Source organism: Vipera ursinii (genome assembly GCF_947247035.1).
Source record: "Vipera ursinii genome assembly, chromosome: 1".
NCBI classification, from domain to species: Eukaryota; Metazoa; Chordata; class Lepidosauria; order Squamata; family Viperidae; genus Vipera; species Vipera ursinii.
The window spans coordinates 51,556,025-51,700,203 of NC_139512.1; the positions used below are offsets into that span (position 1 = coordinate 51,556,025).

The 144,179-nt window shown below is 38.4% G+C and overlaps 6 protein-coding genes across 16 annotated transcripts; 4 read left to right on the forward strand and 2 right to left on the reverse strand.

Moving 5' to 3' along the window:
- The first annotated feature begins 8,692 nt into the window (after positions 1-8,692).
- Positions 8,693-29,556, forward strand: TMED10 (transmembrane p24 trafficking protein 10). Its single transcript, XM_083349097.1, has 5 exons — positions 8,693-9,095; positions 13,558-13,678; positions 20,058-20,131; positions 23,875-24,001; positions 28,524-29,556. Exons 1-5 carry the CDS (start codon positions 8,856-8,858, stop codon positions 28,643-28,645), a joined length of 684 nt encoding a protein of 227 aa, XP_083205223.1. The 5' UTR covers positions 8,693-8,855; the 3' UTR covers positions 28,646-29,556.
- A 9,691-nt stretch (positions 29,557-39,247) lies between these two features.
- On the forward strand, positions 39,248-80,110 carry NEK9 (NIMA related kinase 9). Of its 7 annotated transcripts, none has more exons than XR_014490774.1 (24): positions 39,248-39,666; positions 44,965-45,142; positions 45,813-45,868; positions 47,304-47,374; positions 50,274-50,379; positions 51,592-51,723; positions 52,120-52,230; positions 54,121-54,185; positions 56,743-56,793; positions 58,393-58,585; positions 59,894-60,038; positions 60,534-60,734; positions 60,935-60,981; positions 61,754-61,909; positions 62,232-62,340; positions 64,387-64,548; positions 64,878-65,048; positions 65,217-65,279; positions 68,358-68,545; positions 69,300-69,464; positions 70,367-70,576; positions 71,690-72,221; positions 73,829-73,958; positions 80,062-80,110. XR_014490774.1 is itself a non-coding variant. In XM_083349085.1 (23 exons), the coding sequence occupies exons 1-22, from the start codon at positions 39,478-39,480 to the stop codon at positions 71,810-71,812; spliced, it is 2,892 nt and encodes a 963-aa protein (XP_083205211.1). In that variant the 5' UTR covers positions 39,248-39,477; the 3' UTR covers positions 71,813-71,818; positions 73,731-73,805. The 7 variants fall into 7 exon arrangements, 3 of the variants coding, with proteins under 3 accessions (XP_083205211.1, XP_083205210.1, XP_083205212.1); XR_014490775.1 differs by lacking the exon at positions 80,062-80,110 and adding an exon at positions 78,767-79,143; XR_014490776.1 differs by lacking the exon at positions 80,062-80,110 and adding an exon at positions 76,210-76,248.
- On the forward strand, positions 73,938-86,079 carry ACYP1 (acylphosphatase 1). Of its 3 annotated transcripts, XM_083349098.1 has the most exons (4): positions 73,938-73,958; positions 83,500-83,842; positions 84,511-84,611; positions 85,702-86,079. In XM_083349098.1, the coding sequence occupies exons 2-4, from the start codon at positions 83,548-83,550 to the stop codon at positions 85,915-85,917; spliced, it is 612 nt and encodes a 203-aa protein (XP_083205224.1). In that variant the 5' UTR covers positions 73,938-73,958; positions 83,500-83,547; the 3' UTR covers positions 85,918-86,079. The 3 variants fall into 3 exon arrangements, with proteins under 3 accessions (XP_083205224.1, XP_083205226.1, XP_083205225.1); XM_083349100.1 differs by lacking the exons at positions 73,938-73,958; positions 83,500-83,842 and adding an exon at positions 83,870-84,012; XM_083349099.1 differs by lacking the exons at positions 73,938-73,958; positions 83,500-83,842 and adding an exon at positions 84,378-84,394.
- Positions 77,955-81,362, reverse strand: ZC2HC1C (zinc finger C2HC-type containing 1C; the record flags this gene model as incomplete). The annotated part of the gene is made up of 2 exons (XM_083349087.1): positions 79,450-81,362; positions 77,955-78,263 (listed from the first exon to the last, which is right to left on the reverse strand). The coding sequence occupies exons 1-2, from the start codon at positions 80,722-80,724 to the stop codon at positions 77,955-77,957; spliced, it is 1,584 nt and encodes a 527-aa protein (XP_083205213.1). The 5' UTR covers positions 80,725-81,362.
- A 3,981-nt stretch (positions 86,080-90,060) lies between the features above and the next one.
- MLH3 (mutL homolog 3) lies at positions 90,061-112,421 on the forward strand. 2 transcript variants are annotated; one of them, XR_014494332.1, is made up of 12 exons: positions 90,061-90,534; positions 91,245-94,459; positions 98,017-98,087; positions 101,147-101,251; positions 101,491-101,563; positions 102,239-102,310; positions 103,028-103,136; positions 103,475-103,634; positions 104,345-104,368; positions 105,246-105,324; positions 107,201-107,356; positions 107,907-108,045. XR_014494332.1 is itself a non-coding variant. In XM_083379021.1 (12 exons), exons 2-12 carry the CDS (start codon positions 91,315-91,317, stop codon positions 112,359-112,361), a joined length of 4,095 nt encoding a protein of 1,364 aa, XP_083235147.1. In that variant the 5' UTR covers positions 90,061-90,534; positions 91,245-91,314; the 3' UTR covers positions 112,362-112,421. The 2 variants fall into 2 exon arrangements, 1 of the variants encoding a protein (XP_083235147.1); XM_083379021.1 differs by lacking the exon at positions 107,201-107,356 and adding an exon at positions 112,257-112,421 and having other exon boundaries at positions 107,907-108,058.
- A 743-nt stretch (positions 112,422-113,164) lies between these two features.
- Positions 113,165-120,917, reverse strand: EIF2B2 (eukaryotic translation initiation factor 2B subunit beta). Of its 2 annotated transcripts, none has more exons than XM_083379034.1 (8): positions 120,687-120,917; positions 118,232-118,352; positions 117,647-117,795; positions 116,287-116,450; positions 115,872-115,967; positions 115,290-115,427; positions 114,557-114,623; positions 113,165-113,495 (listed from the first exon to the last, which is right to left on the reverse strand). In XM_083379034.1, exons 1-8 carry the CDS (start codon positions 120,850-120,852, stop codon positions 113,338-113,340), a joined length of 1,059 nt encoding a protein of 352 aa, XP_083235160.1. In that variant the 5' UTR covers positions 120,853-120,917; the 3' UTR covers positions 113,165-113,337. The 2 variants fall into 2 exon arrangements, with proteins under 2 accessions (XP_083235160.1, XP_083235161.1); XM_083379035.1 differs by having other exon boundaries at positions 120,674-120,849.
- Positions 120,918-144,179: the final 23,262 nt, after the last annotated feature.

The window sequence follows — 144,179 nt, forward strand, 5'->3', positions numbered from 1 at the left end:
ATCACTCTCTAACTTATATAAGAACAAACAAAACTTAACATTATTAAATATATATAAAAAAGAAAATAGGAAAAGAAAAGAAAAAACACGAAAGAAGACTTATTCGAATGCTAGATAAAACTTCTTAACCCTATACTTATTCTGGATAAACTCAATCCACTTTCTCCATTCCATAATATAACGTTCTTGCGAGTGATCTTTCAAATAAGCCGATATCTTCGCCATCTCTGCCAGGTCGGAAACCTTTAAAGTCCATTCTTCTATAGTTGGCAGCTCCTCTTTCTTCCAGTGGCATCCAGCTTTAAGTGGCAGCAAGTGGCTGCTGAAGAAGTCAAGCAGCAGCACGACAGGTGTTGGGGTATGGGAGGCCTGGCTGCAGTAGTCCTAAGGTAAGATATCACCCGAAAATTAGACCTAGTGCCTCTTTTTGAGGCAAAAAATTATAACACCAGGTCTTATTTTGGGGAAAACATGATATTAAGTAAATTATGTTGTCCCGCTCTGCCTCAGTCGGTGGAATATTTGTCATCCTACCCTTTGAGGAATGATTCAGGACTTGGGAGGAATGAGTGAGGACTTAAGGCAAGTGAATTATGGCTACTGTATTCTTATCTTGAGAGGATGACTATATCTTTTAAGCCAAACTTGCGTTCATAAGTGTACTTTTCATGTTGCAAAACTACAGTGCAATGGATGCACCTACAATATTAATTTTGTTTTCCATTAAATTCTTAAATGTACACAATCATTTTCAAAACATTCTATTCCAGACTAATAGTCTTCCCCAGTCACACACTTTGACTTAGGCCATTTTAGCACCAAGTTTGTGAATCTGGATTCTTTTAGCAATGTTCTTGCGACCTGTGGTTTTCTTAACCATGCTTTACTCAACACAGTTTGGGGGTGTGTGTCATGACACACTGAAACATAATAATAGGAGCTGAATTTAAACAACATGTGAAGTTACAAAATTAATAACTATTGAAGCAAACAAGTTCAACTGTATGTCAGCAAAGATACTGTTTTTTCAGCTTCACAAACATTCCGGCCTTGTTTCAGCAGGAATAATCAGCTCCTCTCTAAAAATACACTGACAGCTGCTTTTGCACATGTCTGAAATTGTGTGAATCCCTAAGTAGGGCATACATACTCAGTCAAGGTCAGCTTTCCACTCTTCAGTTTTAGTTCCAGAGCCAGAAGGAAACTGGTCAGTAAGAACCTGAGCAAGGCCTTTCCTGCCTTTTCAGAAATGTCTAGATCTGGCTCTGCCATCTTGCTTGGAGGTCACAGAGGAGCAGAGTCGTGGGGCTTGGTAGCAGCCTGAAGACCCTCCTTCTGCCTCTTCATTAACTTTTAATGTTGGATTTTGTTTGTCTTTGCCTCTTATTAACTTTTATATACAGTTTTGATGTTTTAATATTTTACTTATACACTATCCAAAGACTCTGTGCAAGGGAAATGGGCAGTTTCTAGATTTGATAAATTTGGAATTTAAATTACAACTGTACACAATGCAGTGTCACAGACAGTTCTGGAGGCCCCTCGGGTGGCACTGTTATGTGAGATGCACTGACTTCCAGTTTGCTTTCTGGTCCAATTCAAGGTATTGGTTACTATATTTAAAGACCTTTATGGCATGGGTCCAGGGTATCTGAGGAACCGTCTCACTCCTATGGGACTAGCCTGCCCCACTCATTCCAGTGGAAAAGACCTACTTCAGATCCTGTTGGCCAGAGAATTTCTGCTGGCAGGATCTAGGTGAAGAGGCTTTTCTGCTGTGGCCTCCACCCTCCACCATATTCCCCTGTCTGAGATGAAATCTATCCCCACACTCTTGGCCTTCTGGAAGAGCCTAAAAATTAGGCTCTGCTGCTTGGTCTGGGACCCCAAGAGGGGCCTACTCAGTGGTAGGATTCAGCCAGTTTGCACCAGTTCAATAGAACTGATAGCTATTTTTTTGTTGTGCAGGCCCAGAACCGGTTGTTCACATATTTGAATCCCACCACTGGGCCTACTATATCAGGAGTGGCTGACCAAGTAGAGAAGTTCTTCATCCCCAGACCACTCACTGTTTTGGTTTTTAGCTTTTAGCTTTTCTATTCAAATTTTGTAATGTTTACTTTTTTGTACTGTAAACAACCCATAATTTGTTATTAGTAAGATGAACACCATATTTAATAATTAAATAATAATAATAAATAAAATAAAAAGACCACAGAGACTCTTTAAACTGGCAATTCATCTTGACTTCCACACGTCTTCTTGATTGTAACTCAGGGCTACCACTCAAAGATTTGAGACACAATATTGTGCTAAGCCATAATGTGGCTAGTTTGATTTTTTTTGCACCTTAGCCATGTAATTTATAAGTTCCTACTGTGTTTTTGTAATGTATGAACCTGGTCTTAGTTGAGAAGCATTTAAATAAACCTTGAGTTAATGTAGTGATGTGTGATCTGTGGATTAACAAATCCACAAAAATTATTGAACAAAAGTATTTTACAAAAAAAGCTAATCGATCATAGGGCATCATTACAAGTGATTAGCATGTTAAACTGACACTATGCAGCACAAGTTAATTTTGCATTTTTTTTCGTTCTTATTTGTACCCTATGTCCTCAAGGGCATTTGTACTCAGTCCAGCCTAGCTGGTGAATCGGATTATCCTTACGGAACTTGAGAATGCAGAAGTACTCCATCTGGTCTAAGTCACCCGTATTGTGGTCTGGATGAGGCACTGTGCCTAGAGAAGTCTTCTTTTAGAAAAGATATTAATACTGTTCTACCCCATGTGCCATTCTTTTTGTTGGTCAGTGTGTCTTCCTCTTGTGCCAGGAGGAAAGGGGACTTCCTGGGTTCATTCATTGCTTCCCATTCTTACCTTTTTGCACACTGGTCTCCACAAAATATGAATATACCCTGCTGAGTCAGCTATTATCAAGCCAACTTCCCCCTTCCCTATAATCACTGCCTCTCATCCTTGTCTCGTGTTGCATTAGAAAATCTTCCAGACAAAAGGGATCTTCCAGACAAAATGCCTTAATTTGAATTACTGCAAATAGGGACTATTTGTCCTACATCTTTACTTGACTCACATAGCAGGAAAAGATATGAACCAAACCATCATTTGTTGAGAAAAGACAAATAAAGGCCAAAAGTATTTATCATGGAAGATCAACTCTTTTAATTGATAGTAAAGTAATATAGAAGAGAGCTGCCCTCAAAGATATCAATTGTGACCATTAGCATATAAAAGTGGTAATTATAAAAATAAACTATATGCGAGGTAAAAACTGAGGTAGAACAAAACTGTTTCAAACAGCAATTACCTCAATAAGAATAAGCATCCAACACATTTATACTGCATAACATTAATTTTCATCTTTTCTTTTTTTTTTATTTAAAAAGTTTTACAATACATTTTGACTTTAATCCCCCCCTCCCCCACCCCTATCCCTCTCCCCCACTCCCTCCTCCCCCCCCCTGACTTCCCAGAGCTAAATACAGGGCATAAAATCAAAAAACAAACATAAACACCCCTATATTATCAACAATAAACTATAAATTCTATCTCTCTCTAGCTCATATAAAATGAATACAAACAATATTAATATTACAAATAAAGTAGAGAAGAAAAAGAGGAAAACAAAAAAAGATCTTTACTCAAAATAAATTTTCTTAATCCCAGTCCTTATTCATATTAATTTCAAAAAAAAAAGGGAAAAGAAAAAAAACTTTCACCTGCTATTTGCATTCTCCCACCTTTCTCTAATTTCCAAACAAATTCTCAGTTACGCACCAAAAGCGCTTATCTCTGTTAATCTTAATAATCTCCAACCAAACTAAACTATAATCTAAAATAGTTCTTGCGTGTATCACGCCAAATGTCTCACAGTTCCAAATCATCCTTAAGTTCAAATAAAAGTTCAAATAAAAAGAGTATATATAAAAAAAAATTTTTTAAGCAATCTCTAAGACAACTTGTTATTAATTACGGTAGGTGCTTACATACCCACTCTTAGTTCAACACATACTTTAAGTCCGTAACCCTAATATACTTTTCTAGCAAGCAAATAACATCAATCTTAAATTGTATAAAATATTTAAAGAAAAGAAAAAAAAACTTTCTTTCTCCTCTATAATAATTTTACTCCATTGACATTCTAATCTAAAAATTTAATCAGCAATCTTAACGCCCCAAAACTTTTGGAGCACCTCTGTCATGACCCCCAAAACTTCTTTAGACCGCTCTCCTCCTACATCTTCATTGTAAGCACACTTTGAAGATTCCATAACTTTCCGCTGGTCTTGCTCTTGCTCTCGTCTCGCTCTTCTTAGGGCGGCACGCGTCATCTTCTGGCCTCCTGCAGCAACCGATGAGACTGTAGCTTGATCCCCTCCACCACCATTGTCCTCTGTCTGTCTGTCTGCAACATCTTGAAACTTTCCCACACCGTGTCCTTTTGCAACTTCCAAAAATGATAGGGGGGTTGCTTTTAACACATTACTATAAAAATCACGTGCCTGAGCCACAGTAACCAAACGATGTCTTTTACCTTCGTGCGTTGTCACCAACCCAACTGGAATCTCCCATCTGAACTTAATATCACGTTTCTTAAGTTCCTGTGCTAGAAATGCGAAATCTTTCCTTCTCCTTAGGATCTTCGGAGGAATCTCTTTTAAAACCAAAACTTCTTGCTCAGCCACTACCAAATTAGTATCATAAGCAGCTTGAATGACTTCATCTCTAATTACTCTCTTTGTAAAATAGACCACCACATCTCTGGGTAACTTCCTCTGTCTTGCAATCCATGAATTTACACGAAAAACTTTGTCCATATTTCCCTCAATTTCAGATGCTGACTGGCCCAGTACCCCTTCCAGAGCCTCAGAAATCAGCTGCTTTAAATCTTCTTTACCATTCTCCTTTAAACCCCTAATTCTAATAGCATTCTGCATCTGATTATACTGAACAAGGCTCAATTCTTCATCCATTTTATCCCTTATATTTTCATTTTCTAATACCTTTGCTTCTAATATAGAGTTCTTTTGACTGAGATCCTCCACTTTTATATCCAGCTGTAGCACACATTCAGCTACGGATACAACCTTAGACAAGATGTCCACCCTCATTGCTCTCAGCTTCTCTTCCATCTTCTTCTCCAATTTCTCCATTTTCTCCTCCATTTTCTCCTCCAATTTCTCCTCCAGCTTTTTCAACTTTTCATCCATCATATCAGACATCAGTTGTGCGTGCTTTCCAAGAGCGTCTTGTAAATCCTTAAGCGTCAATACCGGAGGAGATGCAGGAGGAAGCAAAGCTTGCAGTGAGGTCTCTTGCACCAGGGAAGACCCCGCATTCCGAAGAGCTTTAGAAGTTTTAGCCGCCATCTTCCCCCACTTTCACTTATTACGCACTTTCACTTTAAAGCTATAAAATCCATTGAGCTAGAGAGTAAAAATAAAGAGTCCACTTCACCTTGACCTCCTGTACCGCTCTGCCTGCATCTTGATAATCAAAAGTATTTCCTTTTGGCAGGGGTGGTTGCTAACGCCTGGCTCTGCTCCAAGAATCCCAGAGCAGAGGCGCTGCGCAGCTCGGAGCAACCCAGGCTTCGGGGGGGCTCATCCTTCAGCCGCCCAAGCTCTCAGCTCAGGCGGCCCCAGAGAGCTCAACCCCTACCTGGGGCCTCACCCCCTCCTCTTCTCCTGAGGAGGGGGCTTCAAATCCATCTAAACAGCTGATAGACGCTGTTTACGATGGAAAAACACAGCTGCGGAGCGGGCAGCCCGAAAACGGCTGTCTTTCGACGTCGCGTCGCCACCGGAAGTCCCCTAATTTTCATCTTTTCTGTGTGGTGTTATTTAATATGTCAGATGTATACAGTATTGTATCTCTGTAAGCTCGGGTATGTGTTTGATGCCTTTTGGGATATTTTAGATATGTTAACAGCAGATCCATGAGTTTGTCTCAAGCTTAAATATTCATCTTTCTTTTTCTTTTAGGAAATCCTTTTCAAATTGCTGTTATTTTAGCAGCACATTATTTTTATCTTTTGCTGCTCAATATATTGCATGTGAATTTTTACATTGTATTGTTTTAAATAGACATTTTTATGATTTGTGAGATTGATCTATCTCTTGGGGAAGGGGAATGATTTCCTTAAGCACATGCTTCACTTTACAGACCTAGGAAATGGTACTGTAGAATTTATATTATTTCCTCTAGTTGCCAGAAAAAACACTGACTGTGAGGGCTACGCTTCTCTCATATGCTAGGGTTCAGTGTGTGTAGGGAGGACAGCAACAAAGGCATCCTCCCCCCCCAAAAAAAGGTAATACCAGTAGTAACTAACAAGCCGCATTACCAAAATTAGAAAGCTGGTATAACAGAGGATTTCTGAGAAACAGAAGTCCAACTTATCACTAGGATGATATATACTGTGCTGTACAGAAAAACCTACACTTATATACATAGGGTATAGTTGCACAATATGCTTCATTTTGTTAAAAGCAACATATGGTTTGATGGTAATACTTTAACTTGCTTGGTATTCCAGCCACCTTTAAGATGGCTGGCCTGGTGACATTTCATTTTTAAATTTACATGATTTGGCATAAACCTCTAGTATACTGATCAGATCAATGCAGCCATTGCCCATGAAATGTGCAAATATGGAGGTACCACCTGCTTCTATGGTATTTCTCTTAGACCCCCTGCACATTGGGGCGAGGGTGCTAAAATATATAAAAAAGATATAGTCATAGGTCAGCCCACCCATCTGGATTAGGATGCTAGATGGCAAGATGATTTAGGAGTGAAAGAGAGGACAAACTGTGACTCAAATTTTGACTATAGCCACAATTAAGATGTGGTTTAAGCTTGCATAACATACTGAGCCTAACAAAATTACTATATGCTTTTGCATATTGTGCAAGCCAAGTTATAGCCAATGCTGTCGTACAGCTTGGTTTAGATAAGCTTTTGTAGTTTAGATTCATGAGTTATCATATTTGGAAGACCTAGCCAACTGTAGTTTGCTTAACTACTGTTGGCTTTAAGTGCTGACTAGCTAAGTAGCACTTAGCCCAAAATGTAAATCTCCCACTTTAATAGTCTTGTAACTATTTCGAATCAGTTTCTGATAAATGAATGTAACAAGGAGTTGTACATAAATGTATGCCACATACATACGTTCTCCGAGACTCAGTCTTTATATTAGTGTTTATATTTAGTGTAGTGTGAGAATTCAGTTGTTACTTACACAAACATTTCTTATCAAAAATTTACTTTGAATTATTTATATTTTATTTATATTTTATATTATATTATATTTATAGTATTTATATTATATTTATTATTTATTTATATTTTAATTTCCTCCAGTAAAAGGCAAAGCAGCTAACACAAATTAGAAACAAAATATAATAAATCACAGATTGGGTGAGGCCTGGCGAGTTTGACACCGTGGACTAGACAGTCACTTGTCTGAGATGGCATAGGTTCTCCTGCTTGAGCAGGGGGCTGGACTAGAAGAGCTCCAAGGTCCCTTCCAGTTCTATTCTTAAATATATCCTGATCAATTTATACTTTGTAAATGTTAGTCCAAAAGGATCAGTACATTTTTTTAACTTATGTTTGTGAATTTCTATTTTTTCCTTCATTTTTCTTGTTTTAAACGTCTGCTAAGATTAAAAAACAGAGGACTTCAGACAAATAATTAAATAAATAAATAAAAAATAAAAAAATGATATAATACGGACAATACAAGGGTAAACTCAGAAATCAAGAGCATTCCTGACTGAAAGTTCACCATGATATTAAACGAGCACTGTCTTTTGCCATCGTGCTGGGATTTTTTTTTTAAAAAAAAATCGGTTCTTTTTTTCAAAGCAGTAGAAACTTGACTACTGTGGCAGTAGGCAGCTACTGCTAAGACAACATAGAGCATTTAGATCATCAATTGGATTTTATTTAAATGCTAATAAAAATCTGAAAATTCCATCCATTCCAGCTAAGCTCTGCCTGTCCCTAAAGTGCTTTTTGAAAAGGCAACTGACGTTTCGCTTCTTAGCCAAGAAACGTCTTCAGTTCTGACTGAATAATGAGGGACGGCAGGATTTATATTCCTTGCAGTCATCTGGCCATTAACACTCCTCCACCACTGAGTCAGAACAGAAGAAGCTTCTTGGATAAGAAGTGAAGTGTCTTCAAGGAGAAACAAAGTCCTGTTACCTTTTGAAATCGCACCTTTACACTATTCAGGTGACCCTGAGGGCACAGAAAAACCCCGCAAGTAGCTTCAACGATTCTCAGAAAAGAATGCTAACGACCAGGTAAGACGACTGCAAGGAATATAAATCCTTCCATCCTCCACCAATTCAATCAGAACTGAAGCAGCTTCTTGAATGAGAAGCGAAAAGAAAAAGTCCAGCTGCTTTTTGAAAAAAAGGTACTTTTGGGACAGCCATGGCTGAGAATCTCCACCGACGCTAAACTCCGACGAGATTTGGAGACTCCGCGGACAACCCGGCATTGAATTACGCTCTCTATTCCAGGGGTCGGCAACCTTGGCTCTTTTATGACTCGCGGACTTCAACTCCCAGAATTCCTGAGCCAGCTATGCTGGCTCAGGAATTCTGGGAGTTGAAGTCCGCGAGTCATAAAAGAGCCAAGGTTGCCTACCCCTGCTCTATTCCCACCAATCCGCTGAACTTTCTGGCCCTTCTAGCACAATCGATCTCGGCAGCTGCCCGCGGAGGCGCCTGACTTCCCGTCATGCAACGAGCGAGGCGGTCACGTGCTGGAGGTGGAGGCTGAAAGTCCGGCCTTGGTGTCGCTCGGATCTACCGCCATGCTGTGGCTTTCGCTGCTCCGCGGCCGCCTTCCGCGCAAGCCGCCTTTCCTGACGTCTCTGCTTACGCTCCTTTTCCTCGTCCTGCTGCCGGGGCCCGCTCAGCCCATCTCCTTCCAATTGCCGGGCAAAGCCCGCAAATGCCTCCGGGAGGAGATTCACCGCGACAAGCTGGTCACCGGCGAGTACGAGGTGGCTCCCCCGCCGGGCTCGTCTAGCGGCCCATCGGCAAACCTCAAGGTGCAGGGCCGGCGAGAGCGCAAGCGGGGCAGTTGGGCGGGAGCGAGTGGGGGCTGATCGGGCCCTTAGAAACGTGCGTCCGTCCCTCGAGTGGTACTTCCCTTCCCCTGCGCGCTACCTGGTACCTCCTCCTCGGGACTCCTAGGGCCAGCCTGTTACCGACCTGCTTGTATTTCCGTTTCCTTCCGCGTCTTGGGACACGTCAGCGTTCTCTGCGTCTGCTAAGAACAGGAGTCTTCAAACTTGACCCTTTTATGACTTGTGGACTTCAACTCCCAGAATGCCTCAGCCAGCTTGGCTGGCTGAGGAATTCTGGGAGTTGAAGTCCACAAGTCATAAAAGGGCCAAGTTTGAAGACCCCTGCCTAAGAAGGCTGAAAAAAGGCCAGTTTTGTGTGCTCGCCGGAGGGATACCGTGCATAGCAATAGCACTTAAGACTTATATACCGCTTCACAGGGCTTTACAGCCCCTCTCTGAGCGGTTTGCAGAGTCAGCCTATTGCCCCCAACAGTCTGGGTCTTCATTTTACCTCCCTCGGAAGGATGGAAGGCTGAGTCAGTCAACCTTGAGCCGGTGAGACTGTATAGGCCAGGGGTAGGCAACCTCGGCTCTTTTATGACTCATGGACTTCAACTCCCAGAATTCCTGAGCCAGCTTGGCTGGCTCAGGAATTCTGGGAGTTGAAGTCCATGAGTCATAAAAGAGCCGAGGTTGCCTACCCCTGGCATAGGCCCTCTCAACAATTCCTTCGCCCGGGATATAAAGGCTGTTTATTTGTTTTAATTCCCTCCTTGACTCGTTATTTTAGTTTATTAGACTTATATACCGCCCTTCTCCCGTGGGACTCAGGGCGGTTCACAAGATTTTTAAAAAGAAACAATACCACAATTACAAAATTAAAAACAATTAAAATGATTATAATATAATTATAATTATAATAATTTTAATTATAATCATAATTAAAAACCAATTAAAACCCCAATTAATACCCTCAGTCCAGGCCAGAAAGCTCAAAGAGCCAGGTCTTCAGGTCCCGGCAGAATGAACGGAGGTCAGGGGCAGTCCTAAGCTCTACAGGCAGCTGGTTCCAAAGGGCCGGTGCACCCACAGAGAAGGCCCTCCCCCTGGGTATTGTCCGCCGGCAATCTTTTACCGGCGGTACCCTGAGAAGACCCTCCCTGTGGGAGCGCACAGGACAAAGGGAACTTGATGCCGGCAGCAGGTGCTCCCTCAAATATCCCGGACCCAAGCCATTTAGGGCTTTATAGGTCATCACCAGCACCTTGAATCTCACCTGGAGGGCAACCGGAAGCTCGTGCAGCTCGTGGAGCAGAGGTGTTATGTGGGAGTATCGGGAAACCCCCATCACAATCCACGCGGCTGCATTCTGCGCCAGCTGAAGCTTCCGGGTGGTCCTCGAGGGCAACCCCACAGCTGAGCTTTTTTCTGTGTGTCCACTGTCCCTTGCTGTAACTGTCCAAAACACAGTACTGTAAGGATTTATTCCCTGGGTTCTCAGAATAATATGACAGTAGGGAGTGTGACCCAAATAGCAAAAGACTGAAAGGGTGGGGTTTTTTTCTGCTTCACAGAGAAAGAGGAGAGACTATTAGGTGCAGAAGTTTGTGATCTTAAATTAACTGCAGTGATGATGCTAGGAAGCCAAGACTAAACCCATGCCCTGAAAATACAAAAGCATTATGAAATTCCAATATTGTATATTAAAGCTTGTTTCATAGAATGTGATATTCTTACCAAAAGTGATAGGACTGTTTGGAGTAATCCCTACATTATCCCATATTGCAGGAAAAAATATGTAGTACTATGTAAATTGGAACAAATTAGGTCGATTTTTTTATTTTTATTATGAATACACTATTCCAGGGGTAGGCAACCTTGGCTCCTTTATGACTCATGGACTTCAACTCCCAGAATTCCTGAGCCACCAGCTGGCTCAGGGATTCTGGGAGTTGAAGTCCATGAGTCATAAAAGAGCCAAAGTTGCCTACCCCTGCACTATTCTTTCTCCAAGCAAAATTCTTCCCTCATGGAGACTTTCTGGGATCTTTAATAATATGACTACTAAATGTGAAAGGAAATACATACACTGTTATATTTTGAACCATCCTTATAAATCCTTCTGAACTAAGTGGAAATGTATAAATGAAGCCAAAATTGTTTATGGCTTGGAAGCTTGTACATGTAGACCTTGACTTATAACCATTCATTTAATCATGTACAAAGTTAAAATGGCTGTGAAAAAAGTGATTTATGACCATTTTTCAAACTTATGACCATTGCAACATCTCCATAGTCACATAATCAAATTTTGGATGCTTGGCAACTGACATGTATTTATGACAGTTGCGATGTCCCAGAGTCATATGATCACCTTTTGCGACTATCTGACAAGCAAAGTTATTAGAGAAGACAGATTCACTAAACAACCATCTTACTAATTTAACAACTATGGTGATTCACTTAACTGTGGCAAGAAAGGTCATAAAATCAGGCAAAACTCACTTAACTATCTTGCTTAGCAACGGAAATTCTGGGTTCAGTTGTTGAATCTGGCTTTCCCATTGACTTTGCTTGTCAGAAGGTCGCAAAAGGTGATCACATGACCCTGGGACACTGCAACCGTCATAAATATGAACCAGTTGCCAAGTGGGTGAATTTTGATCACCTGACCAGAAGGATGTTGCAATGGTTGTAAGAGTGAAAAATGATCAAAAGTCACTTTTTTCAGTGTTGTAACTTCAAATGATCGGTAAATGAATGGTTGTAAATAGAGGATTACCTGTTCTTTGACTTTTTCTCATAATAATAGAGTCAAGGTGAAAGTGCTGTTTTTGAATAAAAGAGAACTAAGCCAGATGATGTTCCCATCTTCAAGAAAAGGAAAACAAAACGGACCCAGGAAACTACAGATCAATCAGTTTAACATCAATACCTGGGAAGATTCTAGAAAAGATAATCAAAAAACAGATCTGCAAACAACTAGAAGCAAACAAAATTATAACTAGTAGCCAGCATGGGTTTGTTAAAAACAGATCATGCCAAACCAATCTTATTTCATTCTTTGATAAAGTGACTAAACTAGTAGACCAGCGAAATGCTGTGGACATAGTATACTTAGACTTTAATAAGGCATCTGAGAAAGTAGACCACAACCTACTACTTGATAAGATAGAAAAATGTGGGTTAGACAGCATCACCACCAGATGGATCTGTAGCTGGCTGATAAACGGTACTCAACGAGTAGTCCTCAATGGCACCACATCCACATGGAGAGAAGTAAGTAGTGGGGTACCACAAAGTTCCGTCTTAGGCCCAGTATGCTTCAATATTTTCATCAATGACTTAGATGAGGGAATTGAACTCATCAAATTTGCAGATCACACCAAACTGACAGGAAACTTTTTAATTATTGTGATTGCTTTTCATTATGTCATTTTGTTCAGGTTAATTCATTGTTAAGTTTACATATTTACCAAGCCATCTCAACACATACATATACTTTTGATTCTGGAGGAGTGCAACAGAGAGGTTCTTTAGCCCAGGGGTGTTAAACTCGCAACGTCACGTGACGTGTATCGCAACTTTTTTCCCATTACTGGCAATGGGGTGGGCGCGGTTTCTGCATGACTCCTCTGGCCCGTGGGTTGGCAGTTTGACACCCCTGCTTTAGCCTCTGTCCCAACTGCATATGGGCAACGTATTGTTCAGGTTGACACAGCGTTTGTGCATGGAGAGGTGTGATTGCTGCATAAGCATCGGAGAGGTGTGATTGCTGCATAAGCATCTATGGAACATCTCATTCTTTGTTGTACCCCCATAGTTGTGGAGGTTGACTTTTAAGCAGTTTGCCCAGAGTTTTATAAGCAATATGCCTAATGGTATATAAGTAGCTGTCATCAGTTGCCAGCTTAATAGAATTGTAGATGCAGCCAGACATTGGGAAGATCTAGTTCAGAACACCATGTGTGATTTAATTTTGTATGAAAAGAACCGTATTTGAATATTCTTATAAATTTTTACTGCATAAAATGAGACTTTAAATATATTTTAACATGTTCTAAGAATACAATTTATTATTTGATGTATTGTTGTTTTGGTAGTGGGGAGAAGCATTTATATAGTTTGTTCAAGTTAATTGTGTAGCTAAAGGTAGCTATCATTTGCCTTTACCAGCACTGCTATTAATCTACTTTTAATGAAATGAATGATATCTCCCATTATATTGTACCCTCTTTTGAGACAACTGCTTTTTGCTTAGTGAATACTGTTATACTAATATAACCTATTTAAGATGGTAGAGGATAATAACACATGGTTTTTTTGACAATCACAATTAAATTAAATTTAAATTTTCAGCTATGTAAATGGACAAAAGGAAAATAATAACCCACCCAAATATTTAGCTATTTTCCTGCTTGCTTCTTTAATTTTTTTCTTACAGATTACTGACACAGCTGGGCATATCCTTTATGTCAAGGAGGATGCTACTAAGGGCAAGTTTGCTTTCACCACTGAGGACTATGATGTGTTTGAGGCTTGCTTTGAAAGCAAACTCCCTGTGGGTGAGTGTGAAAAACTGTTAGATGCTTTTGAGAAGTTCCTTTTTACTTTCTTTGCAGAATTCACTTAAAGAGATAATTTTGGGTATGAAGAAGGGATATCTGCTTTGCCAAATATTTTTGATCTTTTGAAATGAAATGCATAAGATTACTTAACCCCAATCTTTTAAAATTACTGATGAAGATAAATTATTTTTTACTAAAAATATTTGAAATTGACCAATAATGCAATTATAATATACTGAATAGAAGAACAATTTAACATGTGAAATACCAAGAACACTGTTACCAAAGAAGTATGTGACAGATAAAATGTCACTCAGCTACTAGGACTAGTTTGTAGATTGTGTTTAACTATAATATTTTTTCACTTACCATATTGTGAAATGCATTTACTGTTTGCAACCCATAGTTTATGTTGGTGTTTTATGTGAACCAAGTAATTAACTTCAATAAAATATAGCTTAATCCCCATTCAAAATTCACAAAATATGGGCACAAGCAATAATTTTTAATATTCCCAGCCAGAAATTGCAGGAGAACAAGGAGAGGGTATTAATTTTAATCGCTTTATTTTAATTGATAAATTACAGTATATCAAATATTTAGCTTTAATTTTGTATACTGCCCACATACATGTGAAATGGGGTAGCTACATAAATTCAATAAAGTGCCATATTTTCTAACCTCTTCCTGAATTTTTTTTGTTCTCTAGACTTGCTTCACATGTTTTTTTCACATAAGAGTTGTTCTGCCTGCTCTTTATTTTTTCTGCCCTTGCTTTGTATGGATGTTACGTTAGATTTGGTGATACTAGAGCACTTTATAATCCTTGGTGATGGAAGTTGATCTGGTTATTAGATATCTGCTAATATCCTTGGATCAGGCAGGTAGACTTGTTATTGATATGAACATGATACATAGTGGTAAAGGTTGAGGATCTCTTGCATTAGTGTTTTGTCTCATGTGAGGAAAAAGGAAGTGTAAAAGGCACTGGTTGTGTACCCGGATCTGGTGGACAATTGCGCAACAAGCCTTAGAACTAAAGGTATTTTGAGAAGCTATGCATTTATTCATCTTTCAGTAGAATACAGGATCAGAGTTCAGCAGAAGTATTGCATTGTCATTTTCATACTGCTTCTGATCAGGGATAAATAGCCCTTGAGGCTTATTGTGTATTGCCCTGTTCACCGCCCTGAGTCCTTCGGGAGAAGGGCGGTATAGAAATCAAATTATTAAATTAAATTAAATTAATTAAGAAGCTTTTATACTCACTGCTATAGATGAATTTTCTAAGTATTGTGTTTCCTATACTGCATTCTGAACTCATAAAAGCTGTGTACTCAGCACTGAGGGAAACTGAGATTTTATCAGAATTCTTGCCAGCCTATTTCTACCTTTTGAAGGATGTTGCTGAATTGCTTGCACCTTACAAAAAAGCATTCAGAGCTTCTTATTTGACAAGTGTCAAGTTCTGTATCAACACAGCCAGGTAAAGTCTATATAAATCAGACATGTCAAACACAAGGCCCGGGGGCCAGATCCGGCCCGCAAAGTGGTTTCATGTGGCCCACGAAGCCATCCTGGAAACAGTGAGTGAATGGCCCCCGCTGCCTTGGCCCTGGCCCAGAGACCCTCCTTCTGCCAGAGACCCTCAGATCTGTCCCGCTCCTGCCCAGGCCCCCATAGGCACCCTTGATGCGAACGATGTAGAGCTGGCCACGCCCACCCAGTAGGCCATACACACTCTAGCCACGCCCACCCAGTAGGCCATGCCCACCCAGGCCACACCCACCTGGCCTCCTGAGGGCAACCGCAATGCTGATGCGGCCCTCAGTGAAATTGAGTTTGACACCCCTGATATAAATGATAATACCAGATACTTGATACTCTGAGTATTATAGGTTATTATGACCGTCAATAGTTTTTTTACATGTTGTTCATAAAATAGATGGATATTCTTTAACAGTTTAGGCAGCAGTGTATTTATCTCTGCCTGGGGAAACCAAAACTAAGATAACAGTTATTTGAGCTGTTGAGCCAGGTGGAGTTTGAGCAATTGGGATTTCTCAAGCTTGTAGCCACAAAAATGGGGAAGAGGAAGTGAAAGACACTTTTTTTGTACAAACACTTTTTTTTGTACAAACATCCCATAGAGGGAAGAGGTGGCCTGCAAGACGTATAATGATCCCACAGTATGTGCAGAATTGCTAACACAATTTTTTCTTGCGTCATTTACTGTGTTGTTCAAGCTGCAAAGTTGCTCCTATTTTTGCTGATTTTCCTCATATTTCTACTATACGCTGAAGTTTGAGAGTAATGATGTATGTACTAGTTATATCTATCAGATCATTTTTGAGTAGTTAATATTATTTGCATTTCTGTGTCCTTCACACAAGGATGCCTTTAAAAATAACCCTTACATGGACATTCAGTCATTATTTGGTCAGATCTGAGATTGTTGTTGTTGTTCACTCTTTAATCTTGTTTTTCTGTTTCAAATTTTCTGAAGAGTTTCAGAGAGATATTTTCCTCTGGATCTAGTGAACAGTTTGAAGGCATACATCTTTCTCTGGCTTCCAGGGTATTGAGTTGCAGCTCCTGATACATGAAGAGAAAGCCACCAATAAAAAGATGGAGGGGGAAAGGAAATTGCACACTGTAGGACCATAGTACTCAGTATGCTTTAGGAAGGGGCACCCAACATTCACCTCCATCCAGTCTTTCTCTATAGAAAAGCTATGTGGAGAAAAGCAAGGCATTCCAATGGCAATTAGGGTTCTTGTACATCTAGTACCAATTGAAAAGAAAGTGGATAAGAGTGGCACTGAATGTAATTCAGTTGTATACTGTACCTGAAAGAGTTATATGTGCTTTTTGAAAGCAACATCTATACTTACTTTGGGTAAGTGTATTTGCTGAGACTTGAAAATGCTCTTAATCCTTCTGTGATTTACAGGGGAATAAGTGGCAATTAATTCTACCCATGGTCTACCAGTAAATGATGCACTGATCCCATTTTGATTTTTATAGGACTCATCAATTCCATATGGATTAAGAAAAGATTTGTGGCAAAAATATTTTGCAAACAATTTTTCACATGGATCCTGCCTCCTGGTAGTATTTTTTTTTTGTGATGACAAAAAGAACTTGTCAAAACAAGTTATTGGATATTCTGGTTTGTTTAAAATGGAATCATTTGTTTATTGTAATTTTACCCATCAAACATACTGTGCTTTCTTATTTGTACTTTTATTTTGAATGCTATTTTTATGTTAAATAAACAAAGTAACATAGAACCATAAAATGATTTGGAAAGGATATTTTCTCATCAACATTTCTCAACTATGAGAAAAGTTTCTCATCAGCTATGTGAATTTCTATTTTTGGAAGTCCAACAGAATATATTTTTATTCTATTTTAAGTATTTTTAGATTTATCCATAACTTGTTGAAAGTACTATATGCATTCATTATCCTGACAGTTCCTACTATTTTAATTATTTGTCCTAACAGTTTCCAGATTCAGCTTTTGGGCATTTCTACTGTTGTAATGTAAGAACCAAAATGTTGCTAAAATCTTTGTAGTTTATGTAATGCAATTCTTTGTATATGTGCAAAATGAAACCTTGCTGATTTCAGTCATGTTTATTCGCTACATATTTGAATGACATTTTAAGAATTATTTCTTAAATTGCTCCATATTGATTATGTGGTTGTAATCAGAATTCATTTTCATAGAAACAGGTAACAATTGTGAGATAGAAATTGGGGACTGCTTTTTTATCCTCAGCTATCTGAAAGGTACATTTCAGTATATTAGAAATTATTGTTGGCAGCAGCATCATTTCCATCAACTGAAGGACATTTCTTTCTCTTATCCACACAAAATATTTCTTATTGTATTGTGCTGCCATCTATTTGTGAAATAGAGTAAAAACATACCAATATTTTTCTACCTTGAGACAGAAATATTGGCATGCAGTCTGTGAAACAGCTACATCATATGAAACTCTAAGAATTTATTATAAGCAAAAGAGGCAGGACAGAGAGGTAAAGTTTACTTGCTTCCTCCACTAAATCCATAGCAGCTAATTTTGTGGCTTCCCAGATATATATGCAGCTGCTTCTGCTTATAGCTCTGCTTGCTTGCTTCTCACTATATAATACATCAGGTTTCGCGGCAAGAGAGCCTTAAGCTACCACCAGCTTCCAGATGTTCCAGAAATTGCTATTGCTGTATTATGATACATTGCCAGTGCTGGTGCCTTCTCCCTGGAGAACACATATGCATGTGTTAACTAGGATTTCTTTTGAGAAGTGAAAACAGCAGAACGCTAACCTCCTTCCCCCTAAACTTGAAATTTATTTTTTTGTGCAAGGTAGAGTTCAGAATAGAAAATCCTTTATTTGTAAGCATGAAAATCAAACTCACACATTCATGCTGTTTTTCCATTTAAAATCTGTTCCCTAAGATGCTAAACTAAACAGCTGGGTGATTGAGTTATGATTGTTGGGATCCCCTGTGATTGGTTCCTTCTTGTGTCCCATTTTCAAGATCATTTTCAATAGTAATATGTCTGACTTAACATAGCCTTAGTTATTCTGCCAAAAAACTTCCATTGCAAGCTTCATTTCTTACATTTCCCATTTAAAAACTAAGCTCATGTTCTTAGAAATAATGGATATTAAAAACAGGTCAGAATAAGGGGAAAAAGTAGAAATATTTTTCCTTTCCCCCAAAAATGAAATAGCAAAAGCAAAAAAAAAATCCTCTTCAAACTAACTGCTGTTGTTTAACCTGATGTATATACAGCTTTATCCTTTTTATGAATTTCTGGAAATAGAACATTTCTTCTTTTTTTCAGAAGGCTTTCTTCTAGCTACATATGTACATGAATGAAAGTGAGCCATGTTAAACTCTATAAGATTTAAGTAAACATGCCATAATTTATATCCAAGGTATTGGTCAGATTTCAACTGAAGGTAGATTTTCCATTTGTCCCCTTTCCTGATCTGTCTTCCTTTTTCCAAAAATCAGTACATGAATTATCATAACCAATGGAACATTTGTATGTGGAAGTAAATGTTTTCTGTGTACAATTTCCCCCCCCTTGGCTTTCTTAAGAGAGATGTCCGTTCTTTGCAGTATCAGAAAGGCAATCTTAGCATTATTTTAAGATAGGGAAATGATAAATAGAATATAAGGCATCATTTTTGCAGATAAATCAGTAATATAGTCATCAAATTAGAACCATAATGGAGCCCACCCATCATGCTTTAACTTGTGACAGTCATAAAATCATCCTTTTGACTTATCTTCCGTGGTTAAGGAAATCTGTGGTCGTAAAATCTGCAAACCAGTGGTTTACTATGGATGTTTTGCTGAAAGTTGGAAGTAAATGATAGTTTTCAGCAAAATTGTCATAAAATGCAGTCACATGACTGTGGAATACTTGCAAGCAGCTGTAAATAGGCCTAGTTGCCAAGCACCCAAATATGGTTATGTGACTGCAGGTACACCCGACTGTTGGAACTTCAAATTTGGGTCATAGATTTACCTCAAGTAGATCTGTCGGAACTTCGAACAGTCACTAAGCGACCGGTTGTAAGTTGAGGACTACCTGCACTTGGAGTCTTTTAGAGATTGAACAGCTGCCTGCACTGTGTATAACAAAGCAGAAAGCTTTGTCTATAAAAGTTTAAAGCCTTAGGGTGTGATTTTTATTGCTTGGAGTTGAGATGATGATACATACTGTACTTTTTAAAATACCTATGAGTGTATATTTGCATGTAATTTATTAGCAGCATTCACTGAGGATTAATGACAAAGCTCTCTTTGCCAGCCCACTTACTTAAGGTTTATTTATGATGGTAATGGTAAAATGTGAATTGAAAAAAAGAAGACAGAGCAAGCTAGTGTTTTTAGCAATTTCCCAGATGGTGGAGAAGTTGGCTAGGTGGTCTGCTTTTCAAAGTAATTTCATCTGTTCCATTTAATATATCATTTGGCTTTCTACTGTTTCCATTTGGATAGAATTGGCCTGTTAGTTCCAGCTAGCTAATCTGGCATTATTAAATGGTACTTATATATTTTCTTAGTGTTTGTTGGTGGACTGAAGGCCAGGAAATTGGAGTGTCTGCATTCTGCATTCTCCACATACATAGTTGCAATAGCTTCTTATTACTTTGGGGAGTTCTTTCTTTAGGAGAACCCTGTAGACTTTTCTATGGTTATAATAATAATTTGGCTGCGTCTTTAACTGTGCAGAGGCTTATAGAGAGTGAGTATAAATCCCTCTATAATAGGGAAGGGAGCAGAGCTGGGAATTTCCTGGCAGTCAAAGTACTGCATACAATGAATCCTTTCATTCCATTTCCAGGAACAGGGCGGATGCCAGACCAGCTTGTGACCTTGAATATGAAGCACGGAGTGGAAGCAAAAAACTATGAAGAGGTATATCTCTGCTTTTTCTGCCTTTGTCTCTGCTTTCTTGCTAGTACTCATGTGATGCTGTTGATGACCTTGACTCAAAATGTGATGATATTTTTGTATTTTAATGTTGTGCTCACTAACTTCACTGGCTATTGCTTGTACCTAGTGAAGTTTTTAAAATTTGCTGAGGTCATTGAAATTGGTGAAGTTGGATCAAACTGTATTTGATTAGAGATCATTTGTTCATTTCTTTAAACAGTTTTATAATAATACCTTATTAATGTAAACTACATTAACCTTACTTTAAAATAAGTTCCTGAATTATTTCACAACAGATTTCATTTAAGGCTATTATTCCAAAGACATTTCAGAGGAACTACCCAATTGAATTCAGTACCTTGTTTCCCCAAAAGTAAGGCCTATACCAACAATAAGCCCTAGCTTGATTTTGGAAGGTGGGCCTAATATAAGCCCTATCCCAAAAATAAGCCCTAGTTTTGGGGCGAGGCATAGACCTAAAAATCAAGCTGGGGTGAGGGTGTGGAGCTGCCCCACCTGCCCTGCACCAACTTACCTTGCAACCAGGCCTCTCCTTGCTGGCCCACTTCTTCTGAGGCCTCTTCTGCAGCCAGGCCTGCATTTCTCAGTCACAGGGCTTTCCGGAAGGCCTGTGCAGCCAAGAACTGAGCTATGGATTCAATCTGCAAGACCTCGGTACTCGGCTGCTTAGTCCTTCTGGAAAGGCCTGACTGCAAAATGCAGGTCCAAATGCAGCTGCGGAACTTCGGCCCTAGAAGTAGTAGTCTGGCTGGGTGGGGCTGTTGGTGCTGGAGGTGTGGTAAGGCCTACCCCGAAAATAAGACCTGGTGCCTCTTGGAGGCAAAAAAAACCCCAAAACAACCCAGTCTTAATTTCGGGGAAACATGGTAGGATTTACTTTGAAGTAAATATGCACAATGTTCTATAATTTAGGCTCAAATTCTGCAGTTTATGATCATAAATGTTTCTCCACAAGGCTTTTAGAAAGAGGAAAATTTTAATAAAGCATAAAACATACCTTTAGCTGGCTTGATAAAGTGTGGTTCCTATGAGTGTTATGAATGGAGATTCCTAGGTTTATTTAGTAATTACACATTTTCTTGCTCATAGTCTATAAAAAAACATCTTACTTTTTCCTTCATTTAAAGTAGATGAAGGCTACCATCACCTGTAGGGGTTGTTTTGCAACTCTCATAACTGTCTAGAATCATGTAATATATCTTCTAGGCCTTTTTGCTTTAGGTGAAATTTATAAAAAAGATGCTGTATTTGCAAACACCAACGTTTGATTGCCCTCTTGTGGCCTTCCAATAAACTCTTTAAATTTATTATGTATTCCGTGCTCATCTATATTACAATATTTGGTAGCAAAGTAATTTGAAGAAAACATTCAGTAGAAAGTATACTGTATTTAGGATTACAGTCAAAATCCTCTTGCAATTAAACATAAAATTCTTAAAGCCACTTCTTCCATGTAGCATTTCTGGTTATGTGAGATTTCATTTCCAAATTATTTAATATTTTTAACAATTCTTTAGATGTTTGGTAAAATCAATTAGAATTCACTAAACTGTTATCAAGACAAAAAAAATTAAAGGTTTGATTTATAAGTGAAGGAACTTCCGTTTAAGAAAATTATGGGAATCATAGCAGCTGGAACATTTTTAAAGATTATTGATAAAAAAGGAAAGTGCAGATATTTGACTTTCTCATTAAGTGCTATTTATATATGACATCGCGGGAGATGAATATAAAATTATTCCGCTTTCAAGGTTGGAGTCCATCTTTAATCCTCATCTGTAATAATACAGTATCCCTGATGTTGCAGATTGCGATTGTCATGGCTAGATGTGAAGTATATGTGAAGTATTATTAGTTGGAGTGATCTTGAATTTTTAATCTCCCCTTTTACCACGATTCCTGCATGGTGATAGCTCTGCAGGCAGGGTGAGCCCTGCTAGCCACACAGAATGGCCCCAAAATTAAGGGGTTTACATCTATTGAAATATTGCACTTCTAAGTAAATAGGAAACAATAATTAGCTACATTGGATAGTAAATATGTTTTGTAGTTTCAGCGTTAGGCAGGTGGTTTGCGGTACCTTGTCCAATTGTCTGTTACCCTGTAGTGTTCAATCAGAGTTGTATGCTATATTATATAGGAAAAAGAAAGTGGTTTTGCCTTCAGGAAAGAATTGGTTGCTTAGCAATATAATTAGTTCCAGATATTAGAGCTAGTACTTGTGCCAATTTTATGCCTATGAATATTTGTGCCTGGTGATGAAGGATAGGAAATAGGATTTTAGGGATGTTGAAATTCTACCCTTTTTATTCTGGGTACATTTTTTATAATCTCATCATAAGCCAAGCAATAATTGGACTGTTTATTGTGGCAAAAGATAGAGTATTGGCTGTGAGCTTCCTGACATTAAAAGAATCTCAAGTGGTGGTATGTGTAGACACATGTCTGATCAGAGTAGACAGTGCTGATCCAGATATATCTATTCTGTTTTCAATTAAGGCATTTTTGTCTAAAGTTTTTTTAAAAACCTGCATTTTAAGATCGGAACTGTTGGAGACATACTGTATTTCCTCAAAAGCCCTACCCCAAAAATAAGCCCTACTTTGGGGGTAAGACGCATGCCTAAAAATCAAGCTAGGGCGGGGAGGGGTTGGAGCTCCCCACATGCCCCGTACCCATTTACCGTTGCAGCCAGGACTTCCATGAATTGACAACTGCCTCTCCTTGCCAGCCCATGTCTTCTGCGGTGTCCTCCAGCCTGCATTTCACCATGAGAGGCCTTTCCGGAAAGGCCTCTGACAGGGAAATGCAGGCCGGAGCTCCATTCTCAGTTGCAGAATGAAGCTGCTCCTTCGGCCACAGAAGTGGGCTGGCTGGCTGGGGCTGTTGGTGCTGCCGTGGCAAGATGACTGGAAAAGACAGCCCCAGAAAATAAGACCTGGTGCCTCTTCTGGAAGCAAAAAAGTAAAAAAAGACTGGGTCTTATTTTCGGAGAAACCAGGTAGATGGGATTGGTATAAAAATGCTGGGGAAAAAATCTGAAATTAACTTGCTTCTCAATAGATGGTGGAGGAATCTGCATAAACAAACGTGCAATAATTATAGCTGCCCTTATTGCCCTAGGAATCTGCTCAAAGAGCTTTAGAAAGGTAGTCCTCATTTACTGACCACTTGTGTTCAGTGACTGTTACTACAGTGAAGTTACAGGGTTCTGAAAAAAAAGAGACTTAAAAGCATAGTAGCGTCTCCACATCACATGATTGCAACTGAGGTGTTTGGCAATAGGTACATATTTATCACCGTCACAGTGTCCTGTAGGGTAGCCAAGTGATTGGCATCTGCAACCTTTACAGCTGGTTTCTGACAAGCAAAGTCAATGGGGAAGCCAGCAGGAAGTCGCAAGCCATGGATACATGACATGTCACTTAACAACCTGCAGGGATTTGTTTAACAATCACAGCCACTAGTGGCTTTACTTTACTTTATCACCACATCGCTTATTGACACAATTGCCAGTCCAAACTGCAGTCAGTAAATGAGGACTACCTGTACTCACAAAAAATATGTTAATAAGAAGTATTGCCTTAGGGTATACCATGTTTTATTGTTGGCATAGTGAACTGTGTTTCAATAGAGGTCCACATTTAAATGGGAATGGGTTGATACCTTCTGGATCACTGACATATAATGTCATCTTTTATCAGATTGCTAAAGTGGAAAAGCTGAAGCCGTTGGAGCTGGAGCTGCGACGACTGGAAGATCTTTCAGAATCTGTTGTTAATGACTTTGCATACATGAAAAAGCGGGAAGAGGAGATGCGGGATACTAATGGTATGTACTTAGGGGCCTCTACATACCATTAATATGTCTCTCTGGCTAGAGCAGACATGTCAAACTCGTGATGTCATGTGATGTCGTGTGACATATCAGGACAGTTTTGCCATTGCCGGCAATGGGGTGGGCATGGCTTCCACGTGATGCGTCCGGCCCGTAGGCCGGCAGTTTGACACCCCTGTCCTTGAGAATACAAATAATCAGTTTTTTATATAAAACATGATAATTAAATATTCCATTACTCTATTGTTTTAATTATTTAATAAGAATATAACTTCCCATACAGTTGCATTTCAAAATTTATTATAAAAGTTTGGAAATACAAGATAAAAACAAATCAATATCAAATCAAAAACATACCAAAAATATGAAGTGGAAAAGAAAATATAAACACCTGACAGTCATTTAGGGAAGAACTAAGCAAAGATGTCTCCAAAAGCTGTGGTACCTGATGAATTTCAGCATACATGGAGAAAGGTCACCACGTGTCACTACTATAAACATGATAAGTTTAGTTTATTAGACTTATATACCGCCCTTCTCCCGTAGGACTCAGGGCGGTTCACAAGGTTTTTTAAAAGAAACAATACCACAATTACAAAATTTAAAACAATTAAAATGATTATATTAAACCTTGAATATAAAAATCCTAATTAAAAACCAATTAAAACCCCCATAATACCCTCCGTCCAGGCCAGAAAGCTCAAAGAGCCAGGTCTTCAGGTCCCGGCAGAATGAACGGAGGTCAGGGGCAGTCCTAAGCTCTACAGGCAGCTGGTTCCAAAGGGCCGGCGCACCCACAGAGAAGGCCCTCCCCCTGGGTATTGTCCACCGGCAATCTTTTACGGGCAGTACCCTGAGAAGGCCCTCCCTGTGGGAGCGCACAGGAGAAAGGGAACTTGATGCCGGCAGCAGGTACTCCCTCAAAAATCCCAGACCCAAGCCATTTAGGGCTTTATAGGTCATCACCAGCACCTTGAATCTCACCTGGAGGGCAACCGGAAACCAATGCAGCTCGCGGAGCAGAGGTGTTATGTGAGAGAATCGGGAAACCCCCATTACAACCCGCGCGGCTGCATTCTGTGCCAGCTGAAGCCTCCGGGTGGTCCTCAAGGGCAGTCCCATGTAGAGAGCATTGCAGTAGTCCAATCGGGAGGTCACAAGCACATGAGTGACTGCGTAGGGCATCTCGGTCCAGTTAGGGCCGCAACTGGCGCACCAGGCGAACTTGGGCAAAGGCCCCCCTGGTCACGGCTCCTATATGGTCTTCAAAACTGAGCCGCGAATCCAGGAGGATGCCCATGTTGCGTGCCCTATCAACGGGGGGGGGGTTTAACACCTCACCCCCCATCATTAAAGATGGAATAGGCTGGTTAGTCCGAGATGCCGGTATGCATAGCCACTCAGTCTTGGCAGGATTGAGACGAAGCCTGTTTCTTCCCATCCAGACCTGGACTGCCTCCAGGCAACGGGACATCACGGCGAGGGCATCACTGGGTTGGTTCGGGGTGGAGAAAAAAAGTTGGGTATCATCAGCGTACTGATGATACCCCACCCCGAAACCACGAATGATCTTGCCCAGCGGCTTCATATAGATGTTGAACAGGAGGGGAGAGAGAACCGACCCCTGAGGAACTCCACAAATGAGAGGCCTCGGCGCGGACCTCTGCCCTCCCGTCAACACCGATTGCGAGCGGCCCAGGAGATAGGAGGAGAACCACTGCAAAACAGTGCCTCCCACTCTCAACCCCCTGAGACGCCGCAATAGGATACCATGATCGATGGTATCAAAAGCTGCTGAGAGATCTAATAGAACTAGGACAGAGGAGCAACTCCTGTCCCAAGCCTGCCACAGATCATTCACCAGCGCGACCAATGCCGTCTCCGTGCTGTACCCGGGCCTGAAACCCAATTGGTACGGGTCCAGATAATCAGTTTCCTCCAGGAACACAGGAAGCTGATGCGCTACCACACTTTCAACAACCTTCAACAAAAAGCGAAAGTTGGAGACAGGACGATAGTTATTTAAAATCACTGGGTCCAGGGCAGGCTTCTTGAGAAGGGGCCTCACCACCGCCTCCTTCAGAGCGGTGGGGAAGACACCCTCACTCAAAGAGGCAGATATTACTGCCTGGAACCAGCTTCGTGTCTCCTCCCGAGCTGCATAAATCAGCCAGGAGGGGCATGGGTCCAATAAACTGGTGGTGGAGCTCAGCCTCCCCATAATCCTGCCCACATCATCAGGGGAAACAGGATCGAACTCAGTCCAGATAACATGCTCAAGACCGTCCGATTCCTCCACGTCAGACTCTGCCCAGTCAGAGTCCAAACCGGCCCAGATCTGAGCGATTTTGTCCGTCAGATGATGGCTAAACTCCTTCTACTTTCCACTCTAAAGCTCCAAGCCACTCTTTTACATCTTGAGGATGAAATAATTTGCAGTACTTGACCACAATTGAGCCCCAAATTTATGTTTCTAAGCGAGACAGTTGTTAAATGAGTTTTGCCTCATTTTACAGCCTTTCATCCTATAGCTGTTAAGTTAGTACCACAGTTGTTTAGTGAATTTGGCTTCCCCATTGACTTTGCTTTTCAGATGGTCGCAAAAGGTGATAACATGACCGCAGGATACTGCAACTGTCATAAATATGAACCAGTTGCCAAGGGAATGAATTTTGATCACATGACCATGCAGATGCTACAATGATCATGTGAAAACAGTCATAAGTCACTTTTTTAAAAAGTGCTGTGGTAAGTTTGAATGGTCACTAAACAAATTGTTGTAAGTCGAGGATTACCTGTATTCACTGCTTTAGCCCAGTGACAGTTGACATAAATTCACAGACCAGAAAAATATAATCTGACACTAGTAGGACAGTCTTAACATGAATGAAGTGCATGCGGTTCATATTCTGAAATTCTCCTGCACTATACCTGTGACCATCTCTGCCAGCTAAGTTGGAAAGCAGACTGGAATTCCACCAACAAAATCTTTAGTCTGTTTCTTTCAAACAATAAATGTTGTCAGTAGCTTCCCCCAGTTTGGAGAAATGTTCTGATAATAAGTTATTCTAATGGACCCTCATATTCTCTAGCTTGGAAGTTGACAAGAGTTAAGTCAAATATACCACATGGTCTTGATAATATGTGTGAGATAATGTTCATTCTTAGAATGAGCCTAAATTTTGTGTACCAACCTTTTTAACGATATTACCAGGTGATTAATAAATGAGAATGGTAAGCCATCCTGCTTTTTAAAATTTTCTCTTCTCGATCCCTCTCTAACTGATTACCTGAACTCTGTTCTGCATGTTTGGTTATCATACACTCTAATTTTGCTATGCCAATATAATATGTTTCTTTTTGCCACTTTCAATGTCAGTGTCAAAAGAAACAGGTTTCCATGTCACTCACTGTCGGATATGCACATCTAGTTCTAAGAACAAATTCTGTATTCAGAATGTGATCAGAAGTAACTTATGAGCATGCTTTATAGTATGTTTTATAACTGATTCTAAAACTTAAAACTTTCCCTTTCTAGAGGGGTGTGATTCAGTAGAAGCGATGGGTATAAGCAAAACATAATTTTGAGGACTGTTTATTGACAATGCATATCTCTTCAAATGCAGTTGTTATGAAACCTCTAAGAATATGAATCTAGAATACACAATAACAGAGCTGGAAGGGACCTTGAAGGTCTTCTAGTCCAACCCCCTGCTCAAGCAGGAGACTCTGTACCATTCTGGACAAATGACTCTCAAATCTCTTTTTAAACAGCTTCCACTGATTAATTGTTCTCACTGACCAGAAATGTCTCCTTAATTGAATCTTTCTTCCTTAAGCTTCCATCCATTGCTTCTTGTCTTGCCCTCGTGTTTTGGAAAAGAGGTTAACCCCTTCCTCTCTCTGACAGGCCCTCAAATATTGAAAGACTGATACCATGTCATCCCTAGTGCATCTCTTCATTAGACTACAGTTCTCGCAACGGTTATTGTACAATTTAGTCTTCATTCCTGTAATCATCTTTGTTGCTCTTCTCTGCACTCTTTTTAAAGTCTCAACATCTTTTTTGTGTCACGGGGACCAAAACTGGATGCAGTATTCCAAGTGTAGGCTTACCAATCCAGTATAAAGTGGTACTAACATTTCACATGATCTTGATGCTACCCTTCTGTTGATGCAGCCTAGGACTTTATGGCTTTTTGAGCAGCTGCAGCACACTGCTGGCTCGTACTTAAGTAACTGACCACTAGGACTCCTAAATCCCTCTCGGTTACTGCGGTTGCATCAGATGCCACCTATTCTATACCTGTGTATTTGTTTTTTATAATTTGAATTGTATTTGTTGAATGAAAACAGAACATCTTTTAATTATATCTCGTCCACTGAGCCCAAACAGCTATAATAGATTTTTACTGATAATTTTTATATCAGCATTTCAAGTGAAGACATAGAAGACGGTTTGTATGATTCAAATTTTCTTGGCATTTTTTTCTAACAATGGGCTTTTTTGTTTCAGAATCTACCAACATTCGAGTACTATACTTCAGCATTTTCTCAATGTTCTGCCTCATTGGACTGGCAACTTGGCAAGTCTTTTATCTGCGGCATTTCTTCAAAGCTAAGAAGTTGATTGAGTAGCAAGAAGGGGTAATTTTCCCTTGTTTTGATACCCCAGGAACAACACAGAGACCTAGCAATGACTATTGAGAGCCATCTTGGACTTGATCTGCAAAAATGAACTTTTTCTACAATTACCCACCAAAGGGAGGGAGGGAGGGAGGAAATACTGGCACAAAAACTGAGGAGGGAATTAAGGACTATTGGATAGATTTGGAAGAGGCCGTAGTTTGATTTTAAGAATTTTTGGACACAAATAAAATTGTCTCAAACTGATTTTTTTTTCTTTACATGAACAGCTAAATGATGTTAATCTTATATATCACAAAGTATCTTCCACTTCAATATGCAGAATGTGATATATTTGAACCATGGAGTTGGGTGAGGGAATGGCTCAGAAGTACTTGGAGCAGAACTTCACAGAAGCAGAGATTGCAAATGATTAGGAGCCACATTTCAGGAAGGGAGGATAAATGACCAGTGACAGCTTTCTATGAAAATATTTGGTGTCCATGTTGTTATGTTACTTCCAATGGCTTAACAGAAATGATGCCATTGTTTAAATTACAGAAGGACTTGAGGTGTAACTTCTTCAGATTTCTCATCCTATATACTCTGATATAATTTCTGCTAAATGTCTATGGAGATTCTCGCTCATCCAGATCATTATAGTCCCAAAGGTGTTGTTCAAAAGGCAAATGGACTTTCTTTTTTACCAACAAAGTACAGTTACCTTTTGAACAACACCTTTGGGACAATTTCTGCTAAAGTGACACAGCTCTTGAAAAAGCACCTTGAGTACTGTAAGTTTGTTTATTTAATCAAAAGAAGCTTTCCCCTTACTTATACCTGAAATGCATGCTTTTATTTTCTTTTTCTTACCTTTTTCTTTACTTCCTCCATTCAACAATAAAAATACTACTTAATCTGTATCAGACCTGCATTGGACAGATTTAAATCTGCTTATAGTTAGATGCTTAGTCTTTCATCCATGTATAGAATGTATAGAGCAATCAATTTGCGTGATAAAACATAATCTGTACTTCTTTCTCAAAGTGTTTACATTTTCCCAACACTTTATAAGATTTACATCAGTGGCAAAATATATAATAGTTCTAAATCCTATTTGTTGATTCTATATGGCCAGCACAACACCTGTTCGGTGTTGGATAAATGTACTTCTAAACTGCTATGCATTTTCTGATTCCTATGCTGAAAACATCAGTTCATTGAGAGCAGCTTATTTGGCTGAATTTTTTTCTTCTAGTATAATTACTAAATCCCAGCTCCACTGTTTTAGAAAAAATAATTACTAAATTTATAAATAGTAAAGGTTCCCCCGCACATGCGTGCTAGTCGTTTCCAACTCTAGGGGCCGGTGCTCATCTCCGTTTCAAAGCCGAAGAGCCAGCTTGTAAGTGTTGTAACTTACAGTCTATCAAATAATTTGACTCCATTAACAGAAGGATGCCTGTTGTGAACCCAGTTTGCCAAAATCCTAATTTCTTGACCACAAAGCAAAAGTAACTTATTTTTTAAGTATTCATAGTATAGTGTACAAAGTATAAAGAAGTCCTCTCAAGAAAACTATGTTAAATGTAGGATATCACACAGCTATGTAAAGGTCTTAGTATTTGTCATAATTTTCTTCTTGGATTTGTTTCTCAGTGTGAGATTTGCTTACAAGTTTTCATATGGATTATTTTAGACACTTCTCTGGCAATTTCTCTAAATATTTAGAGGAAATTAAACCTGAGATGTGATGGAAAATAGGCTTTAGAACAGGGGTTCCCAACCAGGGTTGCTGGTTTGAAAACATGGGTTTTCAAAATTATAGTGTATATGCATAATTTGTTGCCATTATGTCAAACTTTTGTAAGGGGTGCAAAAATATATCACAAGCATTCTAAGGGTGTGGGGTATAGAAAAGGTTGGGAGCCACTGCTTTAGAAGATAAAAGGCTTATATCACATGGCCTTGATTTAGTTTTTAGTAGGAAATCTAACATTTAAAGAAAAACTGGGCAGAATTAGCATCTTTTAGTAAGTGACATGATATACACAATAGTTTTGCCTTCCTGTCATTAGTGTCTTTGCTCCTAACTGCTATATTATACATACAAGTAAATAAAACAAGTTTAATTTTATCTGAAATCTGGTTGGGGATATTTCTCAATAAAATAGTTTTTGGGGAAATTATTCTTTAAAGTAGTGTGTCTGTAAATTGATCAAACCTTTACATTTCATTTAACTGACTTTCTAAAGTCTGAATTGAATATTTTTTTTTACTTTTTTACATCTAGTACATTTTGGATCTCATCTATATTAGCCTCATGAACAGAGAATATAGTTTACCAATCAATTGAATCTATATTACTGTATAAACTACAATGAAATCAAAACATTGTGCAAGCTGTAAACGAAGCCCTAGATACATATAATTGTTTAATTAAGTAGCCTTTCAAGTCTAAAAGGGTTTGACAGCCACTTTTGAGGGTATTGGGAGATATTTGTTGGAAATTGTATACATGTGCTGAAACCTTAAAGATAACATAAGTGGTGACATTATTTCTGCGTCCTTCTATGAAACTAGATTCAGCTAAAAATACCGTAAGGCTGCAAGGTAAGAAGCTGCAGTGTGTAAGCTATTGCGTATACTGTGTTTGATTTTGTCTAAATCAACACTTGTTCCATGTGAGTGTTTGTTCTGTGTAAAGACGGGGAGTAATAAGGACCGAGTTTGATTTATGTATACATTCACCATTGTATGTTTAAGTATGGTTTATATTTGTTTCACCAAAATGTGTTCTATCAGTTTCCCCGTCTCCCTATTTATAACTCTTAGTACAGGTAATTTATTTATTTATTTATTTATTTATTTATTTATTTATTTATTTATTTATTTATTTTTATAAACCGCCCTTCTCCCGAGGGACTCGGGGCGGTGTACAGAGGAAGGAAGGTATACAGATTGAACAATAAAAAACAATAGTAAAAACAAACTGGGACCCCAATTAAAGCTATCATGCCAGGCCGGACTGCTGGAACAGGAAGGTTTTTAAGTCGCGCCGGAAGGTGCGGAGGTTGGGGGCCATCCGGATTTCGGTTGGTAAGCTGTTCCAGAGGGCTGGCACACCCACTGAGAATGCCCTTCCCCTGGGGGCCACCAGCCGACATTCCTTGAGTGGTGGCACCCTGAGGAGGCCCTCTCTGTGGGAGCGCACAGGACGGTGGGGTGCTGACATTGGCAGAAGGTGCTCCCGTAGGTAGTCCGGACCCATGCCATGTAGGGCTTTGTATGTCATTGTTAGCACCTTGAACTTCACACGGAAGGCAACCGGAAGCCAGTGCAGCGCACGGAGGAGAGGTGTGATATGGGAGTATCGGGAGGCTCCCAAGAGTGTCCGTGCCGCTGCACTTTGCACCAGTTGAAGCTTCCGAGTGGATCTCAAGGGCAGCCCCATGTAGAGAGCGTTACAGTAGTCTAGGCGAGAGGTCACAAGGGCATGGGTGACTGTACGTAAGGCATCCAGGTCCAGATAAGGCCGTAGTTGGCAAACTAGTCGAACCCGGGAGAAGGCCCCCTTGGTCACAGCTCCTATGTGATCTTCCAGGGAGAGCTGCGAGTCTAGGAGGACACCCAGGTTGCGGGCCCTATCAACAGGGGGTAGTAACTTGTCCCCGATGTTAAGGGATGGGACGTTCTGAATATCCTGGCTTGCCGGTACGTACAGCCATTCAGTCTTGTCCGGGTTCAGTTGAAGCCTGTTCCTCCCCATCCATTCCCGGACCGCTTTCAGGCAGCGGGACATCACGTCGAGGGCATCACTGATATTGTTTGGAGTTGAGTTGAAAAGCTGGGTGTCATCAGCATACTGATGGTACCCTACTCCAAAGCTGCGAATGATCTCACCCAGCGGTTTCATGTAGATGTTGAACAGGAGAGGCGAGAGGAGGTAATCCTCAACGTATGACCAAAATTGAACCCAACATTTCTGTTGCTAAGCGAAATAGTTGAGTGAAAGTTGCCCCATTTTATGACCTTTCTTGCCACAGTTAAGTGAATCACTGCAGTTGTTAATAACACAGCTGTTAATTGAATCTGGCTTCCCCACTGACTTTATCAGAAGATCACAAAAGGTGATCACAGGACTACAGGACACTATAGCTGTCATAAATACATGCTAGTTGCCAAGCGTCCAAATTTTGATTATGTAACTATGAGGGTGTTGCAATGCTTGTAAGTGCTGTAACTTTTCAGTGCCATTGTATCTTCAAACAATCACTAAACAAACTGTTGTAAGTTGAGGACTACCTGTAGTACAAAGAAATTTGTATATTATTTTAAATTATGTATACTTTTGTGCATGAACAGTTGAGAAAAAGTTTCATTTCAGGGAATTCTTAAGTCTGGGATATAGTACAAATTCCAACATTCATAGCATTTAAGTTTTGTACACAAGGAAAAGTGAAGCAGCAAATAATAAAGGAGTACTTAATGCAGTCCCTTCAGAGATCTGTATAATGCAGTATTTTTCAACCTTGGAAACTTCGAAATGTGTGAACTTCAATTCCCAGGATTCTCCAGCCAGCAAAGTGTTCCAGTCTTACCAAGGTTGAGAAACAATGGTATAGTGTTTAGGGAAATTTTAATCCAAAGACATACCAATGAAGCCATTAAAGCCTTATCTTTTTGTATGTTCTGATTTCTCCACTAATCAGCTGTTATGTTGACCAGCAGCTAGGATGCTTTACATGTATCTTGTTATATTTTAAATAGTATAAACTGCTTTACTGAAATGTAAATTCACTTTTAAATACATGTCAGATATTTAAGAAAATAAATTCTCAATATACTCAATCCCATTGAATATGTAAGCATATAAAAACTATAAAACTAATTACCTAATAGTAACAATTTAAGTAAGGAATATACTTCAAATTCCACAGAGTAAGAATTCTTTTTTTTATTTCATAAGAGTATGAATTCTTAAAAAAATTTTAGCTAGGAATTTCTCAGGAGTTTGGCTCTCTTTGAAATGATTATTTTGTTGGCCACAGAAACATGAGATGGCATCTATTCACAGCTGTTTAAGAAAAGATGACTAAAATCAATCCCTTTGAAATATGTAAAGAAGCCTTCATTATCCCAATGCCTTCCAGAGGAAATGGGATTGCTTTGGGCCATACTGGATGGGAGTTGCAATCCCAGAAGTCTGAAAAAATGCCAGGTCAGGAAAGACTGCTTTAGAAGAAAGAGTAAGTGGCTCCATTTATCTGATTTTTATTCAAGCACAGGGAAAACAAAGGACTTAGAACTGGTCCTTGACATTTGGCCGTCCCAGCATCCCTACAGTCATGTGATTGCACTCTGGGCGCCCAGCTTTTGAACCAAGTTGCAGCCATGTTGCAATTTATGACATTCCTGCTGGCTTTCCCCAAGAAGTCAACGGGGAAATGGACAGGAAGTTGAAAGTTGCAGCTGTGAGGTCCTTCTTTAATTACCTTGCTTCACAATAGCCATATGGCATCACACTTTACTACTGTGTCATTTAGTGACAGCAATTCCAGTGCAATTGGCATTTGAAGTCAAGGCTACTTGTCTGCCAAGACATATTGAGATCAGGTATGTTGTCTGATTCAGAAAATACTAAAAATGAATTTAAAACTGAAACCAGCTCTTCTTTTGGGTTTCATGGATGACCAAATAGAAAGAAAACATGGGATTTGTTTCTATATATAACAACAGCAAAGAGACTTTTATATGTACAGAAAGATACATTCCCACAACTGAAGAGTGGATTTTGAAATTAATGGAATTGGCAGAGTGACAAAACTGACTACTTTGATGAAAGATAAAAGCCTATTTAGTTTTGCTTCTGTTTGGAAACCACTGTTGGAGTTTTTGGAACATAAGGAAGTTTTGATTTTAGGATTTCATTATTACGGTACATTTGGTGTGATTATACAAATATTGTGTATTTTTATTAATAAATGCATGCTGTTTTTTTGTTGTATAATTTTAATGTTTTGACTTTAATATGTATATTTTATGTTTTTGCATTTTTGTTTTAATTAAATTACCCATGGCACTGTTCATGAGTAAGAGGTTACTATTTGTACCTTTACTAAAGAGAGTCAGAAGTCAATCACCCTTTTCTTTTTTTGTCACTTTGAATTTTCCCCTTTTGTATTTTTCCCTTTTTATTTTGTATTTTTTAAAAAATTAATAATGTCGATTTAAAAAGATAGTTAAGACTTATCTTAATTAAAAATAATATTTTGTAGTTTGACATAATTTTGGCATTCAGAGTAAATTGTGTAAAAGGTCAGTAGAAAATTCGCTAGCAATTTTTGGCTCTAAAAAATATAAGTACCTTAATTAATTTTAAACTTGTGAAAAAATATGACTAGCTTTATGGTAAATTTATGGTAAATGTAAATGTTCAATATTAATGTTTTGTATTTGTATTAGTTAAGTATTGAATGAATATGTATCAAAATACATTTATCCTTTTGAAAAAACCCACTTCCTTTGAGAAAATAATGGAACTGCGTGTTACAGGAGTCAAGAAATACATCACAGACCAGCACTTGATACAGGAACCATAAAAGACTTTGAAAAGATATTTACAGTGCATCCAGAAAGCATTCAGACCCCCTTCACTTTTGTCAAATTTGTTATGTTGCAGCCTGATTTTACAGTTGTTGAAATTAATTTTTTCTCATTAATCTACACTCAGTATCCCATAATGACAAAGTGAAAATAGAATTTTAAATGTCTGTAAATTTATTAAAAAGAAAAATTGGCATAAATACGGAGACCCTTTGCAACAGTATGTGAAATTTAGCTCTAGTGCCTCCCATTTCTCTTGATAGTTTCAGACATGTTTCTACACTTTGTTTGGAGTCCACCAGTGATAAATTGATTGGACATGATTTGGAAAGGCATACAACTCTCCATAGAAGGCCTCAGAGCTGAAAATGCATACTGTAGCAGAGCAAAAGCCACGAGGTGAAAGGAACTGCCCGCAGAGCTCAGAGACAGGATTATTGCAAGGCACAGATCTGGGGCAGGCTACAATAAAATTTCTGCTGCACTGAAATTTCCTAAGAGCACAGTAGCCTCCATAATTCTCAAATGGAAAAGGTTTGGCACAACCAGGACTCTTCCAAGAGCTGGTGGCCTGGTCAAACTGAGCAATCAGAGAAGGGCCTTAGAAAGGTGACCAAGAACCTGATGGGTCATTCTGACTGAGATTCAGAGATCTTGTGTGGAGATGGGACAGAGTTCCAGAAAGACAACCATCACTGCAGCCCTCCACCAATCTTGGATTTATAGCAGAATTGCTAGAAGAAGCTTCTCAGTGCAAAACACATGAAAGTCCACTTGGAATTTGCAAAAAAACCCCACATCAGAACGACCCTTAGACTGAGAGAAATAAGATTCTCTGGTCTGATGAAACCAAGATTGAACTGTTTCACCTCAATTCTAAATGTTTGGAGGAAAGCAGGCACCATTCATCACCTGCCCAATATCATCCCAATCAATAGTGCAGCGTGGTGATGGCAGCATCATGCTGTGGGGGTGACTTTCAGCAGCAGGGACTGGGAGACTGGTCAAGGTTGAGGGAAAGCTGAATGGAGCAACGAAAACCTGTTCCACAGCACTCAGGACCTCAGACTGGGCTGAAGGTTCACTTTCCAACATGACAACGATCCTAAGCACACAGCCAAGACAACACCAGAGCGGCTTAGGGACAACTCTGTGAATGCCCTACAGTGGCCCAGCCAGAGCCCTGACTTGAACCCTATTGAACATCTCTGGAGGGACCTGAAAATGGCTGTCCACCAACAGTTGACATCCAGCCTGACTGAACTTGAGAGAATTTGCAAGGAAGAATGGCAGAAAATCCCCCAATCCAGGTGTGCAAAAAAAAAGACTCAAGGCTATAATTGCTGCCAAAGGTGCTTCAACAAAGTACTGAATGAAGGGTCTGAATACTTATGCCAATGTGATATTTCAGGTTTTTCTTTTTAATAAATTTACAGATATTTCTGAAATTCTGTTTTCACTTTGTCATTATGGAGTACCGAGTGTAGATTAATGAGAGAAAAACGAATATCAACAACTGTAGAATCAGGCTGCAGCATAACAAAATTGGCAAAAATGAAGGGGGTCTGAATACTTTTTGAATGCACTGTAAATGTGGCGATATGTATACCTACAAGGATCAAAATCATGCAAGCCATGGTGCTGCCCGTGAGATTATGGAAATGAAAATTGGGTTCTGAAGAAACAGGAAGGCTTTTTTTTCCCCATTCAATCGTGTGATTCTTGGGAGACTGCCTGGAGAAGTTCCTGCAATTTTCCTTGCAAGGATTTTCAGATGTCATTTACCATTGCTTCCTTCCTTGAGCTGAGAAGTGACTGACCCAAAATCACCCAGCTACCTTCATACCCAAAACAGGACTATTACTCATGGCCTCCCAGTATCTAGCCCAGGGCTTTTCAACCAATGGTATGGGTACCACCTGTGGTACATTGGCACCTGGCAGGTGGTACGCAACCACCCCAGAAAAGTAGCGGGGAAGGGGAATGAGCTGAACCAGTGGCAGCACTGCACAAGCCTGAGCGAGAGATGGCTGGAGCTGCAGGGCTGTCAGGGCTCAGCGGAAGCGCCAGGATCAGCGCCAGGCTTCAGCTGGAGCTCAGCACTGATCCTGGTGCTTCTGCTGAGCCCAGAAGAAGCGCCGATCAGCTGGAATGTTGCAGCATCTCCAGGGTGTTGTGATTTACATCCAGATGCTTGGCAACTGATTCATATTTATGATGGTCAGTGTCCCAGAGTCATGTGAAGTGACCAAAACCTGCTGCAACCACCCAGCGGGGGGTGGGAATAAAAACCAAACATCCACCCCCACCCCTGCTGCCAATCCTCAACAGAAATGATCACAACAATGAAAACCTCAGACAGGAGGAAGAGTGCCGCTGCGCAGGCAGGCAGGTATCTTGCTCGGCTTGGCTTGGGGGGCACTTTTTTCAGTGTTATTGTAACTTAAAACATTCACTAAGCGAACTGTTGTAAGTCGAGGACTACCTGTACTTCATCACTTTTTTCCTTTTTTTTTTTGGTCATCAAGTTTTTGACACCTTGCTAGGCGACTGGTGATACTCGGATGTTGCCATATCCTAAAAGTGGTACAATGGGTGAAAAAGTTGGAAAGTCCTGATCTAGCCTTATGCCTTTACCATTACATCAAACTCAAACTTCAGTGTTGGAGACAGCTGAAGAAAGGTGGAGAATTTCAAACAAATCAATCCAGAGTTCTCACTGAGGCACAAATAAACAGGATCAACTTATATTATGTGAAGACCTGTTTCTCTGGAAAAGGCTCTAATGCTGGGAAATGCCTCCTTAAGTAACACCAGCTGCCTTCAATTAGTGCAGGTTCGCATCCCACCAGGCTCAAGGTTGACTCAGCCTTCCATCCTTCCGAGGTAGGTAAAATGAGGACCCAGATTGTTGGGGGCAATAAGCTGACTTTGTAATAATGCCACTTGGGGGGGGGGCGAAAGCCCTAATAAGCAGGCATATACATAGAATGAAGGCTATTGCTAAGCACATTGATTTGTGCTTTAGATTGTAAGCCGCCCTGAGTCTTCGGAGAAGGGCGGGATATAAATGGGATTAAAAAAAAAGTGGAAGGAAAGACAGCGAGAGTATGACCAACAGTAAAGTAGATGGGTTAGGGACAAATCACCATGGAGAAAAATGTATAAAAAATAAAAAAAAATGTATAAAAAAAATAAAAATAAATCTCTGTGATGCTAAGAGTCCATAATAACCTGATGGTACCTAACCTTGGGATAATAGTAAATAGCATTTCTCATTATAAACAGTTATTAGGGTTAACGTTAGGACACTCCATTTTCTTTGTATTCGTATTGTTATTGCCTCACTGAAATGACAATATAGCCTCTGATCATTTTCGCTAAAAATCCCTGGATTCTAAAATGGACCTCCTCCTAGTTTTGAAAGTGTTAATTACCGGTCTTTTTGTCCCACTCTATTTCCTCCTCCTAAAATGGGCACGTCTGTCTTGCAGTTTGAAGTTGTTGAAACCCGAGAGCTGCACATTTCGGAGCAGAGCACTCGCTCCCAGCCTCTTCGTCGTCTCTCTCCGGCCCAACCCACCCTGTTCAGGTTCTCGCTTTACTTGCTTCGGCGGAATCCGTCGCGACCGCTGGCTTTTCTCACCTCCCGCTGTTAACTAGTCGTACGTTCTTAGCGTACGTTTCGGGACCTCTTCTCGCCGTCTGAACGAGCTCCGTAGCCCTCCTCGTTCTAGTCCACGGCGCGTTACGCGCTCGGAGGTCTCCTGCAGTCTGACTACATCGGAGAAAGTTCTCGGAAGGTGCCCGGGCTCGTTTTCCCCAGGTGTCCCCTCGCCTCTCCCCGTGCCGCTCACTTCGCTCTTTTCCGGCTGCCCTGTTTCTCCTTCGCGCCGCGGGGGCCGTCTCTGAGGGCGCGCGGCGAGGCAGAAACGGTTCCGGGTCAGCGAAAGCCGTAGCCAACCTGCCGTGCTTGAGGGGGCTGCGGAGCTTCGGAGAAACCGGCGAAAGGGGCAGTCCGGAGAACTGGTGGCTTGCCCAGATTGAGGCCGGGAAAGGGGTGCGCGCTTGCGCAGAGCCGGAGCTCTTGGTTATATTGGCGGCGGCGGCGGCAATAATAGCAGGAAGCCGCTCGCTATCCTCGCGTGAGGGGCCGCAAGCCTTAGGCTCGGACGGGCCGCCTGCGCTCCCCCGAGCGCTCCCTTCTTAGATCCTCGGGAAGCGGTAGCGGGGCAGCCATGTCTTTGAACCAATACGAGAGGCATTACAACTCCATCAACTCCGACTTCGGAAGCGAGTCGTCCAATAGGAGCAGCTCCGGTTCCGGTCCGAGCACGGTGGGCGAGCAGGAGGAATTGCATTATGCCCCGATACGGGTTTTGGGTCGGGGGGCGTTCGGCGAGGCCACCCTATATCGCCGGACCGAGGTACGTCGCTGCCATGGTACTCTTTTTCTTAACGTGCATAACTCGAGGCCCCGAATCCTGCTGGTTCTTTATTTCCTTTCGTGTTGAATCCAGACTTTATAATTCGCGGGATTCCTACTGTTTTCTTTTAATTGCCCGCGGTACTCTTCGTGTCTGTTATCCAGAACTTAGATTTACATGAAGGGAGCTGAACCAAATGTGCCAAGTTTTCCTCTAATCCCTCCTCACTTGTTTTTTTTTTTTTGAGGTGGGCCTTTAATATCTTACATTTTGGAAGTTTAAATTGGAGTTGGGGGGAGGGGCTGAAAAATTTGCAGTAAACTATTGATGCTCAAAGTTTTTATATGTACATACAGGAAGATCATTTCTTTTGCAGCTCCAGTTCCTTCAGTTTTCAAAAGTGATACAAAATTCTCAAGGGAGTTTTAAGTATTACAAAATGCTTGAAGAATTTCACCAAACGGGTGGAATGGCTATTATAATAACAAGTGCCATCCATTATTAGCAAGTTCCATATAAAGGGATGCATGCTGAGACAAATCTATACTAGCACACACACATACAAGTGGGATTTCAGCTGGCGACAACTGAAAGGGATTTCACTAGAAAATGAAAAGGCACACATTCCATGCTGCATTACAAAAGAGAAAAAAAGTGTCAATTTTATAGTGTTTGCTATTCAGACCTACAGCCTGACCACATTTGGAATCATGTATATTATAAAGCTAAAGGGGCAACAGAATAATTAAGAGTCAGAAGCTACTCCCTTTTGAGATACAAAATCTTGATATTCTTTAACTTAGAAAATATAAAAATGATAGAGGTAGATAAAACAGTGCAAAGTTGGAGTATAAAGAAACTTTTCCATTTCAAACTCAATAATTCACTGATTCTATAATTCATTAAATGCTGAGATATCCACAACAGATAAAAGAGAGCACTTTTTAAGGTTAATTATGTTAACCTATGGGCATAGCACATAGCTCAAAGACATAGTTTATACCCAAACTGTTTAGTGATTTATTATGTGCCATCAAGTCAGCATTCACTCTTAGACATTACATAGATTTTCTTCAAGACAATCTGTCTCTAACTTGGTCCTTTAGGTCCTCACCCATTGTCAGCAGTTTTGAACCCATTGCTACCATAATTGACATTGTTTCTAGACTTCATCTTTGCTTTCCTTCCACCTGTTTTAGGATTAGGGCCTTCTCCAAAGAGCTTCACATCATATGTCAGAACTAGGATAATTTGAGCCTGGTCATTTCCTCTAGTGAGAATTTGTGTTGATTTCAATAAATGATCAATTTGTTTTCTTGGTGGTATTCTTAGAAGTCTACTTCAAAGTTCAAAAAATGTCAATGCTCTTCATGTCCTGATTCTTTGAAGTCCAACTTTCACTTCCATGGAATGTCACAGGAAATACATAATTTGAAGTGATGATCACTAATTAGGCAAATTCATATAAGATAAAACTGTTAGATAATGATGGTTCTATGTTGAAGGCAATAGTTCTTTTAATGCAATTGCTGGGAATGACTTGGGCATTATACCACAATGTGTATTGGTTCTCCTTTGGCATTTAGTTTGCCATTGTGGAAGGAGCATATGAGGTTATATTGTCGTTTGGTCTAATCTAATATACCCCTACTGGCTACTCTACAATATGTATCCCATTACTGTCTACTGCAAACATTTCTGTCTGCTTTTCTTTTATTGGTTTGGTAGATTTTCATCCAGCTTTTCCTGTTTTGTACAGAGTATGTAGTACTTTTCACAGATACTTTATTGTTGCTATAGTCTCTAATTCTTCTTCCATATTCCATAGTCTTTTTTTAACCCTTCTCAATTTTGTAAACAATTTATTCTGAAGCTAAACATACTTGACACCTAAAGTAAGAGCTATTGGGACTCAGTAGCCCCCTTCTGTTCTAAATCACTTTCCTTCTACATATTAGGCAGGGATTAATACTAGAGGTCTAATTTGTGCATATCTAAAGATCATGTCTCTTCATGGTGTCTTTTTGTGTCACACAGCAAAAACAGCAGCTTCTAAAATAAAGCCCTGACTAGCCTTGGCCCAGATTCAATTTTACCATTTCTAATACTGTATTTAAATAAAATAGTTTAGATATTTATTATATATCTTATACAGGCAGTCCAACTGAACCCCAAAATTATGTGGCTAAGCAAAGCAGTTGTTAAGTGAGTTGTGCCTCATGTTATGACTTTTTGCCACAGTTGTTAAATGAATCACTACTTGTTAAGTAAATTGTGTGGTTGTTAAGTGAATCTGGCTTTTCCCATGGACTTTGCTTATTGGAAGCCAGCTGGGAAGGTTAGAAATGGTGATTGCATGACCCTAGGACAGTGCAACTGTCATAAATACATGCCACTTACTAAGTGCCTGAATTTTGATCATGTGACCATGGCGATGCTGCAACAGTCATGTGAAAAATGATTATAAGGCACTTTTTCTGTGCCATTGTAACTTCAAACAGTCACTAAAAGAATCCTTGTAAATTGAGGACTACCATTGTATTGTATTGTATTGCATTGCATTGATTACATTACACATTACTGTATATATTATTATATTATATTAATATATCACAAACATAAATATTCACATATGCACACATTTATATAGATGCATCGCACATTGATAAACTATTCCCAAAGCAGGATTTAAATGATGAAATAACTACAGTTTTAAAAATTCTCTAAAACCTCTTTAAGACTATAAGGAGGAGGGGGAGGAAGAATATCTCTGATTATTTTAATGTTTTCATGCTGTAAGCTACCCAGAGACTCTTTGAAACAAGATGGGCAGCAAATAAATTGAATAAATCAGTAGTAGAGTCCTTCACGTTTAGGGGTTCTATAATCTCTCAGGATTTGAAATGAACACCAACATTAGAACCATCATTAAAAAGGCACAAGAAAGAATATTCTTCTTGCGTCAACTCAGGAAGTTCAGACTGCCCCAAGAGCTGTTGATACAGTTTTATAGAGGAATTATTGAGTATGTCATTTGTACTCCTGTAACTGGTTTGGTACAGCAACCAAACAGGACAGATACAGACTCCAACAGATAGTTAGGACTGCAGAAATTCTATTCCGTTCCGTTTTGTTCCATTCCATTCCAATAATTTAGTTTAAAATCCTGTCAAATAGTAAAACACAATATTCAGTAGCACAAAGATTTTAGTGAAAAAATATTTCTTCAGATGACATAGAAAATGAAAAAGGACGGAATTATATATTTGCAGAACTTTTTAAAAAATGTTCTAACTTGGTATAATGAATCCTTGTGCCATCACTATTTATTAAAAATATATATATGGCCACCCAACTTGAATAATGTGACTCTGGGTGGCATTTTTATTTATTTATATTCTTTTATTCTGGGTTCCCACAGTTTGCCCCCAAACTTCATATATAGCTTTTTTTAAGTTGATCATACAGTATATGCTGTTTGGGGATGCATAAATAAAGCATAGATTCCTTCAGGGAATATGTGTTCTCATATAAAAGATACATCACATGACACTTCATACCTTTGCAGATCATGTAGCAGAGATATCAACTCTTGATTGCAACAGAAGAAACAAAACTGAAATATTTTGACAATTCATATATGCTTATTATGTCAGTTATGTTAAAAACTGGACTGGTTTTAGGTTGCTTTTGCATATAAAGGCTTCAAAAATTTTAGCTAGGTTAACTTCCTTTGAAATTCGTGAGTGTGACTGAATTGATTATTTCATTTATAAAGGGCAAAAAATATCTTGTTCAGTGGAGTTGGAATTATGAAAATGATTTTTTTTTTCAGTTGAAAATAACTGCTGCATGAGGAATTCAGATAACGGAGAAATAAATTTTGCTCTTATGCTGTGTAGCCTGGTTAAATTATTTCCCAAAACTGCTATTTAGCATAGGAAAGAAATTGTTGTTGTTAGCTGCGAAGTCGTGTCCGACCCATCGCGACCCCATGGACAACGTTCCTCCAGGCCTTCCTGTCCTCTACCATCTTCTGGAGTCCATTTAAGCTCACGCCTACTGCTTCAGTGACTCCATCCAGCCACCTCATTCTCTGTCGACCCCTTCTTCTATTGCCCTCAATCTGTCCCAGCATTAGGCTCTTCTCCAGTGAGTCCTTCCATTAGCATAATCTTGTTTCTAACTTTGCTTTTAGAAAACTAAAGAAGTGGGCAATTGAAAATAAAATATTGAAGATGTAGAAAGTTGCTTTCTTTCCAGCAGTTTCCTTTCCATGACAAAAAAACAACACGATAGAAGAGAAAAAACTGTAGTGCTACATTATATTTTAGCAAAGTTCAGGGCTAAACTACAAAGCAACCCTAACATTAAGAAAGGCATTTTAAATAAGATTATTAAAGAATCTGCATGATAAAGGCAGATAAATTCTGATCTGAGTAAAGAGAGTGGACTCTGATAAATTTGGGCTATGTGGATGTGTCTACCAAGATACTCTCTTTGGTATTCTGAGAAAAAGGGTGTATAGGGTAGATTCAGTTAATTAAATATGTGTGAAGGTGAAAATATTTTTTACAGTCTGTGATTTCAACTCAGACAGTTCCAGGCAGGTCTTTGATTTCTATCTTTCATAACGCAGTTGCAGTCTACTCATTATTTAACATCATTAACAACTATATTTTCTAAGAGTGGATGATTTTGGAATGCCACACCTAAAATCAGGGCTTTTTTTTCTCATAGAACGCTCAGAACGGAGTTCCGACACCTTTTTTGGATGGAACCTTGTAGGGTAGGCAAGGCGGGTTGTATGACATATGTGAGTTCCGGCACCTTTTTCTTTTACAAAAAAGCACTGCCTAAAATAATGGTATTTTTTAATCGTTCATTAAAAAGAAGTTGAAAATCCTTGACATAGCTTCGGTGGCTACCAGAATTAATAACTTGACTGAATAAAATGACTTAGAATCTTATCACAAGAATTTGATATTGATACCAAATAGCGATACTTCTTACCAAATAGGTTTTTCTTACTGCATAAAGCAAGGCTGGAGTAACACATAACTCTTGCTCCCTCACCATCTTGTTATGTACTATAGAATGATTATATGCCTCCTGAAAAGCTGACAAAAATCAATTATTACTGAAAGGGGAAAAAAGGTTCTTGGCATCAGAAATAAGGAATGGCCATTTGAATCCCATACTTAACTTTTGGATGACTTAAGAAATAAATGCTATTTTTAAGATGTTTGCAAATTATCTGGAGTATACATTTAACTGAGCAGGATTTTTAAATTGCAGGACGATTCACTTGTAGTGTGGAAGGAAGTGGATCTTACCAGATTGTCAGAAAAAGAGCGGCGTGATGCTTTGAATGAGATCGTTATTCTTGCTCTGTTGCAACATGATAATATCATTGCTTATTACAATCATTTCATGGATAATAACACTTTGCTGATTGAACTGGAGTATTGTAATGGTGAGAACAATGTTTTATAAAAGGCAAACTCATCTTCCATCTTGAGTTCTGCAAGGAGAAATGGAACAGAGAATCTGTACTTTATTTATAAATTTTTGCTATGGGTAGACTGACAAGTACAAACCAGATTTACTTTGCAGGACTGCCCTTTATATTTCAGAGATATATACTCTGTAGTTGCTGAATAAGAGACACTGAGGATCAGAACTACTTGAAGGAAAGATGGGATACTAAATATACAGCCAATTTGAGGAGATTTGCAAAATAAACAGAGTAAAGAAAATTAAAAGTACAATGACAAATAGTCTTTTTATTTTAAGCCATGCATGGTGCTCTCTTCTGCCATGTTAAATATTTTTGATCACATTTTTCTTTCCTTGCAAAACTCTGTAGTCTTACTTTCTAATTAATTTTGCAAATTATTAACATCAAAGGAATCATTATTGATTTAAATTTAAATTTCATTATTTTCCCAAGTTTATTGTAACTTCATTTGCAACATCTTTTGAGGTTTGGATTAAAGCTGGAGATAGCAGCAAAGAATAGAGCAGAAATGAGAATCCCCTTTTGCATAGAAAAAATTAGGAAAAATTAACATCCCCTGAAGGATTTTTAATACACAGAGAATGTGTGAAATTTGAAACTCAGTATTTTTATTTCTTACTTACAGGTGGAAACCTCTATGATAAGATCCTACGACAAAAAGACGCATTGTTTGAAGAAGAGGTAATGAAAACGTTGAGAGGCAAGGGCAGTCTGCTTCTCTTGTATTCACTTGATTGGCCTTGAATTTGGTTTTAAATTGTCTTCCTCAACCAAATTACCTCCAGGCATGCTGAACTATAGATCTCATAATTTCCAGCCAGTATAGAAATTATGGAAACTATAGTCCAACACTTTAAGAAGGGTTCAGCAGACTGTATAGAGGCAGGGAGCAAATAATCTCTATAATAAAAAAGTTAACCCAAACATTATCAAAATTTATGAGTTTTGTGCATACTGATATCTTGTGTCTACTTGTGTAGAAATGCTGCATTCATAGGAGTTTTGGGGGAAAGTCTATATTGAGGTCTTGTGAGATTTGATAATCTTAGGGAATTAAAAAAAATAATTTAGGGACTCTGCAAATGTCATCAAGCGGCTTGTGAGTATATCATGCATGTATTGTTGTGTCACCCTGCAGCAACTGTTGTAGAGTAAGCAAGTTATGTAGCGAAATCTGATTATATGGAGGGCACCTTGCCTATGGTATTGCCTTGTACTATATGACCTGTAGGAATGTATGCATAACAAGGATATTTGTATTATGTGCGTTTAAAATACTTGTGTAATACCAGTGCTATAGACCCCACACTTGATATGGCTTCCTAAGGGATTTATGAGTCTGCTTGATTACTGTAATGTGACTATAGCCTAACAGCTCTCATAAAGAATTTATCTGTTACTACCACAACTCTCAGAATATTTTTTTCTACATTTCATATTTAAAAGAATGATTTTTTTTTGCATTCCCAAAACTAATTACTAAGCAGAAATATTTCATGCATTCGTTTTTATATAGTCAGTTGTTAGGCTATTATATCAGTTTATAGTGTGATTACATATATGTTCACTGTGTCCAGTGAGGCATATTTTCTGTTTCAAAATATGTTTTGAATTGCAACTTTAGCACTTTAAAGCCATCTTATTTTTAAAAAGCCATTTTATTAAAATAAGAGGTTCTTAGTCTTCATAATAAAGACGCAAACTATATTCAATGGTTGTCCAATATTTTACATATCTGTAAAAGAGAAACAGTGAAAGAATACAGATATTCTGTATAAAGAAATGTTTAATGTATAGTGTTGTGGTGTGATAGCTGAAACATTGAATTAAGGAGTTAAAGACCACTGTTATTTTTTTTTTACAACAGCTTGAAACCTCAGCTCACACTTTTAGTTATTTTTGTTATTAAGCTATAAATTCCTTTTATCATCTATTCTCCATTTGGAAACTGTATAAACTAATAATTTCAGAAAGGTAACTTTGTAGAAAAGTGCTCAGTATTGAGTTGTTCTTAAATGATAGTCCACTTTCTAAAGAAAGGTTCAGAATATTTCCTGTGTTTGTCTCCTAAGAAACAGTCTCATTTTTTCTATGTGAACTTTTGGTTTTTTTGCAGATGGTAGTGTGGTACCTCTTTCAAATTGCATCAGCAGTGAGCTGTATCCACAGAGAAGGAATTCTTCACAGGTACTTTAACTTAGGTCCAAAAGACAAAAATTCTGAATGTTGACTGACAAATTTCTCCTAAAGGAAAGACAGATAAACATTACTATACAGTTAAATAAAAGTTCCTCAGATTGCAAATATATAATACATGAAAGGCCATATTCTCCAGCACAAAGCATCTGACAAGCATTTTCATAATATTAACTGAATTACAACCTATAGTTTCCATATACATAAAAGGTAATGGATACAATGGAGGTTCAAGTAGGCTTAGATTCCTGTTCTGCAGTGAAGCTCATTGAATGAGTTTGAGCCAATCATCTTTGCTTCAATATCATCACAAGGCTGTTGTGAGGGTAAAATGGATTGGGAAGAAACCATACCTTGAGCTTCTTGTAGAAAAAGCATCATATAAATGAAATTCATAAATATTATAACTGTGAAGTATCCCAGGAGCAAAATACTTAGACTGGTATGTTATTTCCTGTAATAATTGTTTGACATTTTATAATTTTGCTTCATATTAACTTTTTAACCACTGGACCAGAATATTATTCACCAATGATAAATTGTCCCAGGTTCTGCCAACCTAGCAGTTCTAAAGCATGTAAAAATGCAAGTAGAAAAATAGGGACCACTATGGTGGGAAGGTAACAGCGTTCTGTGCGCCTTTGGCGTCTAGTCATGCCGGCCACATGACCACGGAGATGTCCTCGGACAAGCGCTGGCTCTTCGGCTTTGAAACGGAGATGAGCACCGGCCCCTAGAGTCGGAAACGATTAGCATGCATGTGCAGGGGAACCTTTACCTTTACCTTTTTAATCTTTATCTTAAAGGCCTTCTGCAGAAGGACTCTGTTCTGAGATTAAGCATTTGCTGTACTACATCTTTTGATCATCATTTATCTTCATTGGCCCCTGTGTCTTTTTATACATCTTTTAATGCCTTTAACTGCTTGGCATTTTTCATCATTAAGAATGATAATACATTAATAATAAACGTGTGAGTTATGTGGATGAAAAAATTTTGTGATCACAAAAATTGCTAATAAGGTTCATATTTTGTAATCTCATATTAATCAGAACTAGACATATATACTATATATTCATATTGTATTACATAATTATTTTGTTACTATTTAAATTTATTTGCTTAATAAAGAGTGAAATTAACCATAAAGTACTATATGCAATCCCTATTTTTAAAATGATACTCCAGTTGGGATTCTTGGTGACGAAATGACTGTTCAGATATAACAGAGAAGCAAGTGTCTCTGAGTGTAGTGTAATTGACACAGAGTGAGTAGTTTTCTAAGCTTGTAATTTTTTTGGCACTATAGAAAGTTGAGTATTCATTTTTGTTGTCCTCTTGTTTTTAAACCATTGATATGTAATTCAAAGGCATGTAAAGAGCCAAAAAATATCCTACAGAACAAAATTAATACATACAACAATTCTCTTGAAAAAGAAAGTTTCAATATCACATCATAAAAACTAAAATTTGATAGAGTCAGCTAACTGTTGGAAATCTGGTGCTCAAAAAGGATTTCCAACAGTTAACTGAAGCTGTCATATTCTTCCTGAAAAGACACATAGGTGTTAAAAGGAAATAGCTGGCTTAGATAATCTCAGCTGATTGTCATGGTTCTGACAGATGAAACTCTTCAAAAGAACTTTGAGGCATTGTTTACCTTAAAGAATCTTTTATTCAAGCAACAAAGTATCGGCACTACATAGTTGAAACCAGGAACTAAATTCCCCTCCCCTGGATACAAAGTAACAAAGTGCAATTACCTTCTCCAATAAACAGTCATAAACACATTCTCCAGTTAGCTTGAAGCACGGGCTTTCTCCCCAGCTCTCCAGCCCGCCAAACACTATCAGCTCTGTGTCCAATGTCCTTGGGTTCCCACAACTAAGTTTTTATTGTTATGACTAGCTGGACTCTCATCCCTATTCCCCCTCCCAGCAGCAACTAATTCTAAAAGCAATAGAGAAAATGGCTGCATTTCCATCTGTTGTCAAAGCAAGAACATCCGATGTTAGCAGTGTTGACACTGATCTTGAAAGTTGTAGGACAGGGGTATCAAACTGCTGGCCCGCGAGCTGGTTGCATCATGTGGAGGCCATGCCCACCCCAGCTCCAGGAATGCAAAAAAAGTCATGATACATCAGGTGACCCGGCGAGTTTGACACCCGTGAGCTAAGAGGATCAGATCTGATTAATTCTTGGATGGAAACCACTAGGCAATCGCAAGGTTAATCTGGGAAGAAGACAATACTACTAATAATAATTGTCATTATTATTTAGTAAATGTATGTCCTGCTGTCTCCCAACATTCCTGGGCAGCTAATAGCAAAACAATAGCAAATGCATATCTAATCAGCAGTTATAACGCTTAGTTTGAGGGAATATTTAACTTTAGATTCAAAATAACACTTTTTAAAATTAGTCATAATTTTCTATGGAGATGCCAGGGTTATCTTTTAGACATGTGCTTTGTAAATAACAACATTTTTCAACTTTATGTATAAACCCCAAACATTTACCTTATCTATTTTTGCTCTGAAAAAAAAACCTGCTTTATTATCTAATTCTATCTAGTCCCATTGAGTTCTATGGAAATCACTCAGAAAGAAGAATATAGGACTACTTCCTCATTGCATTTCAACTTAAAATTATTCTAGTATCTACTTTAAACATACATTTTACTGAGAATACTAGATTAGCCTGCTTTAAAAGTAAAAAATAATACTGGCTTATATCACATTAATTTAAGACCCCTGTAATAAAAATTTAAAATTGTACATACGAAGGAGGGATTAATGCCTTCAGAATATTAACAAAGGGAATATGTTAATTTTTTAAACATTCTGTGTCTGCTTATATAAAGAGTTATATCTAAATGTTTCTTTCCTAGAGATATAAAGACCTTGAATATCTTCCTCACCAAAGCAAATCTCATAAAACTGGGGGACTATGGACTAGCAAAAAAACTGAACTCTGAGTATTCCATGGCTGAAACTGTAAGTGGCTGCAGGACGAAGATGATGATGATGATGATGATGATACAGCTGTTTGGGACTTTATGCACTTCAAATAATTTGGACTGTTTATTTCTTACTTTTTCCTCTTCTGAATTATTTCTAACAGAATCTAAATTTGCAATTAAGATATTTGAATTCATTGAATTCACATCTAGATGCTTTTTAGTAGATATATATGGCTGCTCTCCTCCCTGTAGGCCTTTAGGAAGGCATTTAAGGCCTGGCTCTTTCCCTAGGCATTTAGGTAAGGATCAGCAGAGTCCCCATTGAATGAATTATATGAGTTATATCTGGGAATTCTAGTCACTATATTATTATATTGTTCTTAATGCTTTGTGCTATTTCCCCTCTGTTTTGTGTTTGTTGTTGATAACCTTTGTATGCTGTTTAGAGTTACGTTGTTTGAGTTGGGTAGCCGCATAAATGCTCTAAATCAGGGGTGTCAAACTCAATTTCACTGAGAGCCGCATCAGCATTGCGGTTGCCCTCAAGGGGCCGGGTGGGTGTGGCCAGTGTGGGTGTGGCCTACTGGGTGGGCGTGGCTAGAGTGCGTATGGCCTACTGGGTGGGCGTGGCCAGCTCTACATCGTTGGCATCAAGGGTGCCTATGGGGGCCTGGGCAGGAGTGGGACAGATCTGAGGGTCTCTGGCAGAAGGAGGGTCTCTGGGCCAGGGCCAAGGCAGTGGGGGCCGTTCCCTCACTGTTTCCAGGATGGCTTCGCGGGCCGCATGAAACCATTTCGCGGGCCGGATCTGGCCCCCGGGCCTTGTGTTTGACATGTCTGCTCTAAATAAATACATATTCCCATGATTTGGTTTGAAACAAATAAACTGATCAAATGATACATCTAATGAAAGAATATTTATGTTGGCATTGGCAAATCTTTTTCTCTTTGTCCTGTTTGTTTAGTATAATTGTAGAATTGTTTGATAACTTTTTGTTTTGACTATTTCCTTCAGTCAGTTTGCTCTCTTTTTAATTCAGTCTTTATATTAAGAAAAAGTAGGTAAATAGGACAATATATATGTGATAAGTTTCAATGATTATTTTTCTACAAATATGCTAAAGCAAAGTCTGAGCATTTCGGTGAGGGAAGAGGATAAAAGGACAGCAAATTAGGACTTATTGCATTTTTGTCTACTTGATATGGAGTAACTGACCTAATATCTCTTAATATTTTTGTTTTGTAGTTGGTAGGAACTCCGTACTACATGTCTCCAGAGCTCTGCCAGGGTGTAAAATATAATTTCAAGTCTGACATATGGGCAGTTGGCTGTGTTGCTTTTGAGCTCCTTACATTGAAGAGAACTTTTGATGCAACGGTAAGTCACTCTATGAAACAACTGTGCTCGTAATTAATACTGCATCACCTTTTATATTACATTGTCCTATGATGAGGGATTAAGACTCCAATTTTAGATACTATATGACAGTGAAAGTTCTAGGTAAACTGGATTTCTCATTTAGAGATCCCTTTGCCTTTCTACTGTACTTCTGAAGTTCCTTGCTGTCTTGGAATGCAGGTAAAATTGGAACCTCATCGGGGCCGAGAGAATTAAAAATACAGTTTCATAGACCATCAACTAAGGAAGTTTCTCCTATTCCACTTAGATTGAGCATGGCTGGCTGGGGAATTCTGGGAACTGAGGTACACACAACTTAAAAGTTGCCAAATTTGAGAAACACTAGATTAAGATTATTTCAGTGTTCTTTCTTAGAATCCCTTGAATCTCTGTGTGAAGATTGTGCAAGGAAACCGGGCAATGGAGGTTGATTCTAGCATGTACTCTGTGGATCTCATCCAAATGGTGCATTCCTGCCTTCATCAGGTTGGTGAACTACCTTCATTCTGTGGTGGGTTCTTTGGTTTGAGAGGGAGGGAGAAAGAGCCTTTGAATTTTTTTACCAGCTGTCTGATACTAAAAACTACTTATGAAGCCCACTTGCTTTCTCTAGAGAAGGAAATTAAAGGAACTAATAGCGGCTTTAAAGATCTGTTTTCACTTTTTTAGATTGGATGTTTTACTATTGTTTCCCATTTCCCCCTCTTTGCTTACTACGTTTAAAAACCATACACTACAAAGACAGAAACCGTTTAATGTTTATCTTCCTTTTTTTCTTGCCCCACATTCATTGTTTTTTTAACTACGAAGAAAGCAAAATTATACAATCTTTTCTAGAACTAAAAACGAAATGTACATTCCAACCCCAAAATCATATAAAATCATACTGGTTTTTTATCAATCAATCCCATTATGATTTTTTTCCCTTCATCTTTTAGGCCCACTATTTTTCAGTATGAAAATTATGAAGTAGCCCAGACTCAAGTTTGACCTTGAGGAACTTTTATTTTAAATAGGAGAAAAATGTATTTTAAAAAATATCAGAAGATGATGTTATAAAAGAAATGAATAAAATGAGACTTAAGTTTACTTCACACATAGAAGTTCAATTTCAGTTTAAAGATGCCCTCTTTTTATTTTTAGCTTTCAGATTTTGAACAGGAGTCTGTCTCTGAAGTCATCAAGTATTACGAATTGAGTCAAGTCTGAGGGGCTAGATTTTCTCCACAGATTAGTTGTATATTGTACATTGAGAGACCATAGTCTGCTTTTTTCCCTATAGAGATCTACTTTGGTTTTCTGAGTGAGGGTGGAAGGGAAATTTCTGTGGTAAAACAGCAAAAGGAAAATTGCTACAGTAAATTAGCAAATTATAATGTTTTTATCTTTTCTAGCAGATAAGTCAAATCCTGGGGTTATTCCTCCCCATACACCTTGACAAATCCAGCCCCCTACCTGGTATTGGTGTTAACTTTGAAAGTCAGTATGAAGCCTTGCTGCTCTTGGCAAACTGGTTGGCAAATCTTTTGGAGGAATGGGTTGGAAGGGATTGAAGGAAATTGTAGAAGTTTATATCTCTTTTTCTCTCAGCCGAAAAACAAGTCGCACAGCGCACACTAGTTATAAATTCAGTGAGAGAATAATTTTGGTTTAAATGCTAAAACACTTCATTTAAACACTAAAAAGTTACTATGCATTGTTTGGAAACCTGTAAGAGGAGAGAAAGCACAGCAAAATAGATGTAGCTGGCTCCTTGGTACTGCACTTGGGTTTCCACTTCTGTTGCCATTTAGCTTCATCCCTGGATATTGCTATAACTTAAGCACTGTTAAACTACCTGAGCATTCTGCTCATTTTATGGCCCTTTTGATTTGCTGTGTTTGGGGGAATGGAAAGAGACCACAAAGTTGTATAGGTAGTGCTCGACTTATGACCACAATTGAGCCAAGAATTTATGTTGCTAAGTGAGTTTTGCCCCATTTTATAACCTTTCTTGCCACATTTGATAAGTGAATCACTGCAATTGTTAAATTAGTAACAGGGTTGTTGAGAGAATCTGGCTTCCCCATTGACTTTGCTTGTCAGAAGGTTGCAAAAGGAGATCACATGACCCCGGGACATTGCAACTGTCCTTAATAAGAGCCAGTTGTCAAGCATCTGAATGTAAATCATGTGACCATGGGGATGCTTCATAGGTCATAAGTGTGAAAAATGGTCATAAGTCAGGTTTTTTTAGTGGCATTGTAACTTTGAATAGTCACTAAATAAACTGTTGTAAGTTGAGGACTACCTGTAACTTATTCATTGCCCTAGACTTAAAAAATTGAAAAATGATCCCTTTCCTTAGAGAGTGATCTGTCCACTCACCTCTTTTAGGATCCAGAGAAGAGACCTACTGCTGATGAGATACTTGAGAGTCCATTTATCAAGAAGCGCAGGAGGTAAATGCTTGTGCATATATTAGACATAAACAGGTTGTGTGTATGTGTAAGTGCATGTTAGAAAATATCCTATAAACTTGTGTTGTCTGATCATACTGGTGTTTCATATACGCATAGACTACCTGTTGAGCTAGACTGCTTTTTTGAAGATTAAATGACACTTCTGAGTTGTTTGCGGTACAGAGTTAAAAATAAGAATATCAAAAGCATAGCTTATTTAACTTGGAAACTGAGCTATACAAATTTTCTTTTCTTTCAGTTTTACCTGGCTTATCCCAGGCTTCTATTTTAATGTATAAAATATATTGGATTATATTTAGAGAAATAAATACATGCTAAAAAAAGTAGTAGAACAACATCCTCTGATTAGTTTTTGTTTATAAAATTATTTATAATAGTAAAAATCAGGACAAGTAATGCTTTCCTAATACATTTCATTAAAAGGCATAAGCCTTTATTTAAGCTTATGCAAATCTCAAAAGCCTATGCCTTTAAACAGAATTTGCTACTTGGAAAGCGTGCTATCAGATTCCTTCTGATTTTTGCCAACATAGATTAACACTGTTGTCTTCTTACAACAGGGGTGTCAAACTGCCGGCCCGCAGGCCGTTTGCATCATATGTAGGCTGCACCCACCCCGGCTCCAGCAATGCAAAAAAAGTTGTGATACGTCGTGACACGTCACGTGACACGTCACGTGACGAGTTTGACACCCGTGTCTTACAATGTTGATAATAATCAGTTCAGTATTCATGATAGCGGTTTTCTAATGTACACTCAAGTTCTGGAGTAGTCAGAGATTGTTAAAATATTGAAATAAGCTTAATTATTGGTTTCAGTTATCATGTAGCAAATGCAGTTTGGACTTTCACAACAAAGTAAGAAGGGATATTCTCATATATTCATAGGAGATACTATAATATTAACGGAGGATAGGAATTCTATTGGATAGTGTAAATATCTAAGCTTTGTGTAGAGGAGGCTTAACTTGCTAGAGGGATTAGATCATTAGAGTAGTCAAAGATACCCCTTTGCAATCCACTGCTGTCAAAAAGGATCCATTAGTTGGAGTGCTTATTCAGTGAAGGCATTTGTTGTACCTGCAGTGCAGCTATGCAGATGGCTGATGAGGTGCATACCAATACCAGGTGACCTAGATCTTGAAATAAAGGCTAGCACAGTTGCTTTGGATCTCTTAAATCCAAATTTCCCCCAGCCCCTATAAGTCCTTCCCATTCCTCGCCCCAATTATCAGAATCCTTACCTATGCTACTTGACATGATGTAGAAATTTTTTTCCCAAACAGAGTAACACTCTTTCATTGTTTAGAATAGGGGAACAGAATAGGAAAACATTTCTTAAACTTTCTGCCCATGGATCAGCATTAATTTATTTATTAGTTAAAGATGGTCAATAACATGTAATACAGTAGAACTTTTTAGATTACTGCATTGTCTATTTTATTTCATTTGGGGGGAAAATCAAAGCATATGAAGTATAAAATATTAACTAATTTGTCAGGAAAAATTTTGATCTAACATCCTTACAGCCTTATTTGTACTATGCTTCTGGGATAGTTTTATGACCTAATCTTCAGGATTGGATTTTTGTTTCTGGTTTTTTTCATGTTCCAGGCCCTATATACTAGATTCACTTGTTTGTATTTCCCTGCCTCTAGGTGTAGAAATTCAATATTGGACTCCAAATTAAACTAACAAACTCTTAAGTTTGGTCTTAACTTAGTGGTCTTAAGTTTAATGCCTCTAGAAATATAATATATCCCTTCCAGGAATATATTACGGTTTTTTTTTTAATTTGAATTTTTATACCGCCCTTCTCCCGAAGGACTCAGGGCGGTGAACAGGGTATATAAATAGAAATACAAAAGTTAAAAAAGAATTAAATTATTGCTCAAATTAAAACAATCAAAGTATAAAAACATTAAAACCCTAACATTCCCCCATCAGGCCAGGCCAGCTTGTTCGAATGGATGGGTCTTTAACCCGCGCCGGAAGGAGTGAAGATCCGGTGCCATCCGGACCTCAACCGGCGGTTGGTTCCATAAAGCCGGGGCACCCACAGAGAAGGCCCTCTAGAGGGAACACTTTTCCAGAAGAGGGTTTTTTTAATGCATGACAGTTTTTGTCAATTACCGGTACTTCTTTTCCCTACAGCTCTCAAGGAATAAAGGATCCCCCCAATCCTTGGGAGCAGATTTTTGGGAACATAGGGGCTGAGGAGAATGGCAGATTTACTTCCCCCATTTCCTGTTTGTGAGAGCCCCCAATTTACATAGTTAATAACACAACACTGAAGCATGTCCATTGTTTATACAGGCTATATTAATCAATGCATGTTATATTTCAAGCATTGAGTAACTGTTTATTATGTAGAAATTTCAATATTTACTGCAGACAAAGTTCCTTATATTTCATTGCTGAAATAGCTTGCAGTACAATTTTATGAAAGGTTATTTGGAGTGTCACATATCATATAATGATTCCTGTTGAAAAAGCTGTATTGATGCACAATTCTTACTGTTTATTCTTCCTGGCAGGGATATGGAGGAAAAGGTTGCACTTCTTAATGGCCCAAACAAACGCCCAAGGTAAAGGAATATGTGTCGAAAATTAGAACAGAAGAAAATAGTTGCTCTCTGAAAGTATCTTAGCATGGCAAAACACAAAAGTATTAAAACAGCTGTATTCTTTGGAAGGCTCCCTCCGCTGCTCCAAAGACTATCCTAAGTTTTCGGTGTGTGCATGTGTTTATACAATGAAAGGGGACAATCTAGAGATAATACAGTACAGTGGTAGGTATCTGAAGAGGTCTTGCATGGTAGGTAGGCAAAACTGATGCATCTATCCTCTCTGCCGCCTCCTTTTCGTGGCCTCTGCACTAGCCAGCATCATACTTGTCCTTACCTCTCTTAGCTGTTCCCATGCTTGAATTCCATTGCTGTATCTTCAATTCAAGTGCAGCATAACTCAAACAGTCAGCTGTATTTTCTTCCAAGCTTCCCATGGTCTTTTTAAATTTCCTCTTAGCTATTGCCATCAAAAAGCCTTGGTGGAGCAGTGGGCTAATGCCTCCTTAAGTAACACTAGCTGCCTGCAATTAGTGCAGGTTCGCATCCCACCAGGCTGAAGGTTGACTCAGCCTTCCATCCTTCCGAGGTAGGTAAAATGAGGACCCAGATTTTTGGGGGCAATTAAGCTGACTTTGTAATAATGCCGCTTGGGGTGTGTGTGAAAGCCCTAATAAGCAGGCATATACATAGAATGAAGGCTACTGCTAAGCTTGTAAGCCACCCTGAGTCTTCGGAGAAGGGCGGGATATAAATGGAATTAAAATTAAATAAAATAAAATAAATAAAATATTGCCATCAGGAATGGTGTAATCCAACCAGCTGTCTGTCCTATTTTCCTGGCACCTTTCTATCCCTTTCAGTGCCACTACCAATGGCTTTGCCTTTCCTCCATTGTCTCCCATCCTGGAATAATTATGCCCAGGTGTGTGTGTGTGTGTGTGTGTGTGTGTGTGTATTGGAGGTCCAGGTGCTTTGGTTTGAGCACAGACCACAAGCACGTGTTTTCATCCAAGTGTAGATCACCTGAAACTGACTGTTTCTGACTTTTGCATAACCTTTCTTGGTAGATGATTACTTTAAAACAATACTATCTTTAAGACATATTCATTGTAAAATATACAAGTGCTGAACTATGATATCTTATATTTTAATTTTACTTGTGTTGTTAACCATGCCCATCATTTACTTTAGAGTTCCATTTGCATTACACGAATCCCTATTTATAAATTTTGCTGTATTACCGAACAATTTACATATACAGCTAAAAATGCCAGTGGTTTAATTTGTCAGTGTATTTGTACACCTTCTCATAAGTTTATTCATGTCACTGCCTCTAAAAATTCAAAAGTTGTATTTATGTGCCTTCAAATTGATTTCTGATTTTCATTTGTCTTACAACATGCTGCTTTCTTCCATGTTTCCATGCTGTCTGTCTAGCCTCTGAATCTAAAGCATGCCAGTGTATATTTACAAATATGGAAAACTCTTAGCACTTATATGAAGTGTTTTTGCATGGAATCTGGAAATTAAATTTTTCCCATCTATCTTCTCTTTAGAGGCTTAGAAAAGCAGCTCATGGTAAACAGTGTATCCATACAGATCTCTTGTGATTTACAGAACAAGTACTATGAATGAAGCACCTATTGCAGTGGTGACTTCACGCACTAGTGAAGTATATGTATGGGGAGGTGGAAAGTCCACCCCTCAGAAGCTGGATGTTATTAAAAATGGCTGCAGTGCCCGACAGGTCTGTGCAGGAAACACTCACTTTGCAGTGGTAACTGTGGAGAAAGAGCTCTATACTTGGGTGGTAAGTGTCAAAAGAATTTGGGAAGTTTGGGGGAGAATTCTCCAAAACATTATTATTTGGCATCTGCCATCAATGAAGGGATCAAGTGCTACTAGGAATTTGCATCTTGTACTGCAAGGAGGTCATCATGACAGATCACATTGGCCTCTCCAATTGAGCATGTATATTCATTTATGTCCCAAATATATGAGGCTCCAGCTGCCTCCAAGTGGAACTGCAAACTAAACAAATAGCCTTTTGCCTAGCTTATCAGCTGGAAGGAATTAAGTGTTCCTAGAGATTAATATTTTATTTATTTTACAGTTATTGATATGCCACCTATTTGAGGCAGCTGTAGGTGGCTTAGTAAGCGTATACTTATTAAGTCATAAGCATCATTATAATCCCAGAATGATAACTCTTGCTATCTTCATTTAAATTTTTCTTAACCAAATGTCCTACAAAAGAAGACTGCTTTGACCAACTTACCTAAGACTAAAAGAACGTGTGTGTGTGTGTGTGTGTGTGCAATTCTACCTCATGGGGCAAGCTGTTCCATGGGGAGGATCTGCCACTAATCTCCCAATCTCATCTGTCTCATAGGTGGATAGCCATAGCATCTTTGTAGCTACACTATGTAGGATGGACTGATTGTATCTGGAGAAGACTATACAGAAGTGCTAATGGTCAAATCTGTAGAGGGCTCTCAGTTCCAACCAGCACTTGAACTCAGGCAGAACGTACCTCATGCAAAATAGATATTAAAATAATTCTGGCAATAATATTCAGCCATTATGAGTACTGTAGTAGCTTTATCCTGGAGAAACATACATACGATGTATGTGAAGACAGTACAAAATGGAATTTAACTCATATTAAATATCTATGTTAAGGAAGGGATTTTTCCGTGTGAATTCCCAGTTTAATGTTCTATGTTTTGACATACTGTATGCTACATCACTGTTGATATCTGATACCATTACATAAGCAGACAATTCACATGTGTATTGTTACTCCATCTATGGGTACCTAAGTGGTATTCCCTCATTCAATGAGTTTGCCTCCTATAAGGTATGATCCAAAGATCAAGAGTTTTTCTCTTTCTTCACTTCCCATATCTTCCAAAAAGCATTCCATAGGACACCTACCCAAAAAAATCCCTATAATTATTATTTAGATGCTGAAGGAAAAATAGGCCACGTCATCCTGTGGAAACACATAGAGGTCTCTCTGGTTCCTAAATAGTCTATATTATTTATTTTAGCTTCTTTTCATTAACAACATTCCTTGGCTCTTAGACCACTTTATCAAATGTATTTTTTTTAATAGAACATGCAGGGAGGCACTAAACTGCATGGCCAACTGGGACATGGAGATAAAGCTTCCTATCGACAGCCTAAACATGTGGAAAAATTGCAGGGCAAAGCTATCCGTCAAGTATCATGTGGTGATGACTTTACAATCTGCATTACAGGTGAGAGACACAGGAAACATGGCAGCCCTTCAAATGTATCAAAAATGTCATGGAAGAATTGAAAAAGTATATTAACTAAAAGAGAAACTACCCAAAATACAAGATGTAATACTCAGGTATTGGTAAATCTGGAAGGTAGACAAACTTGCAGCTGCTGGAATTAGGACAGCTTCCAAAAGCCAACTTATATTTGTTTTTGTTCTTTGAAATGCCAGTGCGTTGGCCTTTATATTACATTTTGTGATTGAGTGTATACAATTGTTAAAATGAAACAGAAGCAAAGATTAAAAATACATAGATTATAAATGTCAGTATTTATGTATATAATTCAAATGTGTTGTGTCTGTAGGATACTGTAGTAGATTAAGCCATATTGGACCTGGCTCAAGTAATTAGACTGCACTGTAGTAAAATTCTCCCTGTATTAAAGAGGAAGATAACCATTGTATTTTTATGTACATCCTCTGTATTCACGTATCCCTTGTTTTCATGCAGATGAAGGTCAAGCCTTTGCTTTTGGTTCAGATTACTATGGCTGCATTGGCATTGACAAAGCTTTTGGGTCTGAGGTCCTGGAGCCCCGGCAGATCAATTTTTTTCTCAGCAATCCAGTGGAACAAGTTTCCTGTGGAGATAATCATGTGGCAGTGCTGACACGAAATCATGAGGTCTACACATGGGGCTGTGGAGAATATGGTAGGTTACTCTACACACAGTCTTTAATCTTTGACAAAGATTAATGACTGATAGTAGTAAATTTCCTTGGAGCACTATCATGATAGACCAGACTAAATGAGGATTTGTACTTCTGGAAAGGTAGATGGTTGATGGACAGCTTTCTTTGAATCTGAACATTATTACCTGTACTCATCATTATTGTTTCTCCCCAAATATAGGCCGCTTGGGTTTGGATTCAGAAGAGGATCACTCCATCCCACAAAAGGTAAAACTAATTGAATTTAACTGTATTTCCTGCGTTTCTAGAATAATTCAGTCTTGAGACATTTTCTTTCCTATTCAGCAGTTGTTTAACAAATGTTCATAGTTATAATGTCCCCCCCCCCAAAAAAGCTATTTAATGGCTTGTTTTCAGAATTATGATGGCCATATACATATACACTTTGCAGGCACATGATCACATTTGGGCACTTGGTAGCCGGCTCACCTTTATGGTCATTTGCAAAGTCCCCCAGGTCACTTGACTGTGATTTTTTTTTACTTTTTTTGACAGTTTCCAGTGTTAACTTTAATTTCTGGCAAAAATGTCCATTGGGGAAAATTGACTTGCTTAATGCCTACAGTTTGCTTAATGCCTGTGGCATTCACTTATTGACTGCTGCAAAAAATCTGGACCAGTCATGTGAAGCCTCAGCCTACAACTGCAACAACTTATGACTGTAACTCTGGGCTCAATTATAGTCGTAAGTTGAGGACTAACTGTATAATTGTTTTGTTTCAAATGGCTGCCTTTATTTTGTGAATCCTCATTGTATTCTGAATAGTGACTTTTTGTCACTAAAGCTTTTTTTCTCTCATGTAGTAAACTAGAAGGGATTTGATTCTTTTCACAACTATTGTTTTCCCACTCCAGATGTCAAGAAATGCCAGGGATTGAAACTAGGATCTTATATATACAAAATCCAAGTCTCTGTTGGTTGGGACTCTGCAGCAACTGTGCTTAGTTGTTGAGGTATCTTAACGTATTTCTTTTTTAGGTAGAAATTCAAAAGGCTTCCAATATTGTCTCAGTCCAGTGTGGCAGTGATGGAACCTTTCTGCTCACACAAGCTGGCAAGGTGTTGGCCTGTGGTCTGAATGAATTCAACAAGCTAGGTCTGAACCAATGCACATCAGGGATCATTAATCATGATGTGAGTGGCACTGTATGAAAATAGGGAAATAACGTTTTCATGACACATGCTCATAAATATAATTTTAAAATTCATAACAAATCTGTTGTTAACAGATTAAAAGGAACCGGGGGGAGGGGGGAACAAATGAATACGGTTTACAATTTCTAAAATAATTTTATGCATGTTTGGAAAGCCTATACAAGAACCAATAAATACTGCTTTATTTACAAAGAGTCTTATATTAAGACATTCTCAAGCTTTGCATGCATTGTTCTTGATTAAAGTGTAAGCAAGTACAGAATCATGGCATTGGTTTTATAAAATTGATGTCTTCTCATAGGCTTATCAAGAAATCCCATATGCTACAACTTTTACTTTGGCCAAGAAACTCTCTTTCTACAAGATTCGCACTATTGCTCCAGGAAAGACACATACTGCTGCCATCGACGGTAATATCAAATTATTATTTTGTGATGTAGTTTTATTTCTAGATAATGGTAAACTAACCTACAACTTCAGTAAGTGACAGTAGATTAATCTCAGCACTATCAGTTTTTGGTTATTACTCACTTGTATAAGTGACAGCCTGGGAATCTTAAAGCTATTAACTAAACTGGAAAGTTATAGAATTAAACCTGTCTCCAGAAGCGGTGAGTGCTCCAACACTGGAAGTTTTTAAGAAGAGACTGGACAGCCATTTGCCTGAAATGGTATAAGGTTTCCTGCCTGAGCAGGGGGTTGGACTAGATGACCTCCAAGGTCCCTTCTAACTACTACTACTACTACTACTACTTCTTCTTCTTCTTCTTCTTCTTCTTCTTATTATTATTATTATTATTATTATTATTATTATTATTATTATTATTATTATTCAAAACATTGGAAGAAGGTAATGCAAACAACCCCAGTAGCATTGACAGGTGGCTGCACTGATGCAGTCACTAGGAGTTATAGAGTGATAGCACTTAAAGATTAGAAAGGACCTTAGAGATCATGTAGTCCAATCCTCTGCTCAATTCAGGAAGCCTCTAGTACAGGGGTGTCAAACTGCTGGTCCGCGGGCCAGCCACGTCATGTGGAAGCCTTGCCCAACCCCATTGCCAGCAATGGCAAAACTGTCCCGATACATTGCGCAACATCACATGACATTGCAAGTTTGACATGTCTGCTCTAGTATCTCTGAAAGATGGCCATCTAATTTCTCTTTAAATACTTCCACCAAAGGAGAATCCATTACTTTCCAAGGCAATCTGCTCTATTAAACATCCTGTAGCAACATTTTCCAGATGCCTAATTAAAATTTAATTCTTTGTAATTTAAACTCTTTTTTCCTGTTTTCTTTTCTGAATTAACATGAACAGTTCACTCCTATCTTCTACAGAAATGCTTTTTAGATACTTAAGATAGCTGTTATGTTTTTCTGCAGTTCTCTTTTAACCAAGCTTACCTACTGTATATTTATTTGCCTTTTTAACTATCAACCTCTATCTGAAAGACAAAATTACAATTATTGCACATTTTAACTAATAATACATATTAAATCTGTTAAATTAGCCCCATAAGCTATTTCACACCATTGCAGTCAGCAGGGAAAATTAGTTTATTGGGTTAAAAATAAAATCCTGAAGGTTAACTCTAAAATTCCTAGCAGTGGGGAATTAAATGAGACAACCCATGACCCATTGGGTAATAGTTTCAGAGATATTTCCTTACCTATACAAAGAATCAGAATGACTAAGGGCAACAAAGCAGTGGGAGCAGGAACAACTTACAACTTTCTGCCAGCTTGACTGTGGCTGATTGCCCTCCAGCAGCTGATGGTGAATCAGATGAACCCAGCCTCCAGAGAACTAGGACGGAACTGTTCTGTTGAATCTCCGGAAGACAGCACTAAAATTAATTTACATTAAATACACCATTACACCACTTACATGAATAAATGGAAAAGCAAAACATCAATCTGCAGGCTAATTATTATTACAATAATACTCCTGAAATAAATATGTGTTTGTGTGTGTGTGCATGCACATGTGCCATATAGGAATTCTTTGACAAGAAAAATGGAAGTGATTGCACCTCTGTTCTTATCCGAAAGATTTCTGCCTGATCAGGAAAAGAAAGAGACAATCTGAAATTGTATATAACCTTATAACGAAGAGCTAAGGAAATGGTAGAATACCTCAGGATTCTCTCTAGTAAGATTTTCTTCTACTGACCTTGGAGTCTTGTGACTTAATATACCTACACTGTCAATGGACTACAGACATGTATGTTGGTAAAGATATGATGAAATGATGCCTGTTATTATTAGATACGCTTAAGATGAATGAAGCTGTTGTCATACTACCATGGAAAGGTGATCTATAACCTTAGAACAAATAATGATCAAGTGTTCTAAATGATGTCTTGCATTACAGCTCACAACATATTATTTGACAGTGTTTCTCAGCTTTCTGATTTATTAGTTCCTAATGACTTAATTGTTTTTGTTTCAGAGCGGGGTCGTCTGCTTACTTTTGGTTCCAATAAGTGTGGACAGTTAGGTGTTGGGGATTATAAGAAGCACCTGGGCATTAATTTACTAGGAGGGCCCCTTGGGGGAAAACAGGTCATTGGAGTTTCCTGCGGTGATGAGTTCACCATAGCTGCTACTGATGGTAAGTATACGCATTAGTAGGTTGATGTGAATTTCTTTAAACTGAATCTGTAAAGAATCAGAAATGGTTTGCTTAGAGATTATAATAAAAAAAAATCCAAACTGACTGGAAGGCACAAGATATATGCAATATATTACAAGTCAAGAAATACTTTTTTGCTATTAATATATAATTAAGCCTCACAAAACACCATATTTCTATAGGATTCACAGTGGTTTTTTTGGTCATTATTATATTTTTAAATAGAAATAAATATAATCATTTGGGAATCCTTCAAACCTAGAGTGGGATTCTTGACTTTAAGATGATGGAACTTTTTTATTTTCCAGATAACCATATATTTGCATGGGGTAATGGAGGGAATGGCCGTTTAGCAATGACACCAACAGAGAGAGCTCACAGTTCTGATATTTGTACATCGTGGCCTCGACCCATTTTTGGCTCCTTGCATTATGTCCCAGATTTATCTTGCCGTGGATGGCATACCATAATAATTGTTGGTAAGTATAAAAATGCTGGGATTTGAAGGTAGATCATTCATCTTATTCTCTAACTATAAGAAACAACATATCACTTGGATTCACATGTAAGAATGGGTCATATCTATATATAAGTTTCCCATATTCTTTAAATCTTGAGCTGAGAAAATGTTCTTTTTTTTCCTCCAGAAAAAGTTATAAATTCTAAAACCATCCTTCGTTCCAGCAGCAGTGGCCTGTCCATTGGGACTGGTAAGTAATCAGGCTGTTAGTAATACTCTGTTGGAGTAGAAAATATTACAAGAATAATTCAGAAGAATAGCACATCCTCTTCATAAAAATGTATCAAGTTCAATCTTTGGCATAAACACTTGAATAAGTCGCTGCTTTAAAAGTCACTGTTCTCAATGCAAGTCACAATGATCACTATGTAGTTTGTAATGAGTGAAGATATAACTGCTAGACAGATTATAAAGGCTTTACTATGAAGACAGAATTTATTCTGATTAATCACTTTAGCACTTTGTTCTTTGCCTTCATTTCATTCATTGGAGAATAAATAAAGTAATGCAGTTGTATGACCCTTCTTTGTTGACTTGCCTGGTATAATAATATAAATTGATGCTAAAACTATGATCACACTAAGGTGAATTTAAGAAAGTCCAATTTGTCTGGGTGGAAGAGGACCAGAATCGGATAGCAGGCCCATAGTTCTTAGAAGACATTTTGAGTAACTAGCTACTACAATATTATAGGTCTTTTCAATCTTCTAGATTTCATTTAACTGCTAGAATGAAGTTATACTTTCCCTAACCAATGTACCTTGCTTAAACATTTCAGTTGCTTGGAATAAATTTTAAATATTTATAGTCTCTTTCAGAACATTCTGGCAGATATGAATTCTTTGGAATCTCTGCTCTTTTTGTGAATTTTTTTTCCACCAAATTAGGCTGGAATTTAGGAGAAGACATATATATATATGTGTGTGCGTGTATGTGTGTGTTGTACATTTAAGAAGACATTTTGATGATGTAAGGGGAACATAAAGCAGAAGGTGATAGATAAAGAATAGATGAAGAATTGGGGATTTACAGTCATTTGCAAGGATCTTCAAAATCAGGAATTTGGTAGCTTTTACGCACTTCAGATTCATAAGGTAACCAAACTGACAGGATTTAAAATTGGGATGGGAGAAGGAGGGAAAGACAGATTGATTATACAAATTAAATATGAGAGATTAACAATAGTATAACACGTATACGTATAGTTTATATAATAGTATAAACTATTGTATTTATTAAAAACTTCTGAGAGAGCCTGAAACCTTTTAATGTATGTGAATTCATTAGACATTTGTTCATTTGTGATATTTGTTTCTATGGAATCTATAATAGAATGCCCTGGGAGATTAAAATGCTCTGCTATTATTTTCTTTTTTTTCTGATATTGATAACATATGTATGTGATCCATTAATCCTTTTGCACAAAACCTGGGCCTGTTTGTCTTATACAGAATTCAGCATAGTATTTCTAGCAGCTGATAGCATACATCCTATTAGAGCAGGGGTAGGCAACCTTGGCTCTTTTATGACTGGTGGACTTCAACTCCCAGAATGGCTGGCTCAGGAATTCTGGGAGTTGAAGTCCACCAGTCATAAAAGAGCCAAGGTTGCCTACCCCTGCTCTAATAGGATGTATGCTATCAGCTGCTAGAAATACTATGCTGAATTCTGTATAAGACAAACAGGCCCAGGTTTTGTGCAAAAGGATTAATGGATCACATACATATGTTATCAATATCAGAATTGGTTGGCTCAGGAATTCTGGGAGTTGAAGTCCACCAGTCATAAAAGAGCCAACGTTGCCTACCCCTGTATTAGAGAAAAAGCATTTGAAGGTGCCTATAATCTTGGGGCATGAAGTTGCCCAGGTTGTGTAATGCTACAACTTAGAAACCTATGTTTGTTTCAGGGTTTGGGCCCCATGTTAGTATCATCTCCCTGTTTCTGGTGGCTTATTAGTATCACCCAACTTAAAGTTGGGTGATTTTCTATATGCAAGTTTAGACCTGCCACCTCTTACTAAGAAAGTGCAGTGTCATTGTCTATTATAACATTGCAAGGGAGTTCAGTCTCTCTTCTCAATTCAGCTGTTTCTTGAAGTGGATGATGGCAGTCAGGAAGCTAAGCAAAATACAGTAGCAATAAAAGAGTGATTTAACTGTACTTTAGAGGGAAGAAGGTTTCTGGGCTGGTTGTGCTTTGTCCCACTGCTATCCCATTATTTCTAAGCAAGTATTTTGTTCAAATGTGAAATAAAGGGATACTAGGATAAATATTCTCCAGCCTCCTCTATTATCACTATGCTTGTTGAATGAAATAGAGAAATTGTCTTGTGTTCCATTCCTCTGTTCCAGAGAGAGAGAGAGAGAGAGAGAGAGAAAGGGTTTTTCTCAGAGTTTTAATAGTTTCTAATATTTTGTTCTTGTGAGAGAACTTTAGCCATACACACGTTTTAATAAATTATCAGTATTGTTCCAATCAGGATCATCTTCTGGATTTGTTTTTCCCATCTTCCTACAATTTTTCTACGCATCTCAACAACTTTCAATGAATTCACAGAACTTCTGTTTTATCTGTCGGTGGTTTTGTTTCTTGTCCTTATAAATCAGCCAAATTTCATATTGAAAGAAAAGATAATTTTAAACAAAAAAGAAGAAAAGCAGCTAGTGTAACATTAACATACAAGAGTATTAGGATTTTGGTAGAATATAAGAAATGTATGACTACAATGCTGTGGTAATTGAAAAACAGATATAACAAAAATGAAATGTTATGGCAAAATAAATTTTGTCTTCATGTTGACTGTGAGATAACATCACGGTATCATCATGGTGGCAGTTCCTCACTGAACTAAATCCTCGTAAAACCCCCAAAATTTGATTCTTTTGTCTCCGTACCCTCAGTTCTATACATTATAGGTAGTCCTCACTTAACAATTCTAATGGGGACTGGCAACCCTGTTGCTAAATGATGTGGCTGTTAAGTAAAACATCATGTGTACCACAACAGCTGGAATTTTGAGGATCAGTTATAAGTCCCTTTGTTCAGTACCTTCGTAACTTTGAACAGCTGCTAAACAAATGGTCATTAAATGAGGACTGTCTGGTTGTTTTTTTTTAATTAGCAATGGTTTTTTCTTCTGCATTCTGTCTTAAGGATACTTTTGTCCTCTTACATCAACTCCATTCTGACAATATGTGCATTTTCAAGAATGTTAGATTTTCTTGAAATGAGCAAATATTTAAGATTCCCTACTCTTTTCTCTTAGTGGCCCAGGGTTCTACAGCTGAACCAAATGAGGAAGAAGAAACTGAGCAGGATTCTGAGAGCCCGGATAATAGCAGAGGCTTCCGGAGAACGATGGAAGCAGATTGCGGAATGGGAGATCCGATCAGCACAACAGAAGTAGTAGATAGCAATGCTGCTAGCAGCTCCTGTCCTAGTTGGCTGCGCAAGGTAACTCACTGTTGCTATGGTTAGAAAAAAGGAAAAGGAAAACTTTTTCTATTGGTAGTCTTGGAATTAATGGCTTGTCCTAAAACACGAATACTCTCAATTGGCATTTTTATAAAAACCATAAGGAAAATTTCAGCAGTAAATTTCCATTGTTGAGAGCAGATTTTTCATAATTTTTCAATGAAATAAGAGTCAGAATGGACATCTTCACTTTGTGGAAAGCAACAAATCCAAATTTGTACTTGTACTAAATTATCAGAATAAAATCATTTTACTACTATGTTTGATATTTTCTTGTAATTTTGTACTTTAGAATTTCCCTTAAAAAAACTAATATGGAAGGAGATGCAAGCATTTTTTTTAAAATTTCTCCATCTAGCTTTTGAGAAAAAGCTGAAACAAGTTAATACTATTGTCTACAGTACTTTATGTAGATTAGATGAATTTATGATCCTGAAGAGCAGTTAATCTTCAACAGTTAAAACAATTATTCATTGTAGGCAGTGTTACTTTTAAAAGAAATGGGATATTGAATTCCATTTCATTCAGAATATATCTCAAAGAATATATTCTTAATTAGTGTGCTAAAATATCTAATGCATCATCAGCAATTACAATGCACTATCCTCAACATATTAGAGTTAAAAGAAAGCATTTACTTTTTAAATAATTAATCAATCTCATTCTTATTTCTTTTGTAACATCCAACATAAGCATGTTAGATATCTTTATATTCTTATTTGCTTGCGCATAGGAGCTGGAGAATGCAGAGTTCATCCCAATGCCCCAAACTCCTTCTCTTGAAAGCTTAGCCTCTTCCAGATCTGACAAAGAAACTTTTCCCTACAATGAACTAAAAGGACTCCATATGCCTTCACCCACACCAGTTGATGTTAACAAATCCAAATCAGAGTCTTGGGTAATGTAAACTTCTATAAATATACGGAAATAGTTTCTATAGTTTGGGATCTGGGTTGGAGGAAGGAATAAGGTGCAAAACGAACGGTTTAAAAAATGTTAATCTAAAACAGGGGTTCCCAACTGGGGGTGCTTGCACCTCCTGGGGGTGTGAGATGATATTCCAGGGGGTGCAAAAACTTAGGTTTTCAAAATTATGGTGTATATGCATAATTCATTGCCGCCATTTAAAAGTTTTGTAAGGGGTGCGAAAATATATCAGAAGCATTCTAGGGGTGCGTGGTATAGAAATGTTTGGGAGCCGCTGATCTAAGAGATGAAATAAGATACATGAAATTATTAGGCTAAAAGTATCTACATAACTGAGAAAGAAATATAATTCAATGTATGAAGTGTGTAAGCGTTTAAGGTTGGATGACAGAAACCATTCCCAGCAAAACTATAAATAGAGATTTTTAAGAAATGTGTGAGGTCATTGCTAGTAAAGAACATTTCATTCTACTCTTATCTTGTCATAGTTTCACAAAAATCTGATTTTATCTTTTATGATTGTAAGCCACCCAGAGTTACCTTGAGGTAAAATAGGGGACCTATAAATTTTATAAATAAGTAAAACTGGGAAGACACAAGAATATGAAAACAGCATTAAAGAAGCAGAAAGGTTTTCAAAAATAATGAAATCTTCCTTGTTCTCAGGTTTATAACTAGAACATTGGCAGAGATTTGCTAATTAGCTAATTATTCTAGAATTCAGTTCCTATTATGTACTATTTTGATCTGTTAGGCTTTTAATAGTTCTAATTTCTTATTCCAGCTATGATTACCTATAGTGATTTGGAAAAGTATTGATTTTCAGTTTTCTATAACACTTATTCATGAATCTCTTTGATTTTTTTTTAACAGCAGCTAGTCTTGGATTCAGCAGAATCCTGTGATAGAGGGAAATTGCCTGTGGAATCATCTGCATGTAAATGCAGTTTTCTGCAGGCTGAAGTGGAACATCTGAGTGGCTTAATATCAAAGTGCTTGGCAGATCAAGAAAAATTACAGCAAGAAACTGCCCGTCTTAATGCCCAGCTGCAAGTTCTCTCTAGGAGGCAAGGAACACACCAGGTAAATTTTTCACTGGGAAAAGCTAACAGATTATATTCTAGCGTTAACAATACCTACACTGCCAAGCAAATTTGATGGGGCCTCAGTCACCCTAATTAACTGCAGCTTCTGGATGCATTTCAAGGGCAGCCCCATGTAAAGGACATTGCACTACCCCATTCAGGAGGTGTTTAAAGTATGCGTGACTAGGAACAGATTGGCACACAATACAAAGTTGTACAAAACTGCTCTTGGCCATGGTTGCCACGTTTCTAAAACAAGATTTGGAAATCCAGAAGGACCTCCAAATTGCACACTGATTCTGTTTGTGGTAGTACAAAAATTACTTGGCACTGTTGTCTTTAGGATAGCTTCTTTAAGGGATAGTGAAACCACCTCCTGGGAAGCCTTAGCCGGTCAGTAGGGACATGGATTTGAATATACAGGTAGCTAAGCTAGAACCCTGCCTTAGAACCTTAATTCAGCAGGACTAACAGGATCAAATTCCACCCAGATATCCACAGATTAAGCTTCATTCACCTTCATAGGACCTAGTTCAAAGTTGGAGTTCAACTTGGAGCAAATCTGAGTGATTTTATCTGCTAGATGCTTGGCATATTCGTTACAAAGACTTTGCAAGTAATCCTCTGAACCAGCCCTTCCCCAAATGGCCCAGGTTCTTTTAAACAACTCTTGGGTGCTTATTCAGCCTAATTAGAAGCAAGTGGAACTTGCTTTATATCACGTTCATTTATATTTCCCTGCTGAAACAACCAGGATGCTGATAGGATGATAATTTAAGAAAACACACTGGCTTTTTTTCTCACTTTTTGTTCCTATTCAGACCCTTAGACAATAGAATAAATACTATAGCCAATGTTAAGAGAGAAACTAGTTAATTAAGTTCCAGCTGAGTAGCTTTATGGAAGCAGAATATATTTTAACAATATTTCCTTGACAATCTGAGCAAACAGCTTTTAGTGCTTTCATGACCATTTTATTCTTAGTACATATGTGGAGTAACAGTGATTAGAAAGCAATTGTAGTTAAACAAAATATTCGATTGAACACATTTAATGTTGTATTACTGCTTGCAGTTTCAGTTGTGAATATTTTTCTTTTTATTCTAAACAGCTGGAATCTCATTCCAAAAGTACACAAACATCCAAAGAAGAGATGGAATCAGATCCAAAGCCTGACTTGGATTCTGAGTCCTGGTGTCTCCTTGGAAGTGACTCATGCCGCTTTAGCCTGTAGACTACGGTATATCCTGGAAGCTATTCAGTTTCACACATTAACTACATGCAGAGAACAGCTTTTCTAGATTCAGGTCTTTTGTGAACATTGAAGTCAAGAATCTCCATAGCCTCCATGTATGCAAGAGAGGAAGCACTGCCTTAAGCTATGAAACTAGGAGGGAATTTAGAGTGTGTGTAAACACTTAAATTCAAACCAAAGTTTGTGCAGGTATGACAATGGTGAGTTCTCTCAGTGTATTGTTGAGTCAGTAGCACTATCCCAGGAATGGTTCCAGCAGCAGCACTTCCATTTATTTCCTAACTTTCAAAGAACAGCATTGCATCTGCAACAGTATTCACTTCATCTTCAAGCAATTCAAAGATGAAAATGTATTGAAAAGAGAAAACCAGCAACACGTACATTCACGGTAAAATTGAATGCTCTGAGTTACTTTTTAGCTGATAAGGTGAAAGGGGAAGCATCTTCACCTCTAAGAATGAAGTTTGAAGGAGAAATATTTTTTTAAAAGTGGATGAAAGCATCCCAAACAGAAAAAAACAAGTTTCTATTTAGATTCATTTCTAGTCACATATAGATATCAGTCTGCAGATAACTTATAGTTTCAGGGATGTTGGAGAAGGACATCAAGCACCCTTTTGTTTTCATTGCTGTTAGACATTGTTCAAATGCAAAAGAACTGGCTGAACTCTTTCAACTACTCCGAATCTCTATCTTTAGAACTCACAAGCACTGCTTTTGATGTCAGACAGTGATTGGAATTTGAAATCAGACACATTTATGATTTGACTCATATTATTCAGTTATTGGCCTGAATTCCAGTAAGAGCTTCTTTTTGCCCTAAATCAGTATTTTTGCTTCCTTTCAATACTTAATGAAACTGGACTTAAATATTACTTTTAAACAAAGTATGTACATCAAATATAATTGCCACAATCAATTATACATCACTTCAGAACTTCTCTAGTATTACTATGCATGAATTTTTTTTGAAGGTATGTTGCTTTATTTTCCACATTTAAAAATGAAATTGATATTTTTGTTAATTAGATTACTTCAGTATCTCACTCCTATTCTAAGAAATATTTCTGCATTTCTTTTTACAGTAGTATGGGGTTTTATTACAGCTTTATATAACTTTTAGAAAAACGTCTTTTGTAAGCTTGTGTCCATTATTTTATTTGGTAGACCCTTGATTTTAATCTCAACTTCTCATTTATCTCCAACATTTCCTATGTATTCTATAATTTTTATCAGACTGAGAAAAGGAGAAGAGGTAGGGCATTAAACCAAAATTTGGTCTGTTAAAATATTTAATAGACCACTGTGCCATTTGGTTGATTTCTTGCCCTCCAAAAATTACTGAAGTTTTTTTTCACCCCATGTGAAAATACTGTTTCATCAAGAGAGGTTGTCTTTTTTATAAAGAACAATTATGTTGGGGCTACATCCAGTAAGAAATCATGGAGCAGATGAGAATCACTATTTTACAGAACACTTTTTATTTCTCAGAGCTCTACAATTGAGTGCAGTACTAATTCACTGTACTGAGTTGTGATCACTCAGCCATACATGTGCCTTTAAACATAATACCGTGCAAGTTGTGCCTGTAATAGATCCTGATATATGCCCCAGCCCTGCTATGCAACCAAAGTGCAGATTTTGTCCCACCTAAAGGATGAAGGGAAAAGGCAAAGTGCCTTTGAGAAGTCCATTTCCCTTCTCTCTTTTTCAGCAATGCTAGTTCTTAGATGACGGTTACTTACTAGCATTGCTGTTGATCTATTATAGTGAAATACAGCATATGAAAATTTTGTTGTAATCTGTTTTTCTAAAATCTAATAGTGGAATGGTTTGATGTTTTCTGTTTAAATAAATTTTGACACTCAATTGCTTCTGTCCTCATTTGTTCTAATAGAAATCGAAGATGTTTCAAGGAACACACATTTGAGATTACTTGGTTCTACATTTATTTATCATGATCAGACATGGTAAACTTGGTCCATATTTTCACAGGCAACATTTATCTTCCTCCTGCTGCTGCTGCTGTTTTTGAATATTTTCAGCAATGGGTGCCGCTTTACTTTTTAGAAATTCTACTGCAAGATATGAAAATCTTGTAACACTTAAAACTAATCATTCAAAGGTACAACTTATCATTTTTCTCTCTATATGATGTTGCTTATACCTTTAGTCCTTTAGTTGTCATTATGATTACAGATTGTCTTCATTTAACAACCACTCATGCAGCAACGACTTTGAATTTATGTCAGGGCTAACCAAGTGGTATTTATAATCGGTTCTCAAGTTCCAGCCATCCCAACACCCTTATGTTAATTTGATTGCTATTCGTGAACTTCGCTGGCTTCCCAGAAGCAGTCAATAGGATTGCTGGTAGGGAAAGTCATAAGTCATCTGGTAGGTCACTTGCACTCTCCCCATCCCAGCAGCAGCTATCTCTGCCCCTGCTGCGCTCATACGGCACCATGCAATTACCCACACCTCAAGCAAGACACCCCCAGCCCAGCCACATTCACCATCTGCACATCCTCTGCTCAGAAGCAGCCACTCGGAGTCTTACTGTGCTATGGCAGCCACCTGTGTATCTTCTACTTAGCAGCAGTCACATACCTCCAGCTTGCTGGCAAGCCACACGGGACTTCCTTAACAACCTGTGATCCTTGCTTAAATAGCAGCAGGGAGTACTGGGATTGCCATTACTAAGAGATGTCGCAAGACCTCATGCTGTACAACCACATCGTTTAGTTAGTAATGGAAAACTTCAGTCCCAACGCTCATCATTAACTGAAGACTGCTTATATCAAGAATATAAATTATACGACACTGATCAAGATGATGAGTAGGACACATCAGTAACAACATATTCATTTGGTGCTGATGGGATCATATATAATTAGGCTTGAACAAAGAATACTGATGAGACCACCTTTCATTTATATCAGACATGTCAAACACAAGGCCCGGGGGCCGGATCCGGCCCGCAAAGTGGTTTCATGCGGCCCGCGAAGCCATCCTGGAAACAGTGAGGGAACGGCCCCCACTGCCTTGGCCCTGGCCCAGAGACCCTCCTCCTGCCGGAGACCCTCAGATCTGTCCCACTCCTGCCCAGGCCCCCATAGGCACCCTTGATGCGAACGATGTAGAGCTGGCCACGCCCACCCAGTAGGCCATATGCACTCTAGCCACGCCCACCCAGTAGGCCACGCCCACCCTGGCCACACCCACCTGGCCCCCTGAGGGCAACCGCCATGCTGATGCGGCCCTCTATGAAATTGAGTTTGACACCCCTGATTTATATAATAGTGTGTCTTGAAGAAAAATAGCTGTATATTAGATAATTGATAAGGGGATTACAAAGCACTTTTTGGTTCCTGAGTACTGGGTATACAAGGTTAGAAGATAAAAACCATCAGAAAGTACTGTAGAAGAACCAGCACTGTTCAAGCACTGCTGAAATACACCTTTCTGGAGAATACATTTAATCACTTCAGAACAGGTTAATGCAGCTGCATGTCATAGGGAAAAGACAGAACACAATTTATTTGGGAAAGCTTCTTGTACATTCTTATGACTTCATGATAGTAAATAAGCTATTTTCAGCAACTTCAGAAAATAAATAACATGAAAAATAATGTAGAAGAGGAGAAATTTCTCAATATAGGTTGAGTTCATACAACACCCTAGAATTATGAAGCACCACTTCTAATAATGTTTGTATCACCAAACCCTGCCATTTGATAAAAAAATACCTTTGCAGAGATTGCCTCTCTAGTGATACTGAACAGATGTGAGAAGCATGCTGCAGACCCCATGAGATTAAAAAAAAAAGGGTGGAGTCAAGGAAAAAGCCTTCTTTGCCATCACACCTGCCCTAAGGAACATTTTGCCCCCTAAGATGAGGTTGGCCTCCCACTCTTCTGGTTTTCCAGGACCTAAGAACCAGCTCTATTAGCATGGGGATCCAATGGTGGCATGCAACCTGGGCTTCTAGCATGGTGTCTTAACCAGTAAACCAAACTTTTTTAGCTTCTTAACTTTGTTTTTTTAGCTTTGTCTATGTTATGTTTTTTTTAATTTGGAAACTGCCCTGAGACACTTAGATAGTGAAATGGGGGTATGTAAATTTGATTAATAAAAATAAAATGTGAGAATATATAACATATAGTGCAATCAGGGATGGTATATCACTTTAAAAGACATTTTGAGGTTTAGCTTAATCTTAAGAGTATACTGTATCCAAAAAAGGTCTTCAAGCAAAAATCTTTTTCTTACTGTACACATTAGACTTATCCATATTGTTACTATAGGACAGCTTTCTAAAAGACAAGGCCATGGTTCAAGGAAAATAAAGCAAACCACTGCCTTCTACCCAATAGATGCGAAGACAACAGTACAATGATATGGCTGCATTGTACAGAACTATAAACACTACTGACCTATAATGAAAAAGTAATCATTGGTCCTTCCATTAATACAACCAACTTGCATTTACCATGATATACTAATATAGCACTTGTGCTTGTATACATAATTTAAGATTTGTAAAACAACAAACTGAATTTATTACCCCATTTGAATTTGAGCCACAAGCCAGAATTGCAAGTTCAGGTAGTGTTGGAGCACCCATAATTTCTGGAGGCAAGTTGTTCCACTGATTACTGTTATTGTTCTGCCAGGAAATTTCTGCTTAGTTCTAGGTGGTTCTCTCCTTGATTACTTTCCATCCATTGCTTCTTATTCTGCCTTCAGATGCTTTGGAGAATTGGTTGACTTCCTCTTCTTTGTGGCAGTCCCTTAGATACTGGAACTTCCTATCATGTCACCCCTCATTCTTCCTCCCCCCCATCAAATTAGACATGCTCCAATTCCTGCAACCATTCTTCATATGTTTTAGCTTCCAACAAAATTAGCAGCATAGGCAACAGTTATTTTCCACATCAGACAAATACTGAATTTTAAACCTATTATTGAAAAATGAAACTTTCCACTGTTCTTAAAATTTTAAGTTAGCACCAGATCATTGAAAATTTGAAGGTCAGATAAAACTAGCAATTCAATTTTGGGGAATCACATACTATACTCTGCTAACTGTATTATGTAAAATCGGTACTTTCCAAACAAAGCATTCATCCATATGTTTCCACTTTCAGCAAATACTACATTTGCATTTGCAAGCAAGTTATGTTCTACATATTTTAATACAGACCATGCTTGTTGCCTGAAGACAGCTAGTTTGCATATAAATATATTTATTCCATTTGTTTGCTGATTGTTCCTGCTGACCTATTCCCAGACATTTTAATAATTCATCTGTTAGCAAAGGCAGAGCTAAACAAATGCCCACTTCCAAATAACTATCTTCGTTTCCTTTCACTAATCTTAAAGTTGCAGAGAGATGAAAATCAGGTACTACAATTATGCTATAGAGAACAATCCATCAAAACTTCCACTTTTTTCTTTTACAGCAATTTGTGTAGGTTACTTTGAAGTAAGGAAAATTAACTTTATGCAATACTACAAAACAGGAAACAAAATTGACTGTAAAGCTTTTCCCAGCCAATGTAAATAGTAATACATAATACATTGAAATAGCTCTTACCGCCAGCTATCATTCTAATGTTTAAAATATTAATTTTCTAGAACATGGGTGCTTTTTCTTATGATATTCAGCACAGAAAAGGGAATCATTTATTTTGGGCAGCTCATAGAAGAAATAACTGATTGTATGTTAAAACTTTTCAATAAAAAAAAAGAAGAAGAAATAACTGATCCCAGGTGCCATCAAAGAGTCACAAGTATAGAGCCATGATTTATAAGAACGTCATATTTTCTTCCAATTTTTAATAGGCCTTTTTGCAGAGCCTTTCTTCAAAAATTCCACTGCAAAATATGTAAGGAATCCCAGCGAACCATTTTTACAGAATACAAAATTTTGAGATGAAGACACCATTTTTTGTCCATCTAGGTACCTTGACCTGTAGTATAAGGGTTAATAATTTAAAATTTGTGGATTTCTCATTGGCTTTACACTAAAACTGCCACTCAGTTGCCTTAAACCGAGAAAAATTACAAGAAACCTAAGTAGGATTACACCAGTTGCAGATACCATCTTGTCTATTTACTAGCAACGCTTTTTTTGCTGTGGTGGTGGTGGTCTGTTCTTAATGTTCTTGCACTTGGGTATATGTCTCTCAGCAACCTTGGGTGCAAACTGACGAGTACAATATGGACATAGTTTGTAGTCTGGATTTTCCATAGCTGGTGCTGGGGGAAGATCTGAGGCCTTTCCGCCTTTGGAGATGATGCTCTGCACTTCACGAGCCCTGCGCAAAGTCTTGATGAAAGAGTCATGCTTCTGTCTCCAATTGCTTTGTTTAGATGTAGCATTGCTTTCCTTGGAAGCCTGAAGATTTTGGCTGGAAGTTTTTTTCTGTAGCAAGAAAGGGAAGTGGGAAAAATAATTAAAAAGAATTAATGCAGCTTTGTTAGCTCATACTGTTACCATTCCTGTAACTATTTTTATAGCAATAACCAATAGCATTTAGGCTTATATAGCAATGGCATAGCAATTTAGGCCTATATACAGCCCCATAGCACTTTACAACACTCTCTGGGTAGTTTACAATGTAGAAGCCTTATTTACATATTGCCCCCAACAATTTGGATCCTTATTTTTCCTACCCCAAAGGATGGAAAGCCGAGTCAACCTTGAACTCTAGGTTTTGGGCAGAGTTTGCCTGCAGTACTGCATTTTAACCACTGTGCCACCAGGGCTTCTATAGAAGTTCTTTATAAAAGTTATATTGTCATATATAAGAGTAGGTTCTAATGCCAGACATTTTGAATTTTTTAAATTACATTACTGGGACTATAAAATGTATGTAAAGGCTGAAGTTTATTATTTTTAAAAAATCATTTCCCCTTCCTCCTTAGGTCATTTCAAGCTGATAATATAACATTCTTAATCTATGCCATCATTAAAATAATTCAATATCATAACTTAATTGTGAATGAAATTTACTGCACTAGCAAGAATGTTATGAATTGGATAGTGTGAAGAAGACAACTTTTGATCCTACTGCATTATGTTCCTTCCTCATCCTAAATATAAATGGTTTCTTCCTTTTTATAGTTTTTCCCTAGAACCAACTGTCAATCTGTCTTATTACAGTGACTTTTGATCATTCATTACAGATTCTGTAATGTAACAATTTTAATCATTTATTTTCAAAGTCTCATTGCCTCCTTTTTCATGAATAATAAAGGTTAAAAAATGTTAAACTTGCTCTGTATTTTTAGGCCAAGTATGAGTATCTTAAATAAACATTAATGGAGAATTTGCCTTATTTTTTGGTCTCTTCCAAACACCATTTTCAGTAGTCATCATATTTATTACTGTATTTAAATGATGGAAATTAAAAACTAATTATGGACCACCAAGTGGTATTAAGGAAGAGGTCTGTTTTAAAGAAAGCTCAGAAGAAAAAGATTGAACTCTATCCTAGCCAGATGCTGCTCAAAAAGCTTAAGGCTGGAAAACATAAGAATTAGAAAATGCATTGATAACCCCCATATAAACCACAGAATGATACATTTAATAAATGTATGCACATTACCTGTGAAATATCTGAGCCCTTCAAGAGATGATATGTTTCCAATTCAGTGCCCTTTGCTCTAGCCTTGCTTGAATCAAACACTTTTCTCTTGGATCCATGATTCTTCCTGCAAATATTCATATGTTTCTCCAATCTGGAACAGTAAAGTCTCCGTCCACAAAAACTGCATTCTCCCAAATCTTCTATATCATTTTGGATCTCTGTATATGATGGTTCTGCTGCCACTGATTCTGCATTAGCTACTGGGGTTCCTGTTAGAGAACAAGACTGGTTGTGTATAGTTGCTGGTTCTAGGCTGTGAGGGGAAGAAATATTGGAGAAGTTATCTCGAATTTTATTGTTGCTAGCTATCAATCGTTGCTTTTTGAGCCTTTCCATATTAAGTGTCTGTGGAAGCAGGGCAGTCCCAACTGAAGCTATCGTAGTCTCTGGAACAAGCACTTTTTGATCATCATCACGTAATTGTGTGGTAGATTTGGAATCACAATCTTGAGAAATGGCTGTCATTTTCTTCTCAGGCATCCGTAATCCTCCTTGCTCTCTTTTTGCTTCTGCTTTATTCTGCTGCCTTTTCCACTGGATTTTACGGAGCTCTTCTTCTGTTTTCCTTAGTTTCTCCCTAAGGAGAGCCTCCTTTCGCTGGATCTCCTCCTCCAAACTCCGTCCAGCAGCCTCCAGTTTTTGAATATAGCCTGACTCTGCTCTTTGTGAATGAGAAGTTGCTCTATTAGATTGTTGTACAGAAAAAAGAGAGGGCATCCCTACAGGCTGAGCCTTCACCCCATGTGACACTTTTGTTTTCTCTGAGCTAATCCCACAAGAAGGAATCTCTCTAGCTGCTGCATTTCCAATTTGCCAAGAACTTGGTAAGAGATCATTCCCAGATTTTGGGTGAAAGACCGGTTTAAGTGGATATGCTCTGTCAACGCCTTCTCTCCGCTTCATTCTCCAGTGGGAAGGCACAGTGCTGGCCTGACCCTTGAAACACCAGTTATGGGGGCCAGCAGAATAAAAGCCTGCTTTCTCTAAGATCAATTGACTACTTTCTGCAGGTTGAGTACAGGAAGAGCTCCGTTCTTTGGGAACATGAAGATCTTTCAATTTCTTATCTTTATAGCACACAAGTTGCTGCTGGGTATTATTCCTCAGATGTTCTAATTGGGACTGTTCTTTAAGAACTTCAGGATGACATCTTTCCTGACTTGTGGCAGGAAGACTGGAATTGGATGCTATTGGATCCATATGTGAACACACAGCCAACTGCAACTGAGCCATTCAGCATTTCCACTAAATCTGAGGAAATGCAACAAATTATATACATGCTATAATGTCAGCTCTCATTCTAGTATTCCTTTATTATGATTGAGAAAATGTGCTCTGATTGCAAGTAATCTAAATGAATGTTCTTCAACAAAATGAATGTAGGATTTCAGCCATGATCAATAAAAAGAAGTGTGCAAATGAAAGAACGTAGTTTAACAGTACTGCATTGCGTCTAATATATCTCACAGTCTGAATGTGGAAACCATAAAAGCTGCCCACTCCATACCTATTTTATTCTGGACAGTTATTAGATTGCATAGAATGTATTTGGAGGAATTTTCTACTTTGTCAGCTATAATGCTGACAGACTGAATAATCTACAGAATATGGAAATAATTTTAGTGGTTAGGATCACAATTCTTGAGGGCACAAATAATCCTTAGGGTTACTAGGAAGCTGAGAAAAAAGGAAGTGAATAGGAAAAATGAAAACTGGAAGACAAGTGTCTTACACTGAGGTCATTTAAAGGTCACTCGTAGGACGCTGGAAGAAACAAAGTTGCTCACTTCCCTGTCTCCAGGGATAAAAAAACAACAACAACTCAGTATGGTTGCCACAATCTGGTGATTGAAGCTCCATCTGTTTCTTAAGTGTGGAATGTGTAAAATCCCTATTAAAAATGAACTGATTTAATCATGGTTGCATTATGACATTTTTGACCACACCCTGCATAATCTCCATCTGCCTTCATTGCATTTCTAAATAATAAGTCAACATTTCTATTTTGTACTCTGAAACACCTTCTTTACCAAGATTTTGCAGTAAAGGGAAGAAGAATTCACATAATTTTTGCATATAATCAGATCTATCTCAACTTGGAGTACTGAGTATATCATAAGGTTATAATCCTGACATTTTTTCCTCTAACTGTGTATTCTTTTCAGTTTGTAGATCTCTAGAATGTAAAAGATTGTACAGAGCTAGGCCTAACACCTGATTATTTGTTCCTTGCCCTACCTGCTTTATTAAATCAACCACAACTGGTCCCATATTTTAGGGAGTGAGCAATGCTTCCTTGAAGATGGGATATTATTTCTTGCCTAAAGATGGCAGATATAAGATCTTAGTTAAAAAAATTGTTTATGCAATTATAGACCAATAACAGACTCACACAATGCATTTCAGTTCATTTGGCAGTGATTGACACAAACTTTAGTGAATCAAGCTAAAAAATATACATATGTGTGAAGACTGGTTAATTGTGCTAGATTTCAATAGCTGTGCATGCTAAACAAAGGTATGCTCCTAGATTGTCTGGTAAGAATGGGTCTTGGGACCAGATTTGTGAACTGATGTTTAGTTTGTTTTACCTGAAGTAAAATAGCAGGTTCATAGTCTGAGTGTGCTATTTAATTGGCTGCCATTGGACTTAAGATTGTGAGAATTACATTTGCACAGATAGTTGCAATTTCTAAATTAATTGAGTTAGCAACAACTGTCCATACCTTCACTACAGTATATCCCATCTTGGATACTGTAACCTATAAAATGGACCTAATCTTGAAAATTATCCAGAAATTGCAGTTGGTGTAAAAGGAGGCAGCCAGACTAGCAATCAATGCAAAATTCAAGGAATAACAGTATGTATCCTAAAAACTCTTCATTGGCTGCTGGATGTTTATTGATGTAATTTAAATTGATCCATGTTGATATTAAGTTTTCAAAATCCTAATAGCGTGTGGGATCTGACATATATAAGGGTCTGGCCTTTCCTATTACAAATATGTCCAAAGATCAATATTTGCAAAAGATGTTCTTTTCAAGATATATTTGGAACACTTGTACTATGTTTTTCTCAAGCTACAAAATGTACTCCCTTAGGATTTATATTTGTTTCCCGTTTTCCCAATTTAGAAAAGTTATAAATAAAAAAAGTCAGTATTTACAGCAGAGAAATTCCTTTAAAACAGCAAAGGCAGAAAGGGAATTTACAGCGCATAACAAAAAACATTTGTTTATTTGTGTCTGTTTTTCATCCTTCATCATAGCATTTCCTTACTTCTACAATATAGAATTCATTAAAATTTACACACCCTAAAGCTGATGGAAATCTCTCTCTCTCTCTCTCTCTCTCTGTGTGTGTGTGTATACATAAACACACACACATACAGTACATGCTCACTGCCACTGTTCTATAAATTCATTACTTTACTGTACTTATGTCCAATACAAACAAGTCAAGGCAATCAAACTATTTACTAGCCTATAGAGCAGAAATAACTTTTCTTTGTGTGGTTACACTAGGAACCTGAAGAAAGCTAAATCATACTTAGATGACCTTTTCATAACTCTAAAACTCTAGGTCTAGGTCATTTTCCTTCCTAATGCCTGTCTCTGTAGGTAAAATATTCTTCCAGTTGAATCCCAGTCCATTGGCTCTTCCATATTTCTTGGCCACAATTTAAAATGGTTTACCATTCCTTTTTTCTAAGTTTTTTTTTTAAACTTTCTGTTCTAGCTTACAGCCCGGGGATTTCTGGTTGTCTCCCCTAAACAAATGCGATTCCACTTAGCTTTCTAATATTACCTGGGAGAAGCCAAGGATCGTGAATGCTTTTGCTATTAGGGTTCACTTCTATAGGAAAGAGGAGTGAAGGGAAAGCTTCCCCCCTAAAGGGCGGTATATAAATAAAATTATTATTATTATTATTATTATTATTATTATTATTATTATTATTATTATTATTATTATTATTATTATTATTATTATTATTATTATTATTAAAGGCGGCCGCTACAGCTTACACAGCATTAAACTAGCGCTCGTCTCTATTAATGATTTTACACTGGTGTAATGGGACCAGAACTGCCGGTTCTAAATTTGACAAAACTCTGGAAAGAGGGAACCGACGGACACACTGTCGCTGCTACAACTTGGAATTCACGCACCTACCCAAAGTAGCCCGCCCGCCGGCTCCAGACACGCAACCGCTAGGCACGCCGCGCCGCGCCGCGCCCGCCTGCCTGTTTCCTCTTACCGGGGCCACCAAACCTTCGAGCGGCGGTTTAGCACCGTTGCGTAGCAACAACAGCGCGCCCGCTACATCCGATTCCACCACAGCGGCTTCCGGTGGGTGAGAGTCTTTCTTTAGGAATCGCACCATCTCTTCCTTATATTAGCTATAGCCCAAGCTGTCCGCCGTTTAGCCGTAAAAAAAAGCAGCAGCGCTGTTCGACTTATTAATCGTTTAATTAATTCCACTTTGGTTCTGTATCCTGAACTGAAGCCGGTCTTGGGAGGTGTGTTCGTCGTTAGTGGCCGTTGCTGCGCCGCTCGCGCCCGGTCGATTCTAGAGGGACAGCCATGTGCAGGGGTAGGCAACCTCGGCTCTTTTATGACTCATGGACTTCAACTCCCAGAATTCCTGAGCCAGCCAAGCTGGCTCAGGAATTCTGGGAGTTGAAGTCCATGAGTCATAAAAGAGCCGAGGTTGCCTACCCCTGGCCATGTGCGAAGCTGGCAGAGAAAGCTTCGCGTTGCCGGGCGAAAGCTGACCCGGCAGGTCTCGGAGGCTTCTGTCTTCTATATCCAACGGGGTGGAAATAAGGGAGGGGTCTGTCGGAGCGATGCCTTGCCCTCCAACCTCCCCTGCAGGACGCCGGGGAGGGAAGCGAGAGTCAGGTTAACTTCAGTTATAAGGGCTTCGACAATGCAGTCTTTGGAGGTTGCTCGAGGGACAGTCTCCCTGCGGGGGTGGCACCTGCCTCTCTTTTTCTGCTTGACTATTTTGTTTTCAGGACAGGCACCCCCGACCATGGCTGAGGGGCAAGGCCTCGTTTCGGTGGACTATGAGGTGTTTGGGAAAGTGCAAAGGGTATTTTTCCGCAAACATACCCAGGTGAGTGGGCTCAGTCTGTAATTCCCCTGAGGTAATAATAGATTATACAGTAACCGGTAATTTTTTGTCACTTTTCTCCCATTTCTCTTCTGCACTTGTTTCCAAACTGGTGAACGCTCTGGAGGTGGTTAATAAATTAGAAGGTTCCACCTCCATCCGGTTTATGTATTGGTCCATTTTTATCTAGCTCTTTGTTGATTTTTCATGTTTTAACTTTTAATGCTGAATGTTTTTAATGTTCTTACCATTTGATATTGTATTTTTGTGTTGCAAGCCACCCAGAGTTGCTTGACAGTGAAATGGGTGGCATATAAATATAATAATATATATATAATTGTGAAGACTTTGGAGGCTTTGCTTAGGCTGCTGAATATAAGTACTCCTTGACTTATGACCGCAATTGGGACCAGAATGTCTGTTATTAAGTAAAGTGGTTGTTAAATGGGTCATACCCCAATGTTATAATCTTTTTTAACCAATGTTATTAAGTGAATCATTGCAGTAGTTAAATGAATCATATGCTTGTTAACTGTTTCTGGTTTCCCCTATTGACTTTGGTTGTCAGAAACTGGTAGGGAAAATAATAAATGGTGATCACATGACCCCAAGATGCTGCAACAATCAAGTACATGCCAGTTGCCAAGCACCAAAATTTTATTTACATGACCATAAACTGATGACTGCAGTGGTCATCAGTGCAAGGACTAGTCATAAATCACATTTTTCAATGCCATTCTAAGTTGCAACATTGCTAAATGCATGGCTATAAGTCGAGGGCTACCTGCAGTCCTAACTTGAATTAAGTCATATTATTGAAGTCAATAGAATAGACACATGTAAGCTGTTTTTGCCTTTATTATTGTAAGATGCCATTGTCTTTTATATTAGCTCTTTTTAACAACACATAATATATTTCCAATTAGTCTTGGTTATCTTGGATGGCCTAGCAGAAGTTTGGATTACACAGTAATTTAGTGGATGTATAATAATTCTCTACAGAGGAATTCTAAAAGTTTTGATATAATTCAGATTAATCATATGTATATGTGAGATTTTTTTTAAAAATGTGCATGTATATTGTTATTTTTAGGCACAAGGAAAAAAGTTGGGTCTAGTTGGCTGGGTCCAAAATACCAACTATGGCACCGTGCAGGGACAAATCCAAGGCCCTCTTGTCAAAGTCCGACAACTTCAGGAATGGCTTCAAAAAACAGGAAGTCCCAAATCTCACATCGACAGAGCTGAATTCCACAATGAAAAGAAAATTGCTCATTTAGAGCATAGTGACTTTTGTATAATCAAATAAGAGGCTTAGGAACAGAAAGCACTGGATTTATAAAGTCAGCCATGGACTTATCTAGAAGAAAGTCATTTAGTTTTCATTTTCTTGTAATTGGTTAAAAGCATTCTTTCTGTTGTAATTATTTATTATATGAAGCTTCTATTAAAGGTTTTAAGATAAACATTTCCTGAATTGAGTGATGTCATAATATTTTGTTAATAAAGGCATGTTTGCTGCATCATATCCGGAGCTATGTATAAAAATGAGATGCACATGTTAAAAAATTGCAAGTATATAGAATGTAAATTTCAGAATTTCATTGCAAACATATTAACTTTTTAGGGTTTTTGAAGTTTCATAAATTGTAAAATAATTTGATATGGAGGGTAAATATACACTAAAAAAGTAGTTCTATTTTAAATAAGTGTGTCATGGTTCCGATAGATGAAACCCATCAAAAGAACTTTGAGGCAAAATTCTTCCTTAAAGAACATTTATTCGGGAAACAAAGTATCGGCACTACATAGTTGAACCTAAAAACTAAATTCCCTTCCCCCTGATACAAAGTAACAAAGTATAATTCTCACCTCCAATAAACTGTCATAAAACACATTCCCCAATTAGCTTCAAGCTTGGGCTTTCTCCTCAGCCCGCCAAAACGTTACCAGCTCGTCCTTGAGTTCCCACGGCAGCATTATTATTATGGCTTACTGAGCTTACATCCCAACACCCCCACCCACTGTACCTGAATCCTAAAAGTAAAGAAAAGCATGTTAAAGGAAAAGAGAAAATGGCTGCATTTTCATCATTGTCAGAGCAGGAACATCCAATGTTAGCAGCGTCGACAAAGTTGAGTATAAATGACTTTTTTTGATCAAGACTTACACAATGCTATGCAAAATATAAAAATATTTACTGTTCTGCATTTCAGTATAATCTAGTTACAAACCATGCTGTAACTATGAAGATAAACAGATGGGAACATAATAGTCATATTTTGAGAGAGTGCTCAGGGCTATGGTGTTCATACAACTCCTATGGACCAATTAAAGACTGATTCTTTTTAGCTGATACTTCACTATACACAAACAGCAGTATTTAATCCTGCACTGCTGGATATTGAAACTAAGCATGAAACAAAAACCTAAATTTAATATAATCCTCAGTTTTATTAACAATTTATAGCATTCCAATTAATATTAAAATATTGTCTCTCATAGCACATACTCCTTTTCCTTGGAATATGATAAGAGTTTATTAAGTCAGAGCTGCACAGCCACAGCCTTACTTCTCAGAACCTCTCCAGCTGCTGCTTATATCATGTTTCAGCAACAATATTCCTTTTAGCTCCTTGGCAACCTGAAATACTGTATTCCTACCAGTTTTAGTTTTTCTGTATTTTGTCTTTGCTGGTTCCGCCCCAGGCGCCTAATGGACCCGGATCGATTCCAGAGGGCGCTTGGGCCTATACCTATCACCCTTACCCACAGCCCAGTCGATGCTCTGGTGGAGGCCTGGGAAACGGCTGCTACCAGGGCACTTGACTGCGTTGTACCCATGCGACCTCTGACCCGGCGCAGATCCCGTTGGGCCCCATGGTTCTCTGTGGAGCTCCGGGAGATGAAGCGTCGGAGACGAGGTCTAGAGAGCGGTTGGAGATCCAGCCGATCCGAATCCGACCGATTGCAGTTAAGAACCTTTATAAGGTCTTATCTTGCGGCGATAAGGATGGCGAAGTCTAACTACTTTGCCGCCCTTATCGCGTCCGCAGATAATCGCCCGGCCGCCCTGTTTAGGGTGACTCGCTCCCTCCTTAACCAGGAGGTGAGAGAGGATCCCTTACAGGGACGAGCCGAGGAGTTTAGTCATCATCTGGCGGACAAAATCGCTCGGATCCGGACCGGCCTGGACTCTGACTGGGCAGAGTCTGATGTGGAGGAATCAGGCGGTCTTGAGCACGTTATCTGGACTGAGTTCGACCCTGTTTCCCCTGATGATGTGGACAGGATCATGGGGAGACTGAGCACCACCACCTGTTTGTTGGATCCGTGCCCCTCCTGGCTAGCTTATGCGGCTCGGGAGGGAACACGAGGCTGGTTCCATGCAGTAATAACTGCTTCTCTGAAGGAGGGTGTCTTCCCTGCTGCCTTGAAGGAGGCGGTGGTGAGACCCCTTCTCAAGAAGCCTGCTTTGGACCCGGCTGCTTTAGACAACTACCGTCCAGTCTCCAACCTTCGCTTTCTGGCGAAGGTTGTTGAGAGTGTGGTGGCGCATCAGCTCCCTCTGTTCCTGGAGGAAACTGATTATCTGGACCCGTACCAATCGGGTTTCAGGCCCGGACACAGCACGGAGACGGCATTGGTCGCGCTGGTGAATGATCTCTGGAGGGCAAGGGACAGGGGTTGCTCCTCTGTCCTGGTCCTATTAGATCTCTCAGCGGCTTTCGATACCATCGACCATGGTATCCTGCTGCGACGTCTCAGGGGGTTGGGAGTGGGAGGCACCGTTCTACGGTGGTTCTCCTCCTACCTCCAGGGCCGCTCGCAGTCGGTGTTGACAGGAGGGCAGAGATCCGCCCCGAGGTCTCTCATTTGTGGAGTTCCTCAGGGGTCGGTCCTCTCGCCTCTCCTGTTCAACATCTATATGAAGCCGCTGGGCGAGATCATTCGTGGTTTTGGGGTGGGGTATCACCAGTACGCTGATGATACCCAACTTTTTCTTTCCACCCCGAACCAACCCAGTGATGCCCTCTCCGTGATGTCCCGGTGCCTGGAGGCGGTTCAGGTCTGGATGGGGAGAAACAGGCTTTGTCTCAATCCCGCCAAGACTGAGTGGCTGTGCATATAGGCATCTCGGGTTAACCAAGTTATTCCACCTCTAACGATGGGGGGTGAGGTGTTACCCCCCGTTGATAGGGCTCGCAACCTGGGCGTCCTCCTGGACTCACGGCTCACTTTTGAAGACCACATAGGAGCCGTGACCAGGGGGGCTTTTGCACAGGTTCGCCTGGTGCGCCAGTTGCGTCCCTATCTGGACCGAGACGCCCTACGCACAGTTACTCATGCGCTTGTGACCTCCCGTTTGGACTACTGTAACGCTCTCTACATGGGGCTGCCCTTGAAGACCACTCGGAGGCTTCAACTGGTGCAGAATGCGGCCGCGCGAGTTGTAATGGGGGGTCTCCCGATACTCCCATGTAACACCTCTACTCCGTGAGCTGCATTGGCTTCCGGTTGCCCTCCGGGTGAAATTCAAGGTGCTGGTTATTACCTATAAAGCCCTACATGGCCTGGGTCCGGGGTATTTAAGGGAACACCTGCTGCCGGCATCAAACGCCCTTCGCCCAGTGCGCTCCCACAGGGAGGGTCTGCTCAGGGTTCCGCCGGTAAGAGATTGCCGGCGGGTAACACCCAGGGATAGAGCCTTCTCAGTGGGAGCGCCTGCCCTCTGGAACCAGCTGCCGGTGGAGCTGAGAACTGCCCCCGACCTCCGATCATTCCGCCAGGGCCTGAAGACCTGGCTCTTTGAGCTCTCGGGCCCAGGCTGAGGAGAAATTTTTAATTGGGGTTTTAAGTGTACAGGGTCAATTTAATATTTTTTAATTTGGTTTTTTAACTTTTGTATGGTGGATTTTTTAATTCCCTGTAAACCGCCCTGAGTCCTCAGGGAAAGGGCGGTATATAAATGTAAATAAATAAATAAATAAATAAATAAATAAATAAATAAATAAATAAATAAAAGAAAAATGTGTTTTAAAAAATTGACAACCATTTTAAAAATAATTAGACCCTTTTTGGCACTCATTTTACGTGATTGCCATATATTTTTAAATATATATATATTTCTCCCTAAAGATATTGATTTATATTTAAACTCTTGAAGGATAACTTTGAAGGAGTGCTATGAATCAAAACGGTAAATATTCAGAAAAATGTCCAGTGCTTCAAAGATCGTCTAATTCGATATTTCCAATGGGCACGGTTATTATAGCTCGAGCTTACATTTAAGCCGAAAATATGTATCCACCTAATTTTTCCTGTGCTTCTTGTCCCCTTGTTCAACACTTTTTATTCTGTAGCTGTTTAATTCCGGAAGATTGTTCAGGTTTAGCTGATCATAGGAGATCCTGCGAGGATCAGTAGCAAGTTTGGATTTACTTATGCAGTGATTTGGAGGAGCTAACAGAAAATTTCGAGCCGTCTTGTAAAAAAAAAGAACACAGAAATACTACAATGCCCAGAATGCATTGCAATATTTCCGATGTACGCTGGGAACTGAAGTTCTCACATGAGGCATTTGAGAAGGCCCAATTTCTTCCTCAGCACGGATCTGCTTTCGGGTGATTGACAATAAAGCCAACTGAAGAAACGGAAGATGAGAGTTGGGTCGGGTCCCACTGAGGTGATTTTGTCCGGCTGGAAAAAAAATACACTGAAAAGAAACGACGCAGCTCTGGCTATGCTTGGAATGAGATGAGGCAGAGCCTGCAGTTACTTCAGAGGAGAGGCGATGGGAAGAAAACGGAACTAACGACAAATCTCCAGAAACTGCTTAATGGGGACGACGGTACCCACCACCCCTTTTCTCGCATGTTATCAGTCATCTTGAAGCCAAAAGTTCCTCCTTAAATCTGGCAGAAAGGTGGGACTTTTTCCAGTTTCATTATTGTCCATTGCTAAAATAGTCTCAGCAGTGCAGCATTATCGAAATGTACATTATAAAGTCCTCTTACCGGTTTTACATCTTATTTTCCACTCGTCCAAGCTTCCAACCTATTTGCGTATGTGCAAGGGGTTTGTCACATTTTTATCTTCACAACTGTCCTGTGAGAGCACTTAGCTCAGTGCATGTCAACACAAATAAAGGAATGTAAGAGTGTTAACTATTGCACCAACTGGCTGGTAAATGTAATATTGTTATCACAGAAAAAATTACAATTGCATTAATCAAAGAATGGCAAGTTAGCTCACTAGTAATTTTTTCCTAAAATTTTCCATGTTATAGTTTAGAAATAAATTGTCCAGTTTCTCCACTATTCAGCTAATCTGTTATTAATGGGAACTGAGAATTAGGATTTGACTAAAACAGGGAGCCATTTTTAGGGGGAGAGCACAGGGAGAGCTATGTTAACATCCCTGCAAATAGTTCCTGCATGCAATTTGAAAAGGTAGTCTAGCTAAATATATCTAGATTGAACTTAAGCAAAAGAAAAATGTTTCTAAATTGAACTGGATTTTCTTTATTAAAATACAAAATGGGAATGGGAAACACTCTGGAAAATATTAAGGGATTTGTTAAATAGCTGGCTAAAAAAATTAAAAGATCATTGAATTCTCTGTTTTTTTTAACAGGACATTTATAGAAAAAGCAGGTGGCCATGCATAACCAATAGACTAAAATTTCAAAAGTCTTCCTCTTACAATGATCAAATGCTTGCCTGGAGAAGTACAAACCAGTTTGCGCTCTGGAGTAGCAATTAACTCAGTTGGACATTGTGTTGAGGAGCTTATCCTTAATAGCATAGATGCAAAAGCTACATGTATTGCTATTAGAGTGGATTTGGAAATCTTTAAAGTACAGGTGGTGGACAATGGCTGTGGGATGGGAAGAGAAGACCTTAACAAAGTAGGCAATAGATACTTTACTAGTAAATGTTATTCATTGGAAGACTTAGAAAATCTGAAGTTTTATGGCTTCCGTGGAGAGGCTTTGGCAAGCATTGCAAGTATGGCCAGTATATTGGAAATATCATCCAAGACAAGTAAGATAGCAAAAACCTTCTTGAAACTGTTTCACGATGGAAAAGGTTTTGAAGTCTCAGAAGCAGAACTGAATAGGCCAAGTCTTGGAACAACAGTGACTGTATACAATTTGTACCATCAGTTACCCGTGAGGAGAAAGTGCATGGATTTCACACTGGAATTTGAGAGACTGAGGCATAAAGTGCAGGCTCTTTCACTTGTTCATCCATCTGTCTCTTTTTCTTTACGAAATGAAGCTTCCTGTTCAATGGTGCTTCAACTACCCAAAACAAAAGATATGTGCACACGTTTTTCTCAGATTTATGGTCTAGGTAAATCCCAGAAATTACGAGAAATAAACTATATGTCTGGAGGATTTGAAATAACAGGCTTTATCAGTTCAGAAGGACATTACAATAAAAATATTCAGTTTTTGTATGTAAATAATAGATTGATATTAAAAACAAAATTGCATAAGCTTATTGACTTTCTATTGAGGAAACAGAGCATTATATGTAAAACAAAAACTGGGTCTTTGCTCTCAAGTCCTGTCCGCCATCGTTCTGGCTCAGAACTTTATGGTGTGTTTATTATCAATGTGAAGTGTCAGCTTGATGAATATGATATATGTTTGGAACCCGCAAAAACTTTAATAGAATTTCGCAGATGGGATGCTCTCCTAACCTGCCTTGAAGAAGGAGTAAAAGCATTTTTAAAGCAAGAACATTTATTTATTGAGTTGTGTGGTGAAGATACTACAGAATTTAATGAAAATAATGATTTTTGCTTGGGTAACATAACAGCTTTAAAGTCTTCTCTCCTTAAAGAGAAGGGTATGCAGGAGAGCTTTAAGACAGCTTGTGATAATATTGTGGATTCTTATGAAACATTTAATCTGCAATCAAAATCTGTCAGAAGAAAAGTTACTCTAACAAAGACAGCAGAGAATATACAACCTATTAACAATGCGAAAGAAGTAGGTGTTTATTCAGATGTAACTGGTTTTGAATCTGTTCATGAATTGCAAAGTAAAGATAAGTGTCTTCTGCCTAATAAAAATGACATTATTTCTGATTTTCTAAAATTCAACATAATCCCTGAAGAGTCAAAACTACAGATTGATGTTATGAATTCCAAATACCCAGAAAAACATGGCATCCAAGACCAATCAATTGTTTCAGAAACAGACCAGCATTCTGGTATTTTGCTTTGTACTGAGAACCATGGGAAAGATGCAAATAGTCAACAAGATGCAGGAATCCAGGAAAGAAGCCCTGATTCAACTGCTGTAAAATGTACTGAAATTGTAGATCATATTGATGAATTTAAATGTAAATATAATTTTGAAAATATCTTGATGGGAAAATTAAACACTGCTAGGAGACTGACTATAGAACATGATCCTTTGAAACCAAGTTCCCAAAACATTATAGCATATTTAGCTCAAAATCAGCCACCATATAAAACAATGGACTCTAGTAATTTATTAAACAGACAGACTAAACTGGGTCCAGTAAGTGCCAAGGATATGTCTGAAAAACAGCTAGAATTTTCAGAGCAGATTCCAAGTTCTTTAGAATATATGACAAAAACCAATATAATACATACAAGAAACACAAAGGAATGGCTAGAAAAAAAGGGTACATCAGCCTCACTTCCTGCAGATAGTACTGTGCATTCGGTAATATCACATGTGAAAGGATGTATGCCTGTGGTGCCTGCAGATTCAGTTAATCATCTAGGTGGTCTAAACAGCAGTAGGCAAATAAATGATGTTTCTGTTAGGCTTCAATATTGTGATTCAACAAAATTATATTGCCATCCAAAACTGGGATCATTAGATAGGTTCAGAAAATATTACGGGAATTTAAAAAGGAATGCATCAATAAGAGGTACAGAAATAAGAAATAGTAATGAAGCACCAGTCTGTTCAAGATCTATGGCTGGTGATACAACAGATCTACAGAATATTTGTGGAACTCTGACAAAAGAATATATTGAGTCTAATAATAATGACTATAATTGCCTCCCTCTCTTAGAAAAGTCTCAACATTCCCCAGAAGAAAATATGTCAATCAGAAAAGCTTTTAGTACAAGTACCATTACAGAATATTCTCAAAAAGTAAGGAAATCTCCACCTGGATCTAATTGCACAAGGACACTCGCCTCTAAAGTGTCAAGAATGAAAGAATGTGATAAAGATGTTATGAGTACACAATCCATAGAGATATCTTTAGCTCAAACTGAAGTATGTTCAGGCCCCAAAGATAAAAATATACAGCATCTCACATCTAGTACTCATTTGCAAAATACCTATAAAAAATCTCAACATTGTCTTTCCATAAGAAAGGAAGAGGCAGAAAGTAATTGTTTTACTTCCGTCTCTGACAAACAAGATAAATCCATGGGAACATTAAGTGCAAGAGCAGATGGGGAAGGAACTATTGATCATTGTTTCATTGACACTGATGGAGAATACACGATCGCCCAGAATAGACACTCAGTTCTGTGCAACAAAGTGGATACTGACAGTTCTTATGAAGATGCAAGTGTTATGGGCGAATTTACAAAGCAAGCTGTGAAATGTAATGAGCAAAGTATAAATGTGCCTAGAAATATGGAGAAGAACACAGATGATTCAAGTGTCAGTGAGAAACCAAAATTCAGTCCCTCTAAATGGTTTTATCAGTTTGATGCATCATTGGGCAGAATGGTATTCATCAACAAAATGAGTGGGCTGAGTTCCTATAGAGCTCCTCCTGAAGAAGCTTCGGTTGCTTGTACTCAGGATCTAAGCACAATGGCTGTAAATGTCATAGAGAATGGTAAGTACATGGTATATATCTATTTCATTGCCAATATAGCATTATGGAGAGAATGGCTGTATCAGGAGTTAAATCTTAATAATTCAGAGCATTAGCTTCCCCAGTATACTGTGAGAGATTATGGAGAGGCTGGGAAACGAACAGAGGAAAGAACAGTCATAAGCAATTAAGAGACAGCAGATAAGTCAGTTGATAGTTTAGCTCATAAATGACAGATTACCCCAGATAAAAATAAATATGAGAAGCATTGAAGAAGTCTTGTGTACTGTGGTGCCATTTATATTTTTATATTTTAATTTCTGCTAGTCTTGTTGATATAGTATTAAAGAGTTTTCAGATTTAGTTATTTAAGTAGTAATTTTAAATGTACTGTGAATGTTTTAATAATTTCCTTATATTGTGTAAGTTACTGGGAGCTGGCAGCAGGAGAGATATGCAAATTAATTAATCATCAATCAATCAAGTATGTTAAGTATGATGGTGTCATACTTAACACAATAGGGGTGCAGATAACTAACAATCTGATTTGGTCTCTTCATAAGTTATCTTTAGTGAAGTGTGCAAACCAGCATTTGCATTTCTTGTGTTGGATGAGGAGAGCACATCTTTCTCCTGTCCTGGCCACGTCTTATAGAGGCACGATTGAGAGCATTTTAACAAACTGCATCACTGTTGGTTTGGTGGTAGCAGTGCCTCAGATACAGAGAGTGGTAAGGACAGCTGAGAAGATTATAGGAAGCTCGCTTCTGTTATTCAGGATACTGCTTATAAGCGCTATGTGCTTGGTGCTCAAAGCATTGTTAGAGACCCCACTTCACTGTCTGTTTCTGTTGCTCCTCTCTGGGAGGAGGTTTTGAAGTATTTATAGCAGAATTACTAGATTCTGTGACAGCTTTGTTTCTTATGCCATTAGTCTTGTAAGTTGGCAGGATTCTTTTTTTTGCCATATAATCAATAGATTGTGATGTTTCTCTTTATCATATATGTTTGTATATGTGGATATATATACATAGTGGTATTTTTTTGAGAACTGAATGCAATGAAATTTCATTTTAATGTATGCTGATTAGTGTACATTTAAAGTGACAATAAAGTTTCATTTCTTTCCTATCCTATCCTATCCTATCCTATCCTATCCTATCCTATCCTATCCTATCCTATCCTATCCTACAGTATAAATAAAAGTAAAGAATACCTCTTGTTTCCAAGACTATTTATTTAGCCCAACTAGTTAAATATATTCCTGAGATCTATATAGTATTTGCCTCCTTAATCTTGCTCAGCTCTATGTCACTTAACATACATGCATAAGTATGTCCTCTACTTACCACAGTGGAGTCCAAAATTTCTCTTGCTAAGCAAAACAGTTGTTAAGTGAGTCTTGTTCCATTTTTACAACCTTTCTCGCCCCATTTTCTAAGTGAATCACTGCAGTTGTTAAGTTAGTCATACAGGTGTTAAGTGAATCTGGCTTCCCCATTGACTTTGCTTGTCAGAAGATCACAAAAGGGGATCACATGACCCTGGAGCACCACAGCCGTCATAAATACATGCTGGTAGCCAAGTGTCAAAATTTTGATTACTTGATCATGGGGATGCAACAGTCGTAAATGTGAAAGATGATCATGAGTCACTTTTTTGTGTGTGCCATTGTAACTTTGAACAGTTACTAAACAAATGGTTGTAAGTTGAGGACTATCTGTATGTGGGTAGAAGTGTTACATGAATTTATAGAATTCTTGTAAATTTGATTGCCCAATTAGCAATGAAGACAACGATTTTCTCTGGAATCATCTGGCTTCATTCTGTACTTAAGAATTGTTTAAAATAATAAGCTTCCAGCAAATTGATCTGTCATTTCTTCTTCAATCACAGTACAGAGTACTTTATCAAAAATTATGGGTAATCCAATTTCCTGCATAATTAGAAGTGTACTTAAGTGGAACTTTTGCATAGAGTAATTATGTTTGTGTTAAGCAACACAGAACTCAATAAAGTTTTGGTAATTACCGTAAGTTCTGATGCAGCATTTCTCAAACTGCTTGAATCCTACTTCTTTTTAAAATGTATACTGTCTTCCTGACTACTGTATTCACAACAATCTCTTTCATGGGCAAGAACATAGATTTTCAACATGCAGCTGCAGGCAGTCTGAATGTAAGGCTCAGTAGTAGCATAAGAAGCAGACTACACTGATAGTGGCCCCCAAAGCCTCACACTTCTGCTTCAGTATATACTGACAACCACAACACATCTGCTATTGAAAGAAAAGTATTTTTGGCTCTACTTGTTTAAGATATGTTCTTTCCCAGCATGTTCTACTTCTTCTAGGTTTCTAGTGCCTTATTGTGGAAGACTATAATAGTTTGAGAATCACATCTGTACTAACCTTACTAATATCTATTTGTATATATTTCACATAACAGCCCATGTTTGTTTCTTTATTTGAAGATACTGAGCAAGATGTAATTCTGCTTAGTTTTATAGTATGACTTCCCTGTGAACTTATAAAATGGGATGACTGGGGATTGTAATAAGATGCAGGGTCATATACAGAGGTAATTCAAGGTGCTGGTGATGACCTATAAAGCCCTAAATGGCATGGGTCCAGATTATCTCAGGGAGTACCTGCTGCCAGCATCAGCCTCCCATCATCCTGTGCGCTCCCACAGGGAGGGCCTCCTTAGGGTTCCGCCGGTTAGGGAATGCCGGCGGGTGATTCCAAGGGGGAGGGCATTCTCTGTGGGCACGCTTGCCCTGTGGAATGAACTGCCGGTGGAGCTTCGGACTGCCCCGGACCTTCGCTCGTTTCGCCGGGACCTGAAAACTTGGATATTTGATCTTTCTGGCCTGGACTGAGGGGGTTTTAACTTAACTTTAAATTTTAAATTTTAATTTGTTTTAATTGTGGGCTAGTCTTAATTTAATTCTATCTTAATTGTATTTGTTTGTATTGTTTAATTCGCCCTGTAAACTGCCCTGAGTCCTTCGGGAATAGGGCGGTATATAAAATTAATTAATTAATTAATTAATTAGTAATTATAAGAGTACATATCGAAGTAACCTGTTAAATATTTAGGGTTTCAGTGCAGGTGCCATCCCTTTCGAAGTGAGCTTATTGTGCCCTTCCTTCCAAAAGCACAGAAAGAGAGAAGCTTGGAAAGTCAGGATTACAGAGGTAGGCCAAGTTTACCAGGGCATAAAATACTATGTTAAAGAATAAAAAACCAAATAATTCTGCAACTGTTCCAACAGAAACTTGGTGTAATTTGAGATCTATTAACAATTAACCTGTATGAATCACATGATGTGTAGAACTGGAAATAGTTATTTATACACACACACACACACACACACACACACACACAAAAACAACCACAGATTAAAAACTTACATTATACATGATATCTCATATTGTATTTGTTCCCTGACAGCAGGCATACTTTTGTTCTTGCACATACTTAATTTTTCATTTGGAATAATTTATTTTAATATATACATGTCAAGCATGATATAATTCTTATAATTTCAAGATTGCATGTTATCTTTTCCCTTAGATACACAAGAAGAATCTCTTCAGGGCCTGCTTTCAGAGTGGGACAATCCTGTGTTTGCTCAATATCCAGAGGTAGGTGGTATTATGTAGCACTTATTTATTTATTTATTTAATTTTTGGTGACCTATCTTACCACAAGGTAACTCTGGGTGCCTTTCAATATTAAAAGGATAAAACTACAAAACCTGTAGACAATACAGATAAAATACTATAAAAATATAATTACTCAATCCTAACTTAAAGGTAGGGACGGAGTTGGATGGAGGGGAGGGGAGATCTGTTATTAATCTATCAACCACCCCCAATGTGAATCCATCCCCATTGGAGACTCAGGCCAACTGGCAGAGTCAAGTCTTTAAGCTCAGGAGGGTTGAAGCCAACCTCAGTTGGACGGTGAGGGGGGGGGGCACAAGATATTCCAAAAGGCAGGATTGACAGCAGAGAAGGCTCTTATTATTTGTTCAGAATTATTTGTATTTTATACTATAACTTTCGAATTGATTAAACTTACCCATTCTATTATTTACTGGTGTAGGTTTTAAACCACATATTCATTGTTCAAAGCAATTCAAAAGTAGAGGAAAATGTATATAACATGGTCACAAATAAAACCCCAGAAACTTATTTTTACTGTTGTATCTATGATACATTATGTTGTTACAATTTACTGTTTTAAAGTTTATAATTAGTTTTATTTGTAATTTTCCAAAAAGTGTTTTCCCAATTTACTTGATTACTAGATTATTATAAGACCCATTTGTATCCTAAAATAACTGTAGAGCTCTCTCCACATTTTTTCCAATCCATTCTGGCAATTAAATAGACAGGTAGGGTACAATCCCTAGCTGTATATGGAAACCTTAAGGCTGTGTGCTAATTCTGAAAGGCTACACACATATTGTAAATACGTTACTTCCTATTTGAACTTGGCTGAGTTAAACAAAAAACAAAATGGAAGTCTGCACTTGAAAAAGAGATTAACAGGAGGTTCTAGGGCTGTAGGCCCAGCTGGGAATTCAAGGGAGAAGAAACATTCTGGAAGAATGCAGTGGCAAAGCATTTTCATGTTATTGGCAAGTAAATTGTGACTTCTGGGGAAGATATGATGAACTGAAGAGCTGTTCCATGGAATCTCCCTGAATAAAGAGAAAATGGGAGATTTCCCACACGGCTCAGATGGCTGCTGTTTGTGAGGAAACCACAGGACAGTGGTTTTCTGTGAGTTTGACCACAGAGAGACAGTAGGATCAGCCATCTTGTTCTCAACTATGGAAGACCCTTTTAAATGAAACTAACTTTGCAAATCTTTCTAAACACTTTTGGAACTATAACGCTATTAACTATCTTAAAGTTATTATTGATTTTTGGAATGATTAGTTTGAAAAATTGTAATTTGTTGAATTTGTCTGTAACTCTGAGCAAAAGAAAAAATACTTTAATTATAAGCCAAAGAATGGAAAGAATTTGAAATAAACAGCAAAAAGCTAAATAAGGCTTTGATCTAAGAAAGTTGTAAATAGATTAAGGGACCAGATAAATCTGGAATATTGATTTTTACTATATGCTTTGGGAGTTGATTATGAAGAATAATCAGCTTCTAGTGAGAAACAAATTTGTTTTGGTTGTTTTAAGAACAAAGAAATATAAGTAAAGGTTGATTTTAGAAACTGGACAGTAAAGGAAATTAAAGCTCCTAAGTGGAGAAAAAAATATATAAGCTTGGTTTTTTTATTGAGAATTAACAAAATGAAGCAAACACTGTAACACTGAAAATATAAAAGAAGATTTTTGAAGAATAGAGCCACAAGTTAGTAGCCATATATCATAAGTGCCAGATCACATGCCAATTTTGTAATATGTATCTTTTTTTAGATCAAATAAACCAACTTTATATTTCTTCCTTTTACTTCTAACAGTCTTACTTTTTAGTTCATTCAAAAATTGTTGAAGGGTTTGATTTTTTTTATCCCATCACACACATGTCTTCAATGCTTTAACAAGCCTCTTTTGTAAAATCAATAAGAAAAAATTATACAGATTATTCTCTTGGTTTGCTGTTGCATTTCCCTTTTGATTTTTACAACATCAGTCTGTTTCTTTTGTATATCCAGTAAATAATCAATTTCCAGGTTGATTTCTTGTTTTTCATTTGTAAACCCACTTTTGATACTATCTCTGTCTTGGCAGACAAAATTTGTTCCACATTTGTTATTTCTTGAGTAATATCATTTGGACATAGTAGCATCTTACTTCCTTACTGCCTGCCTGTCTTTCTGCATTCTGACACATTACCTGCTGTAAAGATAGCCTCTTTACATTGGCCTTGAGCCTGTCTGTATAGTTTGTCTAAAGTGGAGATGCTTTAGTGGGGATTCTTGCAGCCAAGGGTCATATAATTAAAAACATTATTCTTCTTTATTAAATAATGGCTCTAAGGTACTCATTTGTCCTCTAATTCCCTGCCGCCACACCAGAAAAATTGACCCATTGTTTTTAGTGTATCCCTTTAAAGAATAGTGTGTGTCTAAAATGCTGCAATATCTGATACATTCATTTCATTCATTAGATTTCCCAAAACCAACTTCTCTGTGATTTGTAATTCTTGTGATTCTGAGTTCTCCAGAAGATATTCTGAAGAGCCACAGAATGGATAGATTGTACATCTATGATTTAGAGGGTTTTAATTTGTTGAGCATCCAGAAGGGAATAAACAGGCTTGGCAAAATTGTAGCGGCTGAGTCACAACCAGTTTTGTATTTTAAAAAGGGAACATTTACTTTAAAGAGGAAAGTTATTTTTTAAATTGTTACAAGGAGAATATTCCTAGCAAGAGTGAACCTTGTTTCCCAAATCAGACTCTAGAACCAGGAATAAATTGTGATCATCATCATTAGCCTGAGCCAGGATAATTGGACTATTATTAAGGATAATTAATTCTGACCCTCAAAACCAGTTAAGAATGTCTGCATTCTGTTTGTAGAGTGATACCTAATTACTATATAGTGCACTATAGTTTTATTTGTTTTTTATATCTATATCAAACACGTTGATACTAAAGTGGGGATATTATTTTATAGTCTACCATTTGTTTATCTAATAACAATCCTAAGAAGTGATTATTTATCTTACAGGTTGCTCTGGATGTTAGCAGTGGGCAGGCAGATACCCTTGCTGTGAAAATACATAACATTCTCTATCCTTATCGGTTCACTAAAAAGATGATTGATTCTCTGCAGGTAAATGTGTTAGTATCTATGTAAATGGTAGCGTTGCAATTATCACTTGAAAGAGAACATTTGTACAATATACATTTATTCTGGGTTGTAGCAATCTATGGTAAAATAATGGTACTGTTAGCAAATAGAAATTTACAGATGCATGTTAACAGTGTCAAAATCTAATGAAATCATATCTTTTCATTTATGCTATAGAATTATTCTGTTTTTAAAAACTGTTATTTTTGAATAATGTATAGGTTCTTAATCAAGTGGACAATAAATTTATTGCGTGTTTAATGAATACTAGGGAAGAAGAGAATGAACGTGCAGGTAAAATTTCAATTTCTTCTTATAAAAGAAACATTTGAACTTTCTGAAAAATTTAAAACATGTTGTAAAATTTACTTGTACATGAGATAATTAACTGCGAGAAAAAATCAATTGAACAAAATCTTGCATGTTGTTTCCTAAGCAGTTTAAATCATCCCAATTTACTCATTGAATAGAGTTTTAAAAAAATTAAACTGGAACATCTAATAATAATACTTTACTAAATGTATATGCTGCCTAACTTCCAGCAACCCTTTTATACAGATTGTAATAATGAATTGCTACATCCTATATGTATATGTATCTATTCAGTACAATATTAATTGGAAAATGACTACACACATTGGCTTATGATGAAATGCAGAACAATGTTTATAATTTGACTTGGTTGGTAATATCAATTCAAGAGTTTCAATTTTAATTAAAATACCGGTAATATAATTAGGTGAGCTCCAAAACATTTTCCTGCAATTGTTCTGTTCCCTCAAAGGAAGACAGAAGCTGAATTGAAAAGTTTCCAGTTCAGATTTCTATTTCTTTGAAGAGCTTCGCATATAAGCTTGATCCAATTGCTGTTCTACATTCTAACCTACCTCACAAGCTGAGGATAAAGTGAGGTTAAATTTAGAACTGGTGTTATGTGTTAAGATGAAGACACTATTTTTATGGCTCTAGATGGGAATCTTCTTGTACTTGTGGATCAGCATGCAGCCCATGAGCGTGTCCGTCTTGAGCAACTTATCACAGGTATAGCTTCAGATGGTCAAAGAATATTTTTACAGCTGATAAAATAAGCTGGAAGCTGAAAAATCAAATTTATTGAGATACAAATGTACATTAATAATGAATATATATATATTAATTTAATTATCATTGATGATTAGGAATTACTATATAAACTTTATTGTAGGTTCTGTAAATATTTTAGTAGAATATGAATAATTTCCATTTTGTCTACCGTGGAGAATGACGTTTTTGAGCTTTACCAGAATCTGATCTTAGTTATAAAAGATAGCAGCAAATCTTGTAATTTATAATAGTTCATTGACCTCCATATCAATAACAGCTATGAATTTCTTAAAATGAAGAGTCCAAGAGAAAACTTTCTGGCTCTGGCCTGGCAGTAATAATTAGCCAAGAATGTGAAAAACTCTCTGGGTTGTAAGAAGTGTATATTATAGGTTTTAAATGGAGTCATTTATAGTTATAACAGTTTATTATTTCAGGGATGATAATTTGTTGATGGAAATCTTATAATAATTGATATCTCTTAGAATGGCCTTGGTTACTATTGGCAGTTACATTGTAACATTAACAAGATTGCTGTCAAGGATAAATAATATTTCTTCTTTAATATAGTATAGGTTGCCTATCAGTTGCTGGGTAGAATAATATTTAGTTTCTTAGTGAATATATACTGTCTTCCAATCATCATGAACAGTGGTTTTGTTGGTTTATTATTAGATTCCTATGACAAGCAACATGAAGCACTGGGCAAGAAGAAATTATTGGCTTCCACTTTGTGTCCCCCATTGGAGATTGAAGTAACAGAGGATCAGAGAAGACTCTTGTGGTTAGTACTACTCAGAGCACCCAACATATTGACTGTTCTTTTAAAAAATAAGGGTGCTTTCAGATTAGACTTTTATTGTAAAATTGTTATATTAATATTTATTCTTCTGAATTGAATTAAAAATAATCTGAATTGGATAAGATCTTATAAAATAAAGAACATAATTGTATTGCTGAACTGAACAATGAGTAAATGGTATCTCCACAAACTTTGACTCAACAAGTGATTGGTCTTTATAAATTTGAAATTTGAAGTAATTTGTAGTTCAGGAGTTTCAATACTGGAAGAGAACTAAAGTATTAGAGGCTGATCTTTAGAATTTTTGTTAAACTTTGCAGGTGCTGTCATAAAAGTCTGGAGAACTTAGGCCTTGAATTGCTGTTTCCAAAAAACAATCTCTCTCAGATTCTTGTTGGCAAAGTGCCACTGTGTTTTGTGGAGAGAGAAGCTAATGAATTGCGCCGTGGAAGGCATACTGTGACTAAGAGAATTGTGCAGGTGAGATGTGAATGCTTGCTCTAATTCACTATTCAGCACAAATTTTGGAATTTCTAGCTACATAAAAATGTATCTTCCAATTGTTTAGTATTTTACTTTTCTGCTAGAAGTCTGGATAAAATCCTGAAAATGTAAGATAACACGTAGAGTGAGAAAACCTATGCTTTTAATTGGTTTTGCTTTAGACTAAAGTTATGATTAGCAGTTCTGGGCCACGATGATCTGTGGAAATCAGATGTTCTCTTGCAGCATATCTGTTCTTTGAAAAAGCTGTGGAACCATTTGGATTTTTTTAGGGTTTTAGTTGTTTGGCTCAAAAAAAAAAGATAGAAAAGCACTTCCAAGAATTGTCTTGAAGTCTTCATTGTTAATAAGGATAAGCCTGCTACTTCTGAGTTGGTCCTGATTGTAGCCTTTCTAATAAAGAAGTGAGCTATGACCTATTTTCCCCTCCAGTTGGTTTATGTGTATATTTGCAAACAATTACACTGTGTTTACTTTGGGGAAAAATATACCCAGTTTCTGATAATAGTAGCTTTTACAAAGAATTCACTGAGAACTTGTATTTTTTAAAATTTAAAGTATATATCATTATATTCTGATACTTCTGTTATTATTATTTGATAATCTTTTTTTAGATGATAACATTTCCTTGTGAACATGAAACGTAAACTGAATTCTGACATCATATCTTGTTTATATTTTTTCAGGAGCTAATTCAAGAACAAATTGAGGTATGGTCTTTGGAAGATAATATATGTATGTACTTTAAGAAGATGGACATGTTTTACTAATTAAATTTAAAATGAGAACATGTACTACATTTGATTTTCTATACATTTTAAAATTTTGGTAGGTTGCCAAAATAGGCACTTGAATTAGCTTATTCATTATGTTGCTTAGTATAAAAAAAGAGCATATCCAAAGAGCAAGAATTTTCCAGAATAATTTAATTATTTAACTAGGGAATCCATCTTTATTTGCCATCAAAGGGAATTTCTATAAGTGACTTGAAAAACCATGGCATGTTCCACATGGATTATTATTTTGTTGTGAAGGTTTGAGAACGGGCTTACATTTATATATACCATTAAAAAAGTAATCAGTGAATCGGTTCATTGAAGCTGATTCTCATTTTATAATGTGAATAATTATAGAGGAAAACAATTGTAAAATCAGCATCAGGAATAAAAAGTTGTATCAAATTCATCTGTTTGCTGGTGTTGAACATGGCTCCAGATCAGTAACTTTAATACACGTGTGCAACCTTTTTACCTCAAGAGTTTCTGAATAACATGATGGAAATACGTTGATATATCTAGGACAAACTCCATAAATTTAATTTAGGTATATTAAAATTATATATAATATTATTAAATTAATACATTTAAGTACAGTTTAATTAAATATTTCCCATTATTTTCTTCTTCTATCATATGAAAAAATAAAAAATAAAATAACATTCAGCAGCAGCTTTTGGCACTCTGGCACTATAGCTAAGGTTTTCGGAGGCTACAGGTTGTAATTTGTAGTTCTCATCATACCTGACTACTAGTACTTTTCATTCTTAAACATTTTTTAGAAAATCAAGTAATATCCTTCTGTTTTCAGTTACTGCAGACAACTGGTGGAGCACAAGCGACATTACCATTAACCATTCTGAAAGTGCTAGCTTCCCAGGCCTGCCATGGTAAGGAAAATATTTGTATGCTTTTTTGTTCTGAGGCAAACATGCTATCACTGAAAAGTCAGCAGTAAAAGAGAACAACAGCGATCCATTATTTTTCTTGCTGAAGAATTTGGGACATAATTTACCCATTGACTATGCTTAGATGTATGTCAATTTTCTGAATAATCCTGAATCAGGAGGCAAACAGAACCAGCCTTTATCACCAGTACTTGGAGCTGTCTCTGATTCCCACCCAGGACTCACCAGGGTATAATTGCCCAAGTGCCTCTGACAAAATCCCTGATGATTTGAATTGGAATTTGATCATTTGATTTTCTAGCAAATGAAAGACATTATAGCTGATTCTTCATGGAGGAATTCTTACAGGGGAAGGAAGCTCTGCATGTTGGTCCCAAGCCAGATTCGGCTTTCTTCTTTGCCTGTATATGGATATATATTCTCTATTTTAGCAGAGAAGCTGCCAAAAGATGATGCCACCAAAATGGCTTATTCCAATTTGTAATCTGAGGCTATAGGATACCAGGAATTTCAGAGAGATGAATCCAACATAATTTTCTTCCTTGCCTCATTTTGCTAATCAGGAAGCTGTTTTTGTCATTGGAAACTTCTAACTGTGAAAGAACCAAACAAAAGATGGTGGGCGGCTTGTGGGGTGAGCAGCAATACAGTGAAAAGTCCAGAGAGACATCCATTGGATCAAATGAATGTCCCCAGTATGGGAGGAAATCTAGGCCAGCCCTAGAGTATATGTTACAGTTTCAGCAGGTTACATAGATATCTTAGTTTCCAGGTGGCTGTATTTATAGAATCAGATTGGTTAAGGATCTAGCAGATACATTTGCATAAATACAATATTTGGGGTTTTTTTAATCTTATTAGGGATGCGGTGGCTCAGTGGGTTAGGACGCTGAGCTTGTCGATCAGAAGATCGGCAGTTTGGTGGGTTGAATCCCGAGTGCCGCGTAGCAGAGTGAGCGGCTGTTACTCGTCCCAGCTTCTGCCAACCTAGCAGTTCGAAAGCACGTAAAAATGCAAGTAGAAAAATAGGGACCACTACGGTGGGAAGGTAACAGCGTTCCGTGCGCCTTTGGCGTCCAGTCATGCCGGCCACATGACCACGGAGACGTCCTCGGACAAGCGCTGGCTCTTCGGCTTTGAAACGGAGATAAGCACCGGCCCCTAGAGTTGGAAATGACTAGCACGCATGTGTGGGGGAACCTTTACCTTTACCTAATCTTTTATTTCTTTTGCAATGTAGTATTTTTTCAGTGTTATCAGAAATTATAAATAAATAGAAGCAAATGCAAACTATATCAGTCATTCCTTGCTAGCAATAGTCCAATAAGGGAAACAGGATATAACTGTTTGCTCTTTTTAGCCTTTTAGTTAGAATAAGCCATCTTTATAACTATTGCCCTCTTTTAGCCAAATAGAATAAATCAACTTTATATATCTTCCCTGAATTTTTAAGGGTCTCACTTTTTAATCCCCTCAGAAAAAGGCTCAGAACAAGTTTTCTTTTCATCTGTTCTTCTAGTCACAAGTCTTTCAATATTTATCCTTTCATTTGTCTGTCTCCGTGAAATCTTTCTAGACCTTAACAAAATTCTTTTATATATCTAGTAAGAAAAAATTATCCAAATACATTTCCTGGTACATCTCCTTTGGGGAATAAATCATCAGTGTGCACTATATGCCCGTATCTTTCTCCATATCACTGCTTATCACAGTTAAATCTCCCTTCAAACTAATTTCAGAATTATCAGTTAAAGCTTGTTCTATAACTTCATTACATTTTTTCATTTTATCGAGAGGTTTGTCTATGTCAGTAACTTTTATTATAGAATTCTGCTCCGTTCTTTTCTTTATCCTCTAGTTGCCTCTAGTGTCCAGCCTTTGAGGGCCCCTTACCACAAAATCCTAAAACAAAACACTATTTTCTTGTGAGAAAATTCATTCTAATTATATCAAAGCTAAAATTCCAAATGAAACTGGACCTTTAATTCATCATTAGCAATCTGAAATCTATATTGTAAGTACCCTTTTGCTGTATTATCCACAACCTCCTCCCCCCATACACAGGTAGTTCTCAATTTACAACCATAATTAGGACTGGAACGTCCATCAATAAGCAGAGAATCATGCCTGATTTTACTATGTTTTTTGCCATGATCTTTAAGTGACACACAGTCATTAAGCAAACCAGGCTTCCTCCATCGACTTTTTTTGTCAGAAACCCCCTGTAATTAACACAAACGGCGATTACATGACTCTGGGATGCTGCAGCCATCATAAATACATACCAGTTGCCAAGCACCTGAATTTTGATCATGCAACCACAGATGCTGCAATACTTGTAAATATTTGTATTATGACTGGTCATAAATAATTTTTAGCACCATCATAACTTTAAAAAGTTATTAAATGAGTGGTCATAACTACGTGACTTCTTTTTCAAAAAAAAGGGAAAAGGGAAAAAGGAAATCAATTGTTCTGGGGAAAAAAATGAAATATCTTTTTTTCAGAAAAATGAGGAAATAAATATTTTATCACAAAACTCTCCTACTCTTCATTCTTTTTAGGTGCTATTAAATTCAACGACAGCTTGACTTTAGATGAAAGTTGCCATCTTATGGCTTCTTTGTCATGTTGTCAGCTGCCTTTCCAGTGTGCTCATGGGAGACCTTCTATGTTGCCTCTTGCAGATGTGGATCATTTGCAGCAGGAAAGCCAGGTAAGCCACAGAGCATGTAAGATGCACATTGTGTTTGACTGTTGACTCTGCTGAAACTGTGTGTCATTCCCATCTACTTACTTCCTTCACTTCCTTCCTTTCTTCCTGTTTCCCTCCCTCCCTCCCTCCCTCCCTCCCTCCTTCTCTCTATGCCCAGGGAGGGACGAGGGGAGGGGGAGAGGTTGGCAGCACTTCTCTCAAAGAGTAAGAGAGTTGGAAGAGACCTTTGAGGTCTTTAGTCCAAGGCCCTGCTCAAGCAGGGGACCCATGCCATTCCAGACAGTGGAATATCCAATCTCTACTTAAAAGCATCCACAACTTCTGAAGGCAAGCCTTTTCACTGGTTAGTTGTTTTCCCAAGTCCGTACTTCTAGGCTGCTTTTCTTCTTGATTAGTTTCCATCTATTATTGCCTTCTGATGCTTTGGAAAATAGGTTGACCCCTTCTTCTCTGTGGCAGCCCATCAAATATTGGAACACTGCTATCAGGTCACCACCCCTAGTCCTTTTCACTAAGCTAGACATACCCAATTTCCACAAACATTTGTCATACGTTTTAGCCTCCAGCTCCATAATCATCTTTGTTTACCATCCATTTAGACCAGATGGTCCCCCTGGTTTGGTTTATAGAACAGCGGCCAAATGCAGAGCCTTCTCAGAGACAGCACCCCAATTATAGAACTTTCTCCCGAGGAAAATATGAACAGTGCCTCCCTCACCCTTTTAGAGGCAACTCCAAACACACTGTTCAGCCAGGCATATGTAGAATAACAGCACATTTTATGGTCAAACAGCACTAAGTAAATTACTACTAATATTTTTCTTTCCTAACATACGCACTTTTAATAGTGTTTTAAGCAGTGCTAGTGATGCTTTACAATAGTTGTCTTTGAGAGTTTTCTTGTAAACCACCCTGGATTTCTCAGAAACTTTTAATTTCAAATTAGATGTTGATTTAATAAATTAGGTAAAAGAAACAAATGTTTACATACATCTAAATCCCACAGACCTACTGCCTCCTAGGCACATACTACAGAGAAAATAAGGCATTGCATTTCTAGCCAGCATAGCCACAGGATGATGGGAACTGGTCCATGACACCCAAAAGATATTAGTTTGGGCAAGGCTGGATTAAATTATAAAAGAGCAGATGAGGGGAAGTAGGAGCAAGAAACACTTTCCACATCTCCGACAAAATAATTGGGGGAGGGGAGTTGACTCGGCCTTTTAATTTCAACTCACACCAATTCCTCTTTTAACTTCCAATTCAATCCAAAGAGTTCTATTATTGCCTGGATTTTAGGGAGGGGAGGAGGCAAGAATAGACCACAAAGCCAATCTGTGAGTTTGCTCTCTCGCCTGCCTGCACACCACCTTCCCCACGCAGCACATGTGTGTGTGAGAGACACAGAGAGAGAGATCCCCTTTTTTTGTAAGTTTGCTTACTCTGCAATGCTCCCCGTTCTCCACACTTTTGCTTCCCTGCTGGCTCAATCTCTCTCTCTCTCTCTCACACACACACACACACACACACAAACACACATACACACAGAGAAACCCTTCCTGTTTTCTCATCCTTTCCAGCTGCACCTGAACAGAGCAGGAGGAGGTTAAAAAAAAAGAGAAGGGGGAGGGGGAGAAAGGTGGAAGCTCCTCTTTTTTGTAACATGGCTTCCTCCTCCTCCTCCTCCCCTCCTGGCTCTCTCTTTCTCTGTCTCTGACTCTCTCTCACATTCACAAGCCTCAGGCAGTTCCAGGCTGCGGCTCTGCATGACTGCTGCGTTCCCCTCTCCAGCCCTACCACGTGGCAAAGAGAGCGACTGAGAGCCGGCTGATGCTCGGCTTGTGCCACCGTGCACTCACATCTCTGCGCCTTTCATCCCACAGGCTGGGCATGTCCTGGGGTGCTAGGCTTACGGAACGCCATGGCCCCAAGCGAGGAAAGGCATGGTGCAGTGTGGCAAAGCAGAGCCGGACGAGGAAAAGCCCTGCAAAGCAGGACCAGGCATGGGGAGGCTGGCCTGGCAAAGCAGAGCCACGCGAGGAGAAGCCCTGCAAAGTGGGGCGTGGCTGGGTGTGATGGGGTTGAGCTGGGAGGGGTGGGGTGGGCTGAGGCAAGTGAGCTGCAGCTGCTGCTTCACACCACCAGCCCCTGAGCACTCGCCGTTTCCTGTGTGTGCGCCAGGCACCCAGTTGGGTTGGGGTGGGCCAGGGCTGGAGCAGCAGGGGCCGGTTCCTTGCCATTTCTGGGACAGCCCAGGGAGGTCAATCCGGATCCGGCCCACGGGTCTTGTGTTTGACATGTCTGTTTTAATCTGTAAGATGCAATTGAAAGAATGTCAAAGTGTGATATTGCCCAAAGATCTTGTTTCCCGAGGGATTATATCCATAGGAAAGACAATGTGATTCATATCAATAGATAGCTGCTTTTCCTATTTTTGTGCCTGGATTCTTTGAAAAGGTAAAGGTAAAAAGGTCCTTAAATCAAACTCTATCCCTGGTGAGTACATCCATTGAGTTTTTCTGTCAGTGTTATACGTAGAAGGGATTTGCTACTGTTTTCTCTAATATGATTTTTTTTTCCAAATTCCCTTTGGTCTAGCCAACAATTTGGGAATTCCAGATAGCCTCTATCCAAGTACTAATCAGATCTAGATGCTACTATCTACTGAGATATAACAATATATCCTTATCTTTAACTTTCATTCCTTTTGTTAACTGTTATCGGATGTTTGAAGCAGTGGTCAAAAGAATCAAAATGTTGAGTGCAAATAGATGATCAACTCCCCCTTTTTTACATGCATATAGTGCCTACAGTGTAGGTCAAAAAGGGCTGGGACTTTGATTGATCCAACCATATCTGTCATTTTGATGCTGTTAAAACTCCTGAAGACAACCCTATGATCATAATTATTGATATCACTAGTATGCTGAATATATATATTAAGGGAGTTGGATTAGATTGGAAGAAAATGAATATGGTATTAAAATTGGAGAAAAAACCACAAATAACTTGCACAATGCTGGTGACTCTATTCTATTCTCTATAGGATCTCCAAGCGCTGGTGATAAAAGTCAAGCAACCCAGTGAAAAATGGGACTAAAATTATACATAAAGACCAAATTGGGTGCAATAACTTAAGAGTTGACAAAGAAGTTGTAGAACATAGCGTTTGCCTTTTATGAGCAATATTAACGAACAGCAGTCAAGAACTATGCTGCAAGAACTATTTAGTAGAGCGGCAATAAAGTCCTTGGAAAAGATATTCAGATGCTGGGATTGTGTACATCTACAAAGATCAAAATAATGCAAAGCGTGGCATTTCATGCAACTTATTTTAGAAGCAAAAGTTGAAGCAGGATAGAAAGACCATTGATGTTTTTGGTGTTGGGAGAAACCCCTGGGAATACTGTGGACAGCCAGGAAAACCACCACATGCATCATTGAACAGATGAACCCAGAATTCTCACTTGAGGCATAAATGACCAGGCTCAAATTATTCTCCTTCAAACATATTATATGAAGTCCTAGCTCTCTAGAGAAGTCTCTAATGCTGAGAAAGGTGGAAGGAAAGAAAACAGGATAACCAACATCCAGATGGGATAGACTTAGTTATAGTGGCAATGGGTGTGCCATTGTGAAGGACCAGGTTAGGGACAGATAGTCAGAGAATTATTAACCGTCACAACTGATTTGATGGTACATAATCTATCAATATTAGTGTCATTATTGCCACTAACTACTGTCATCAATAACGGAACATAACACTCACTTTAAAATAATCTGCCTTGGGTATCTCTATTTCCATCTCTATCTGTCCAGCAGTTATTGTTACAGAATAGATATAGCTATATTGTTAAAGGGCAAAATTTTCAAAGGATACTTTTTTAGTTTGGGGGGACTTAATAGTTTCTTAAACTGCGCCGTGTTTACCATCAAAATTCAGCAGCAAACTGCATTATGGATCCTGCAGAGTTGACAGCAGTTTAAGGGTAAATTCTGGAGAAATCACATAAAAGACTTAGGAAGGTCATATATAGCTTGCAAGTTTTTGATCCCTGCTGTATTTCATGCCAAATAATATGCAACAGATGTGAACATTTGTTAATCCAAGTGCGAATTAGTAATAGAGGTTCGCCTGTGTCATTCTCTTAATTAATTATTGTCACTAAGTCATTGGCATTTTTTTTCCCCACAGCCAAAACCTAATCTGGCCAAATTAAGAAAAATGGTTAAAGCCTGGAAGCTTTTTGGGAAAGAAAAAGAATCTACTTTTGAAGTTGAAGCCTCAGCAGTTCTATGAATACAGATGCTATCTAAACTCTCATTTTTGTACTATGAATTCCCTGGTATTATGGAAGATGAAAATTCAATGTTTGGAAAGCAGTCTTAATACTTTGGAACATCTGTGTGGGAGCCAAAAATCTGTTCTTTTGCGGAGCCTGGAGTAATTTCATCTGCACTGGAACTGTTTTGGCAGTTTGAAAGAAAAAAAGGTGTTTGTTTTTTTAAATGAATCCTTGCTTCTTTTTACCAAAGTAGTTCCACGTATTTGCAGAAAGTTCAGCGAAACTCTGACTTAAGCAATAATTCTGGTGTTTTGTATCAATTCATAAAGGGAGCTAAATTTAGGATCTAATTTCTAATTTCTTGTATTTTTTAACAAATTGCTATTTAAAAACAGGCTTCCATCATTTTGTTATTGCTAACGTGCTAGCATAGATTACCTACCTATTAACTTTAGATGAAACAAAAGTGGGAACAGGCTCCTGTGCTACAGGTTAAGAAGCAATGTAGCTACCATTTCATATTTAGTCGGTTTTCTTTTCTATCTCCTTTTTGAAGCTATTATAGAGAACATTTCCCAACTACTTAAGAGCAATGCCTTCTTTCATAAGGTTAAAGATAAGCAATTCTGATATCCAAATGTTTTAAACTAGAGTACAGTTCTCACAATTCTTTGTCACTGGCCATAAAAGCAGATGTTTATGGGAGCTGAAACCCAAAGTACCTGGAGGACATTAAATTGGCTATTCCTGAATTAGTATGGCACTGGCTTATGAAGACTTTAGAATGTTGTGGGATATTACTAATAAAGTTGTTGGAAGAAACCTAGAACACAAGGAATTCTCATGCCGATAGAGATAGTGCAGTTTAAAAAAATGCCTTTGAAGAAACACTTTCATTTTCTGTAGTTTATTTATTTCCCCAATGAAAATACTGGTATTTGTTATATCACCCATTTTTGCTGGAATAAATTAAGCCCATAGCACAAAGTTTCAAAGTTCACGATCATCAGGATGATAAAGTTCGCTCATAAGACGATAGATATAAGAAGGAGCGTTGCCTCCAATGTTTGAAATGAAGAGTGTGATAAGTTCTGGAGGAACGTAGTCAAAAACTGGACAGTAAACATTGACCTTTGATAGAATGTCTCCTGAAAGAAAAATATGTACGTGATTGAAAAATGACCAATAACACAAAAAGAGAGATTGGGTGACCAGCAGTTATAAAAACCCAGAGTAAAAATCAATTCACTCTTATAGTATTTAGAGCAGGGGTGTCAAACTGCTAGCCCGCGAGCTGGACACACATCATCGGGAAACCATGCCCACCCCATTGCCAGCAATGGTGAAAAAGCTCCGATACGTTGCGCAACATCATATGACATCGCGAGTTTGACATGTCTGATTTAGAGTAAATTATTTGCACTTAGGTCTATTGAAACCACTGAAAAATAGTTTAAAGACCTACTTTCAATGTAAATGCATTCAACTAACTGAGAACTTAGTTACAGGCATAAATCTATGTGTGTTGGTATTCTCCCTTAATGCACTGCTAGGAGAAGGGGAGACTGCTTACCTAAAACTTCTATTTCCCCTTGAAGCTCTGGGACTAGATGGAATATCTACCAGCCCCTCAGACTAGCATAGGTATTTTCCCTCCCACTGATTTACAGCAGGAAACAACAAGTGTTGGAGCATAAACACCAATGAAGACATGGCAACTGGTAGTTCCATCTAGCTAATTTGTTCATGTAGTCCAGCTGCCAGAGTAAGAATTTTCATTAGAAAAGGTTGGATGCTACATATAGCAATAGCACTTAGACTTATATACTGCTTCACAATGCTTTACAGTCCTCTCTAAGCAGTTTACAAAGTCAGCCTATTGCCCCCAACAATCTGGGTGCTCATTTTACTGACCTCAGAAGGATGGAAGGCTGAGTCAACCTTGAGCCGGTGAGAATCGAACTCCTGAACAGCTGGCAGCCGGCAGAAATAGCCTGCAGTACTGCATTCTAATCACTACACAAACACGGCTCATATCCTAAATTCCAAGTTGTAAGCAAGTGCCTCCAATCTGAAGGCTGACTACTTTTCCGCAACATGATGAGGATCACACTTGGAAAAACTGAACAGCGCTAGGATCCGCATTTTATGCTCTCTTAAGTGATAAAATTAATATTTCTCCCTACGTCTCAAGTAGCAAAGAATTTACCTTCTGTAAAAGGCAGTACTTCCTGTGGAGAGACAAACTTGTGGAATGAATCCTCTTCATTAAGAAACTGAAAGTGAGAACAGCAAGAGACAGAGAAGGATTAGACATAATCTCAACTACTGAATATTCCCTTGCTCTGTAACATACGTTAGAGGACCTCAAACTTCATTACACCACAATCCCCTGAAATGAGAAATAATTCTCTATAATCCTACTGTAAATAAAACTAACAAAATAAATGAATTCAAAAACCTGTTTTGATTACCCACTGTTTTTGATAGATGGTTAGATCCAAAGATTTAACCATTTCTCAGAACCTATCCAGGCTTTTGTTCCTCACTTTAACTGAACAAGTATTTTGTCAATTTCAGTTAAACCTGAAGAAAGTTTTGCAAGTACTCCTACTTTGCCTCCACAGGACTGATCAGCGTTTTAAAAATAGTAGTCCCACCCTGTAAATTACTAGCAACCTGTGGGGATGGGATGGGGGATGGGGAGTTCACAAACACTGTTTGAGTATCCCTGCTGTGTGTCATAAATTATGTTAGAAAAATACATCACAGGGCTCGTCATTTCACTGACTCAGATTCTTCTCCCAAAAACTACACCGCCTGCTTGCAGACCACTAGCAGGATCCCATTTTTCAAGTGCATTCTTATTTATCTTTATACTGCCACACTGGCACTTTTGTATTTCTCTGAACCAAAGACAGTTCAAAAATCACTGCACTTGCCTGTGGTGTGAGTTTGAACATGGGTGCACAGACAATGAGAGGGGTCGAGTGGTGTTTGGCTGCTAATGCCAGAGTATGAGTTCCACTGACAGCTATTAAGGCGCCATTGGCCAAAATGGTTTTTGTTCCAATGATAACCTGCAAAATACAAGGGGAAAATGAAAACCGCTTGTCATAACAAAATAAAAATTAATCTACATAAGACTAATAAATATTCTTTTTCTACATCATAATCTAAAGGTTGGTTGACAGAAAAAGCATGGTAAATTTTGGTCACATGACTGCAGGATGCTGCAAACAGTCATAAATGTGAGTTGGTTGCCAAGAGTCCAAAATACAATCACGTGACCGTGGGATATGTGTGTGTGGCTATCGAAACTTTGAATGGTTGCTAAGCAACTGGCCAGAAGTCAAAGACCACCTGTAAAAAGAAATCTGGATAAAGATACAATTGATATGATACTGAATCGCCAACAGTACAGTGTGCAAGATACACATACGAAAGGCTATGATTCAGTGTTTTACCAGCAACAAAAAAACACGTCAACTCTGAAGAGGCAAACTCAACTCCAAGAAGCCCACCTTGTTGACTCGAGACATAACAGCAAAGATGGCGGCATCACTCATCACTGTGGTTTCTATATTCTCTTTAGACAAACTGACAGCCATTTCATGGCCCTGCAAGGGAAAAAAAAGATGTGGAAAGATTAATATTTGGGGAGATATAACAAGTAAACACTCTGAGCTACGCATTCTGAAGCTTCTTAAATGCATATTATCAAGCTAGGCCACACGAACAATTCCAGTAAGTTCAGCAGAAGAAAGAAAATGCAGTGAGAGATCTGGCTGGGTAATTTTTAATTGGGTAAGCAACGCTGCATTTCCAATTCACAAAGTCTACACATTTTATCATGGTATGTTTTTTATTTAAAATGATGTTCCACATTAAGCATTAACACCAAACGAGCAAAGAAGTGCTTACATAACAAGCCTTTACCTGGCAAAAGGGGGCACATTCAGCCACAATGACATGGAATTTCCTTTTACGTGCTGCCTCTTTCAGGAAAGCCTCCACTGTGCGTGAATAACCAATAGTCATAATCACCTCATTGGAGTGGATGTGTTCCAAAGCCTGGGTGGAAATATTTTCAGTAGTGCTCTCTACAAGGAAAAGAAATCGAGCCGTGAGAGAAGAGACAGACGCAACACAAATCTGCCTGGAAGACCTCGTTCAGCGTTTCTCATAATTTCCTATACATAAATCTCTAAATCTACCGTAACTGAGATGGTTAGGAAGACTTACTTAACAGATAAGTCTACATTTCCTAGAATATTCTAAATTGATAAAAATTGGTTGGAAAAGCCTAAAGTAGAATGTTTTAAAGATGTTTTTAAAAGACCACCTAAATATTTGTTGACAGAATGCATAGGATAGGAATCGGCAATTTTTTGACTCCGATGGACACAAGAGAATTTTGAGATTATGATGTAGACTTTTTAAAAGAACAGTTGTTGGGTGTATTGCACATTTTAAAAACCCACCTGACAGAGCGTGGCCAATCCTAAAAGATATTTTGACATGCATACTACGCATGGCATCTTAATACCCACCCACCTACCTCTGGATTGCTCTATATCAGTATTATTTCAATCTCAGCAACTTTAAGATGTATGAATTTCAACTTCCAGAATTCCCAGCTGGCCAGAATTCCATAATTTATTTTCTAAGACCAGGGCTTTTTTTGTCATAGTACGCCCAGAACAGAGTTCCGGCACCTGTTTTGGATGCAACCTTGTAGGGTAGGCAAAGCGGGTTGTATGAAATGTGTGAGTTCCAGCACTTTTTTTTTTTACAAAAAAAGCACTAAGACTGTCTGAAACTCATAAGCATTCTTGGAAATTATGTAAATTTTGGATGCTAATACTTTGTTTTACAATATGCCAACATCTTATTTAAAATCAGATAAGATTCTGCTGATTTTAACAGATTAATGCATATTACATTACACAACTTAATTTGTCTTTGCAATTAAAATTGGAGAAAAGGCTATTATGTACAACCTGCTTAATGTCTTCAAATTGCATAGACAAAATATTTACTGTAAGGTTTGTTCCATACAAGGCAATTATTTCTTAGCATTGTCCAGTTCACAACTCAGGCTATACTGCCTTTGCATTGTTTAAAATGTAACTAGCACTAAAATCTTTCTACTGTATTCCCATTTAAATGGAAGAGATCTTTCTGCTGATTGGAAAGCAGCTCAATGCTGCAATCTAGGATGTAAATTCAAAAATCTTTTTTTACTAGGAATTATCTAATTTCTAATTTCACCTATTCTACCACCAGCTTCTCTTACCAAGTTCAAGCAGCAGCTCTCTAATGGCATCAATAATATTGGCCCTTAGTGGCTGATAGCAGATCTTGAAATCTTCACTGAGACCTCCTGAGGTCAGAAGTTTGTGCAGAGATTCTTGCTGGTCACTCTCTTCACTACGTCCTCGGAGCCTGTGGAACAAATCATTTCAATCCAGGCAAAGTGAGAAAATGTAATCCTGATGGAAGCTTATACTTTTTGCTAGTGTGGTTCCTTCAAAAGATTTAAGAACTTTAAAAATCATGTCTCTCGGAGGAACATTGCTCATTGTTTAACAGTAATAGAATATCAAGCAAACAAAATAGGCTTAAGAAAACAGCTTTAATACAGGAAGAAGCATATGGAAAGTAGTTCTTAAATAACTTGAAGGTTTAACAGTTTACAAGGGTGCACATTGCAAAAGTATACCTACAAAGAAATGTTAACGGTTCCTTTGTACAATCGAAGTTAAAAATATTAGGAAACATAAATGAGGTTAGGCTGATTTTGATTCTTCAAAATTAATATTACACAGAAAATATCTTCTCAGAGAGTACCAAAATAATGAAAATAGGACAAGCTACTTACCTGCTGTATTCTTCACGAATTATCTTCAACACTCGTCTCACCATGTTACCTACAGTGGTCTCAGATGGTTGGGCTGCACTCATTCTCTTACCTTCCTTACGAATCAAGTTCATTAGTTCTCCTGAAATGAGAGGGAGATACATCTGGTAATTCCTTATATATCTACAGTTCAATTTACTTCTTCCCCTACGTACTTACTTAACTTATATTCTATTCCTCTATCTTCTCAGTTAACTGGAGCCTTTATCATCAACCTTTTAACATGCGGCTTTTATACTATTACTTGACATTATGTGTGTGCAGTTATCTAAATAAGAGTTTCCATGACTCGCTTGTTTAAACCAGACACTATGTTTGCTAATTTTAATCAACCAATTAAGGTCAAGATTATACACTACAGGGCATAATGAGATATCAGGCTGCTTCCATCTTTCTTAACTTTTCTAAAGTCCCTCAAGACTTAGCTATGTCATCAGGCTTGGGGGCCCCCAGGGAATGGTGAATTGTTGAGATGGCTCCACTATTGTTAATATGTGTCATTCTCTCCTTGCCTTTTTAAAAACTATAATATTAATTTATTTAAATTGCTGTCTTTTATATTACTATTTTCTAATCTTTTTATTGTGGCTGTCCAGAATCACATTTTTGTGAGATGGGCAGCTATCTAGATATGATAAACAAAAAAAAAAAACCAAATGCAATGGGAGATTGAATTACTAACTTTCATATCATATTTCTGTTAAAGCAGTATTCAAGAAATATTTATAATACAATAACTAAAAACCAAAAATAAAACTTTAAAAGGGAGTTTTGTCTTCTACAAACTATAGGAGTCAATACAAGTGTAGTACTTAAAATAGAATATTTCTCATATATGAGCAAAAGAGCACACATCTTTCAAAAAACCTTCTGCAGATTTTAATAATCAGAAATTAATAATTATTAATAGTCATTGATTCAATGCAACAAGTAATTTGTTAAATAACCAGCCCCTAAGCTTGAATTGAGCCAAGGAGATAACTGGCAATCATGAAAGGCTATCAGTATTCAGGTAATATGTAGCAGTAACTAAAAAAAAATCCATATTCTTTTCAAGTAGCGCTTGTACTGAGGTGTTTTACATATGAAGTAACCTAGTTACCCTTGCTACTAACTCCAATTGTCCTACTGTGTTAAATGTAATCATGAACATACAGTCCTTCCTACTGCTATTTAGAGGCAAGGGACAGCAAAGAATTCAGGAGTGTTCCAAGCTATGAAGCTATCTTTAAGTGAAAGCAGGCCTACTTCCAGATTAAACTGAATTTCAATATCCAAACCAATTTTCTACTGACCAACAACTTCTTCATTTTGAATGGCAGTATCTATTACAAGATACTCCTCAGTAAGTTTTATTCAACTTTGATAAACTTCCATATCGGTTTTTTAAATATTATATAATATTAATGACTCCTAACTATGAACAATTTATCGTAAAACTTCATGGATATCAGCACTCTGCAGAAGATGTCAAAAGCTAAAAATATTTTTAAAACTACATTTTAAATTTATTCTATGCAGTCATTATGATAGTAAAAGAGTAAGCTTTCTTTGCTACTTTTACTGCCTGGGAATAGTATTTACCTAATATTCAGTGTCCTTTGTTTTGAGATTTTATCATTTCTTCAGTCATCTTTCCCTAAATTCCCTCTTAAACTAAAATGGAAAGGATATTTTGAGAATACTATATTCACACAATATCTTCAAACACAAACTAGCCAGTTCATTATAATTAACCTAGCCCAACCCATATGATTAATTAGTTCAGTGTGTAATAAATATCCAAGCAACTAATTTGGTAAATCATCGTTAAGAACACCATCTCTTCCATGCTTCAATAAAGAGGGAAGGAAACTTTGCAAGCTCGTTCAAGAAAACATGGGTGATACATCAGATGCCCGGGGTGGACTTTTAAGTTGTCCATCCTCATCTCTGCAACATGCGTTATTGACACATAGTTTGAAACTCTTTAGAAAGGGATGTATCCATGCCAATGAAGTCACTTATGACTCCTCTACCTTCAGAGCTTCAGTTCCAAATATCAGAGAATATTTTGACAGATACATTTCGTCATCTACGGATTGGAGAAAGAAAACACTGGAATTTTACAATTGGCCTTCCTATAGAGCAAACTTCCATCGCAACTGAATTTTTCTAGGTGGAAAGAAAAATGATATGCCGTGCAATAGGCTTAAACAATAGTGTATTTCACTGACTGAACCTATTCGAGTGGAGCATCAAAGAAACCGACTGAATTAAGACTTAAGAAGTATTTTCATTTTTTCTGTCTTGGAAAATAATTAGCCGTGCTTTCTCTTTTATGCCGGGCCGGGGATAAAGCCGGATCGAGGGAAAGAAGCTGAATCCAGCAGCCCGCGAGGGCATGTATATGCCTGTGCCTACCCCGCTGCCTCACCAGCATTGTCCCAGCGCCCGTTCGCCACGATCTTCCGCAGCAGCCCCACCGTCCGTCGGGCCACCTCCCCTGAACGCGGCAACTTTCCGCCTCTTTTCAGAAGCATCACGAAGTCTTCGATCTGGCCGGAAAGCTCGGACTCCTTCTTGGTTGTCACGACCGACATTCCCGCGACTGAAGCTGAAAGGACTGTAAAGATCTCAGCAGGGAACGAAAAACAAAAGGCTTTGGTTGCAGACCGGACCTTCACAGAGCATCAGACGCCTTTCCGGGGAGTTGGGCTGCCATTGGACAGAACAGCTGGTTGGTGCCGCCCTTCCATGCTCAAGCGTGAATTAAACGTTAGTTGAAAAAAAAAATGGGGCGTTCCGATATCGTGAGATCGTCCCCCCGAAGGTTCTGGTTATGAGGTGGCTTCTTGTTAAACCTCTTATAACCACAGAAGGAGACTCTTCTTGCGCCAAAACATTTAAACACGGAAAGAGCTAACCAAGCTATCGGGTCCAAAGGTGGGACACGCCATCACCTTTTCAGATCTTGGGAATCTGAAGAAATGTTAACCTTTGCATCTGTGACAGATGATGAGAAAATCCCAGTTGCGAGTGGTCTCAACGTTCCCCATTACACACACACACACACACCCCACACACTCTATTGACTTCCCACTCCTTCCTTGTTCTGATACAATTTGGGTTGGACAACAAGGATGAAACAGTTTTTATCTGGTTTTATCATTTATTCCATTTATACTGCCGCCCATCTCACATGAGATGAGTCGCCCAGATCTCACATTCTAGTTCGCTCACAATTAAAACATAAATGGTACCTCCTCTAAAGTAAATGACGCAACCATACAACCAATACAAAACACTTAGAACAGTATACCACCCCACGCCCCAGCACAGTCATCCAACAAGGACATAGACATTTTATGGACTCGACACTGTCCTCTTATGGAACATTGGGTGTGAGTAAACAATGCAATGTATGGCAGTGAAAGCTGGACCATAAGAAAGGCTGAGCCAAAGAATTGAAGCCTTTGAACTATGGTGATGGAGAAGACTCCTGCGAGTTCCTTGGACTGCAAGGCGATCAAACCGGTCAGTCCTAGAGGAGATCAACCCTGACTGCTCTTTAGAAGGCCAGATCCTGAAGCTAAAACTCAAATGCTTTGGCCACCTAATGAGAAGGAAGGACTCACTGGAGAAGAGCCTAATGCTGGGAAAGATTGAGGGCAATAGAAGAAGGGGACGACAGAGAATGAGGTGGCTGGATGGAGTCACTGAAGCAGTAGGCGTGAGCTTAGATGGACTCCAGAAGATGGTAGAGGACAGGAAGGCCTGGAGGAACATTGTCCATAGGGTCGCGATGGGTCGGACACGACTTCGCAACTAACAACAACAACAACAACAACAACAACAAACAAATAAGGCACACATGGATAATGGTAAAAATTCTGGGCAGGATCTGGCAGCAGATTGAAAGTGTATTTAAGCAATAAATTTAGACTATTTTTTTTCCTTATTTCCTTTGAAAGCTCTCAGCATATTTGGTATAACTTTCTCAAAGAAAGGAATTAAGGACTATAATTACAACAATACAAACCAAAAAAAGAGTGGAAGATGCAGAAAAGAAAGAGGAAAAAAAGAAAATAAGAATATAGTAAAAAAAAGAAAATATATAAAATTACATTTCCACCTTCATCAAAAGTGTAAACAATTTTAGTAATTTATTACCTTCTCTTAAAATACAGCAAATAATCTATCTCTTATCTATAAATAAATCTATAAAGCATCTTCATTTCAGTCCAAATGTCAATCAAAGACCATTAAGGGTTAACAGAGATAACAACATACCTATGTTAACCTTGATCAAATAAACCAACTTTATAGTCCTTCCATTTTTTTCTCACTTTCATAGAACTTGGTTTCTTATCTTTTGTCCCTCCTCACAAAATTCTTCAAGACATAACAAGCATCTTTTGTAAATCCCACATAAGGAAAATTATCCAGAGTTATGACTATGTTTGATTTATTGATTAACCCAGACAATCTATAATGGTTTTGATTTATTGAAGGGGATCCTGTATTATTAATTAGATGATTTAATATGGTGGGAAATAGATAACTTTTAGAAAATAGAACAAGACTATACTCAAACAGATAATGTGTATTTTGAATATTAGATTCTGTTATGAACTGAGATAAGGGAAACTTTGGTTACCTAAAGCCTGGAAATTATAAATATCAAATGTTAAATGTGAATATTGATGGGAAACTAAAAATTGGGAAAAAACCAATAACAGGACATTGATTGTCTATAAAGATTGAATGTAAAAGCAATTAAGATATGTATAAGCTAAAATTATTGATAAATGTAATAATGATGTTTTCACTTAGTTGATATAATAAGAACTGTATTAGCTTAAATACGAGATAGTAGATATTAAGGGAAAAAGAGGGGAAATATTTGATGTTGTAACTTGAGATTTGTACTAAAGATTTTTGTATGATATTGAACTATTGATTAACCCAGTCACCATGTTGCTTTTAAATACCTAAATGTAAAATTAGAAAACTAATAAAATATTATTTAAAAAAGAAAAAAAAGCTGTGGTAGATCAGACTAAAGATATATCTGATTTATTATGTCAGGAGAGGCATAAGTATATTAGTGATGAAGCTGTTCTCTGTATTTGTACAGAAACTGAGATGTATTTATACTGATAGTAATAAAAAGTCATCATGAGTAATAGTCAATATTCTGATTTACTGCATATTTGAACAATCCATTCTCTAACATGATATAAGCACATTTCATCCTAGACAATTCCATAGTTTAATTATGTGCTGTAAGAACAGATACTTCAGCTTCCCCAAATAATCCTCTAAACTCTGATATTACAAGAGAGAAAATCTTTTCTGTGCATTTTTTGTACTACTACATTTTATACATCAGTTATACACTTCTAAGAAAATGTTTTGTTAAACTTCAGAAACATTTAAATCAGACATGTCAAACACAAGGCCCGGGGGCCGGATCCGGCCCGCGAAGTGGTTTCATGTGGCCCGCGAAGCCATCCTGGAAAGAGTGACGGAATGGCCCCCACTGCCTTGGCCCTGGCCCAGAGACCCTCCTTCTGCCAGAGACCCTCAGATCTGTCCCACTCCTGCCCAGGCCCCCATAGGCACCTTTGATGCGAACCATGTAGAGCTGGCCACGCCCACCCAGTAGGCCACATGCACTTTAGCCACGCCCACCCAGTAGGCCACACCCACCTGGCCCCCTGAGGGCAACCGCAATGCTGATGCGGCCCTCCATGAAATTGAGTTTGACACCCCTGATTTAAATGAATATTTATTTAAAAATATTATATTGTTTACGTATATAACATTTATAGCACTACTTAGAAACAAAATAGCAATATAATTATATTATTGTCATATAAACATTATATATAAGTAGTCCTCACTTACCCATCACATTTGGGGCTATTACTAAGAAAGGTGATCATAAAGTAAAACATCACATGACCATGACCTATTTACAACGTCAGTTCATCAATTCTGTCCGCAGTTATGAAGCAAAACAATCCAGGTGATTACATGCTATGTCATGTGACTGATTTGTGAATCCCTGCTGGCTTCCCCATTAACTTTCCTTTTTGAAGCCAGCTGTGAAGGTCACAAATTGAGATCACGTGATCACCAGATGCTGTGATGAGTGTAAATGCACACTGGTTGCTAAGCATGCATGGCCAGGGGTATCCTGCAATGGCCACAACTTAGAGGATCAGTCATAAGTCTCTTTTTTCAGTACTGTCATAACTTGTGACGGTTGCTGAATGAGTGGTCAGTAAATGAGGACTAGCTTTTGTTTCAAAAATAAAGATAACAAAAGATTTATATAAAATTACAATTTTAAATACAATTATATAAGATCATGTATACAATGAAGAAATAAGAAAATGGGAAAAAGTAACAGCACTATACTAATCCTCCAAGTGAGGAGAACAAAAAGAAAAAAAACCCTAGGAAATGAGAGAGAGGATGAGAAAAGAACTAAAAGCAAACAAAAAAATCTAAGTTGTATTTAACTTTCTCTCTCTCTCTCTTCCAGAAGTCATCATACAAAGTGCTGTTCTTTGTCAAATGTTTTGCAGTTCATCCGCAGTTCAGATATTTCAAAACTGATAAAACCAGCAAATCTCTATTGCCCTGAAATAAAATAAATATATTTGTTTTGTTCAGTAACATAGGTTACTACAAAGATAATTTGGAAAGCGTGAGATGAGTCTTGAATTGTATCTCTTCCCATAGCTTAATATTTGCAATTCTCAGGAACTTTATTTTTTTTACCCATAAGTCTCTTCGGTGTTGCTTGATCTAGACAGCAACAATCCCACGATTTCTCATTTGAATTAGATTTTTAGAGGTCATACTGCTTCCTACACATGTCCATGGAAAGCTTCTTGTACAGCTTCTGGTTATCAGGAATGTGATGCTGATTGGTAGGATTTGCTCTACTTTATTCGTTTTGTTTTGACCTTACAAATACGGTGCCCTTTTGCTCAGTCTCAGATCTGGACTCTACATTCTAAATTTGTCTTTAGAAAAAAAGAGAGTATTGTGATGAGGCAATGGGTAGTAGTAAATTGTTCTTAGTATTAATTTCAGATTACTCATCTGAAAATCATGAAAGCAGTGAGAAAGGGTTAGCCATAATTTACTTATCCCATTCATTCTGATGGATTTTCTCAAAGTATTATTTAAGTCAAGATCCGTAAATTTGTTATTTTAAATAAGGATGAAGGCAGTTTGTTCAAGACATTCAATCACTATAGTTATAATTTGGCTCTTCATCATGCTTAAGTAACAACTTGTAAATTTGCTAATTTATTTACTTAACTATATTTCTATCTGCTTATTATTCTCTTCCACACTTTTCAGATGCATTAACAATAAAATGCTGAGAAAATAGTATCTGTGCTAGATAGAAATAACAACAGAAGCAGTGCAATGAGCACTGAGGAACCCATGTCAATTCAAGGAACTGTGGTAACATGGAAACTAGAGAGACAATCAGAGAAATGTTGGGTTTATTTTGCATACACTAGTATTTGAAAAACAGAGGTAAAATAAGTGAAATGAGAAGTCATAAGAAAATTCCTAGATTGGTGAAGCCAAAGTAATTCCTTTCCCTACAGTTGTGAGATGGGGGAAGCTATAACTTGGTGGGAGAAATCAGGTTTTTCTCACCTTTGCAACTCTCTGATGGGCATCCTGATTTACAATAAATCTATTTGGGATTGTACCGGTAGCCACCTTTAAGGAAAAATACTTTTGAATAAGGAGTAATTGAAGGGAGATGATTGAGATGACAGCTCAAACTCCTAAATTTCTTCCATTTCAGGACTTATATCATTGCCTTTCCTAATAGATACTCAGAATGGAATTAGGCAGCCCTTTTAAATACACAAAAGGAGCTATTTTCTAGTCACAGCTAAAAGGCTGCTTCCCACAGTCCAAGCCTGTGTCCCAAGAGTCTTTCTGTAAGTGGTTATAGTGGCAATGTCTGTAAAGGTCAGTCTTATAAGTGGTTTCATTTTTTTCCCAGGCTGAACTGTCTGCTGTACTGGCATGGCTCACTCAAGAAAACAAAAATCAGAGTGGCACTACCAGGTTATCTAATATGTATTTGGCAAGATGAGCTTGCTTTTGTGAATACTTCTGGCCTAACCCTAACCCCATCTCTGACAATTCAAAAAAAGGTGCTTTGCAGGACATCAGACACATTCTGAAATTCCTTTTCAAGGAATTTGCACAACTTTAGTAATTGTCCTATATTCTTCAGAGAACTTGAAATGGGGTTCAGATGTTGCTTTCCATTGTCTCACAACATCTCCTATTGCAAAGGAAAAACAGAATAGGTTTACAGTGCCTTTTATTTTGCCGAGCATTCTCATCGAGAAGCTGACTGACTTGAAATTCTCCCCCGCCATCTGCGATTGGATTCAAGACTGTCTTAGGGACCGGGTTACAAACAGTGAGGGTCGGGTCTGCTTTGTCCAACTCCCTAAAGCTTTGCACCGGCACGCCACAGGGCTGTGTGCTTAGCCCCTACCTGTACTCTTTATACACATATGATTGTGTATCATCTGACCCATCCACTGCGATAATCAAGTTCGTAGATGATACAACTGTGGTGGGTCTTATTACAGGTGGGGATGAGACAGCATACAAGGCAGAGGTACAAAAACTATCCATATGGTGTAGTAACAACAACTTGCACCTAAACATCGGCAAGACGAAAGAGATGGTGTTAGACTTCCGGAGAAAAAAGGAGGAACCTGCCCCACTTTACATCGGGGAGGACTGTGTGGAGAGAGTTTCCTCCTTTAAATTTCTGGGAGTCTACCTCTGTGAAGATCTGACCTGGAAAGTTAACACAACCCAGGTGGCTAGAAAGGCCCAACAGAGGCTTCACTTTCTTAGGGTCTTGTGGAAGAACAGGGTAGAACAATGGCTAATGACCCTCTTTTACTGGTCTACTATAGAGAGCGTCCTCTCGTATGGTATTGTGGTTTGGTATGCTGGTCTGACAGCCGCGGACAGGAAAGTATTACAGAGGGTAGTGAGCACAGCACAAGACATTGTGAGCTGTCCCCTGACATCACTGGATGACATCGCCAGGGCTCGCTGCCTTGGAAGAGTGAGGAAAATTCTCAGGGATGACTCACACCCTGGACGGTATCTCTTTACTCTCCTACCATTGGGTAGGAGATATAGAAGTATAGCCAGCCATACCAACAGGCTGAAAAACAGCTTTTATCTGTGGGCTGTTAGGCTTTTGAATGGGATATAATCTCTGTGAACTTATGCAGAATTGACTTGGGAGGCTGGTGTGTGGTGTAGTTGGTTCACATGGTGTGGTAGGATGGAGGGTTTGTTGTCACTGTGTGTTGGGGGGAGGGAGCATGGGGGGAGGCTCAGCTAATCTCAATGTACACATGTTGTACTTTGACAATAAAGGTTTATTATTTATTATTATTTATCCACCTGGCTTAGTATATACATTAGTATACATTGCTGCTTGCTGAGACAAAGTAGCAAATAGCACAATTCCCACTCCAATTAAAGTCCATAGAATCCAAGACTAATCGAATTATTTTGGTACCTGAGACAGAAGAATCTCTCTTCCTCCTTGATAGTACAGTATAAATTCAATGACTAATGAATTTGGTACTGAAAGGCTGCTGAAGACTTCAATATCCAAATTAAAAGAAGAGGGGGCCCTGGCACATCAAGTTTTAATTACTCATTTGTTAAACATCAGGTAAATATTCTCTCAAAGTTACAATTCCATTTGTCTTCTAGCATATATTTTCCTCACCAAATAGTTCTTTCCAGATAATACATTCAATTCTAATGCAATGTTATTAGCTGTATATCATAAAATTATGATACAGACGACACCATTGACTATTGTGTCTAAGACAACTTAAATGGTGAACGAAATGACAGTTTCAGAAGTGCCGGTGTTTTTCTTCTTGAAACTCTTTTCCAGGGGACATTATTCTTCCACCTGCTATTTTAGCTCTATATTATTTTTCATGTTAGAATTTATCTGAGATGTTCTGCTGCATTCTGTGTAGGATTCTGTTTGGGTTAGTTTTCAGTTATGTTTTATATTGTAGTTATTTCTCTCCGGCAAGCCACTTTAAAGCATCTGAGTGAAAAAGTGACTGTAAAAATATTATATTTACCCAAAAGGAAGGCAATTCCCCTCTTCCCCTCAAAACCAACATACCATATTTCAGCAAATCTAAGGCAACCTCTCTTTTTAAAGATCAATTGTTTGGAAACAAAGTTGCTTTCCTTTCAGTAAATACATTTTCAGTTCTGTTGAGATTATCTACAAATCAGATGACTGTAGCTGCAAAGCACTTCACTGTTTTGCTGCTTTAGCATTCTAGCCATAATGTTGATAGGGACACCTGACAGAGTTCACTGGTCATGAAATGGAGGCCCTGAATTGTTTGTCTCGACTTTTCAAAGGGCTGTTCATTGTCTTTTCAGTGGAAAACTGAATCATCAAGCCAGCTATCTTCTGCCTAGAACAGGGGTGTCAAACTCAATTTCACTGAGGGCCGCATCAGCATTGCGGTTGCCCTCAGGGGGCCGGGTGGGTATGGCCAGGCTGGGCGTGGCCTACTGGGTGGGCGTGGCTTGAGTGCGTATGGCCTACTGGGTGGGTGTGGCCAGCTCTACATCGTTCGCATCAAGGGGGCCTATGGGAGCCTGGGCAGGAGTGGGACAGATCTGAGGGTCTCTGGCAGAAGGAGGGTCTCTGGGCCAGGGCCAAGGCAGTGGGGGCCGTTCCCTTACTGTTTCCAGGATGGCTTCACGGGCCACATGAAACCACTTCGCGGGCCGCATCCGGCCCCTGGGCCTTGTGTTTGAAATGTCTGGCCTAGAATATATCCTTCCTATAAAGAAGATTCCAGACACAATTGTTTCTATATAACAGTACATTTTATTTTGCAGTATTCTAATTTCTTTTGCGCTGATCATTGACCATAATAAAGGTTGTTGCTGTTATTACTGTAATAGTCTTTTTTATTTCCTGTCAATGTTGTGTATCTGTTTCATCCTTTTTTTACTATATCCAGCTGTTTTTCCTTCTTTTTAACATTTTTGTGTTAATTTTCGACAAGATATTGTAGTGAACTGTGTTTGCGGAAAAGCTTGTTAGAACAGGCAGACTCACTTCACGTCTTGGGCAAGCAATCTAGTGCCCTCCAAATATTTTAGAGCACAGTTTCCATGGTGCCTTCATATTGGTCATGCTGGTTGGAACTAATTGAAGTTAATCCAAAGTATTTGAATGGGGTTTAGTTGTTTACTCCTGTTCTACACTCTCTGGGACAGTGAGGGCTTTTTCTCCTGTTAAGATAGCAGAAGGAAATATCTGTGATGCCCATAGATATCTCTCTTATAAAGCTAGCTATCTGGCTAATTTTTCCAAATAAATTATGCCATGAGCAATATTGTGTAAAATAAGAGGAAAACTGGTATAAGGAAAAAAAAAGTATTTGCCCATCTCTTATTAACTGTTTAATTCCTAGTATTCCTCTGAAGAAGTATTCCTTTGAAACGGGGCAGGAGTTGGAGAAGGAGGAGAAGAACACACATCTTCTCAAACCAGTTTTTCTCCTTATTTTCTATCTATCTCTTCAAGGTGTTTCTTCTTGTTCCTGCTTTTGAGCAAGCAATATTATACCACTGACAGTAGTACTTCTTCACCCTGGATTTTAAAAATCCTTTTTCATTTTGTAAAAGGCATTATTGCAAAAGTTTAGTATCTCAAAAACCATGTGGTGAAATAAGCAAGAGAATTGTGTCTCTCTCTGTGTGTGTGAGTGTCCAGTAAAGAGAAAATGTCCCTCTGATATGTAGACCATACATCATACAACTATAGAACTTAATTGTTAGATATTATTAAATGCAATCAGATTTTCAAAAAGATAACCTTTTATCACCCATACATATTTTAAAATACAGTATTATTGATTAAACTGTTTTAATCATCTGATTTTAGTGTTTTGAATTAATATATACTTTGCGTGTATCTTAATATTTATTTATATTTTTTGCTGCATCTTGATTTATACCAGAGCAGGATACAAACATCAGGGACTGCTCCTAATAACGAAGGATGTTGTAACCTCAGCTAATGCATGGGATTAGGAAATCAGGATAACTGATACCTTTTTCTCTAAATCTGAGTAATTGTTAAATCTGGCTATCTTCTAAGGAGTTAGTGTAATTACCTCTGTGGTATGAGCATGTTATGAAGATAATAAATTCGGACTAGGAGAGGTGTAGTCCAGCTCAAAAATGTTCACTATGGGATATATAATAGAATAATTCAGGAAAGTATTTCATCACACACTAGGAACAGAATCCTGGCCAAGCTGGAATTCAAATGCCATCTTCTGCTTCATCAACAAATTCAAGAGATGGTAGGAATTCTTCCTTGGCACGTAACATCATTTTCCATAATTCTTTAATTACTTGTAAATAAGGTTATTGATTCATTTTAGTATTTATCATAAAAAAAACCTTAAGAATCTATTAACATGCCAGTAGTCCTCAGTTTATGATCACATTTGGAACTGAAATTTCCATTGCTACATTAAGTAAATTGAACCTGACTTTACAATCTTTCTTTATGGTTGTTAAGCAAATTACTTAAGTCACTACGCAAATCCAGCTTCCCCCATTGACTGCTTGCTGGAGGCTAGCTGGGAAGATTGCAGTTGGCAATCACGTGGCCTTGGGACACTGCAACCACCATAAATACATGTCGGTTGCAAGAATCTTGAACATATGACTGTAGAGAGGCTGCAAAGATTGTAAGCATGAGGACAAATTGTAAGTCCCTTTTTTCAGCCCTTTCATAACTTTGAAGGGTTCTTAAATGAATGATTGTAAGTCAAGGACTACCTATATACTGAACTATAGCCATTTTTTTAAATTTTTGTATCAGCAAATACTCTTGCTCCTTATGAAGTGTTACTGCTGCATGATCTGTTAACTAAATTAGTACTCTGGAACTGATTTCTGTTAACACAGAATATAAATTTGAGAAAAAGAGTGAAATGAGAACTCTTTTTTTATGTTAAGTATTTGAATATGCAACCATCCAGTTGTTTTACATTGCGAATCCTTTTCTGAATGTACTATTGTTATAAACTAATACCCATGCATTTTAGGTTAATGAAATCAACCTACTAGATCGTTGCCAGGAGCAAACTACATTTGGTCATAATAACTTTAGAGGTTGCTAAAATGTAGCACTTGAAATCTTGTCTCATACTGTAAGGGACCAGACAGTCTAATCCCTCCAAGATAAATAACGCTTTTCACTTTTACTCATTAACATTTATCAAAAATTAAAAATGGTTCCCAATCTTCCATTTGGTTTACTTTTTTGAAGATCCAGAAATACTCATATTGACATTAAGTTCCTAAGGGAATTTCTAGCAGTTTGCAAAAGCATTGGATTTTGTTCAGTCTCAGCCTTTGTGCACCCTGGGGGCCTCAAAACAAAACATCCAGGCAGACTTGAGACTGGCAGCCTCTTCTCATATAACATCCTTGAAATAGACTCTGCTTGGGTTGCTTGGTTATACTTGCACTCCCCAAATTCTTCCTTCTTTCCTTCTTTGCCATGCTCTCTGCTGCTTTCTCTACTCCGCCCTTGCCTTCAATCCTCAGCCCTTCCCACTCTGCTTCCAGCTGTACTGGTATGAGCCAGTTGTGCTCAAAGCTTTAGGCATCTCTGAATGCACTGTACCTGGGACTGTCCTCAAAACACACTTCAGAGCTTCAGCTGGTTCAAAATGCGGTCGCACAGACAGCTATGTTTGCCCCACAATTAGCACATGTTATACCTTTGTGAGCTGTCACTTTGCTTGGGGGTTCAGTGCAAAGTGCTGGTAATAGCCTATAAAGATCTACATGGCATGAGACCCGGTTACCTGAGGGATTGCCTCTCCCCAATTACAGCTCATCAGATCTGGCAGCATAGTCATGTTGTGGCTCCCATCAGCTAGGAAGCGTAATAAGGTGGTCCCAGGAAGGGAGCCTTTTATGCCAGGGGTCCCATCCCCACCCCTATTTTCACTTTGCAGTGAAACAGAGACCTCTATCTCTTGAGTGAATTAATAGGTTTTTGATTGTGCCTTCTAAGCATAATCCCAATAGTTTTCTGCTGCATCAGCCGCAGATGCAAGTTCAGGTATAGGTGCAATATAAACTATATTTTAATGGAGGCACAACTGCAGGCGTGGTAGATGTCGCCGCCTGTCCTGCCCATGGTTACATACCATGCTCTGCTAGCTGGTATCAGTCATTTGCTCTTTGCTTTCCTCTAGGCTGGGAACTTTGCAGCCCATTAAGCAAAATCGCCATGGGAACAAGAATGTCTGGGGCTGCCAGCCTCTCTTCATGTGGTCCATAATAAAGGCAAGACCTTTGTCTGTTGCAGTTTGGAGAATAGGTAGATTAAAGACAGCAAAGTGGGGGGGAACTCATGTTAAAAACTCTTCTTGTGACACCATACTGCACCAATTTGCTCTGGAAACTTGAAATTGAACCCTGGATAGTGCAATCATGAAGTAATCCCAGGAGGTAAAATATTGATGTAAAACTTGGGTTTATATGTCTGAGAGTGAGAGAATAAGATCAAAGTGAAGCCAGGCCTGGCTGCTATTCTGTCTCTATTAGCAGCTATATCTGTAAATATCAGTGACTGAAGCTATTCAAAGCATGGAGAAATTAGCTGGCAGAGATGTTTAATCTGCATACCAAGCCATTGTGGTCAGCACAACTAGGAAACCAGATGTAATAACGGCAAGCTTTCATTGATCAAGCCTGCAATAGAGGAACTGTCATTGTTTATATTCCCCAGATGGCTAGATGCAACACTCTAAGAGAAGATTCATCTCCTAGAATATGATTAACAAGTAGAGGTTTTAATGAAAAGGGAAGCTGGTACAGTATTGAGTGAATTATCTGCTTGACTGAGAATCCCCTTTATTACGCAATCTGACCCTTGAAAGAAGAGGCAAAATTGATCATACTTCCATGGCTCTTCAAAATATCCTTCTGGGATCATACAGTAAATAAGCATGGAAATCCAAAAATTTTGATTTTTTTTCAAGGATAAATTAGGTATTATCCTGAAATTTTCTCTGTTGCTCGAAGGAGATGTTCAGATGTTCAGGTGGAACTATGCCTGCTGGGCACATCCATATACATGTGATGCCAGGTATACTCATGCCAACTACTCATTCATCATGATTGTGAAGGGGTTGTAAGTATGTCAATTCTTCTTTATACCTGGGATATTCAAATATACATGTGAGTGATGCCAGAGTAAAGATTATTTACCTGTGGTCAGCCAGAAGCTTAGGCATTTTCTCTTATTGTGTTCAGGGCATGACAGATAGATGCAGTCTCACTGTCTTTTAAATTTCTTTGAATGCCTAAGATTTTATTTGAATCCCAAAACTGCAGGTGCTGGAAGGTGCTTATTACTAGCCTATATTATTTTCAGTGACATTAAGCTTGGTAACATTTTAATTATTACATGCACTGTTGGAAAATGAATTATTACAAGTATTCTTTGGCTTATGGGTAATTAAAGTTTAAAGTTACAACTGACTTTTAAAAAGCTACTTATAGCTTGTTTTTGAAGTTAGAATGATTACAACCCCCGCCCCTGTAGTCATTTGATCACATTTTGGACCCTTGCGAACTGACTTACCTTTATGACCATTCTTAGTGTCCCATGCTCATATGATTTTTTATGAAGTTTTTTGTCAGTTTCTGGTATTTGTTCTGATTTTCAATAAAAAATATCTATTGGATAAAATGGATTTGCATAATGATTACCATATTCACTTAATGATCTCTACATTCACTTAACATCCGCTGCAAAAAAAAATGCTCAAAAATTGGACCCAGTTATATAATGCTTTGACTTATGACCACAATGACTTATGACTGAAATTCTGGGCTCAGTTATGGCCACAGATTGAAGACTACCTGTATTGAAAGCTGATGAGAGATCTGGGAGAAGCAGAATACTTTTATTGGCCCCATCCTGGCTCTGCCAAAGATCATCAACAACTGCAACTAATTCTGTCTCAGTTTTATCACCAGGCCTGAAACATGACTGAAAGGGATCCAGATAATCCATTTTTACAGCACCCTCTGTAATCACAGCCCAACTATCTTCTTAATAGCCTTCCCTAAGAAGAGGTGGTTGGAGATAGTTGAAAATGCAATAAACTTAAAGGTCTGTGCAATTTTATTGATACTAGTAAGAAATGGCTTGCCATTGTCTTTTTTCTGGAAGTTTTGCCAACTTTTCAGTCTAGTCCTCAGCTCTTAAGATTTCTTGATGGTTTCCCACTTCACTATTAAATAGCCCCATTCTGATTAGCTCCTAGCCCAGATAAGGTTGGCTAGATCCTTCTAAGATCCCACGTCAAATGAAACTACTATATATATATGGCTACCATTGGGAGGGTCATTCTTCCCTCTATACCAGGGGTAAGCAACCTGAAACAGTGAAAGAGCCACTCAGAACCGGTTCCCTCACAAAAGGAAAAACTGGGAGCCGCAAAAAATGTGTGCACATGCGCGTACATGCACGCATGCGCAGAACAGGGTTTGACTGAAGAGTGGAGCCAAGGCGAGATATGCACTTACCCTGCATATTTGAATTGATTGGTTGAACTTTTTTAGTCCCACTTTTTTTTTTTTGAACTGCACATGGCAGAGGACTGGGAGCCACAGGAGACGGCTGAAAGAGCCGCATGCGGCTCCGGAGCCGTGGGTTGCAGACCTGTGCTCTATACAGAGGCCTTTCAATATTGCTGAGTCCAAATGCTCTTCCTTCATTCTTGAGTCAGCACAAAACTCTACTGTCATAAAAATTTGGTGTTTCTGTTACTAATCCTGATCCTGCACTTATTCTGTCTATCAAATCCCTGCAATCACTTGACTTCCTTCAAAGAAAATAGATGACAACCCCCTATTATATTTCATGTACCTTGAGACAGCCCTTGAACAGTGTTGGAAAATGGGTGTTTTAAAGTCCATTTTTCCAAGGGTTCCCCAATAAAAATAATTATATTAAGACAGGAATCTATTTCCTAGAGCAGTGTTTCTCAACCTCATCAGCTTTAAGATGTGTAGATCTCAACTCCCAGGATTCTTCTGCCAGCATGGGGATCTGAAGTCCACATATCTTAAAGCTAATGAGGTTGAGAAACACTGTCCTAATTTACCCAGCAGAAAAGAAAGTAATTAGATTTTTTGCTGCCCAAAGACCAGGATAATAGAAGTGAGCAAATATTATTCCAACTCTGAAACACAAAGAATAGTAAAATAATTAAACAGTCTTGCATATGGAAAATGTTTCAATGCGAAATCCCCTTCTAAAACCAAAGCCAAATGTATAAATACAGTATAAAATGGATTGTACTGGGAAAAGTAAAACATAGTAAAACAGAGATTGCAACAGTCAGCTACCCATACAGTTAGTCTTCAGTTTATGATAAGAATTAACGGAATAATAGAATAACAGAGTTGCAAGGGACCTTGGAGGTCTTCTAGTCCAAACTCCTGCTCAGGCAGGAAACCCTACACTATTTCAGACAAATAGTTGTCCAGTCTCTTCTTAAAAACTTCCAGTGTTGGAGCATTCACAACTTCTGGAGGCAGGTTGTTCCACTGATCAATTGTTCTAACTGTCAGGGAAATTCCTCCTTAGTTCTAGGTTGCTTCTCTCTTTGATTAGTTTCCATCCGTTGCTTCTTGAACTGCCTTCAGGTGCTTTGGAGAATAGCTTGACTCCCTCTTCTTTGTGGAAGCCCCATAAATATTGGAACACTGCTATCATGTCACCCCTAGTCCTTCTTTTCATTAAACTACACATACCCAATTCCACAACCATTCTTTATATGTTCTAGCCTCCAGTCCCCTAATCATCTTTGTTGCTCTTCGCTGCATTCTTTCTAGAGTCTCGACATCTTTTTTACATCGTGGTGACCAAAACTGGATACAGTATTCCAAGTGTGGTTTTACCAAGGCATTATAAAGTGGTATTTACACTTCACATGATCTTGATTCTATCCCTCTGTTAATGCAGCCTAGAGCACCCCCGTTTCACTGTGTGGTGCCATGTTTTTGCCACACAGCACCACATTTTTGTAGCGGTGCCAGCAGTGGTGCGAGTGGGGGTGAGTCCACGCACACATGTGCATGCACTGGCGAGCCTGTTCCACGGCCCGGTGGCCAGGAGGCCACGGCCTGGTAGTGGGCCACAGCCCACAGGTTGGGGACCTCTGAACTAGAAGACCTCCAAGGTCCCTTCCGACTCTGTTATTCTGTTAAGAAAACCATTTTCTTTCTTTTTATGGCAAATTTCCTCAGACCCTCTTGACACCTATTATTTGGAACTGAGCAACAAATACAGCAGCCCTTGGAAGTGTGTTGCTTTGAGCTGGGAGAAAGGACTAAGAGGAGAAGATCACAGCATGCTTGAAGACATGGACACAACTCCACCTTTTCCAGAAGGTAATATCCTTCTTCAGTACGGCGGGTAGTCAAGGTCATGGCCACTGTTACAACAAGTCCAAACATGCCCATCAACCCACCCAGTGGATTGATGGATTGTGGAGATTCCTGGAGGAGGAAAAAGCAGTGGTAGAAACCAGCTCACTGGCTTAATAATATGTTGTATCTTACTCTTTTAGTATCCTAACACAAGAAGGATATACCCGTTTCCCCCCCGAAAATAAGACCAGGTCTTATTATTTATTTATTTTTGCCTCCAAAAGAGGCACCAGGTCTTATTTTCAGGGGGTGTCTTTTATACTCACCTCCGGCACCAACAGCAGGTCCAATTCTTCTGCGGCCGAAGGAGCAGCTTCATTTTGCAGCTACATTCCGGCCTGCATTTCACAATCAGGCCTTTCCGGAAGGCCTATGCATCCAAGTACTGAGCTATGGATTGAATCCATAGCTTGGTCCTCGGCTACAGAGGTCTTGCAGAACTGAGCTTAATCCATAGCTCGGTTCTCGGCTGCAATGGCCTTCCAGAAAGACCTGTGACTGAAAAATGCAGATCTGGCTACAGAAGACAACGCAGAAGAAGTGGACTGGCAAGGAGAGGCCTGGCTGCAAGGTAAGTGGGTACAGGGTGCATGGCGCAGCTCCACACCACCACCCCTGCCCTAGCTTGCTTTTCAGGTGTGTGCCTTGCCGCCAAACTAAGGCTTATTTTGGGGGTAGGGCTTATATTAGACCCACCCCAAAAAATCAAGTTAGTGCTTATTTTCGGGGTATGCCTTCCTTTTGGGGAAACACGGTAGCCTTCAAAATTGGATGCAGGTTATTTGAGGCAACTGCTCAAAACCTAACACGGATGGTCTGCTTTATATCATTTCCTCCATCTTGGCCCTGAGGGATTCCAGCAGTTATGGCTATTCTAGAGCAGGCATGTCAAACTCGGGACGTCACGTGACGTCGCATGACATGTCGTGACTTTTCCCCCATTGCCGGCAATGGGGAGGGCGTGGTTTCATTGTGATGCATCTGGCCTGCAGGCCGGCAGTTTGACATGACTGTTCTAGAGCTTCTTATGCTCTTGGTGTCATCTTCAAAATTGGATTAGGTGTATTTGCAGATCAAGTTCAGGTAAGATGTTGGATACTCACATTCTGCTCCAGGATTTAGAAGCATCTGAGGGGGTCCATTGCTTTCATTAACCTCCCTGAAACACTATCTTGATGTTGCTTGCATCTGGCTGGCTGGGGAATTCTGGGAGTTGAAGTCCATGCATCTTAAAGTTGTTTAGGGTTGAGAAACCCTGTAGTCCTCGACGTACAACCACAATCGAGGTCAAAATTTCTGTGGTTAAGTGAGACATTTGTTAAGCGAGTTTTGCTCCATTTTATGGCCTTTCTTTGTCATCATTGTTAAGTGAATCACTATAATGGTTAAGTTAGTAACCCAATTGTGAAGAGAATCTGGCTTCCCCAGTGAGTTTGCTTGTCAGAAGATCACAAAAAGGGATCACATGACCCCCGCCATGAATGCGAGTCAGTTGCCATGCATCTGAATTTTGATCACATGACCATGGGGATACTCCAACACTCGTACGTGTGAAAAACAATCATAGGTCGCTTTTTTCACTGCTGTTGTAACTTCAAATGGTCACTAAATGACCTGTTGTAAGTCACTAAATGAACTGTTGTAAGTACCTGTATAGATATACATATAGATCCACTTCCAAGTGTTGAACATTTTCAGGAACGCAAGGATGTTTGTCTTGGATTTTCTTTCCTTATAAGGTGGCCCCCAGATTCTAATATTTCCATTCCATTACATATGATCAACAGGGAAATGAACATAAGATTTATTTTCTAGAAACAGCGTCCATCTCTCACTTCTTTCCAAGCCCAAAGTCAATAAAAATGGCCTAGATTTTCTTGAAGCATCTCTATAGCACCTTTTCTGCCTGGCCTTCAAAACAACTAAACTTAATACTCAGTTTCCAAAGGTTTTTTAGTCAAGTCCCAAAGGTGCTTTTTCAAGAGGTAACTGGACTTTCTGTTTTTTCTTTGAAGACATTTCGCTTCTCATCCAAGAAGCTTCTTCAGTTCAGGAGTCCAGTTGCCTCTTGAAAAAACACCTTTGGGACAACCATGACCTGGATGACTGAGAATCTCCATAGACATCTTTAGTCAAAATTTTAAACAGCAGTTACAACAAGGTAGGGCTGAATTATACCACTCAAATTACTTAGTAAGGCAAGTAATGAGAAGCAAAGAAGGCCAACCAAGATGATTAGAGGCCTGGAGACTAAAAAATGAAGAACGGTTGCAGGATTTGGGTATGGCCAATCTAGAGAAAAGAAAGACCAGGGGAGAGATGATAGCAGTATTCTAATATCTGGGGCTGCCACAAAGAGGAGGGGGGGTCAACTTATTTTCCAAAGCACCAGAAAGCAAGACAAGAAACAATGGATGGAAACCAATCAAGGAGAGAAGCAACCTAGAACTAAGGAGGAATTTCCTAACAGTGAGGACAATTAACCAGCTCGCCTTCAGAAGTTGTGGGTGCTTCATCAGTGGAAGTTTTTAAGAAGAGACTGGACAGCCACCTATCTGAGATGGTATAGGCTCTCCTGCTTGAGCAGAGGGTTGGACTAGAAGACCTCCAAGGTTCCTTCCAGCTCTATTCTGATTGACTGATTGATTGATTGAGCTCCTACCTCCATGTTTCTGAGTTTGCTATTGTTTCTTTGCTATTTGCAATATAATATTATGTTACTTTTCTGGGTTTTCACATAAAGGCTTCACTAGTGATGATTAAGTTTACCTTGCAAATGGTTCATCCTTTCCAGGGATTGCTCTACAGCTTGGTAGCAGCTCAAGAAGGGGACCGTCTTGCTCTGATGAATCTGGGCTATAGGCACTACCAAGGGATTAATAATTATCCTCAGGATCTTGCTGTCTCCTATGCCTACTAGAGTGATGTGGCTTTAAAGACATCCTGAGATCAACAATCTGGAGAAGGAGATCAGGTAATAAAAGGATTGTCTCTGGCAGACATTTTCTCCTGCTGAGTGTATTAACTCTCTGCTAAAAGGTAATAAAAATAGTCCTCAATTTACGACCACAATTGAACCCCAAAATTTATGTGGTGAGAAATTTGTTAAGCGAGTTTTGCCCTGTTTCACAACCTTTCTTGCCACCGTTGTTAAGCGAATCACTGCAGTTCTTAAATTAATAACACGGTTATAAAGTGAATCTGGCTTCCTCATTGACTTTGCTCATCAGAAGGTCGCAAAAGGGGATCCTATGACCCTGAAACACTGCATCTGTCATAAATGTGAGTCAGTTGCCGAGCGTCCGAATTTTGTGACCATGGGGATGCCGTAATGGTTGTAAAACGGTGTGAAAAACGGTCATACGTCACTTTGAACGGTCACTAAACGAACTGCTGTAACTCAAGGACTACCTATACGTCTTTCCTTGTAAACAGAAGATCCCAGTTTTTGATAAAGTGCTTCTATCACTTTCCTATATGAAAAAGAGGCTTAAGAAGGTCACTAAATGAACTGCTGTAAATTGAGGACTATTTATGATTCTCCTCACGTTAAGTGAAATTGCAGTTGATATAATTTACAAAATATTCATCCACTGTATGAGTTATTGAAGTCTAGCTGTTATTTAAATGCATCTCATTCTTGGCGTCTAGTCATGCCAGCCACATGACCACAGAGATGTCCTCGGACAAGCGCTGGCTCCTCGGCTTTGAAACGGAGATGAGCACCGGCCCCTAGAGTTGGAAACGACTAGCACGCATGTGCGGGGGAACCTTTACCTTTTTTACATTCTGTTCACAGATGGCCTATAAGAGTCATTCAATCAGAGATGGGTGCCAAATAAATTTAACAAATAAATACAAATAAACAAACATCACTCAGTGAAAGCAGTGGGTAAGGAGAAGGAGGAAGGTCTGTTTCAAACCACAGTCATAATTCTTGAGAAATATTGAATCTCTGGCCAATTCTGGTTTTATACACTTTAAGGCTATTATTATAAAAAAAAATAATAAATGGTATCCCATGCAGGAGGCATGGATTTTCAAAGAGAAATGCCTTTTCTTTCTTTTAAAGGAGACCTTATTACGTTGCCTAGCTAGATGGCAGCACCATAACCATCTGGGATTGGTTTTGAAAAGCTAAGAAGGTTTGAACTTGGTTAGTAATTGGGTATGTCTAGCTGGAATTGGGTATGTCTAGTAGTTGAACGAAAAGAAGGACCAAGGATGACATGAGAGCAGTCTTCCAATAATTGAGGGGCTGCTCCAAAGAAGAGGGAGTCAAGCTATTCTCCAAAGCACCTGAAGGCAGTTCAAGAAGCAATGGATGGAAACTCATCAAGAAGAGAAGCAACCTAGAATTAAGGAGAAATTTCCTATCAGTGAAAACTATTTAATCAGTGGAACAACTTGCCTCCAGAAGTTGTGAATGCTCCAACAATGGAAGTTTTTAAGAAGAGACTGGACAACTATTTGTCTGAAATGGTATAAGGGTTTCCTGCCTGAGCAGGGGGTGGACTAGAAGAACTCCAAGGTCCCTTCCAATTCTATTATTATTGTTGTTATGGATGCTTTGAGAGAATTGTCTGGACTTTCTGCAAGTTCATAAGCAAGTCCTTCTTATTCCTTTTTCTTTTCTCTTCTGAACACTTTTCTCCAGTTCTATAGGAGAGCTGGGAAATAAATAAAAGTCACTCTTTTAGGAGATCAGTTGTTACTAGGCCCAATCATGAACAACCCTCCATTTATGATCAGTGGCGTAGCGTGGGTTGTCAGCACCCGGGGCAAGCACCCGGCCGCTGCACTGTCCCTCCCCCAGATAGTCCCTCGCTCTCTCTCCGCACCGCACCGCACGCCTGGCACCCCCGCCCTCCACAGTGGGCGGCGACCCGGCAGCTCGGATCAGATTCGCACAGCCAGCACTGCAGTGAGAGAGAGTGAGTGAGCCAAGCAGGGGCAGAGAGCTGCGAGTGCGAGCGCGCCCCCCCAGATGTTGCACCTGGTGCGGCCGGCCCCCCCTGCACCCCCCACGCTACGCCACTGTTTATGATGTTTTTTGTTTCAGTAGCAAATCAACCTAAACTCTCATTCCTAATGACCCTTGTGGAATTATAGAAACACAGTCAAGTTTTTTTTATGAACTTTGCCTTTGTGTAAATGAAAGTACATAGAATATAGTATTGCCCGTGCTAATTATTTCCCAGGTTCAATTAGCTTTAAAAATGGTCTGTTTGACAAGAACTGTTACATTAAAGATAGATTTAATTGTTCGAAGATTGGCTTAATGATCCTGGTGTCTTCCAGTTACTAGGATTGTAACTTTAATTTGTACTATGAACCAACGTAATGCATAGTGCTCCGTGGAAATTATTCTGAGTTACAAATTTAAAAAATAGAGCAGATAGCAAAAATAATAACATGCATCTTTTATTACTGAAAACATGGGGCAAAGCCTCCTAACGTATACTATAGACATGAGACTGAAAACAGTGTAACTTGGATGCAATACCTATGACTGAGTTGTATAAATTAAATCAAAAGAAACATTATCCTTGTTCTTATTATTAATAATAATATACCATCCTTCCTCTTAAAATTGCTCGAAGCAAAATGTCCGATACTCTATTTTCTCTTGGACTTTGATCTGCCCTGTGGCAAAGCTGACATTGCTCTTGTGCCAGCCCATTTACCTTAGAGCCCTGAGCTACAAAAATAAACAACATAGTTCCGGCCATATGCAGCTGGAGGTGAATAAGAGCCTGTATGCTTCCTGCTGTTGATGACCAAAATGTGGCAATGGGAATAACAACACGTGCCACTTCCCCCAATTGTCAGCTTCCTGAACAAACAGAAACCTTTACACCTGGTATGGAATATATTTATATATAATAATTTTTTTTAGCATATTTCTTGTGGTTTAAGTGATCTGAAGTTACTTTTAATTGGTAACATAATTGATATAGTTTTGAATTAAATATATACATATGTTAGAAGATTAGAGAGTAATGTCCTTTTCTCCCTCTTCCTAAATGCTAGAGAAGGTTTGCTCATTGGTTGCAACCTCATTCTACTTTACCTTTCTTAGGGTGTCTCCTCACTGCCACCCCTTTCACTCATCCACCTCCTGAAAACTTTTTTGAAGTTTGGTTGTCTTCAAACCTGCCAATATCACGGCATTAACAACAAGAAAGAAAAACTGACCGCCTAGTTCTCATCAGCAGTATCCTTCACCTATCACTCTATGAAAATGGAAATAAATGGAGATAAATATAGACATTTATTGTAAATATTCCGATGCTTTCTCCTACCCTCCTGCAAGTCAGAATCTGTATTCCTACTTCACATTGTGAGCATTGTCTAGATATACTGGTAGCAAAAAAAGAATGAAAAATCCAAGACACTTTTCCACCTAAAAAAATGAGATCAGCATCTGGTAAATGGTGCATGACACGCAGAACATCTTTAGGAAGAGTGCTATTTTTTAACTTTATTGAAATGATTATTTATCATACCCAAATATTCTATGGATTTCACATTAATAGTCCCTTACTCTAGAACTGTGATATCTATTTTTTTAATTCTTTGCTGATCTTTTCGAATTCTGAGATTTTTATTCATTTATTTACTTAATTACTTATTTACTGGATTTATAAAGCACCTGGAACATGCCCTTCCAGGAGAACATGTAGGATGGGGTTGGATTCATGGAGTAAACCAGACAGGAATCATAACCACATAAACTAATTCTACTCTATATAGTACATAAAGGTACATTGACAGAATCTTGCCAGTCTGAAAGTACAGGTAGTTCTCAACTTAGGACAGTTTATTTAATGACTGTTCAAAGTTACATCACTCAAAAAAAGTGATTTATGACCGTTTTTCACATTTACAATCATTTCAGCATCCCCGTGGTCATGTAATCAAACTTCAGATGCTTGGCAACTGACTCATACTTATGACAGTTGCGGTGTCACGGGATTATGTCACCTTCAGCAACCTTCTGACAAGCAAAGTCAGTGGAGAATCCAGATTCACTTAACTGTGACACTAAATTTAACAAGTGCAGCAATTAACTGTGGCAAAAAAGGTCATAAAATGGGTCGAACTTCACTTAACAAATGTTTCACTTAGCAATAGAAATTTTGCGCTCAATTGTGGTCGTAAGTACAATCCTCCCCCCCTGTCTACAGTCCTAGAAATTAGACAAGGTCTCTTCTGAGCCTCCTGTCCTACCCAATATCCAGCTTGGCTGCCTTTCTTTACACAGTCTCCCAATTTTTTCTCCAGATACAATAAC

What these genes read in the sequence shown, in the direction of transcription:
- EIF2B2 (XM_083379034.1), bottom strand. Translation starts at nt 120,852, where the DNA reads ATGTCGGTCGTGACAACCAAGAAGGAGTCCGAGCTTTCCGGCCAGATC. An exon ending in AATGTGCCCCCTTTTGCCAG is followed by an intron (nt 115,968 to 116,286) that starts GTAAAGGCTTGT and finishes TTTCCCTTGCAG; the next exon opens with GGCCATGAAATGGCTGTCAG. An exon ending in AGTACTGCCTTTTACAGAAG is followed by an intron (nt 113,496 to 114,556) that starts GTAAATTCTTTG and finishes TTTTTCTTTCAG; the next exon opens with GAGACATTCTATCAAAGGTC.
- MLH3 (XM_083379021.1), top strand. Translation starts at nt 91,315, where the DNA reads ATGATCAAATGCTTGCCTGGAGAAGTACAAACCAGTTTGCGCTCTGGA. An exon ending in TCTTGAGCAACTTATCACAG is followed by an intron (nt 102,311 to 103,027) that starts GTATAGCTTCAG and finishes GTTTATTATTAG; the next exon opens with ATTCCTATGACAAGCAACAT. An exon ending in TGACTAAGAGAATTGTGCAG is followed by an intron (nt 103,635 to 104,344) that starts GTGAGATGTGAA and finishes ATATTTTTTCAG; the next exon opens with GAGCTAATTCAAGAACAAAT.
- NEK9 (XM_083349085.1), top strand. Translation starts at nt 39,478, where the DNA reads ATGTCTTTGAACCAATACGAGAGGCATTACAACTCCATCAACTCCGAC. An exon ending in ACATACTGCTGCCATCGACG is followed by an intron (nt 62,341 to 64,386) that starts GTAATATCAAAT and finishes TTTTTGTTTCAG; the next exon opens with AGCGGGGTCGTCTGCTTACT. An exon ending in GGAGGCAAGGAACACACCAG is followed by an intron (nt 70,577 to 71,689) that starts GTAAATTTTTCA and finishes TATTCTAAACAG; the next exon opens with CTGGAATCTCATTCCAAAAG.
- TMED10 (XM_083349097.1), top strand. Translation starts at nt 8,856, where the DNA reads ATGCTGTGGCTTTCGCTGCTCCGCGGCCGCCTTCCGCGCAAGCCGCCT. An exon ending in AAGCAAAAAACTATGAAGAG is followed by an intron (nt 20,132 to 23,874) that starts GTATATCTCTGC and finishes ATCTTTTATCAG; the next exon opens with ATTGCTAAAGTGGAAAAGCT. An exon ending in GGAGATGCGGGATACTAATG is followed by an intron (nt 24,002 to 28,523) that starts GTATGTACTTAG and finishes TTTTTGTTTCAG; the next exon opens with AATCTACCAACATTCGAGTA.
- ACYP1 (XM_083349098.1), top strand. Translation starts at nt 83,548, where the DNA reads ATGATTTTACACTGGTGTAATGGGACCAGAACTGCCGGTTCTAAATTT. An exon ending in TTCCACCACAGCGGCTTCCG is followed by an intron (nt 83,843 to 84,510) that starts GTGGGTGAGAGT and finishes TTTTGTTTTCAG; the next exon opens with GACAGGCACCCCCGACCATG. An exon ending in TTTTCCGCAAACATACCCAG is followed by an intron (nt 84,612 to 85,701) that starts GTGAGTGGGCTC and finishes TGTTATTTTTAG; the next exon opens with GCACAAGGAAAAAAGTTGGG.